We start from the raw sequence: 129,593 nt of genomic DNA, 5'->3' as shown, positions 1-129,593 counted from the left end.
TCTAATTCCCGAATCCAATTCATTCCTTTTCCTCTGTGACGTTTCTGACCCATTTGACTGCTGGCTACCCTTTCGCTTTTCAAAACGCTCACCACCTCCCGCTTCCGGAGCACCAGGGTGGTTGGCTCTTCTACTTCTCTGACTTACCCATTTCTGTTACCAGCTCCTCTTCTCAAGAGTTAGAGTGCCCTGGAGTTCCAATCCCTTATCTCTCACCATCACTATCTTCCTAGAAAGTAGACTTCGTGTTCTCCCATGTCCTGGGAGGTCACCCAGCATGGCTGGAGGAGCTTGGGCTTTGTAGATTGACCCCCTATCCTGGAATGGAATCCCAACTCTGACCCCTACCACTGTGTGACCGTGTAGCTACTTAAACTCTCTAAGCCTCAGTTTCCTCATGTCCAAAGTGATAATAGTCTCTAGATATGTTATCGTAAGAATTAACTGATATTAATGTAATGTGCCAAACACAGTACCTAATATGCTGAAAGTCCTGTATAACAATTATTTCCTTATTTGTTTTTATCTATATGATGATGCCTTTAAAATCTGTCTTTCCAACCAAACTGTCACCCCAGTTTCAGCCTTTTATGTCCAAAAGTCTACTGGACATGTGCACCTTCCTCCCCTGTGGCCAGGAATCAGAATGTGTTACCAGGTGAGGGTTGGAGGAAAGCTTTTCAGGAAGTCCAGAACAATAGCTACCATAGCATTCTAAAGGCTTACAAAGAGCAAGGAGCAAAAATCCATTCATGTAACTTAAAAGAAAATGTCTAGGGAAATAGGATCGTGAAAGAATGATAGAAATAATTAATGGAATCTGAAACTTAATTTAGAAGCCTGTCATTCCCCCTCCCCACCCTCCCACCCAAAATAAACATAAAAACTAAAACTGGTCTGGAGCCTGGCTACGCTCTTACTTTCCTTGTCCTGAGGTCTTGCTTCTCTCTGCACGCTGGCCTGCCCTCCTTTTTCCAGCTCCCCCTTAACTTCTCTTGTACAAGGCATGAGCTCCCACCACCCTTAGCCCACTTTTTGACACTCTTCAAGCAACTGCTCTGCTGCTAAATGGCCAAGCCTTTTGGTACTCCCTATTTATCTCCCTAAAAGGAAGAATTCCATTGACACAACTCATCTTTTTACTCCAGGCTATACATTTTCAGCTAGTGAGCAAAGTATATATAGATAGACTTGGGTTAGTTGGCCACCCATGGTCAAATCAGCTGTGGGAATTTTGAAGTACTTTGGGGCAAAGAGGTTTCTGAAACACACCAGCAAGGTCATATCATCCTGTAGAGAGGTGTATTGGGGCTAGCTTGATGCACCATCTTTGTGCTCCAGAAAGTGGGGCCCTACCCCAAACATTGCTCTTCCTTTCTATAAGGCAAGCATGAGAGTGTCCTTGTAAATAGGGGAGAAATAATATGAGCTTGGGCATCAGCTGCTTTGGGGAGTTGCATTCCCAAGCTGATAGCATTTGGATAGTATCATGTAGGAAGTGAGGCCATGCTAAGCTGCTCCCACTACGGGGAAGCACTAGCTGCAGGTAGCTCATTACCAGGAAGCCCAGAAAAAACCTCCAGGGTCATTAAGTGGACAGTCCTGACAGGACAGTCCATCATCACTCTGTAGATAACAAAAACACACAACTTACGCAGAGGCTACAATCAGGGCAATTTCATTCAAAAGGCCAGGACACTGGCATTAATTTCTCCCTCTTCCAGGTTATCCTACATACTGCTAAAAGACGCAGTAGTCAAATCACTCCATTGCTTAAAAACCTCTATTGGTTTGTATCATGGAAGTCCAATGCCTCAGCTTACTGCAAAATACCCATCCCAATTTGTCCCTAAATGCCTCCTTTCCGTCTTTAGCTCACACATTATAGTTAATTAATGTCACGTGTCTTTGCACAATGCATTCTCTCTGCATAGAACGACCTCCCACCCTGCACCTGACAAACCCAACTCAAATGATACAGACTTTATGAGAGGGTTTGCGCTTCTTTCAGAAACTCATATTTAAGGATATGGAGCAGCCATTCTCAGCACTTGGAATACAGAGTGGTTGCTGGATGATGTTAATCGGGAAAAGGAATGGTCCAGGGGAAGAAGTTGAATTAAGGAATTAAGACATTTGGAGAAGTCTCTGGAGAGGTTCGCTGACCAAGTAAAAGAAGTGACTGAAGAGCTTCTTGGGACCAGGTGGAGTGTGCTGAGTCTTTGACAGACTCAAAGCAACCATCTGGGCAGTTTATGAAGACCCTGGAGAAACTGACACACTGATCTGGCCAGAAATTTTCAGAGTAGAGTGAAAAGGAAGGGTTCGATGAAAAGATTCGGGCATTCCTAGTGAGTGTGGCATGATGGAGCAGGGCATGTGTCAGGACTCTGGAGTCTGTAGTGGCTGAACTTGGCCCTGGCTGAGTGAGGAGAGCAGAGTGGCCGCCCTGCTAGGAATACCACCACCAGCTCTGCTCTCTCTGGAACAGAAGTTACCTGTTTCTCCGGTACTGCTGGGAACAGTCACTGATAACCAGTTTTGCTTCTCTTCCACCTGTTCTCTATGCACACATGTTTGTCTTTGCAAATATAAGAGCTCCTTTTGGTTTTCTCTTTGTGCCTCTTTGTGGCTGTGCTGTCAAAAGCCTTCGTAGAGGGCCTCCCCACTCAAATGCTCCCAGTTCTTTTGACCTGTGGGTGCTTTTTGGGGCTGATGAGAGCTCTCATTTGTCCTGGGACAGTTCTGGGCATATAGGCCACCATGGTCTTCAGATACAGGAGGGCCTTTTCCCCTTTGATTCTATTGTCCCATAACTGTAAAACCAGAATCACCAGGAGGCGAAACCCAGTCAGGAGAGTTGGGACGGCTCAGAACAGGTGTTTGGCACACATGTAGTTCAAGCATTCTTCCTTTTAAAGTATTTCCAGAATAGCTGTCTGGCTTGTTGGCTCCCCCCCTTCCCCCCTAACTCTGTCCAGCTACAGGCCAGAAGATTCAAGGGGACCATTCCCAGGCTGGGGCCTGTGTTTGAAGCATGAATTTCCTTGTCCCCAAGTAAATCTCCATAGGGTTAGAACCCAGTGTTGAGGTAGCTTCTGCTTGAAACTAGACCAGAACCATGGTTTAAGAAGGGCACAGAGCAGACAGCCTCGAAGGTTGTGAAGCCAACCATAAACTTTTCAGGACGTACTTCCTTTAAGGGTGTTTTCTGTTACATGCACCCTTCTAGGACCTACATTTCCTTCAAAAGTGTTTCTGTCTATTTTGTAGCCTATTTTTTAAATGGTTAATTAAAACCAATTTCGAGCACTGAACAGCAAGCAGAATGTTTGAACATTTTTTGGTTTCTGTTTGTTTGATGAGGTATGAGAAGGAAACACCTTCTGTGGTTCCAGTCATAATCTATTTTAATAAAGTTTTGAGCAGCCCTGGTGTATTAGGTAGGACTCTCCAGAGAAACAGAACCAATAGGGTATACAGTACATAGATACGTAGGAGGGGATTATTATGAGGATTGGCTTACCTGATTACGGAGGCTGAAATATGCCATAATATGACGCCTGCAAGCTGGAGAACCAGGAAAGCCAGTGGTGACATTCAGTCCAAGTCCGAAGGTCTGAAAACTAGGGAAGCTTATGATGTAACTTCCAGTCTGAGGCCAAAGGCCTGAGAAAGAGGAGGGGAAGAGGGGGATGCTGGTATAAGTCCTGGAGTCTCAAGGCCCCCAAACCCAGGGCTCCTGTGTCCTCCTATGTCCAAGGGCAGGAGAAAATGGACATCCAAGCTCAAGAAGAGAGGGAGAGAATTTGCCCTTCCTCAGCCTTTTCGTTCTATTTGGGCCCTCAACGGATTGGATGACACCCGCCCACACTGGGGAGGGCAGATCTTCTTTACTCAGTCTAGTGGTCACTGCCACACACACACACCCAGCTATCTGGGCCTCCATTAGCCCAGTCAAGTGGACACATAAAATTAACCACATCTGGGTAGCTAGAACTCTTCTTAAACAGAGCAACTGAGCCACCTCATTCTTTAGCACAGTGCCCAGCAGACAAGCCCCTGACAGTCCAGTCCGAGGCAGAGTGGTGTTTCACTGAAGTCCCAGAAGTTTGGACTGGGATTGTGGAAGGTAGGACAAGAAGGGGGTGAGGGCAGATGAGTGGTTGAGGCTCCAGGCCTGGCGCCTCTCACGCCCAAAAGTAATTGGAGCAGTTCAGTATGTATCTGTTTTTCTAAACTGTCTTGAGTGGACTTGGGTAAGTTTCCTCATATAAAAGTTGGTTTAATAACACCTACCTCATACAATGAAATGAGGTAATGCACGGATGCGCTTAGCACAGTGAGGGGATCATGGCGCTTTTCAGAAAAATGTTAGCTGCTACTGTTTGGATTCTACTTTAGAGTTTGTTAGAAGAATGGTTTCTAGTACTTGAAAATCACTGACTTGGCCCTCATTTAGAAAATGTTGTGATAAATTATATAAATATACATGAATTCGTTTCTATAACATTTTTTTAAAGAAGCAACAATGACAATACAGCAGTCTCCCCTCATGTTTTCTTCTCTGAAATGAAAAAAATATCTCTATAAGAAAATGTCACTCACTATCAAACTCTTAGAGGAAAACATAGGCAGAACACTCTATGACATACATCACAGCAAGATTCTTTTTGACCCAGCTCCCAGAGAAATGGAAATAAGAACACAAATAAACAAATGGGACCTAATGAAACTTAAAACTTTTGCACAGCAAAGGAAACCATAAACAAGACCAAAAGACAACCCTCAGAATGGGAGAAAATATTTGCAAATGAAGCAACTGACAAAGGATTAATCTCCAAGATTTACAAGCAGCTCATGCAGCTCAATAACAAAAAAACGAACAACCCAATCCAAAAATGGGCAGAAGACCTAAATAGACATTTCTCCAAAGAAGATATACAGATTGCCAACAGACACATGAAAGAATGCTCATCATCATTAATCATTAGAGAAATGCAAATCAAAACTACAATGAGATATCATCTCACACTGGTCAGAATGGCCATCATCAAAAAATCTAGAAACAATAAATGCTGGAGAGGGTGTGGAGAAAAGGGAACACTCTTGCACTGTTGGTGGGAATGTAAATTGATACAGCCGCTATGGAGAACAGTATGGAGGTTCCTTAAAAAACTACAAATAGAACTACCATACGACCCAGCAATCCCACTACTGGGCATATACCCTGAGAAAACCATAGTTCAAAAAGAGTCATGTACCAAAATGTTCATTGCAGCTCTATTTACAATAGCCAGGACATGGAAGCAACCTAAATGTCCATCGACAGATGAATGGATAAAGAAGATGTGGCACATATATACAATGGAATATTACTCAGCCATAAAAAGAAATGAAATGGAGGTATTTGTAATGAGGTGGATGGAGTTAGAGTCTGTCATACAGAGTGAAGTAAGTCAGAAAGAGAAAAACAAATACAGTATGCTAACACATATATACGGAGTCTAAGGAAAAAAAAAAAGGTCATGAAGAACCTAGTGGCAAGACGGGAATAAAGACACAGACCTACTAGAGAATGGACTTGAGGATATGGGGAGGGGGTGGGGTGAGATGTGACAGGGTAAAAGAGTGTCATGGACATATATACACTACCAAATGTAAAATAGATAGCTAGTGGGAAGCAGCCGCATAGCACAGGGAGATCAGCTCGGTGCTTTGTGACCACCTAGAGGGGTGGGATGGGGAGGGTGGGAGGGAGGGAGATGCAAGAGGGAAGAGATATGGGAATATATTGTATATGTATAACTGATTCACTTTGTTATAAAGCAGAAGCTAACACACCATTGTAAGGCAATTATACTTCAATAAAGATGTTTAAAAAAAAAAAAAGAAAATGTCACTAATCAACTCGGTTCAAACTTTTAATGTAAAAAAGATTACATCAGGGACTTCCCTGGTGGTCCAGCAGCTAAGACTCCGTGCTCCCAATGCAGGGGGCCCCGGTTCGATCCCTGGTCAGGGAACTAGATCCCACATGCTGCAAATAAAAAGATCCTGGGTGCCGCAACTAAGAGTTGGTGCAGCCAAGTAAGTAAATAAATAAATAAATATTAAAAAAAAAAAAAAAGATTAAGGCAGTGATAGTCCTAGAGCAGAAAGCTATATGTAGAGAGAATTTTATTCCCTGATTAGATGTGTTCTATTCTTTTGCAGAGTTCTTCCTTCTCAGATCTCTCTCTTTTTTTTTTTCTCAATTCCATTTAACCATTTTCTCCTATGCCAGGAAATCTCTTGCTTCTCCACAAGTATTTTCAGAAACTTAGTTCCTTCATTCTTTGATATGACTTGTCATATTAGGCTATGATATAAATATTCTGGATGGAGCCTTTCAACTCCACCCCCATGCTTCATTGCTCTGAGAATTTTTGCTCTATTTTACAACAGTTGCACATTTTCCATTTGATATTACCATGTAATAGTAAAGACTATTCTTTAGAGGCAATAAATGACTACCCCGCTCTGTAAACTCTCTAAGTAATCCAGGACAGTATATGACAATTTACTGAGAAAGAGGGATGTTAGTAATTTTGCTCCCCAGTTTAAACAATATTAAGCATGTTAATGTTTTAAAAGTTGTTGAACAAGTCTACATTATACAGCCTTTCAACAAACTCATTCCCAAGTGCCATGAATCATGGCTGGATGTGCTTTTCTGCAAAGCCTAGCAGGATCTAATTATGGGCAGTGAATGCAGAGCCAACTGCATAATCAATTTAAAGCTGCAGGGACTCCAAAAATCAGTCTGTCCAAGAAGACCATATATATATACACATATATATGTATATATATATGTGTATGTATATATATGTATATATGTATGTGTGTGTGTATATGTGTGTATATATATATATATATATATATATATATATATATATGTATATATGCTTCTGCCTTGTGAAAGGCAGAAAGGCTATTACTTCTGACTGCCCAGGGGAGTTTGGTGGTTGGGCTCACCCTGGGCAAAACGGGATAAAGTGTGTATTCCTAATTCCTTTCTGTACTTCTTTCTCCTTTTCAGAAACCTTCCTCCACAATATACTTCTCCTATCTTCCTTCCTCTTCCTTCTCTTTTTCTTTCCCTCCCCTGCACCTAGGACTGCAAGAGAGACTTTGCTTAACCCCAAGGTTGATAAATGTAGCACTCCTTAGCCTTTAAAAATCCATGCCTTCTGGACATATATAGACTGCCAAATGTCAAATAGATAGCTAGTGGGAAGCAGCCGCATAGCACAGGGAGATCAGCTCGGTGCTTTGTGACCACCTAGAGGGGTGGGATAGGGAAGGTGGGAGGGAGACGTGAGAGGGAGGAGATATGGGAATATATGTATATGTATAGCTGATTCAGTTTGTTATAAAGCAGAAACTAACACACCATTGTAAGGCAATTATACTCCAATAAAGATGTTAAAAAAAAAAAAAATCCATGCCTTCAACCTTAAAAACGAAGGAAATCCTGACACATGGAAGAATCTTGAGGACATTATGCTAAGTGAAATAAGCCAGTCACAAAAAGACAAATACTAGTGATTCCACTTATATGAGGTATCAATTTCATAGAAACAGAAAGTAGAATAGTGGTTTCCTGGGGATACGGCGCCTAGGAGGCGGGGGGAATGGGGAGATGTTGTTTAACGCAGTGGTCCCCAACCTTTTTGGCACCAGGGACTGGTTTTGTGGAAGACAATTTTTCCACAGACGGTGGCAGGGGACAGGGGATGGTTCAGGCTGTAATGCGAGCGATGGGGAGCCGCAGATGAAGCTTTGCTCCCTTGCCCGCCACTCACCTCCTGCTGTTCGCCCAGTTCCTAACAGGCTGCGGACCAGGTTGGGGACACCTGGTTTAATGAGTATAGAGCACAATGATGTGAATATACTTAACACTACTGAACTGTACTCTTAGAAATAGTTAAGATGATAAGTTTTATGTGTTTTTTTTAACCACAATTTTTTAAAAAGTCTTATTAAAAAAGACAGGTGTTAGAGATGGTGGGGACAAACTGGAACTCTTATACAGTGCTGGTGGGAACGTAAAATGGTACAGCCACTTTGGAAAAATATATTGGCAGTTTCTTAACAAAAGCATAAACTTTACCATATGGCCCAGCAATTTCACACTTAGGAATCTACCCAGGAGAAAGAAAACGTATGTCCAAAAAGACATGTACATAAAAACATTATTCATAATGGCCAAAAAAATGGACACAGTTCAAATGTTCATCAGCTAGTGAATAGATAAATTAAGTGTGGTAGATTCATACAATGGAATATTATTAGGCAATAAAAAGGAACAAACTACTGACACATGCTACAAAATGGCTAAACGTCAAAAACATTATGTGAAGTGAAAAAAGCCATATGCAGAAGACCTACATATTGCATGATTCCATTCATAAGAAATTTCCAACAAAGGTAAATTTATAAAGACCAAATAAAGCAGATCAGTGGTTGCCTAGGCTGTGGAGTGCAAGTGGAGATGAACTGTCAATAAGCACAAAGGAACTTTTGTGGGTGAAAGAAATGTTCTAAAACTGGGTGGTGGTGATGGTTGTACTCAGTAAATTCACTAAAAATCACTGAGATGTACATTTTATTTTATTTTATTTTTAAATTTTTAAAAATATTTATATATTTATTTGGCTGCACCGGGTCTTAGTTGCGGCAGGCGGGCTCCTTAGTTGCAGCTCAAGAGCTCCTTGGTTGTGGCATGTGAACTCTTAGTTGCGGCATGCATGTGGGATCTAGCTCCCTGACCAGGGATTAAACCAGGCCCCCTGAATTGGGAGCAAGGAGTCTTATCCACTGCACCACCAGGGAAGTCCGTGAAATGTACATTTTAAATTGGTGAATTATATGGTATATAAAGTATACCTCAATAAGATAAACATTAAAGATAAAAATTAAAAACAACAGCATGCCCTGCATCTGGGGAGCCATCTTGGATGTAGATCCTGCAGCCCCATTCAAGCTGCAGGGCAAGTGTTTCCTGGAGCAAAGATGACCTGTCTCAGTGAGCTCTGCCCAACATGAAGGTCTGTGAGCAAGATAAAGCCCCACACATACACAAACCCATGTCCCAACAATAAAAATAATATTTCATCTTCCCACAGATTCTAACCTGCCTACTTTCTTGAAGGAAAGAAGTCTAGGTGCTTGATCCACTGTGGCAGGAAGCCTCCACGTTTTTCTTTCCCTCTTCTCTCACTAATGTCGGGCTTTCTAATCAGATCCTCACTCAGGAGTGAGGTTAGCTCATCCTAGCAGTCCTGCCGTGCCTGAATCCTTATCAGCAAGCTTCTGAGTGCTCGTGGAGGGTCTCCAGTGTGCAGGGGCAATCGGCTTGGCCCAGCGTGGATGAAGCCTGCCAGCCCAACTTTTAGGTTTCCAAACCTACAGCTATTCTCTGTTTACCACTGGAAGTATGTGAATATTTTTAGAAGTAGGGAAATCATTCAATTTGAAGAATTTAGAATTGGACGAAGGCCCTATTGAGCTGGAAAATGCCGTGAATGGAGAGCACCTGCGGCTGGAGACCAACGTCTCGGGAGACCTGTGCTACCTGGGGGAGGAGAACTGCCAAGTCAGATTTGCAAAATCAGCTCTCAGGAGGAAGTGTGCGGTCTGTAAGATAGTCGTCCACACCGCCTGCATCGAACAGCTAGAAAAGATTAATTTCAGATATAAACCAACATTTCGAGAAGGGGGCTCAAGATCACTGAGAGAAAATTTTGTGCGTCATCACTGGGTACACAGGCGTCGGCAGGAGGGAAAATGTAAGCAGTGTGGTAAGGGCTTCCAGCAAAAATTCTCCTTCCACAGTAAAGAGATTGTGGCTATCAGCTGTTCCTGGTGCAAGCAGGCGGATCTGTGGAGGAAGGAAGATCAAGAACTATAGCATAAATGAGCTGGAAGAAACTATAAATTAACCCCTTTATACATTGAAGCCTGGGATCATAGATTGGAAAATCGTCCCCTGCTTCTATCCCTGGGTTTAGAATCGAGGGTTTTTCACTCCTACACCACGTTTTCCCCACTACACTAGATTGTCGATGACTCCTATAGTGGGAGATTGCAACCTTAGATAATCCCTCTGACACAGGAATTCAGGCATCTTGGCTCTTCTCTTTTGGATGTGGGCAATTTTTTTTTAAAATGGGGCTATATTAGGATAAGAGTGGTCTTGTATCCTTTAGGTTTGGATGTTGTTATAGTTGGCTGTATGCTCATTGAAATGTAAGTCTTTCTTACATTTGAACATATATACTGATCAGGATCCAATGGTAATTTCCCTATTTACTTTTCCTCTCTTATCTTTTTTTCATTCTTTAACAGCTCTGTCCCAACTAGCTGGTTCATTTTTTTGTTTGCCTATGGACCAGTTTTTTTCTTTAACTAGACAATGTATACTCTAACTCATAAGTTGGCAAACTATGGCCTGTAGACCAAATCTGACTGCTGCCTGTTTTTATAAATAAAGTTTTATTAGAAGTCTATCATGGGGACTTCCCTGGTGGTCCAGTGGCTAAGACTCTGTGCTCCCAATGCAGGGGATCTGGGTTCGATCCCTGGTCAGGGAAATAGAACCCACGTGCCACAACTAAGACCCGGCACAGACAAATAAATAAATATAAAAAAAAAAAAAGTCTATCATGGAAGAATTCCCATATATATGAACTGCACTTTACACACAATCACCTTTCAGCCTCCTAACAACCCTAGGAGATAGACTAGCATACACAGAATATAAAACAGCACAGATTGTCAGATATCCCAATCATAAACATTAAGATACAAAAAGTCTGCCTCTCAGTTAAGGAAATACTTATTAGCCCAATTTTACATATATAGAAACTGAGATTTAAAGAGAAAATATTATTTCATGATGTCGCATAACCTGTAAGTAATAGAGCAAATAGCCATGCTGTTAGCCGTGGCACTTTACTGCCTTCCACTGCACTATAATATGCTTTTTCTCAATGTATATGTTCCCCCAACAAATAACCCCCCTCTCTTGAGAACAGTTGATCTCTCAGAGGATGGGATTTGGCATTCACTCTGCCAACCCTTCTATTACAGACAGAGCAGGTGGGTGAATCAACTCTGGGAGCCAGTCCCTTTTGCACACTTGTCTCTCTGGCTTTTATTTGTGAGAGAACTCCATCCACTGTTGTCCTGAAGAAAAGGGACACACTCTATCATTAGATGATCAGGAAATGCAAGAAATGAGGAGAGACTGAAAATGAGGGAGCAATCCACCTTGTAAGACTTAAAAGTAAAAAGAGTTCAGCTGCCTGGGAAATAGTGAAGACAAAACACATTTGACCAGGAGAAAAAGTGTGAGACTTTGGGCAGAGGCCCTTTGTTTGGTAGGAGATAACTGTGCTGTTTTGATGCTTGCCTGTTGGGAAATTGGAGGGCAATTGTGTAGAAATGGGAAAGAGAGCCACGGTGTCTGGGTTTTGACAAAAACATCCCATAAAGGTGCACTTACCTAAGTGTCTGCTATTTGGTTAATTTCTTAAGTCTCCCCAGCCCACCACTCTAGTGGGGGATAGGAAAAAACTGAGTCACATCTTAACATTAACATCCCACCCACCTCAAAACAAAACAAACGTTTGGTGTCTGGATTGAAGTTTCTTTTGCCTTTGAAAGAAAAGGAGGTGGAATTAGTGTGAATGTAGGTGTTGTAGCTATACAGATGCTGCAGCCTTCATACCTTAAAAAAGAAAATCACCTTATTCTGCTGGTGTTAAAAAGTCTCAGAAAACTGACAGGTTTAAGAACATTAAGCCTCCTGGAATAATTTTCAGATATTTCTTAACACGGAATGCCGGGGAGGGCAAAAGGAGGGAGAGAGAGTGTGGGAGAGAGAGACAGAGGAACCACAAGACAGAAAATTCATTATCAGAGGCAGAGAAACTGCAAAGTCATCCCTGAATGTCATTTGATGCTAGATTCCACAATCCCCTGGATTACTGTGTGGTTTAGCATTTGGGCAGCCATAATACAGCTGCCCCTAGTTTAGAGCCTAAAGGAGTAAAATTTAATGACAATTACATTACATAGAATTATAAACACATGAATTAATTGATCCAGTGGCATGCCAAGGGAGCTGTTCACCCTGGATACAGACTATATGGGGCTCATTGTAGAGAATTTAAGAATAATACAAAACTGCCAGCAATTCTAAACAATGTCATCGATAAAATTCTCCTACCCTCAAAAATCATTCATTGATGTAAGTTCTAAACTATCGCTGCAGTTCCTCTTGAGTTTTTAAAAACATCTTTATGGTGATATAATCCACCTACCATAAAATTCACCTATTTATATAATTCAATAATTTTTAGTATATTCACAGAGTTGTGCAGCCATCACCACAATCTGAGTTTAGAATATTTTCATCACTTGTTGGGTTTTAGTAATGCATATGTAAGATTCTGATTAGCACATTTTTATTACTAATTCTTTAATAGCTTTGCATACTACATGGAAGTTAATTTGGAGAATTTCCAGTTATACTGTTGGCTTCTGACCCAGTGGAATTTAGCTACATGGATTCATTTTGAAAATAAGTTCATAATGATCAAGAATTGTTTTAGGTCATTGGGCAGTTTTTGCCTCCAATGCTTGTAATTTACATATTCTTACATTTAAACTGTAGATTCAAAATAAACAATGATGGATGTAAGTATGTTTATTGTTATCTTTTTTCTGGTATGAAATTCTTAGATGAAGTTAATCAGATATGAAAATATTTGTAAACAGCGAGAATCAGACTTGAATATCTGATGAAAAAACACTAAGCTTTGAAATTGCTCCCTGAAGATCTGTGCATAGAAATTGAGGAGAAGGCTATACAACAACAAAATGTAAAGAAATGGGACATTTACATTAAAAAAAGAATAGAAGTTCAAAGAATGCCAAGAGAAACAATGGAAGATTCTGTTCTTACCTTGCTAGAAAAAAAATCAAAAGTCAATGTTTCAATTACAAGCACTGGACACCCATTTTAAAGTAATGCATCAAAAAAATGCCAATATTTACTATTATTCTGTCATTTCCTCAGATTTTTTTTTTATAAGATGCAAAACTTTGGAAGTTTTTACTAAATTACAGAAAAAGTAATCTCTGGTAAAGATAACATTTTAATAGAAAATTTTTGATTGTGGAGACATGTGAAAGCCTCTAGAATCATTCCTGAAGACAAAGACTTGAAGCATATTGCAATTTCTGGAATTTCTTGTTAAATCTGATTTTTATGACTCTTCCAAATTTATCCTCATGTTTAAGACTTTCCCTAACTCTTTGTGTGTCTGTTTCTTTGTGTGAAAGAAACTTTTCCAAGCTAAAATTATTAAAACATGTTGTTTGCTCTGAAGATAGATCCACAAATCTATTGAATGTGAAGATACGAAGGAGGTCCAATTTGATGAAGTCATTGACAAATTTTTCTAAGCCAGCACCTCAAAACAGAAGATGTAACGTTACTCATTTCTGTCACAGACAAATATGTAGGTATGTTTCCTTTCTTTCAAGAAATACATTAAAGTAATTGAAAAGCTTGATGCTTTTTTTCTTTATTTTACTGAAATATTTAAATTTTAATTTTTACCAGCATGCTTATACATATGAAGTTAAATAAAGGAAAATTTTCTCCATCTGCATTCTTTTCTGACCATTATTATTATTTATTCCCTTTTACAATATTACTGAAGCTAATTTTGTCATGTAACATAGGTGTTTGAAAGCAACAACAATAAAATGATTTGCTCTGGATGTCAGATAAGCAAGGTATTTGATCACTACATTGATCATCTTTGAAAATTACTTTTTTTAAAAAAATTTATTTATTTTATTTATTTATTTTTGGCTGCGTGGGGTCTTTGTTGCTGCGCGCAGGCTTTCTCTAGTTGCGGTGAGCGGGGGCTACTCTTTGTTGAAGTGCGCAGGCTTCTTATTGCAGTGGCTTCTCTTGTTGTGGAGCACGGGCTCTAGGTGCACGGGCTTCAGTAGTTGCAGCATGCAGGCTCAGTAGTTGTGGCTCGCGGGCTTAGTTGCTCCATGGCATGTGGGATCTGCCCAGACCAGGGCTCGATCCTGTGTCCCCTGCGTTGGCAGGCGGATTCTTAACCACTGCGCCACCAGGGAAGTCCCTGAAAATTACTTTTATGTTTGGTTTCTTTTTTAAATTTTTAAAAAATTTTATTTATTTTTAAAAATTTATTTGTTTTATTTTATTTATTTTTTGCTGCGTTGGGTCTTCGTTGCTGCTCGCGGGCTTTCTCTAGTTGCGGTGAGTGGGGGCTACTCTTCATTGCAGTGCGCAGGCTTCTCATTGCGGTGGCTTCTCTTGTTGTGGGAGCACAGGCTCTAGGTGTATGGGCTTCAGTAGTTGCAGCACGCAGGCTCAGTAATTGTGGTTCGCAGACTGTAGAGCACAGGCTCAGTAGTTGTGGCGCACGGGCTTATTTGCTCCGCGGCATGTGGGATCTTCTTGGCCCAGGGCTTGAACCCACGTCCCCTGCATTGGCAGGTGGATTCTTAACCACTGCGCCACCAGGGAAGCCCCAACAATTATTTATTATTATCTGTTTATATGTCTCTTATATATTTCTTATATATGTCTCGTCCAGATTCGTCCTATTCATTGAAATAATACCAGAATGTAGGCAAGTGCCTGTTACACTGTAGAGTGGCAGTTGGTATTTACTGATTAATTGCTATATTAAATATCTTAAATTATAATAAGTCCTAGAGAAACGACATAGACAATAAGTACCATAAACATTCAGAGGAGTGAGAAGTTAAATTTATTTCGTATAACTATGGATATTACAGTTGGATCAGTGGGTGAATAGTACAAGGAAAACAAGTTTAAGCTCACTATAAAGAGAAGTGTTGGACTTCCCTGGTGGTGCAGTGGTTAAGAATTCGCCTGCCAATGCAGGAGACATGGGTTCAACCCCTGGTCCGGGAAGATCCCATATGCCGTGGAGCAATTAAGCCCATGCGCCACAACTACTGAGCCTGCGCTCTGTAGCCCACGAGCCACAACTCCTGAAGCCAGCGCCCCTAGAACCTGTGCTCCGCAACAAGAGAAGCCACCGCAATGAGAAGCCCACGCACCACAACGAAGAGTAGCCCCCGCTCACAGCAACTAGAGGAAGCCGACGTGCAGCAACAAAGACCCAACGCAGCCAAAAATAAATAAATAAATAAATTTATATATATATATAAAAAGACATCACATAGTTTAAAAAAAAGAGAGAGAAGTGTTACTGATAAAACTACCCCAGGAACTGATCTTTTTCTAAACTTACTAGAGTTTCTTGTCATTACAGATCATTGGCCTGGGAATTCCTGTAGTTGTTGAAGTATGGGACCAAGTGACCCTTTAACATCTTTTCCAAACTTCCAGTCCATAACTTTATAAAGTTATTGGGCTTTTGCTTCCAACTAGCATGTCATCTGTATTTTCTTCTTGGGTTTGATATGTAAAGCGATCTTTTCTTGGAGGACATGATGAAGGAGCTGGAAGTAGAAAGAGCTCAGAGTTTTTTCAGCAAAGCAAACTCTAGCCTGCATTCAGATGATAGATTCATAAATCAACTATACTCCAATAAAAAAAATTTTTTTTAATGATCGATTCCCGCTACATTATGTATTCTGTCTGTTGGGGAGGGTCATGGGTTCAGGGATAAGAATTCCCATTTACAAATGAGGTAACTATCTGGCTGGGTTTGCACTAACCATTTGGTGCAGAGAAGGAAAGAGGCAAGAAGAGGAAGACGAGACACCAGATGCTTTGACCTGTGTCTCACTGGAAGGAAAACAGAGAGGTCTTGAGTCTAGGTTGGTAGGGACCCACTGAAGTGGTTTTCAACAGACAAAACTTGAGAGAGAATGACGGGAAAGAGATTATAATGAACCTTTTTCAACAAACCCCATCCCCCTACCTTTTCCTGTATAAACTGCTTCCCCTTTCCTGGCCCCTAAACTGCCCTTCTCCCCATGAGCTTTCCTCTCTGCCCCCCAAGAAGCCCTTCTTCCTCACTGGTTCTCCTCCAAAATCCTCTCTCTCCTCTCCGTTGCCAGCCACCCAACTTTTTCTTAGCTGATCACCTTGATTGTGTTCATTTTCTCAGTGTACTTACCCAAGCTTGACCTCTGTTGCTGGAGTCACCTGCCTCTCTGAAGACTGGGACAGCCAAGACCGCAACCTTGCCTGTCCCAGATTTCTCACGGCTTTGAGAGGGGCCTTGGAAAAAACACAAAAGGCCTCTTCTTTCAAGATTTCTCTGTACTTTCCACCTGTGTGAAAGTGGGTGTTTTGGTGCAGGAGCATTTTTTTTCATCTCTAGTATTTGCAATGTGTCCCCATTTCTCCCCCTCAGTCCTTTCTCTTGCTCATTGTTTTAAGTTATGCATTGCACACAGCACAGGCTCCAGCAATATGGGCTGAAATGAATTGAATGCACTTTCATGGTAGGCTGCTTTGGTGGACCCAGCAGACAGTACAAAGCATTAATGGATCAATCTTTTGTTTCTACAAGAAAATAATTTGGTTGCAGATAAGTTAAAAACTATTAATGCCAACCTCTATGAAGGAGACTTTGTCACTATTTTTAAAAATTAAAAATTCGTATACAGTTTGATCCAGAAACTCTACTTCTAGGAATTTATCCTAGATTTACTTACACATAAGCAAAGGATATAGTTTTAAAGTTGTTATATGAACTGTTTGTAATGGCAAACCAAAAGAAACAACCTAAGGGTTAAAGACGATAGGATTCAGACAATGAAATAAAATGCTGCCATTAAAAGAAATAAGGCAGATCTTTATGTACTGATATGAAACTCTACAATATATGTTAAGTTAAACAAAAAAAGGGTGCAGAAGAGTATGTATATGCTTTATCCATAACTATCTTTTGTGTGAAAATGTATATTTGTGTGGGTGTATATCTGTGTGGATATGCATATACATATAACTAAAAATCATAAAGTTTCAAGAAAAATCAGTGCAAAGCTTTATCCATGGCTACTATGCTCGAAATATTTGTTACATTGAATATAGTGGCATGACCTTCTGAAATCCAAGCCCAAACTTGAAGATGACTGGAAATGGTTGGTAGGATTTTGCCTCAGTTATACAGGTAAACTAAAAGGATGTGAACTTTCTTTCTTCTGTAATCAGGTCCCTCTAAATCAATTAAATTCGGCACTTAGAATCCTGACAGGCAAGGAACAGATGCAGCTTTTCAGCTTTTCACATTTCCTCATGCAGATTCCTCTTTCATTTATAGTTCTGTATATAAATACTCCCTTCCAGGCCCTGCTCAATCTTTTCCCCATAAAGCCTTCTCAACCGCGAGACCCCCTAATGATGGCTCCATTTTTTGACCCAATAAAGGTCTTGGTCAGGTCTTTACGGGCACTTGGCATAGATTATTTATATTATTTTATCTTTTTATCTTCATTTGTGGGTTCTGAATTCCCAGTTAGGCTGTAAACGTCTACAGCACAATGCCTCTCATTTGAGGTAGACCTGGATTCAAATCCACTAGTTAGAAACCAAATGTTACTATGTAACTTTGTTTATTTTGCTAAACCTCTCTAAACCTCACATGTAAAATGAAAATAATAAAACCTACCACAGGGAGTTGGGCTGATTGATTCAAGCAACACATGAGAAACTGCCTGTCCTAGCATCTGACACATCTGAGTACCAGATGTGAGTCATGCCCTGCCAGGTTCTAACCGAGTAATTTGCAGGAAGTCATTAGTATATCTTTATTTATGATAGCATAGGTTTAAAAAAAAAAGAAACCAGGGGCTTCCCTGGTGGCGCAGTGGTTAAGAATCCACCTGCCAATGCAGGGGACACGGGTCCGAGCCCTGGGCTCAACACAGCCAAAAATAAAAATAAATAAAATAAATAAATTTATTTTTAAAAAATAATAATAATAATTGTTAAGTGCTATCTCTATTAAAGGTTTGAACAAAACACTATGGAACCACAAAGGAGGGAATAATAGAACGTCTGGATGGGGTACCATGAAAAAACAACCAAGTTTATCATTAAATAAATATTTGATCTAGGTTTTGAAGGATGATTATGCATTTGGCAGGTGAAGAAGTGGGGAAATAATTTTAGGAGGTGTTGGTTTCAGGGATTTCTTTTGGGCTTTTTTTTTTTTTTTTTTTTTGGCTGCACCCCTGGCTTGCAAGATCTTAGTTCCCCGACCAGGGATTGCATGCCCTCGGAAGTGAAAGCGCAGAGTCCTAACCACTGGACCGCCAGGGAATTCCCTCTTTGGGGCTTATAGAGAGCAAATTAGAGTCTGGAGACCGAAAATTCCTTTCTCCCTGCAGTGGACAGACTTTAAGATGGTCTGCAATGATCCCTAACTCCTGGTATTGATGCATTTGTGTAATCCCTTCCCCTTTATTGCGGGTGGGGCCTGTTACTTGCTTCTAACCAATAGAATACTGCAAAGGTGACAGCATGTCACTTCTGCAGTTATATTATATGAGGTATAATGCCCATCTCGATAGCATGATGAAGCAAAGGCCGTGTTGGGGAGGCCTACGTAGCAAGGAACTGAGAGTGGCCTTTGGCCAGCAACCAGCCAGGAACTGAAGACAGCATCTGCTGACAGCAAGAAACTGAAGATCTCAGTCCAACAGGCCACAAGGAACTGATTTCTGCTAATGACCATCTGAGTTTGAAACAGATCCTTGCCCAGTCAAACCTTGAGATGAGACCAAAGCCAGGCCAATACCTTGATTTCGGCCTCATGGGACCCTGAAATAAAAGAGTCCTGACCCACAGAAGCTATGAGATAATAAATGTGTGTTGTTTTAAGCTGCTAAATTTCTGATAATACTATTATGCAGCAATAGATAAGAGGTAACCTTATGCATTTTTCTCTTGCTATTCCTTTTTTTCCTCTTCATTATCTTCTTTGTTTTAAAGTATCTCCTTTCTTCACTCTCTTCTCTCTTTTTTAGAGAACTAAGCTGACTTTTCTGCCAGTCCTATTCCAGAATGCTCTCTCTCTTCTTTAAATACAGCAAGTAATAACTTTAGCATGCATCTTTGTCTAGGATTGAGTGAAAAATGGAATTGTGTGGGAACACTTGGATTTGTGGAGTGAGAGAGACTTGGGTTTGAATCCTGACCTCTCTACTTAACAGCTACATGAATTGAGGCATATTATTTAACCTCTCTGAGTTTCACTTACAGTAAAATGGGTATAAAAATAATGAACCAGGGTGGAAGATTTTAATTTTAGGAATTTCCTTGTAGCCAAGCTGCTTCTTCTAAGGGCACCTCTAAATACTGTGTACTCAGCTGGGCAGCGGCAGCTTCAGTAGCTAATGGTTCTCTCTAGCAATGCCAGCTAGCGTTAACTAGTGTCAAATATGAAAGGAGTCCTGATTGTAAAGGAGTCCTTCACTCTCATATCATCTGCGAAAAATACCATTAGATATTAAAGTCCTGGTTAGGTCTTATAAGAAAATCTACTTATTTATTTGGGGATGGGGAAGACTTTACATATTTCATTTAATCTATTAAAATAAAGGGAGATTTCAATTTTGCTTTTATTTCACTTTTATAATCCTTTAAACAGAGACTTGACCCCGTTTTAGCAGGCTCTGATAGAACACACACCATTCATTTAAAGAGTATTCCTAGTGTCTATTTTGGGCAAAATGCATTTTATAAAATTCACCTGTCCTAGAAATAGAAAATATTTTATAGAGGAAAGTAGCTGAATAAATTAGGGAAAAAGAAACCATTCCTTGTATTATTTAAAAAGAGAAGAGAAAACAGAAGTAGGCTACTCCCAACAGATGCAGGAGATGTAAGGACACTTTATTTTTATTTTTTTGAATTTTTGAATTTTATTTAATTTATTTTTTTATACAGCAGGCTCTTATTAGTTATCCATTTTATACATATTAGTGTATAGATGTCAATCCCAATCTCCCAATTCATCACACCACCACCACCCCCCCACTTTCCCCCCGTTGGTGTCCATACATTTGTTCTCTACATCTGTGTCTCTATTTCTGCCCTGCAAGCCAGTTCATCTGTACCATTTTTCTAGGTTCCACATACATGCACTAATATACGATATTTGTTTTTCTCTTTCTGACTTACTTCACTCTGTATGACAGTCTCTAGATCTAATCGAATATTACTCAGCCATAAAAAGGAATGAAATTGGGTCATTTGAAAGGACACTTTAAAGGCCAGGTGTCCAGCATGTTCAAGTCTGCACCCCAGGGCTTGGCAGTCCTTGAATTTACAACTTCTGCCTAGTGGAGAGAAACTGAAGAATAAAAGGCCTGGTGAAGAGAATAAGGCAGAAATGAGAGGACACGAAGGAAAGGGATTGGGAGGAACACTTTTTTCGAGAAACTTCACCCTCCTTTTTTTACTCAACCCTTCTCAAGAGCTGCACAAGCTGATCCAAGGCCTCCAAGAAATGGGATGAAGCCTACATGCTGGGCATTTCTCAAATAAAAGATCCCAGGGCTGGTATCAGCAGTTCCTAGGGTGTTAGTCTAATGAAGTTTATCTTGAGAAGACAGGCTCGGTGGAGGTAAGTGTAGGGAAAAAGTAAGTAATAGCTACTTTTACATAGTAAGTACAAAAGGGAGGGGAAAAAAGAAGTTTATCCAATAGGAGAGGGTGTAACAAAGTTTAGGAAAGGATGCAAATGCGAAAGTAGAAATAGTAGAGACTTTTTTCTGGTCATTAATTCCTTTGGACTGTAATGTTGGAACAGGATTGTGGAGGCCCTTTCATTGCTGGGTTACAGGGAGCTGGGTGGAAGAGGAGTTTGGGAGAACATATAGGAAAGCTGGGGCAGCACTTGGGGGTCTCCTCTGGGCAGTGGCCATTTGCCAACTGGTTCAGAGGAATTTCAATATTTTAACATCTGGAATGCCCATCCTGGTGCTTCCTGGCCTGAATATCAGCCCTGCCAGTTTCCCCGCCCAGGAGCCCCCTCAGGTTCTTACTATAGTTTCCTGGGATCAGTGGGGCCAGTAGCTCAGCCATTGGGCCAAATGCCCCTCTTCAGTTTTCTTCTCTAGTTTTGAGCTGCCTGAAAAGAAGTACTGAAACGCTATATTACTTTTCCTTCCAAAGAACAACACACACAGGTTTTAAAGGAAATCCACTGTATGATAAATCTTGATCCACAGTTTGACAGTTTGCTCATCCCATAAAAAAGTGTCACAAGGAAAAAATAAAAAATAAAGTGATTAAAAAAAAAAATTTCACAAGGACCATCCCAAAGTTAGAAACTCCAGAAGCAAAGACATACCATGCATAAGAAAGGAAAACAACCAGTGCTCCTTTAGGAGCACAGACTCAGCATAGACAAGAGCACGGACGTCACCCAACTCCATGGAATAGAATCCCTCCACCACCTCCCAAAGTATCCTCCACAGTCCTCCATTTGAAACCCTCTATCACTATGTATAATTTGTGTATCCCCGACTCCAGTATTGTCACTGGGCTTGGTGCCAGCCTGCTGTTACCTTCAGTGCCCGCAGGAGAGTTGCTTCCACTGGGTACTTGTCATATGCAGTGAGCCCTGCTACCTCTGCTTTCACTAGACCTCCCAAAAGGAACCCCCGATATCTTGGATCCCTACAGCACTTAAGTGGCACTGTGTTCTCTGCAGCCCTCAGTGTCCTAATGCTGCACTGTGTGTTGTGCAGGAGAGTATGAAATATCCCTATCTGTCTTGTCCAAAGTGCTCAGACATGGTCTCAGTTCCCAGCTCTGGGAACATTCTGCATGACCAATCTCTCCATATTGTCCAAAAACCTCTCTCTCTTGGCCGACTCTGGGCTCTGGAAGACGGATGGAGTACCTAAAAGAAGGCTAGCCTTGGGAAGCCCCTGGCGGTCCAGTGGTTAGGACTCACTGACAGGGCCCAGGGTTCAATCCCTGGTTGGGGAACCAAGATCCTGCAAGCCAAATTTAAAAAAAGCTAGCCTTTTGCGCTGTTAAAACTAGCCTCCTGCCAACATAGCTCCAATGTGCTGAAAGGATGTCTGTCTCCTTGGCCTTGAGTTGCATTACAAAGGCTCCTGTCTGTTTTCACAACCTTAGTACATACCAGGAATCATAAAAGAAATGTGAGAAAAAAATTTGCCCATCCATTGGACTTCCCTGGTGGCACACTGGTTAAGAATCTGCCTGCCAATGCAGAGGACACGGTTTGATCCCTGGTCCGGGAAGATCCCACATGCCTCGGAGCAACTAAGCCCGTGTGCCACAGCTACTGAGCCCCCATGCTACAACTACTGAAGCCCGTGTGCTGCAACTACTGAAGCCCGCGTGCCTAGAGCCCGTGCTCCACAACAAAAAGAAGCCACCGCAATGAGAAGCCCATGCACCGCAATGAAGAGTAGCTCTCGCTCACCGCAGTTAGAGAAAGCCCGTGTGCAACAACAAAGACCCAGTACAGCCAAAAAAAAAAAAAAAAATTAAAATTAAAAAATGAAAAATAAAATATTTAAAAGAGTATATTAAAAAAAAAATTAGCCCACCCATGCCCTGCACCACTATGTCTCCTAGAATTTTAAAGAAACTGTACTTTCTGTTTATATTTACAGAATTTCACTCTCTCTCTCTCTCCCTTTCTTCACCAGTTTTCCCCAGCAACCCATGGTCATGAGCCCATGTGGAGAGTGGAGACTTGGCTCAATGAAGAATGTGAGTAGAAACATCATGTGTTACTTAAAATCTTTCCTTCCTAGTGATGACTAAGGCTTTGGTACTAGATTAAGCTTGTCTGCTTCTCTCTTTAAATTATGACTTTTTTTTTTCTTTTTGGCTGCAGCACATGGCATGTGGGATCTTAGTCCCCCGACTAGGGATCGAACCCACTCCCCCTGCAGTGGAAATGCGAATTCTCAACCACTGGACCACCAGGGAAGTCCCAAATTATGATATATTTTAAGCATACAGAAAATACCAAAATTATATAAAAGATCCACAGTCCTATTCCCACCACCCAGATATAATGAATGTTTATATTTTGTGGTGTTTAAATTACAGGTAAAGTTAAAGACATTCCATTCCCCTACTTCTTTCTGAAGAGGTAGCTCCTCTGTTGAAGTTTTGTGTGACCCCAGTGCATGCTTTTATAACTTTATTAGACATTTATGAACACATAGCTATGTATAATATTGGTTATATATTATTAGATGTACAATTCATGTGTCTATAGATATTAAAATGTTAGCTATATTGGTTTGGGTCTTCAAGTTGTACATTAATGGTATCACACTATGTTACTTCTTTTCTTTGCTCAACAAAAATAATTTTGAGTTTTATTCATTTTCTTGCATATAGAGCTTAAGTAATTTTAATTGCTGTATTTTAGAAATAAATAGATCACAATTTATCCATTAGTTCATGTCAGTGGACATTTAGATTGTTTCAATTTTTTACTGTTACTACTAAGGTGTCACTGAGAGTTTTTGCTCTATGGATCTTACAATTGAGTAAAAGTTTTTCTGGGTTAAATTCCAAAAGTGAAATTTCTGGATAATGGTATATGCATCTTCAACTTGCCATCTCCAATATTGCCAAATTGACTGATCTCCAAGCTGGTGGTGCCAACATACACTCCTTCATGCTCTCCCAACATTTAGTATTATCAGTCTTTTCTGATAATCTGATAAACGTCAACTTATTTTAAAATCTGCACTACCCTAATTACTCAAGAGACTGAACATCTTTTACCTAATTATTGATCATATGGGTGTCCTTGTCTGTGAATTGACTTTTCACATCTTTTGCCAATTTTTCAATCTTTTCTTTCTTTCTTTTTTTTTTTTTAAATTTATTTATTTATTTTTATTTTTGTCTGTGTTGGGTCTTCGTTTCTGTGTTAGGGCCTTCTCTAGTTGCGGCAAGCGGGGGCCACTCTTCATCGCGGTGCGCGGGCCTCTCACTATCGCGGCCTCTCGTTGCAGAGCACAGGCTCCAGACGCGCAGGCTCAGTAGTTGTGGCTCACGGGCCTAGTTGCTCCGCGGCATGTGGGATCTTCCCAGACCAGGGCTCAAACCCGTGTCCCCTGCATTGGCAGGCAGATTCTCAACCATTGCGCCACCGGGGAAGCCCCAATCTTTTCTTTCTTTATGAATTTGTAGAAATTCTTTATATATTCTGGATACTAGGTGGGTTGTCTTTTCTGAAATAGAAGTTTTAAAATATCTGTGCAATCAAATATCTGTGTGATCTATGTAATCAGATCTTCCCCTTCAGAGTTTGTGCTCTTGGGGTCTTGTTTAAGAAATCTCTCTCTCAACATCACTAAAATAGGCTGCTGTATTTTTTTCTAAACATTTTAAAGTTTGCGTTTTATATTTAGTTTTTAATTTACCTGGACTTTGTTTTTTGTTTTTGTACAGAATGATACTGAAATCCAGTCTTATCTTTCTCCATGTGGTTAGGCAATTGCTCTGTCACCTGCCCATCTATACGTGGCTCTGGTGTGGGTTATCTATTCTTTTTCTGGTATTTTTGTTTCACACTAAACCATGCTGTTTTGATTACTCTAGCTTCTTAATGAGTTTTGCTTTCCTGCCCCTTTCTTATTTGCCTTGAAAACTATGTTGCCTATTCTTTACTTTTTCATATGAAATTTTGGATCAGCCTATCAAAGTCCATGAAAAACCCCGTAGGGATTTCAACTGTAATTGCATTAAATGTAAAGATTAGTTTGAGGGAGAAATTGATACTGTTGAGATGGCAATTCTTACCATTCTTGATCATGCTGTAGTCCCAGTTTACTTAGGTCTTATGTGTTCTTCACTGAAATTGGTTTACTTTTTTCCCATAAAGATCTTTGCATCTTTTGTGAAATTTATTTCTTGGCATTTTTGTAATTATTTGTTGCTAGTTTATAGAATATAATCGATTTTGGTATCCAGATCTTGTATTCAGCAACATTACATGATCTTAAATGTGCTAACTGTAACAAGATTTTCATGTCCACAATCTTTAGGGCACTATGAGTACCCCAAAGTCAAGACTAATTATAAAGTCACAGTTGAGACTAAAAGTTACAAAGTGACATCTAGAATTGCGTTTGTCCTTTTCAGTCCTTTTGTCTCTTTTTTAAGTATCTTAGTCTCTTCCCTTTCTCCCCACTCTCCTCTCACACTGACTTGGACTTCCAGTGACTTGTCTGAACATAGTTTTAATAGTCAAGTCGTACAACAAGATTCTGAAGAGAAAACGGTTGACCTTTCCCACCAGTTTTGGTAAAATCAAAATTAATGGTTTAATCATTATAACCAGATAAATATTATTCACAGTAGAGCCACACGTAACTTTTTCTCTTCTTGTATCACATGTACTTGTCTTAGAGTTTATAATACATCTATTAACTCCCAAATGATTTCGCTGTTGTTGGTTTGGCCTGGTGATCATTGGCTATCGGTTCATATTTAAGAGGAGGTACTGAAAGGCTGGTTTCAGCCTCTGAGTGTATAAGCAGGGTTTATTGACCCATGGGTATTACTTGAAGATTATTTATTTAGTTACAATTGTCAGTATTTTCTCTCAACTATTCTACTGAGCTGGGGTGGTGCTATGAAACAGATGTTTGTGTCCACCCCTACCCCCCAATTCATATGTTGGAGCCCTAACGTGATGGCATTTGGAGATGGGGCCTTTGGGAGGTAATTCATTCATGAGGATGGAGACATAACGGGATGAGTGTCCTTATAAGAAGAGGAAGAGAGTTAGTCCTGTCTTTTGGCTCTCTACCATATGTAGATACAATAAGGAGATGTTTATCTGCAAACCAGGAAATGGGTTCTCACCAGATCTGCCGAGCACCTTGATCTTGATCTTAGCCTCCAGTACTGTGGAAAATAAATGATTGCTATTTAAGCCACCCAGTCTATGGTTATTCTTGTTATAGCACCCCAAACTGAATAAGGTGGGGAGGGGATATGTAAAGGAGTTATAAGCAACCCATCAGGAAAAGGGGCTGCAGGTCTCCCCATTAATATACAGATTTCAACTTAACTCTTCTGTTTTTAACCCAGCCCCTTGCCAAGTCTAGGATCCTGGAGTCCAGTGCCCACTCATGACAACCTCTCCTCAGAGTAAATCTCAAGTCATCTTTCAGAGAGTTGGGGGAGGGGAAGAGGAACAGTCACCTGCCCATAAGAGCCTTGCAGGGAATTTAGTGAGGGGTGTCTATAGCTTCCTAGTCAGATGTTTAATATATCCTCTTGTTTTTAGTGTCATACCCCTTCCCCCCTGTTCACAGTTACCCCAATTCCTGAATCTCTGTAGAATTCTATTTTCTTCTCAATATTTTTACTGTGAGATTAAAAAGCATTTTTTTTTGTTAATACAAAAAGTTGACAAATAACATCATACATGTCTGTTCAAACATTACCCCTACCCCCAGTTTCTTGTTTGTCTTTTGATCTTATTTATTGGGTGTTTGTCATGCAAAGTTTTTTTGTTTTTTAAAATGAAGTAAAAAATGATGGCTCTGTTTTGTGTTACAAAAGTCTTTCCCACTTCATGAATGAAAAAATATTGTCATGTCTTTTATTCCAGAACTTTGTAGTCTCTCACCATCTTTACATTTTGGAGGAGGATTAGCAATTAATGTAAGATTTCAGATAGTGGCAAGTATCCAAAATGATTCTTTCTTCCCAGCAGGCTATTTAGTTGTTTCAGCATAATCCTTTGAATTACTTATCCTTTTGATGATGATTAGAAATAGAACTTCTACTTTAAATTCTTATTTGACTTAATATCATTTCTAAGCTTCTATTCTTTTAATAGATTTTGTGTGTTTGTGTGTAAATTCATGCTCCATTATCACACCATTTCAGTTATTACTGTAGTTTAATAATAGGTTTAACTATCTGAGGTTGCTAATTTGGGGTTTAATAATAGGTTTTGCAATCCTCCTACAGCAATCTGGAGAATGTCTCAGTAAATGCTCAGGTCAAAAGCCTTGCAGTAATCCTTTCTCTTTTTCTTACATGCTATATTCAGTCCATCAGCAAATCTGATTTATTCTATCTTCAAAATATATCCTGAATCTGACCAATTCACTACCATTCTGTCCAACATGAAGCCGCCATCATTTCTTTCATCTGGGTTCTTGCAGTAGCTTCCCAAATGGTTTCCATGTTTCTGTGCTTGGTGTCCCTATAGTTCGTCTCCATACAGAAGCCTGTGTTACATGTAAGTCAGATGTCTGCCTCCTGCTCAAAAACCTCCAGTACCATCTGATCTTACTCAGAGTAAAGACAAATACTCACAAAGCTCTGACCTCATCACCTCCCACTCCCTCTCAGCTCCAGCCCCAGGGGCCTCCTTGCTATTCTCCAAACACATAAACAAAAAACACTTAGCATAATTTACTCCAGGTCTTTACAATGGCTGTTCCGCCACCCATAACTTACTTCCTTCAGATGTCCATTTATGTTGGTGGCAGAGTGGGAAGAAAGGGAGAAAGAAGTGCAGATATGCTCGTGTCATAATTCTTGAATAGGTAGTAGTTAGACACTATCTAAAGAAATAGAGGAGAAAGTCTATTTCATAATAAATGTAACAACTAAAATAAAAATATGAACTTCCCAAAATTGTCAGATGAAAAACACATACCAACACAAAACAAGCATAGAGCATGTAGTGACAATCTATTTAAAAAAAAACTAAAAATAAGAAAGAAATCATTTAAAAATGATAGAACTAAGACTCATCTAACTATTGTATCCATAGATGGAAATATGTTAAGACCTATCTATTATTGACATGTATACACTGATGTGTATAAAATTGATGACTAATAAGAACCTGCAGTATAAACAAACAAACAAACAAAAAACAACTAATACTAAACTTTCTTTGGGTTAGTTGTATGGAAATATGTTAATATAAATGTTTCAGACATTACATGAAATTTCTAAAAATCTTATATGTTCTGGTATAATGTTATAAGTCATAATTCTAGTTATTACTTTAAAATGTATATCTCAGAAATAACTAAATTTCCTTGTCAATTGCATTATTATGAACTTTCATCAAATCTTTAACCGTGGTCATTTTTAAGTCTTTTGTCATTTACAGACAGTTCTGGGTGTACTCTGATGCTTTTGCAAAAATGTTCCTATAAAAGGGTTTTATCTTCAAGGAATTCATGGAAAAGACTCTGACAAGTACAGGTTTCTGGTAACTGACTATACTGCTGAACTGAATGAATAAGCATTTTCAGAACTCTAATGGAAAACTGATGAATTTATAAAAGTGCTAACAAAAGATCAAGATGAAAAAAAAAATTAATTACGTGGGACTGAGTGAACTGATGAGGATGATTATAATTTTTGTGATTTTATGTTTGAATAAAAAAAAATCCCACAAGGACTCAGAGGCAAAAAATATACAAATCAATTTTCACTGCAAAGTAAAGGAGCTGTTACAGTGGAGGATTACTGGACTGAATGTCAATATTATGACATAGCATGAGTGTGTTTCGTGTTTGGTAATTGCAATCATTGTTGCTTTTGTTGTGGTCATCCATTTACAATGCTTGGGGTCAGTTTATCTCTTGTAAAAATAAAATACAGAAAAAAAAAAGACTCCAGTTGAATTATAAAACAAAGAACATTCTGTACTTCTCTATGTATATTCTGCACATAGAGAAAGTACTAAATTAAAATTACTCAGAAACTTTGTAAAGAAAAGGATGAACAAAGATATTCTAGGAAAATACAAATAAAAGAAAGTAGGGGTTCCGATATTAATATCAGATGAGATTAAATTCTGGAAAACAATTACAAAGATGACACTTTATAGGGTGTGCAATATACAATGAAGTTCTTACAGATAGTTATGCCCAACTTATATGTACAATTTGACCAAAATTGTTGGAAATTGCAGGTGAGGGTGGGGGGCGGTACCAGTGGCAGAGAATCCAGAGGCCCCTGTATTGCTCTCTATGGCCTTGAATCATCGTTTAAGTACCACCTTCACTTTTTAGGACATATCCAAATACTGCATGTAGTTATTTACCTTATGTTTTTCTTTAAAGTGACACATTCCTTAACTGAAATAAGTTTATAATAGTAAACTTGTTTTATATTTTTAAAACATTTTTACAATATAAAAAATGGTAAATGTGAATGTCTTATAAAACAGGAAGCTATTCCTCAGCTCTGAGAATGTAGTTCTATTTTACCATATTATTTAAATGAAGTCAAAAAATCTACTTTATTACATAAAATCTGATTTTTCAATGTTAGCTTAAAGGGACAAATGAAACATGCCTGTGACTCTTTCGGCTGTGGGTCTACCAGTTCTTTGTGTTAATAAGTGCTGGGGACACACAAAAGGAATCTTCCTCCCAGACTCCTCCCTCCAATATCAGCCAATGGCTCCTACAACTCAGTGCCCTCTCCCTCTTCTCCCTTTATCCTCAGCCACTGATAACACCACTTATGACTTATCTGGACTATAAACTCCTTAAGAGCAAGGATTATGTCCTAGCATCCCTCTCTCCTTCCCCTCACCTACCAGAGTTTCTGGTACTTACCAGGGGTCCATGCATTCATTTGTTTGTTCACTCATTCAACAAATGTTAGGTAGCAGGGAAACAGAAAAGACTTCATGGCTTAAGTGAAAAGGCTTATAATAAGTGTAATAAGGACTCAGACAGAAAATATGCAGAGTTCTGTGGGCTGCAAAGAAGGGGCACCTAATCCTAACTGAGGGAGTAGGGACGGCTCCCAGAGGATGCGATGTGTGTCTGAACTGATTCTTTGATTCTTGGAGAAGTTGTATTTATTAAAAAAAAAAAAAAAAGTGTGGGGAGGCATTCCAAGAAGAGAAACCAGCTTGGTATGGGATCTAAATTAGATTGGAATAGCTGATTTCTAGAGCATGAGTTGGGAATGTTGAATGATGGTGCTGGAGGGTAGTCAGGCTTGGTCACGAAGAACTACATTGAATCCTTAACTTCCTAGGACACTGGCACACTACACAACCTAACACCTCTTCACTTTGTTTTCAGTGGGTTTCCCCCAATGGCAGTCTATAATTTCTTACTCCTTCTTCCTTTTTTTTTTTTTAAACAAACTCTTAAGCATTTTAGTATGACTCAGTTTATCTTTTTTTTTTTAATTGAAGTATAGTTGATTTACAATGTTGTGTTTAATTTCTTACTTCTCATTTCCTGACTGGCAACATCTCATTTATCCTTCATGTACCAGTTCAAATGCCAGTTTTTCTGGAAAGATGATCTCAACCTCTCTGTAACCCTTAAGAATGGAATTTGAATTGACTGAACTACTGTACTCTGCATATACTTTTATTTTAGTTGTAATTATTTTGTTTTATAGTTATTGTTATTAGTTTTCCAACTAGGCTGGAATCGTTTTAAAGTCAAGGGCCATTTTTAAGTATATGTTTGTATTCAAAGCATCTGTTAAGATATTTCATATTTGTTCCTTGAATGACTAAATATCTGCATATTAGTGTTTTGGGAGTACAAAAAGAAAAGGAGATTGTCCTTGACTTCTCAGAGGAAATAGTATTTGTTGGACGTTGAGTATAAGTAATGTTATACACAAAAAAGAGTGAGGGAGGGCATATCATGCAAGTGGAATAGCAGTAGCGAAGATGTGATTTCTTATTAAATCATTTGGGTTAAAATGATTGCCCAAGTGATTAGTGGGGATAAAGAAAATTTGATGGCATTTGCATAGGAGGAAGGTTGTAATAAAATTCGATTTCACACTGAACTATTCTTCTATTGCTTTACCTGTGTCCAGACATTTTTGAGGTGGTGAGGCTATTTGTTTATTTGTGCTAGTGCTGTTGAACAGATGACTATGACAGGTCTTTTATCCCTTAGTGTGTGTATTTTAAGACTCAGTTCATGTTTGGCTTTCTCACACAGTCTTTTCCAACTACTGAAACCCAAAGGGCTCCTTTATCCTTTCTGAATTCCTCTGGACTTTTTGCTGGTACATCTTCCACAAAGGCATGATTATTTCTTTTGCAATTGTACACCTTATATTTTGATTTTTATCTGTAAAGTGACTTTTTGAGTTGCAGCTGATACATATAAAACATAAATATTTACCACCTATATAAATACAGAGAGAGAGAGCTGACTCTTTATTTTACCCTCCCAGAGAATGATGAGTATATTGAATCCTTCTTACCAGGAAAGAAAAAAAAAATCTCATTACTCTTTGGAACATTAGAAGATTAAGGCTAGAGAAATGTGCTTCACTTGAGAAGTGTATTATTTTAAATGTTTCCTATCATTTAAGATGTGTTTGATGGCAATAAGAGATTAGAAAATTTTTTTGATATTACACATGGACTTTCATGAAGCTCTTCCCCTTCAAGTGTGCATTTTTCTGTGCCTACTGATAAAGAACAGTCTCAGATCCACTTGCTTTGATCTGCTTATTATTTGGATTTTGATTCTGCCCTTAGGGTTTACATTCTCCTCTTTTTTTCTTAGGACACTAATAAAAACTTAGCTGGATGAAAAGGCTTCTTTGATATCCAGTGGTACACTCCCATTAATCACCCGTACTCCAGTTTTCCTAATCTTGATTAAATGTTAATGAGAAACTTTTGCAAAAGAGACTTTGCTCCACTATACCTAGTACCTTGCCATAGAAATGTGTGGCCAGGACGCCCCCAGGTGGTCACTGTAACAAGTACATGGGAATCTTCAGAACTTTGCATTTCTCCCTAGGCTTTTTCATCCTTTGGAGCAGATATTAATAGAAGAGGCTAAAGGACAAAAGGGGAAGGAGAAAAATGTAGGAATGTTTGGGTTACTTCTCTCAGCTTAAATTTCCAATCTCATTATCTTTGTGTGGTGTTTATTACTTCTGTTTTTTTTCTAGTTTCTTGTTCTGGATGTTGATCAAAGTGTGTAACAATCCAAGCAGCCTTACACTCAAAACTAACTCTGCAACTTCCCTGGTGGTGCAGTGGTTAAGAATCTGCCACAACTACTGAGCCTGTGCTCTAGAGCCCGCAAGCCACAACTACTGAAGCCCGTGCTCCACAACTACTGAAGCCCGAGTGCCCTAGAGCCTGTGCATCGCAACTACTGAAGCCCGCATGCTCTAGGGCCCGTGTTCCGCAACAAGAGAAGCCACCGCAATGAGAAGCCTGTGCACTGCAACGAAGACTAGCCCCTGCTTTGAGGCTAGTAGCCTCAACTAGAGAAAGCCCGTGTGCAGTAACGAAGACCCAACACAGCCAAAATAAATAACATAAAAATAAAAAACAAGACAAAACAAATAAACTAACTATGGTTGGTTGACTATAGTTCTGACCAAACAATAGTTTTTGATCAAGAAAAAGTTTCTTTGAATTGAAATGGTCATGGTAGATGCAATAGTAATGATTCCTACAGCATTCTGATACACTGTTAAACAGCTGGACAATAATGGACAATAATAAGTAATTGAGTACACCTACCAGCTGTTGAGCATGGTGTAAAGTGCTTCACATGCATTTCATCTTCACAAAGGCCCTGTGAGATAGTCCTATTATCCCTGTTTTGTAGAGGCTCAAATAGGTTAAGTGGTCTGATCAAGTTCACACAGTGGAAAAGGCAGAGGGCTTATGAAAGGAGCAAGGCCCTGTGGGGCAAGACTCCAGCCTCCATGACCTTCCCTGAGTTCCAAAGGGTGGATTTGGAAGAGTTGCTAATCAAGGGAGAGGCAACCAAGAGACCACATAAGGCAAGATTAAAGGGGTCAGAGAAACTCATCAAGATTAGGAGAATGGGGCTTCCCTGGTGGTACAGTGGTTGAGAGTCTGCCTGCCAATGCAGGGGACACGGGTTCGAGCCCTGGTCTGGGAAGATCCCGCATGCCGCGGAGCAACTGGGCCCGTGAGCCAAAACTACTGAGCCTGCGCGTCTGGAGCCTGTGCTCCGCAACAGGAGAGGCCGCGATAGTGAGAGGCCTGCGCACCGCAATGAAGAGTGGCCCCCACTTGCCGCAACTAGAGAAAGCCCTCGCACAGAAACGAAGACCCAACACAGCCATAAATAAATAAATAAATAAATAAATAAATAAATAAATAAATAAATAAATAAAGATTAGGAGAATGACCACCCGAGAAGAGATTAAAGGAGTGAAGGCCCTGCTCACACCCTAATATTGTCAGAGACCCCACCCTTGAACTACTGTTATAAACCCTCATCAAACCCTCTGGGGTTTTCAGTACAGGAGTACAGAGAAGCTGAGCTTTTGGTAACACTTAGCTCTTTGCTTTGTTAGGGACCTTCCAGCATGCTCACTGATGGGCAGTGAATACTGAGAATGATTTTGGCATAAATGCCCACTTAACTTTTCTCTTCAAAATTACTTTGTGGTGTAGCTTCATTTAATACATCACTATTTCTACTGAGATCATGAAACATTTCTGTACAGATCAGGTGTTTCTTAATTAGGCAGTGACAATACATAACACCATTGATTTGACTTCTTGGCTTTGCTGGTGAAGTGATTAAGGTTGAATACAAGATCTTTTAAATTTTGGCTCAAGCAATAAGCAAAGTCAATCCTGACTTTGTCCTTTCACCTGATGAGTCAGGGATGACAACTGGATTTCACCTTGCACATTAAAAGCCAGAAAAAAAAATGCTATTAATGAGATCATGCCACAGGAAGGTACACTGCAGATATAACAAGCAGTAGAACCGGTCAAGGCCATCTCAGAGAAGAGGAAAAGGTGGATCACTCCCAGCCTTGAAACTTGCTGGCTCTTCTTCCCCTTCAAACATTTACTCATCCTTCAGCTCTTGTCCTGACCTCTGGTCCTGGATTTTTGCCCCTTGTGCTCTTACACTTATCCCCCTCATATCTCTAGTCATATTAATAATGGCCTGATTACTTGTCTGTAACACCAACCTTCCCCCTTACTAAGAGCTGGGGGGTCAATAAACTCCATGAGGGCAGGAATTGTTTCAGTTTGTTACTAACAGCCTGGCAAACAGTAGGTGCTTAATAATTATTTGTAGAAATTGCTGTAGAAAGACGTTGCAATTTTAAAACTGCTTTTTTTCACCACATGCAGAAAAATAGGAGACCTTTTTAGAAAATTGTCTTGGGGAGGTTAACAAAGTAAGTTTGCCAATGTTGAGTCATTTCTCTGTGTTATTTATGTAGAAGATAATTCTGAATACCTTCCTATACTACTTTTAGCAGGGGACATAATTTTAGGGTAAGGAAGTCATGTGTGAGATGATACCACAATAGATGCTTTTTTTTTTTTTTTTTGGCTGCGTTGGGTCTTCGTTGCTGCTTGCACAGGCTTTCTCTAGTTGAGGTGAGTGGGGGGCTACTCTTCATTGCGGTGCGTGGGCTTCTTTCTCACTGGGGTGGCTTCTCTTGTGGAGCAGGGGTCTAGGTGTTCAGGCTTCAGTAGTTGCAGCACGCGGGCTCAGTAGTTGTGGCTTGCAGGCTCTAGAGCGCAGGCTCAGTAGTTGTGGCGCACAGGCTTAGTTGCTCCATGGCATGTGGGATCTTCCCGGCCCAGGGCTCGAACCGTGTCCCCTGCATTGGCAGGCGGATTCTTAACCACTGCGCCACCAGGGAAGTCCCACAATAGATGCTTAAATCTATTATCCCTAACCCTCTTCGGTAGGTATAACCCCCTTTTACATGTTTAAAAAAAATAATAAAAGGGGCTGTATTAGTCAGGGATTTCCAGGGTGATAGATCTATATCTATATATGTATATAGATGTACAGGGTAAGTCAGCAAGTTGGAGATGATCTAGGAGATGCGATGGTATAGCTCCAGTCCAAAGACTGGCAGGCTTGAGACCCAGGAAAAGCAGATGTTTCAGTTTAAAGGCAGTTAGGCAGAGAGAATTCTCTCTTCCTCTTGAAAGGGTCAGCCTTTTTGTTCTACTCAGGCCTTCACCTGATTGGATGAGGTCTACCCACATTAGGAAAGACAATCTGTTTTACTTAGTTTATCAATATAAATGTTACTCTCATCCAAAAACACCCAGAATCATGTCTGACCAAAATCTGGGCACTCTGTGGACCAGTCAAGTTGACACATAAAATTAACCACCACAGAGGTCCACAGAAAATTATTTCTTCAAGTGGCAAAGCAGGGATTTAAACCTAAGTCTGATTTACAAGCCCCTGATTCTTGCCCCAGTCCACACGTTGCCACCAGAGGGGTAATAAATGCAGTTAGAAGCACTTCCAGGTTGATAAACCTTTGGTCTTTTTCATAACAGCTTTCTCTTTTCCCAAAGCAATGTCTACAGATTTTCAATATCCCAAGTGCCACATTTCCCCCCAGTTATGAAGCATCACGTGCAGACCGGCTTCAAACAAACTGATCTGGACAGCAGTATTTGCTCGTTGGTTTTTATACTAGAAGTTTAGGCACAGAAGTTGATTAAATAATAGCCAATCTGGTCAGGATAAGTAATTCAGTAAATTTTCCTAATAGGCATGATCAAAAGTCTGTAATACTGGATATAGAGGAGCAAATTTTAAAAAAGATCATCAGGATTTGGAAGCAGAACAAGACAGAAATATTGACTTTTTGACAATTACTTTTGTATCATTTTAAAATGACATTAAAATCTCTTATTAATTAAAACAAGTATTTATTGAGCAACTGCTATGTACTTGTAACTGTTTGGGGTACTGGGCATATTGTAATGATCAAAATTTGAAACATTTTCTTTCTCAGAGCTAAAAAAAAAAGAAAAGCAAGTCATGTAGCATTACCAATGTCTTGGCAAACCAGATGCCCAAAACACAAGAGAGTCACAGAACTAAACATGAAACTTGCCAGTGACCAGACTTCTGGGCTATAAATAAAGGTTCCTTAAGGTCAGGGACTTCAGTGCATACACTGGATGGCACTGTTAAATTAAGAAATGTAATTTATGATTTAATATTCTCATTACCAGAGAGTCTACACTAGGTGGCGTTCAGGGTCAGGATAGAAACAGTAACCAGCAATGCAAAGTCAATATTGTTTCAGTGTCTGTGCTAGAAGCAGCTTCCTGGTGGGTCCTGAGAAACAGTATTAAATGAGAAAGGGATGAGGTTGCTTTAAGTGATGATCCCAATGCTCTTCCCTGGAAGGGCCGCAGAGGTGAAGAGATAAAGAAAAGGTTCATGTGATGGCTACAGAGCAGACTGCAAGTTGGAAAGATAAAGGCTGACCAATTCTAAAAGTGTAAAATCGTGATATTAAGGGGAACACAGCCTTACTGTCTAGATCAAAGAGTGGTAGCCCATACCAAGAAAGTTTAGGATAAAGGATTGCTGTGCAGTGATGGAGTACATAAATGGAACTCTACCTTTCATAGTTGGGAGATTTTGAAATAAATTTAACAGATTTAGCTAAGTTTAATGGTGGATACAGCCATAAGAAACATCATCTCTCATGTCTATCTTGTATATGGTGTGAGATGAGCCACTGCCTAACCCAATAATGAAAATGTCGATAGGCAGTATTACCAGCAGAAAAACAATTTATCCTATAGTAATGAGCATGTGGGCAATGTTCAAAATTATTTTAAATGTAAAATAAAGCTGGAAATCTATAAAACTCTGATACTTACAAATGAAAACAACTTTTGAAATGGCACTTGAAGAAGCAGGTCTTGACAGAAATTGACTTCTGCTCATCTGTGACAGGTTGGAAGAACTAGAAAGAAATAGACTATCCTCAGAGACACAGGTATTACTGCAAGTGAAGAACATCCAGTTTACACAATGCCTAGCTGACAACATTCTCAGCTTGGCACTCTTCAGTGCCATGTTTGAGGTCGCACTGCCTTTTTTGTTGTTCAGAGACCTTAGGGCTAACGCCATATCGATACCCTTAATTTATAATCTGAATGATATTCACCCATTTACTGATTAAAATTTTATTTCTAGTCTTTCCCCTTGGGCATGATTCCTGGTAACTTCAGCTCATATATGCAATTTTTTTGTTTATGAAATACTTCTTAGGTCCATAAAAAATACTTTTCTCAGAAAACGCAAATGTGCAGTTAACAATCATCTCGTGCAAATCTCAGTGTTGTGTATTTTATTTAATCCTTTAAAGTCATAAATTGTGAAGGGATTGGGATGGACTGGCATTATTCTTAGTTTGGATCATGACGGTAAGTTGAATGAAAGTAAAACCACTCTTTTACATTAATAACTTTGCATGAAGCCTCAATGCATTGTGTTAATAGTCATATATGAAAAATTTCAAATCTACAAACTAATATCAAAATCCATAAAACTGTACTGTTTTAACACCTTTATGAAATAATTACTAAGTCCCAGAACTTTAGATTAAAACCTTGGCTTTAGATAAAAACGTGGTTCCAGATATTTAGATTTCATGGAGCAGTTAAAAAAAAAAAAAAGTGGGGGCCAAGATAGGGCTGCCAACTTTTTATTTTGCCAAGAATATTGAAAGCAACTAATACTACTATCAATGCCATTTCATAAAAGGATACTTCAATACCACAAAAGTTGGTATAATCATGTAATAAAAATTAAATTCAAGTTGATGACCTGTCAACTTTTTTTTTTTTTCCTTTAGGGATGCTGAAATTTTAGTCTTGGCTTAGAATTGGGGAACAATGCCTAAAATGCCATTTTGTCCAACCATTTCAATTAAAAGGCTAAGAGGTGAGTGGCTTTGCCTGACATCAGTTAGTGTTAAAATCGGGGAGGAAAAGCAGAGCTTCTGACAACTAGTAGAATAAAACACTGTCACAGATAACCCAAGTATTGAACATGTGGCTAATTAGGAACCTTAACCAACGTTTATCTTAAAACAAAATCATTCATAACTAATACAAAATCAAATAAACCCACCTACTCTGTAGAAAGACTTGGTATACATGACTGCACCTGTTACAATTTGTCAAGGAAAACAACCCCAAGTCATAAACTATCATAATATAACCCATGTCATAAATGATATAATCCAAACTGTGAGCTTTGAATTCTCCAAAATGTTGTGTTCTCAATTACATCGTCTATAATAAATGCTTAATAAATGTCTGCATGAACAGGAGTGTGTCACTGTAAACTTGTCACTGCAAAACAAGTTTCTTCATGACATTTAGAAACTTCTCAACCTGGCACAAAATCTTACTGCAGAAATTACTGAAACATAAATGATACAGAGAAGAAAAGATGGTGATGGTCTTGGGGAGCCCCAGTTGCCTGATCTCTCTATCAAATGAAAAAGCAATTAGAAGATTTAGGGTATTTCAGTGAGAACAGTAATTGTACACAATGATTTTTGTGTAAAAACATCTCACATTAACTTAACCACACCTACTTTACTTTTTAGGGTAACTAATAACATGAAAAGGTTTTCATATCCTAAAGGAATTCTAGTTCAAAAACATGTAATAGAATTTTAACATGACCGTGGGACTACATTTATCTAATTATTCTGGACTATCAAAATGCTACAGTAGAGGGCTTCCCTGGTGGCGCAGTGGTTGAGAATCTGCCTGCCAATGCAGGGGACACGGGTTCGAGCCCTGGTCTGGGAAGATCCCACATGCCGCGGAGCAACTAGGCCCGTGAGCCACAACTACTGAGCCTGCGCGTCTGGAGCCTGTGCCCCGCAACAAGAGAGGCCGCGATAGTGAGAGGCCCGCGCACCGCGATGAAGAGTGGCCCCCACTTGCCGCAACTAGAGAAAGCCCTCGCACAGAAACGAAGACCCGACACAGCCATAAATAAATAAATAAATAAATAAAATTAAAAAAAAAAAAAAAAAAGACTTTCCCTCTGCCCCATCCATTCTCCTTGCCTCCCCCACCCATACATACAAGTAGACTGAGGAAAAAAAAAAAAAAATGCTACAGTAGATCTGCATTTCACAATAAGGTGACCATTTCCAATTTTACCATAATCATAGTCACCCACTTACACCATTGAAAGTAGTTTTGAGAATTGGCACTGGTTTCTTTTTTTCTCCCACTAGCTATAAAAATGCATGACTCCTAATCATTTCAAATTCAAAATTAAGAATACAGCTTAGTGTGTTCAAAGGATGTCCCCCCCCCTTTTTTTTTGGCTGCACCACGTGGCTCATGGGATCCAAGTTCCCCCACCAGGGATCGAACCTGGGACCCTGGCATTGAGTGTGAAGTCCCAACCAATGGACGACTGGGCAATTCCCTCAAAGGATGTCCTTTTACCTGTAACTTTGGGAGTTCATAGATGTATTTTTCTTTAATAAAACAATTAACCTTTAAAAGCATGATGCTCTCTATTGCTGACCCAATCATACTTATTTGAAAAAGGAGGAAGAGGCATGAAAAAATTCATCCTAAGAATCTTATAGGTAGAATCAGGGTTTGTAGTACTTGAGATTTTCTGCTTAAGATGTGCCTTAAAGACAAGTTCAACTAAGTCATGTGGACTACTTAAAAACTGGTACACACAATTTTGGGATCAACTTTACCTACTGTAATACACAAAACCATACATTAAAAAAATATCAATGATCATACTTAATATAGGAACACTGATGTTTTAGTTGCACTGATTCCTGTTACTTCCAAGGTAATTGTGGATCCTACCAAGTAGAAACATGATTGACTACTACTGAGAATTCAAGTGTCTGCAAAGAAATGAGAATGTTTACCTGTTACCTTTGTCAATTTCAAATTATGTCTGCTATATTATTTTCCCTTCTAACCCATGAAATCCAAAAACCTAATTTCTCTTAAAAAATATAGTAACTACTCCTGTCTTAACTCTTTTATTGCTCCTAATTATTTTCAGTTTTCATATTTGTTTCTGAATCAGCAATGAAATGTAACGTTTCTGGTCTGAAGAAAGTCTCTTTGAAGAATATTACATAAACACTTGTCCTCAAATTTTTGCTTTTAAGATTATACAGTTTAAAAGAGGATGTAATTCTTATTTTTCTCCCCAAAACAGTTTCTTTACTAGAATTAATCATGTGCCTGATTATCGAGAATGAGGAAATAAAAATCTTCCCATGCCTCTTATCTACCCTCACGACTACTTCTGTCAAGGATGTGTGGCTCTGCATACAGGAGACTTGATAGTATGTGTTCCAATACCTTCAGTGTCCCCAGTTCAAGTGTTTGCCACTCCTTGGCTAGAATTCTGGAACATTATTACATTTTAAGACATCCTTCATGACAACTTTAAATCTCATACCACTTTGATCTAAATTTCCACTACTGGTTTCTTTAATGGATCAATTAAATATCCATGAAGATGAATACAAAGAAGCTACTGTCCCTTTATTATTGACCTGGCCCACTTATAATTATCAGAGTTCATTTTGATTGAAAACACAGAAGCTGTATTTTCTCAGTGTCATTACCACAATCAAGAAAACCAAGGTCATAACAGATTTTTCCTAGATTGTTATTAAGAGATTAACATAGCTTAATCACACCCAATTTACTTTCTAGGTTAACTAAGTAATATTGAATGGTGATAAGAAACTTACAAGGACAATCTGCACATACATGATTTTGAGAATAATTTAATACGTTAACTTCGCCATACAACTATATTGTAATGCCATTTTTAAATGTAAAGAAATGGATCCTTACAAGACCAAAATAACCCACAGTCCATGAGATTGGATTTTCCTTTTTCCTTGTTTTTTTTGTTTCAACAAATGTGCACCACGATGGTTCAACAAGTAAGGCAAATGCCGTGAATATGAAAGCTGTAGTTTGCAATATACCACATCTAGAACCCAGGGGAGGTGAATTAGACACAAGTGGTACTCATTCTAATTAAACGATCAGGAAACATCATGACAGGTTGGTCTGCAGCATCAAAAGTGTCCATTTAAGTGTCTTTTTTCTTAATGATCAGAGGTCCCACGTTGTCTCCAGTTTCTTCATTGTGTTTTGTGTGAGAGCCATCACAGAGTGGGAACTAGGAAGAGAAAGAATGTGAAATGTCTAATTGCAAAATCAGTATTACGTTTTGGCAGAGTGGGGGTGATGCTTAATTCACATGACATGATAACTCAATAGATTTTTCTTGGCTACCTTTTACAGGTTTTCTTAATGAGCATTATGTAAAGTGTACACACTAAGGAGGAGGAAGAAATTGACTTGTGGATAATACACAGATCATTAATTGAATTTCCATTTGTGACATTTGATTGTGGATGTGGAAAACCTTTTCCATGTTTATGTACTAGTTATATTTCCTTTCTAGTGAACTACGTCCATGGCCTATCTATTATTGGTAAGAGCCTAAGTTCATTTGTTTAAAATCAATCTGTTCATTATCCTTTTGCTGATCATCTTTGCAGCAATTTTTTACCCAACCCTTTTTATTTTGCTTATTCGTTCATATCTTTAATTTCTCTACTTTCATACAAATAAGTATTTCCCTTTTTATCATCCTTCATGGAGACTTCTTTCTCCTGGAGATGTGATAAATTTCCATTCCTTTCCAAGATTTCACATTTTAGAAAAAACAGACATTTTCGTATCCAGTTGAAGGAAAAGGGACAAAACTAAATATTTAACACAGTGTTTCCCAGAGTGAGCTCTGCAAATTAAGAAGGCCTGCAAAATATTCTGATTTAACTTCATTCTGTGTTTAAAAAACATATACAGTTAAGTCACAACATATATTATTATTTTAAAGAGGTTCTGCTATAAAAAACACTATTTTAACCCCAAATTTCCCAAGATGATTGGATTATGGACACTTTCACTTTGATACCCATTATCACGGTGTTCTACAGAGCACAATTTGCAAAATTCTGTTCTAAGATCCTGTTGCTTCAATATTATTAGAGGCGATTGCTTCCCAAATTGTTATACCTTTATTCATAAATTTATAAAAATTAATTATACATATAAAAATGCTTATTTATAGGTTATACATTATCATATTCATCATTCATATTCATTATCATATTCATAATGGGATAATGACTGTGTTTAAAATGGGCTTCAATATTTGGTAGGGCTGGTTTTCCTTCACATTACTCTTCTTTGTTAAACCTTTCCTATTTATTCTTTACCTAACTTTATTAAACTTTACCTATTTATTCCTCCAGATAAACTTGAGAATTTTTTGGCCACGTCCTATTTTATTCCTCTTGTATTTTTCATCCTCAGGTCTCATGCATTTTCTAATAAGATCATTTCTGCCTTACATGTTTTATGGTTATTATAATTAGGTATATATTTTCATACCTGACTACTCTTGATATATATTATATAAATATATGTGTGTGTGTGTCTGTGTGTGTATATATATCACTGTTTTTTGCAAGTATGTCCTTCCTACTGTTAAATGATAAAAATAAGAATGCAACGTTTTAGGTGTCTCCTCGGGATTTTACAATTATCAGTACATTATTTTGTTTTTTCCTTCTATATTATACCTTTAATTTTTTATTTCATGTCAAATGATGATAGCTAGCATCTTTGTTTTATTCTTGATGTCTGGAATGTACCTGCACTCTAGAATCTAGCTTCACTGTTTAGTATAAGGTATACTGTTGCACTAAAGGAGCCTATTTAGAAGAGTAAAGTAACAGGAGTCCTGGCCTAAAGAGTAAAACCACCCATTACTCCATTAAGGAAGTATAATTTTCAATACCTGAAACTAGACAATGATGGTATATAATCTTAAACTTTGATGAGACTTGTCTATTCTAAGATTAAAATAATATTTGGTTGATGTTAAAGAAATTCAGTTTTAATTTTACTGTCTGCATATAATTCTGGGAGGCGGTAAATTAGTTAAAAACTACAGAAAAACTCAAGGTATCGTCACATCTTATATTTCCAAGTATAAATTATATCTTGGGTGCCAATATAAATTCAATGTATATAAAAGTTACATTATTTCTGTCAATAAGATATGGTACAGTATATTCATATTAAAAACAAGTCCATGCAACAAAAACATGACCCCAAGCTTTCAGTGTTTTCTTAGCATGGATGAGGAAACAGGCCATAAAAAATCAAACTGAAATGTATCCCACAGCAAAGAACAGCATTTCAAAGTGACATATGTTTAATAAACAAACACAGATGATTTTACAGGGAGAATAAAAGTCTACATTGTAAAAAAGCTCCATTTTTATAAATAGCACACACAAAACACGTCACTGTATGGTTTTATGCCCACAGGTTATAAAATACATTTCTGAAAAATGAAATATTCATAAAGTAAAAAGTCTCGAATAATTTACTAAAATAGCATATTTAACTTTTTTTTTTTTCAAGATTTTTTTTTCATGTGGACCATTTTTAAAGTCTTCATTGAATTTGTTACCATATTGCTTCTGTTTTTTGGGGTGTTTTTGGTTTTTTAGCTGCAAGGCACGCGGGATCTTAGCTCGCCGACCAGGGATCGACCCCTGCATTGGAAGGCTTAACCACTGGACCACCAGGGAAGTCCCTAACTTTTATTTTTATTTTAATATCACATTGAAAATACTAGAAAACTAATATATTTTCTCAAATTATTTTTCTCCATATATAAAGAACAGGAGAGAAATCTATAGAGAAATATATAAAAGATAAGAAAGCCATACATCTAAAATGAGGATATAATTTTATAATAATCTGGTTCTGCCTAAAAATGGAAATTCACATGTTTCATCATGGTCTTAAAAGTAAACAAGTAAAAAATAAATATCTCTTTAGGGCTTCCCTGGTGGCGCAGTGGTTAAGAACCCGCCTGCCATTACAGGGGACACGGGTTCGAGCCCTCGGCTGGGAAGATTCCACGTGCCGTGGTGCAACTAACCCTGTGCACCACAACTACTGAGCCTGTGCTCTAGAGCCCGCAAGCCACAGCTACTGAGCCTGCGTGCCACAACTACTGAAGCTTGTGTGCCTAGAACCTGTGCTCCGCAACTAGAGAAGCCACCGCAAAGAGAAGCCAGTGCACCACAATGAAGAGTGGCTCCCGCTCACCGCAACTAGAGAGAGCCCACCCGCAGCAACGAAGACCCAATGCAGCCAAAACTAAATAAATAAAATAAATTTTTTAAAAGATTGAAACAAAAAAACGATATAAAAAATATTTCTTTAAAAAGTAGTGAGTGGGGGGAGGGATACATTGGGATATTGGGATTGACATATACACACTACTGTATATAAGATAGATAACTAGTAAGGACCTACTAGTATAGCACAGGGAACTCTACTCAGTACTCTGTAATGACCTATACGGGAAAAGAATCTAAAAAAGAGTGGGTATATGTATAACTGATTCACTTGCTATACACCTGAAACTAACACAACATTGTAAATCAACTATACTCCAATAAAAGTTAAAAAAAAAATAGTGAATAAGGAGATCCTGGCTATTTGTTAATAAACTTTCATGTTTCTTTGAAGTACATAAAGCTTTGTATGCCTTTAAAATGTAAACTCGGTATTCAAAATCATTCTGCTCAGAGGCACAGATATCTTTTAATAGTACTTCCTCTATCACTTAACACTAGTCAGAATAATCTCCCAAACTTCATGTGAAGATTAGGCACTCATATTTATCCATTAGAGATGTCTCATTTTAAGTTAATGAAAAGACTAAACATTTTTTTCAACCAAGAGCCAAAATGAGTTATCTCAAGATAGGAATAGCAATTTCTTAAGAATACATTGTATGTGTTAATGGAATATATTTATTAAAATTAATTCATGATTCTGATATACAGTATAAATGAATGAATGGTAATTACTTGGCATTAAAATTCAAATGGTAAATTACATAACAATATTTGTGTTTTTCCAGAAGGTGCCTTGTTTCATTTTTGACCTTTCTATACAGGAGAAAAAAAACATAATCTACCCCAAGTGAGTGGGGGGTGGGAATCTAGTAAGACTATGTTGCACACTCTTCCCTCTGACATCAATGTTCCCTCACCTTGTTTCGAAAGTAAGACTATCTCTTTCTTTCTAAGGCTGAGTCTGAAATCTGTGCTCCTACTCTCCTTTCCTTCCACCCCCTCAACATACCACTGTCTCAAATAGTATCTTTTCCTATAGTTGCTTTAATCATTTCCTTTGTATTGGTTCCTTTTCTTCTCACTTCACTTAGGGACAGCCCTTTTGTGAAATACTATGAAACAGTCCAGTTTCTGAAACAGCAGAGGGCACACCAATCGGGGGGAAGAGAGGAGGAACGAAGTGTGTTAAAAACATGTAATTTCTGCACATGACTAAGAGATCTGATTCATTAGGTCTGAGAAAACTGCTCAAAATGATAGAAAAACACAACAGGTTACTCGTGACTGTACCTTAAGAATGAATTAGAGGGGGGAGGGACAAAATTAAGAGTATGGGATTATCAGATACAAACAACTACACATAAAATAGATAAACAACAGGATTTACTGTATAGCACAGAGTATTATATCCAATAGCTCGTAATAACCTATATTGGAATACAATCGGCAAAAAAAACCCTCCAAAACTGAATCGCTATGCTGTACACCTGAAACTTACACAGTATTGTAAATCAATACTTCACTTAAAAAAAAGAATGAATTAAAACTGAATTAGTTTATATCACATATAACTTTTTTTTTAGATAGGAGTTTAACTTTTGTTGTATTAGAAACACAACTGGTGTATGAGGAAAAAACTACTGAACATAAACTCAATATAGCCATCTAATCAAAGGTATCAAGCCTTCTGTGGACAGGCATGTAAGTGTGTGACTTGGCACCTGCGTGACAACCTTAGGAACCTCAGGAATGTGGGAAGATTCCAAAGGTGCCTGGAGAATAAGAACATACACTAACTTGAATAATATTCAAAGTGAACTTTGAATCGACTCATGTGGGAATAAAAAGTGCCCAAGATTCAGGGAAAATTCAGAACTGACAAACCAAAGATGCAAAGAGGATTAATAATGGTATAAAAGATAAGCTTAAAAAGAAAGAAGACATTGAGAAAATTGAAAATAAAATGACTGGTCTCGCATTCCTTTCCTTGAAGTCTACCTAAGGGAAACTCTAAATAGTATGATGAAAGAATAATCCTGGAACGTTCTGTTGACTTATAAAGTCTAATAAACATTTAAACCACTAGCTTGGCCTGTGTCCATTTGTGATTCTTCCTGAAATACTTGAGATCTTAGTCCATAAAAGTCCACATTTGCTTTATTGACCCTTTACCCTCTGGAAACACCCAACCAAAGCAAATGCCCTTTACTTGGCTTCAAAGCAAAGCTTCAGCGTTCACTCAAGCAGTCATCATATTTTTTTCTTTCCATTCACTGTCATATTTACCGAAATTTTGCCATATATTCAGACTTCTGGCATTTCTTTAGTAGCAATTCATACTGTAATCCATTTGGACACAGCTTCTATTCTAATTATTCTGTGAAAATGACACTAAAAGGTCAGTAGCCTAATTGTTTAACCCCACAGTCTTAGTATAATAGTCTAGTCACCTCCTGGTCTTTTGCACAAGCCGATGTTCACAATCAAACCTTCTTTGAAACTCTTCCCTTTTCCACTGTGAAGCCACGATATTCTTAGTTTTCTTCTAACTCTGGGGCCCATTTCATCTCCTTTTTTGGCTCTTCTCTTTACAAAATGCAGAAAATTCTCCAAGATTTCATACTTAGCCCTTGATTTTTATCTGTACCAAGGATCTGCTGCATTCCTACCCTTGACTCATCCGTTTTGCTGATCGCTATCTCCAACCCTCATGTCTCAGCTTTAGTCCCACATTTCAGACTGCCTGCTGTACATTTCCATTCAAATGTCACCTCAATGTCACTCTTTGAAATTGAACTCCTCATTGGTGTCCTGGAAAATGAGCCATTCACCCCGAATTCCTTATTTCCGTTGATGGCACCACCTCTTCTAACCCTACAATCCTATCTTAAGGTACTTCAATGAGCTTTAGTCTTCCTCCCCCAATCTTTCACACAAATCAGTCATTGCATTTGGCTGATCCTTGCCTCAAAACGGTTCATGTATCTGTTCATGCTTCTCCATTCCCACGGCCAGCACTCTGGTGCAAGTATAACTTTATGTCTGAAATCCCTGACAAGAAGCTCCCCCATGTTGGGAGGCACAAATTCCTCAGGCTGGTACTCAAGACTCTCCTCAATTTGGACTTATTGAGAGGAGGGAGGTGCAAGGACCAGACTAGATTCCTCATCCATCCCACTTTCACTCATGAGTCCTTTCCCACAGATTCTGAGAAAGAGTCCCCAATACTTGCTAGTGTATTCCAATGCCACCAACCTTTCCAGGGGCAATTTAACTCCCATGTATATATTACTATGCCTTCCCAGAAAATTCTAGCCCACAGTGCAACAAGCTCTTCCTTTTATTTAAAGCACTCGTACTGCATCTACTACACACATCTATGATACCTGCTGTTTTACTATTTACCTGTTCTCAAGCATGTATATAGTAATAGAAACTAAATGAACTACTTAAGATCACTGACTAAAGAACTATTACAACTCCGGACTTAGAAATTCCTTAATTTCTAAAGGTATTACTTTTTATATTTTGGAGAGCAACAAGAGAATGAAACCTATTATAGGTGTTAATTTTTAAAAAACAAACCAGATCTAGTCTACAGAATATCATTGAGGATTATTTTCTAGCAACTCCACTAGTATTTATAAACAATCCCACAGTCCAAATGAACAGTGCTCTTCTTAAGGAACAATTTTTGTAATGGGACTATTAATTTTTGGTTCATATTCCATATGTTCATCAAGCAGTTTTCAGACACAATGACATAATCTAAGCACTCTATCACCACTGGATTATACAGTATCAATTGTATCCGGAGAAGGGGGTTAGTGGAATATGCTTTCCAGTACCTAGTATGTGACTTCTTCCTTATCTGTGATACGTGATTTGTGATAATGGCTTTCCACTGTGGGAAGAGGTCCCTGACATAACATGCTTTCAGAAATAGATACATCATTTTTATTGTCTATTTTCTTAGGCCTTAGAGTGTCATCTTTAGTAAAATCCATTTTATTTAAATGCTAATAGTGGCAGTACACACAGTATTTCACCATATTTCTCTAAATATACCAGAAATTCTGAAGTCATTCAATGTATGAAGCTTTTCAAGATGACCTTAGGAGAGTATTTTACCATCTTCAGATAACCAGCTGTCATCACTATCTAAAAGCTGCAGGTATCACAGAGATAATTCCAGACGGAACTTGATAAAATGCAATTCTCACAAAAGAAAATAAAGATACAAAAAAATCCTGTGTTAGATAAGATATTTAAATATAGGAGCTGCAGCTTAAAAAAAGCTTAGGATACAGGGTCAATACATATGTACCAGGTAAGAAATTTTCAGGGGTAATTTTCCAAAAGTTTCTCTTGATATTTCTAAAACTTGTGCTAGAATCTAGGAGCTTGATATCTCAAGGGAAAATAAATGACCTCTTCTGTTTCTCTTTGTATTTAGGCTGCATACTCCTTTTCCTGGGATAGTGAATGCTAACACCCACTTGGGGAGGAAATTCTAAGCGTAAATAAAGGGATTTTTCTCTCTTCTTTGGCCAAGAATGTGGTTATATTTGCCTAACTCGATGAGGGTACGATGCAATTTCACTGCATGGTGGTTATACATTTTAGTAAATATATTCCTGAAGAGTACACAGAAAACAGAGAAAAACAGAATCCATTAAAAAAAAGGAAGCAAAGGAGAAGGGATATCTTGATATTTGATGGTACCAGTGTGACAGAATAGTTTAAACGAAATGTTGCATTAAAGACGGCACTGGCATAAAGGACTTGCTTCTCTTACCTTCTTGGACCTCCAACAACGGCAGTACACAGCTTTATCTCCCAAATCCTCCATGTCAAAAGCGTGTACTACCTTGGGGTTGTCTTTCTGGATGTGAGGGTTTACCATAGATTTGTTGCGATGATCTTTGACATAAAATCTTTTGTAAGCTAGATAACCAACTGCAGCTGTCCCAGCAGCAATGGTAACCGCTGCAATCCATTCAACTAGAGCAGGAAAGGAAAACAGGAATGATTATCAAAACCAAAATCTATACTAATAATCTAACATGAACGTTCAGGAAATCCAGTTTTTGAGTACTAAGCATCCCAACAGTCAAAGGTGTTTAACATTAAAAAAATGATCAGAACACACTGGTGAAGTAGTCCCTTGTTAAAACCTTCCCCAGCCCTTACAGAGGCAATTGTGTATTCTCTATTCAGTATTGTTAGCTAAGTTAAGATAAAAGAGGGAAACTTAAAAATTATTTTATAATTGGAGAAGAAACAAAGTTTAGTAATCTTTTTAAAGTGTTCATAAATAGATTTAAAATAACCTGTGAGCCTGCAGATACCTATTGCTTTAAAAAAAAAAAGATACATATAAAAATTCAGATTACTAATAAGGCCATAAAAATTCAGATTACAAACAAGACCCTCCTCATCCCTCTAAAGATCAGGAGGTGATTATGTTAACAAAATGACTCATCAGAGTTCTTTTTTTTTTTTTCTTTTTGGCCACACCTGAAGCATGCAGGATCTTAGTTCCCTGATGAGGGATTGAACCTGTGGCCCCTGCAGTGGAAGAGTGGGGTCTTAACCACTGGACCGCCAGGGAAGTCCCCGAGTTCATTTCAATAGTAGGTCCCTTAGTCATTTAAAAATGCATAACCACAAACAGAATTGGTATCCAAAGAAAAAGAAAGGACAAATAAAACAAAACCAACCCTTAATATTAAACATTCAGAGGAATATATCCAGCAGCATTCTGGGCTTCAAGTCATTCAAAAGCTTTGTTTTTGTTTTTGTTTTTTTAATTTCAAAGTGTCTCATTAAAATAAAACTCAGAAGGTACTAATTTTATAGAAAACATAATATAATTAGATTCTCCTTTAATAAATTCTAAATTTCCATTATCCACCAGTGGATGATCTGAATTCCCTATAAACTTCATTTTAAATTTAATGACATTTTTCTGCGCAATTATTTGCTTGACTAATAGGCCATCTATTTATTCTGTTCACGTAGCTTTTCAAGGATCCCTTAGAAATCCAAGCACTTAACAACTACCCCAGTTCCAGAGAATTTTGGAGAGGAGAGAGTTCTGCATAGTCTGGTTAGCCTCAGCCTCAGAGGAGAGCTGTCTATTCCCAGCATGGAGTGGACTGCAGGAAGAAGTTGAACAGGGGTCAGGATAAACACACTGGACTGCGTCCCAGCATTTCCTAAGTCAGATCTTCACAGTGTTTGAAATAAGTTCCCAGACTATCAAATAAAGCCCTAGAGAGATAAGTACAAAAAACACATTCCAAGACCAAATAAAAACATATAATGAATAATTAACTGTATGGCTTACTTGCACTACTGAGTCAAATTTCTTATTGTACTAATGTGATTAATCACTGAACCTAATGGTTCCTTACATAAAATTGGAGTTCATTCTTACAAAACTCTAATGGAAAGGAACAACCACTCTCACACTTAGTTCCTTTTATCTTGGTCTTCTCTTCTAGCTTATTTAATAATTTAGTTTTCATCAAGTGTTCCTAATTAGCATGTTCCTTGGATTCTATTTTCAACCACAGTTATTTTTCTCTATGAAAAAATTTAGTTTGTTTTCCTGCCCACACAACAGTTCTATTCCTCCCTGCTATAATCCCTTAAAATAAACATTAACTTTATGCCCTTCCCAGACGCTGTGTGACTGAGAAAAGTTAATAAGTCATTTGATAGCTTCAAACCTTTGGCTTCATTGAAAGATACTTTAAACTACACACCTTGTGTAGATTTGCCCTGAATTTTTTAATTTATTATTTTTAAAAATTTGTTTTATTATGAATGTCATCATTTTTTCTCATTGGTAAAGGATACTTTCTTTTTTTTTTTTTTTGGCTGCGCTGCACAGCTTGTGGGATCTTATTCTCCCAACTAGGGATTGAACAGGAGCCCACGGCAGTGAAAGCTCCAGTCCTGGAGCTGGAGTCCTAACCACTGGACCACCAGGGAATTCCCTGCCTTGAATTTTAGTGCTGCTTCACGGTATCATTCTGTGGCAACTCCAAGCAGGACTTAAACTTTACTGATTTCTAGCTTGATTCATGATCTTCCTTTCTGATGCATTTTTTACCATGGAAGTCCCTTGAGAAAATGTCAGGAGTTATAGCAATCTACTTCTTAGCTAATGGAAAGCCACTCTGAATAGTTAATGTACCTATCACAAAATGGGCTAAAATACTGCTTTGCCCATATATATTCAATTATGTTTGCTGAATGTTAAATCCTTAGTATAAACTTAAAAGAGTGAAATATCCCAAAAGACTGATATAATACAATTCCCTAAATGCTGTTGATCTTAGTTATACCTTACTTTTGAGGTGAAGTTTCAAGTAATCTCTATCAGATTTGTTTTAATGATGCCTACATATTACATAAAGGTCTGAGGTCCAAAGAACAACTACAATTGGTTAGGATTAATTGGTTTCATGATATAAAAAAAGAATCCTATAGGAATTTCTACCTGAAACTTATGATAGGCCAGAAGAATCTTTCTCAGCCATCAAAACATCCTTCTATTCTCTTTTCTCATTATTACCAACTGAATCCATATGGTGACTTTTTAAAAACCTTTACTTCCCTTGGATTTTTTTGATGGTGGAAGAAATGACAGAATAACTGACACAGAGGGAACTAACTCTAGATATTACCCAAGAGTGGCTGCCCTGTGGGGACTCAAAACATGCACTCTGTGACCCTACCCCCTAAGGAGGGTCACTGATGAACCTTTATAAATGTCATAGCACCATATGTGTGTTAGGAAATGGCTTTGCATTTGCTCCAATGAGTTTTTTAGACTCACAGAGCCAGATAAGGTCTTAAGAAAACAATTTCCATCCCTCCTCCCTTCCCAGATTCTAATTCTCTAACCTCATTAGAGACAAATGTAAAAGTTCCCAGAATAAGAAAAATGTTGCTGTTTTATCATTTCATTACTGTAGCCTGAATCAGTCTTTTCTGGCAAAAAGCTATGGATGCCACTGGCAACTCTAGGGAAAAGAAAGAAAAGGAAACTATATGGAGATAGACAAGAGTGATGATGGATTCAAAAGTCAACAATTACAATAGAGAAAGAATTGAAAACCCAAGACAGTAAACAAATAAACAATAAAACCCAAGTAACATTTAGTTCTTGATAGTGTACATGCCTATTAAGTACAGACACCATCTCAGGTTGAACAAGGGACTATATCAAGACCCAATTTCTAAAGATATTTCAGTTGGCACCTTTCAGACATTCTTTCAAAACTGGTGTCCAGAAATATCCTAAGCCTTATTTTTGCCTCTTCTACTTTATCCTTACTTCCCTTTTCTGTACACCTCTCTCAAGGTATAGTGTTCCTATAGTTAGATAAAACCCTTACCTTGCTTAACAATGCTCTCTATCTATACAAATACCATGAATACATCAATATAAAGAAAATACAAAAAATACATTTCTAAATAATCCCTCCCTTTCTTACTCTTCCCCTGGCAATCTTTGTATAATCTTTGGTTTTCTCTCTTAGGATTATTCAGAGATAGAGAAAACATCAACTTGTTCCCAAATCCCACACCCATATTTATAACTCATTTCTTTACTGTGGGAAATCATTTTGCTTTAACCTAAGACAGAAATCTCACCCCGCTTCTTTTCCTTTAGCCCCTTTGGTAGCTCCAAACTGTCCTCTCCTACCCAATGTCAACTGCCATAGAATCAGAATGTTCCTTCCACCTCAGGAGCGGGGGAGGGGAGCTGTGTTTAAATCTTTGCCTCCCTTAGGTCCCCCTCAGATTGGTAGGCTGTGCCTGGTAACATTTTTCTCTCAAGGCCTGGTGTACAGGCAGTGTTCAATGTTAGTTAAGTAAAAAGAAATAATAGATTCCTAATTTGAATTTGCAACTCCATCTGTCCATCCTACTATCACATTGCTCTTACACCAAATGACTTCTCTTTGGCCTCATCTTAACCTACTGTATCAAACTGTGGAATTTCAATACTTCCTGAGATTAAAAATAAAACTTCATTATGGAACCCTTCAGACATATACAGAAAATACTGTAATGACCTCCCATTTACCCTCACCCAGCTCCAACAAGTATCAACTCACTGCCAATCTTGTTTCATCTACAGCCCCCAAATCCCCTATTATTTATTGTTCATAACCCATAGGAGCTAACTCCTGTATTCACAGTATGATCTGCACATTCCTTCTCAGATTAAAAGCAAACCCTTGAATAGTTACTTTAAATGACTCAATAAATTTATTGAACCCAAACAGTATTTTTATATGTTGAAGTTAAATGGATTGGAAAATTATGAGTTAGTTTCAACAAAAGAGACAACGATATAACAGTCAGAGAATAAGAACTTATGAAATTTAGTTTTGGTTACAAGCCTTGTAGTGCTTTGGGAAGTACAATAAAGCACAGGCAGATAGACTAATGCCTATTTTGTAACTGGATGGTAAAGCAAAATATGAAGAAAAAAGTGACTTGAGGGGACAGCAGGAAGAAGGAAGGCCTTTAAAAATATTTGGTTTAGTTGGCTTTTTTTTTTTTTTTTTAATGAGGGTGAATTATGAGTGACTTTGGGCTGAAGAGAAGAAAATCCCTGTGAGTGAGAGGCCAGAAGAATTAAGAGCCATTGGTATCATTACTGAGGCAAGAGCTTAAGGAAGCAGGAGAAAATGGCATCTGGATGATATAGAGAGAACGGCCTCAGATAATCTCTTCCTTGCAAATAGAAGGGAAGGGATTAAGAATGAGAGCAGATTCAATGAGTCTTGGAGATATTAAGGAGCAAGAAGTTTAGTAAACTTCCTAGAGGTCATCTATTGGGTATGAGGAGGAGTCACTAGAGAATGGGGACTCTGTAGCAGTGAAAGGCACTTAATGTTTCTTAATGTTTCTTACAGTTTCTGAAACTGTAATAAATATTTGGTATCACATAAAAAATAAGTTTGGTATAAGTATGTCAATTATACCTCAATAAGGAAAAAAGAAGTTTGGTAATATCGACCAAATGGGCATCAAAAGCCATCTCACTGACTGGGATCTTCGGATTACCATTCCAATCACTCATCCTCACTGCCTTTCCCAGATTCATGTCCTGACCTGATCTCCATTCATTTTATTTCTAACCCACCCATTATTTTTTTCCTGAATATAAACAAGAATTCTGCATGCACATACACACCCTTTTATTTATTTAACATATACTTATATAGTGCTTACCACTGCCAAATACCATTCTAAGCCCTTTATAATTATATAGTATATACACAAATTATAAAAATATATATATAATTCACTTACTTAACTGAGAAAAGACATGGTCATCTTCCCCCAAATCAAAAGATCTAAATTGATTTTCAATCTATAGGAATGAACGGGTTTGGTTTAAACACTGAGAGTAGAACAATTTGAGATCTAAACATTACAAAACAGATATTCTGTCCCTACCTTGCCACACCACTATATTTGAGGAAGAAAGCACGGGTAGAAGTGATTTACAAAGGCTTTGGGGTCCCTCCCCATAGTCCTCACAGCAGTCCTTACGCTTTTAGGTGAAATAAAAAGCAGTTATTTCTTGGGCTTCCCTGGTGGCGCAGTGGTTAAGAATCCGCCTGACAATGCAGGGCACACGGGTTTGAGCCCTGGTCTGGGAAGATCCCACATGCTGCGGAGAAACTAAGCCCGCGAGCCACAACTACTGAGCCCGCGTGCTACAATTACTGAAGCCCGCGCACCAAGAGCCCGTGCTCTGCAACAAGAGAAGCCACCGCAATGAGAAGCCCACGCACCGCAACGAAGAATAGCCCCTGCTCGCTGCAACTAGAAGAAAGCCCGCGTGCAGCAACGAAGACCCAACACAGTCAAAAAAAAAAAAAAAAAAGTAGTTCTCATAACAAAGTTGAGTACCTAAAGTTTAAGCTAATAACCCAATTGACGAAGCAATTTCCTATCCCTTAGAAAATGGCAAAATAATGGGAAAGTCACCTTTGGATTCCCATATAGTTAGATCAAAAAAATAACAAACTTGTCTTGATTACAAGAAAGATTAGCTTATAGTCTTAAGAAGTCTTAGGGTTCACCTATTTCACATTTCAATAGTATGCTACCTAAATGGAGTTTAGTGCCCAATTATACAAAATGACTCCACATTAAAAAAAACCACTTTGGAATCTTTTGTCCCAAATCACACAAGTGCAAACTGTCTTCCTATAAGATTATCAGTGGCTCAAGTCACATGAATATCTTATTTTACACAATTGTCCAATTCCTGGGAAAATTTTTTCTTTTTACAGTAAAAATCACTCCCTGTTTTAAATGTACGAAAGTGCCTCTATTTAAAGGAGCCTAAAGATGAGTATCCTTTGAAATACGTTTTGCAAATAATCACCTCCTATATACCGCATTAGTAACTTAAAAATGTCATGGGTTATCACCCTCACTCTGACAGATAACTTTGGCAACAAGTGGAATTCTCCAATTTATAGAATCTATTACAAAATTAGGGCCAAGTTAGTAGGGACCTTTTACAGAACCTGGCACTCCAGATGCTCAATATTTACTAAATGAATCAAGTAGACTATTTTAAATTAATTTCTGGACAATCTACCTTTACCTAACTACTGTTACAGGTAACCAAACCTTGAGGGTGGTATTTTATACCTGGGCAAAGATCACATGTATCTCGTAGCGGTACAAACTATTATATTAACAATTATACTACCACCAAGAATTGTTATAAAGTGAAGCTCTAGAAAGTCTCTTAATTTTAATCGGACCTTCTGTGAAGTAACATTTCCAAACGCTAGGTACTAGCACAAGGGAAGCAAGGCTGAGAAAGGTGAAGGCTCAATGAGCTCAGTTTTCAATCCTCTCTCCTGGACTACTGCCACCGAGGTCCAGATGCCAGAGGCATTAAAAACAAAAAACAACAACAACAAAAAACCCTGGGAAAACTGAAGACCTCGGATTGGGTGCCTTCCCTTTAAAAAATGTGCAAAACTAAGCTGTGATTAGTCATGCATCACTTGAGGGTTGCAGGAAATCTACGTTCTCACGCCACGGTAATTTAAACGTTGAGACGGGGGAAGAGGGGTTTTGTTTTTTGTTTTCACCTTTCCTTTTTTTCCAGGCCCTGTGACACAACAGAAAGGAGTCTCAGGGGAGAACAAGAAAAGCTAGCAGCGCCGCGGGACAGTTAGGGGACTACCCAGACCTGGGTAGATGCCTGCATGGCCCCCACGCCACTTTTGCCCCGGGATCATACCCTGACCTGACCCCCGTGCCCTGTGTGGCCCGGGGAGCCCGCAGGTCCGCGGAGCGCTTGCCCTTCTCCATCTCAAGGTTACAAGACTGGCGGGAACGCAGGGCAGCCGTAACAGCCCTAAGAGGTGCTGACGAAGCTGCAACCGGTGCGCAGGCCGCCAGCCTCACCCGCTCCCATGCCCCACTTCACCTCGTACGCTGGAAGTCATACTCATGGCGCCGTCGCTTGCAAGGATGTGCACAAGACACTGAGCACAGACCGGCTCGAGCGGACAGCGGGAGTCAAGGTGCGACAGGCGTCTGTCCTAAGGGCGAACTGCAGGCTGCGACCGCGCAGGCGCCGCGATAGGCCATAAGCACGTGTGTATTAAGCAGCCGGGCTGATGCTGAGCATGCGCGAAGCTGCGTTCCGGGCCTTTAGGAAGTCCTAAATCCGGATTTTGACAGCCGTAAGAGGTGGGAGGAGGAAAAGACCAAGAGAGGTAGCAACTGAGTTTGCGCAATCCTGAGGGGCTTGGTCCTGGAGCCCAGCGGACGGGACTTTGGAATAAGGAATCCGGACCAGGTTTTACGTCTCTCCCCAGGTGTGCGGATTTATGGGGGCAGAGGGTGTGTGCTGCTATAACACTTGCCATAATCAGATATCAAAGGTTTTACCCAAAATTTTCTTGCTTAGTCTGGTACCTGCAAGGCCAGGTCCAGCCTTCACTTGAAATGCCGGACACAGGAACCAACTGTGGTGTCCCATCCCAGAATCTTCCCCTCGCTCCCAGCGTGCATCCCCTTTCTCTGCCTTCCACCCAATTCTTCTTGATCACCTTGGAACTTGCGATAAGGGTCGAGTGGGAGAGAAAAAAACGGCTCATTTCTTTAAAAAAAAATGTGCTCACTTTTAAAAAAATTAAGATTATTCCCTATCTTCTACAGTCTGAAATCAGTGTCGGTTTCAAATTTTTTTAATTAGCTGTTTAGGGGCAGCAATTTGGGGAGGGGGGATAGGATTACTTGAAGGATGTTTTGGAGGTGCGTCTTCTAAGAAGCTGCCTGTTTTTACTCCTGTTGTATCTGTGCAGGGTGGGAGTTGGAGGAGGGAGGTGATTGCAGTTAAAGGGTGGTCTTCCAAGCCTCCCTGGGCACCGCTACTGCCTCCCAACTCTCCTAACGCGTGACTGACTGCCCCTCACAACTGGGAGCCCCTGATGTCTTTGAGCTTAACCCCGAGAAGCGCTGAAGCGCGCACTGAATGAATGAAGGCAACCAGCCCTGGCGGCACGGTAAGGCCAACCGGGTGGGAATGAGAAGAGTCGTGAGCGTGGTCACCTCATCCAAGTCGCCTTCCGCTCGCCCCGGCAGCGCCGAGCGCGCGCCCTGCCGCGGGGGTCCCGTCTGGCGGCCTCTGGGCATGCTCAGTAGCGGCGGCGGCCGCGGGTCGCGCAGTAGGAAGCTCGCGGCGGAGGCGGCGGTGCTGGCGGCGCTGACGCGCGCGCGGCAGCTAAGGGGACTGGAGGACGGCGGGAGGGGGCGGGGGCACGGGAGGTGGGGCCGCCGTCGCCGTCAAGGCCCCAGGGAGCGCGGGGCGCCACCGCCGCCGCCGCTTATCCGCTGGGGTCAGTCTCCTGGGCTGCGCCCGGGTCGGCGGCCGCGGCGGCTGAGCAGCGAGAGCCGGGAGCCGGGAGACGCGCTCCGCCGAGAGTTGGGCAGGGCAGAGCCCGCGCCTTCGCGGCGTCATGGGCCCCCTCCTCGGGCCACAGAGGGCACCAGCCGCAGGAACCCCCGGGCCTCCTCGCGGCCGAGCCTGAGCGACCCCCGGGTTCTCCGGCGTCCCCTTCCTCCGCCTTATTTTCTTCCCTGCTCTCGCTGCTGCTGCCGCTTCAGCTCTCCGTTATGGCAACGGAGCCGCCATCCCCTCTCCGGCTTGAGGCGCCCGGCCCCCCAGAAATGCGGACCCCACCGGCGGGCGAGACCGCCCGCGAGGGCACCCCGAAGCCGGCGGGCGGCAGGCTCCGCTTCCTCAACGGCTGCGTGCCCCTCTCGCATCAGGTGGCCGGGCACATGTACGGGAAGGACAAAGTGGGTAAGTGGGGGTGGCGCGGAGCTCGCCGCACCCCTTCCGCCTTACGCGAGCCCCGGGCCGGCCGAGGTAGCCTGGGGCCCGCTGGCCGGGCCGGACGCCCCTCCGGGTGTGTACGCCGCACCCCCAGTCTCTTCCGCTTTCCCCCAGAGCCTCGCGACCCGTGCAGCAGGGGCTCGAAAAGTGGTACAATTTCTGGGGTGTGGGGCGTCAGGCGGGCAGCAGGAGGTGGCGGGGAGAGGAGTGTCTGGTCTCCGCAGGGAGGGTGGGTATTGATTGAAGACGGCTTTCGTTGTTAGTGAAAATAAGGAACTTCGTTTTTACTGGACGGGGAAGTAAATTCTCCCCTGAGCACAAGGTCTGTTTATTATAGGCGGGCAGCTAGTATTGCAAAAGAAAAGGAATGAAATGCAGATGATGCTAATCTAGTGCTTCTCTTTTGGGTGCAGCTGCATAGCTGGAGGGGAAGAAACAAGTGTTTTTTTGTTTTTTGTTTTAAAATGTTTGTTTGTTTGGGTTTTGGTTTTGGTTTTGGAAGCTTGTCCTGGTTTATCCGGGATCTCTCTCCGCGCCCCCTTGAGAGGTTTTTCTGATATCTCCTGGATTTCTCCGGGAGGCGTGGTTTCAGGAATGCTGAAACTCGGATTCATGTTAGGAAATACACCCTACTATTGTACTAGGATGGTACACAGATAAGACAATCAGTTATTCTTGATCATCTTTATAAGATTGTGTCATGGTCTGTGTAGTACATTTTTTGAGTCACGGCGTTTAAAGCACAATCCAGGGCCTTTTTATTCTCTTGGTGATGTAAAAGTTCGGTTTAGAAACTGGAATTCACCTGGCTTACACTGGTTCCTAGGCCATGATTACTTGGGGAATCAGATGGAGGCGTATGTGAGTAATGCGGATCTTAGACTTGGAAACCATTGAGGACAATTTGGTTTGTGCTGATAAGATGATTCCGGTTTAGGCTGGTAAGATAATACTGACATTTTTAGGCGAGGTTACTGAAGCCAAGGCTGGTTAAGTGACAAGCCTGAAGTCACAAAGCTACTGTGTGTAGAACCTGGAAACCAAGGGTCCTGCTTCAGAGCACTTTTTTTCCCACCGTGTATTGTGCTTGTAGCAAACCACTCAAACAAGGATTTTTGAAAATGGATGAGACTGAATGTATGTTATTTCCGAAAGAACAACATTTCCCACTACTTTGATCTTTACCTACTCCTTTTCTCTTTTTCAAAATTAGGGGTTAATGATGTGTCAGTTGCGTGCCTTTCTACCCATTAAATTGTTAGTTAACTTGTTCCTTGAAGTTAGCTCTCTCTATATATTGATACATACATAATTTGTTTTTTTCTGAACTATTTGAGAGTAGGTTGTATATATCATGCCCCTTTACACAGTAATACCTTAGCGAGTATTTCCTAAGAATGTACTTTAGTGTGTATTTCTGTAACCACAGCACATTTATCAAATATGGAAAATTTAACCGTGATACAATGCTTTAATCTGTAGTCCATATTCTGATTTTGTCAACTCTTCCAATAATGTCTTTTATCATATTTGGTTTTTTTTGGCATAGGAACTAGTCCAGGATCATTTGTTGCATTTAGTTGTCATGTCTCTTGGAATTCTTTAATTTGTAAGTTTCTCAGCCTTTCTTTGTGTTTTTTTTTTTTTATGATATCAATTTTGAAGAGTACAGGCTAGTTATTTTATAAAATATTGTTTAATTTGGATTTCTGATGGGTTCTTATGATGAGATTCAGGTGATACATTTCTGGCTGGAACATTATAAAAGTGTGTCCTTCTTAGGGTATCACGTCTAAAGTCCACAGTGTCTATCTGCCCATTATTAGTGATATTAACTTGATCATCTGGTCCAAGTGTGGTCTGGCTTCTCTACTACATAGTTAATATTTTCCACCTTGCAATAATAAGCTGTCTACGGAGAGATGACTTAAGGTCATGCAGATATTGGGATCCTCATACTTTACCCCTAGATTAGACATCTATTGACGATTCTTGCCTGAAGCAGCCTTTACTCTGATAGTTGAAAAATTGTGATTTTTCCAATTCTACCACTCCCTCTATTTTAATAGTCAGCATTCTGTTGTAAGAAATAGCCCTCAGAGAGGAAGAAAAAAAAAATCTTCCACTCACAGATACAGAGAACAAACTAATGGTTACTAGAGGGGAGGGGCAGAGGGAGGAGCAAAATAGGTGAAGGGGATTAAGAGGTACAAACTACAAACTATGAGGTATAAAATAAGTTACAAGGATGTTATGTACAACACAGGGAATATAGTCAATATTTTATTTATTGAAGTATAGTTGACTTTGTAAGAAAAGGAAAAAAAAAAAGAAATAGCTCTCCATTACTACTATGCATATGTGTTCTTTTTTATGATCACTTTGGAGTCGTGGATTCTTATTTTATAAAGTGTCATAACCCATTATGGAGCTTGTTTATTTTGCTGTCCCAATTGTCCTAGATTTGGCCAATTGGGAGCACTTCCTTCCTTTCTGTCACAAGTTATTTTTGCCTTATCTCGTGCTTTCCCTTCCCAGCTCTGGAACCAGCCATTTTCTCTAAGGAGCCCTGGTTCATTTTTAGTGGGAAATGGTATTTAGAAACCAAGATCTGGGTGCAGGTTTGCTCATTGCCACTAGGGTGTTATTGCTTCCAGGTCTTTTCAATACACGTAACTAAAAAGTATGTATAAATATTTTAGAAATCATAAGTACATACTGATACTTCCAGTTTCATTCCAACTCCACAGAGTTGTTTTCCTTTTCCTGATTCTAAATTTGTTTCCCATTTGCCTCAGTGAGAACCTGGCTCCCAGCAATATTAATTTTTTTTTCTTAATCCTATAATCTTCAGGATTTCTATACCCATACTACTCTAGAAAACAAACCTAGAATAAAGAGTGCAAGATGAGATTCCCTTTTACTGAAGGTATGTGGTTGGAAACTCTTCAAAAGTTATTTGGATTAGGATTTTTTTGGTGTGTGTGGTTATTTTTACCGCCTCTTCTCAATGGTAATATTATTCATTTGAAATACAGTTGGATTCATTTGTTTCTGTTTAAATTCAGTTCCCTTCCTTCAGTGATATATCAATATTTTTGAATGGTTATAAAATTACTATGCTTCCAAAAGTCAAAACTTTACAAAAAGGTATATCAGAAGTGTCACTCTATTCCCTATCACTCCATCCCATTTCTCAGCATCCCTTGTAGGTAACCAGTTTCATTGTTTTCTGATTTATCCTTTCTGAGTTTCTTGTTGCAGAAATAAGCAGATCTCTGTAAGTTTTCTCATTTTCCCTTCTTTCTGACACAAAAAGTGGTATGCTATATATACTGTTTTGGACGTTGCTTTTTAAACTTAACAATATCTCCTAGAAATCAGTATTATCAGTTCATAGAGTGCTTCCTCATTGTTTCTTACAGCTCATTTGTACTGTATTGTGCATATACCCCAGTTATTTCAATTTCCTGCATTTCCTTTTGGACTTTTGTTTCACTGATTTGTTTATCCTAGCAATAATACCACATTGTCTTAATTTAAGCTGCTGTATAATAAGTCTTGATGTATGGTAGAATAAACATCCCACTTTTTTTTTCAAGATTATCTTGACTATTTCTGGCCCTTTGTATTTCTGTATAGATTTTAAATCAACTAGCCATTTTCCCCAAGAAACCTGATAAGATTTTGTGTCTGCTTTTAATCTATAGATTGCTTTGGTGAGATTTGATTTCCTTATAATCCTGAGTCTTCCAGTATTTGAATATGGTCTATCTCTCCATTTATTTAGGCCTTCTTTAATTCTCTTAGACATAGTTTTCAGTGTAAAGGTCTTACACTAGATTTTCTCTAGGTATTTGATGCTACTGTAAATCATGCTTCCTTTTTAAAGAATTTGTGTGTGTGGGAACATTTCAAACTTAGAAAAGTTGCAAGTATAGTACAATGAACTGAATGAATGAATGAATGAATGAATACATTCATTCATATTCATATATTCATCTAGATTTACCTTTATTAATGTTTTGCCACATTTGCTTTATTATCTCTGCATATGGTAATGATTTTACAGAACCATTTTAAAAAGATTGCAGGCATCATGACCCCTTTCCTCTAAATAATTGTGTATCTTCTCAAAATAAGAATATTTTCTTACCTAACCATGGTAAAATTATCAATTCCAGAATATTTCCATTTGGCTTTTGCCATTATTCCTATAGTATTCTTTATAGCAATTTTCCCCTGATATTCTTTATAACAGTTTTTCCCCTTCTAAGGCTATATACATTGCATTTAGTTATTATGAGCCTTTAGTTGCCTGTCATATGGAGCAGTTTTAAAATTTTTTCTTTATGTTTCATAACTATGAAATATTTGAAGAGTATAGGCATTTGGCTTTTTAGAATATTCTTTAAGTTTGTCTAATTATTTCCTCATGCTTAGAATCAGATGAATGCATTTTTGGTAAGAATACTTACGAATTATATTGTTTTCTTGAAGCATCATATCATAAAGCACAGGATGTCAGTTGCATTACTGGTGATATATTGGGATGGCCAAAAAGTTCCTTTGGTTTTTAAGGAAAAGCAAAAGACACATTTTTCATTTTCACCAAGAACTTTATTGAACATTGTATTCACCATTTTCTTCTAATAACCTTCTGCCATTTTTCAGGCAACTTCATAATTCCATCTTCCCAAAACTTTTTATCTTTTTGAGCAAAGAACTGTTCCAGGTGCTTTTTACAGTCTTCTAGGGAATTGAAATTTTTCCCATTAAGAGAATTTTGTAAAGACCGAAATAAATGGAAATCCAAAGGTGCAATTTCTGGTGAATATGGCAGATGAATCAGAACTTCCCAGCCAAGCTGTAACAGTTTTTGCCTGGTCATCAAAGAAACATGCGGTTTTGCATTATCCTGATGGAAGATTATGTGTTTTCTGTTGACTAATTCCAGATGCTTTTCGTCGAGTGCTGCTTTCAGTTGGTCTAATTGGGAGCAGTACTTCTTGTGATTAATCGTTTGGTTTTCCGGAAAGAGCTCATAATAGAGGACTCCCTTCCAATCCCACCATATACACAACATCACCTTCTTTGGATGAAGACCAGCCTTTGGTGTGGTTGGTGGTGCTTCATTTCGCTTGCCCCACAGTCTCTTCAGTTACACATTATTGTACAGTATCCATGTTTCATCACCCGTAATAATTTGTTTTAAAAACGGAACGTTTTCGTTATGTTTAAGTAGAGAATCGCATGTGGAAAGAAGGTTTTTTTCGCTTAATTTATGTGGAATCCAAACATCAAAGCGATTAACATAACCAAGCTGGTGCAAACGATTTTCAACCCTTGATTTGTATATTTTGAGTATGTCGGCTATCTACCACGTGGTATAACGTCGATTGTTCTCAATTAATGTCTCGATTTGATTAATCACTATCAATTTCAACTGGTCTACCTGACCGTGGAGCATCGTCCAGTGAGAAATCGCCAGCACGAAACTTTGCAAACCACTTTTGGTACGTTTGGTCAGTGACAGAACCTTCTCCATACACTGCACAAATCTTTTTTTGCATTTCAGTTGAGTTTTTACCTTTCTTGGAATAATAAAGCATAATATGCCAAAAATGTTGCTTTTTTCCTTCCATCTTCACTATTAAAATGGCTACACAAAAATTCACCAATTTTGATAAGTTTATTTTTAGTCTACGCTGATATGACAGCTGTCACAATATAATCTAACAAAATTGTTTCGAATGAAGTTAAAGACAACTAAGTGCTACTAGAGCCAGCTTACGGAAAAAACCGAACGAACCTTTTGGCCAACCCAATAACTGATCACCTGATTAAATGATATCTGCCAGATTTTTCCACTGTGAAGTTTTATTTTTCCTATTGTAAGTAAATAATTTGAGAGGAATATTTTGAGACTGTTAAAATATCACGTTTCTCATCAAAGTTTTCATCAAATGTTGTAAGCACCCATTGATGGTATTTGACCAACTCACTAATTACTGTTAGTTGGAAAATGGTAATGTTCTAACTCTCTTATTTCTGCTACATTTGTTAGTTGTCATTCTTTTTTTTTTTTTTTTGGCCGCACATCATGGCAGGCAGGATCTTAGTTCCAGGACGAGGGATCAAACCTGTGCCCCCTGCAGTGGAAGCGCAGAGTCTTAACCACTGGACTGCCAGGGAAATCGCTATTTTTTTTTTTTTTTTTTGGCATTCTTCTATAAGGAATATAGATTTCCCTCCTCTCTGTCTCTGTCTCTGTCTCTCTCTGTCTCTCTCTCTCTTTAATTAGTAGGATGGAGTAATGGATTTTTCAGACTTCAGTGAATGGGTCTCATCCATTATTGTTGCTACTTATTTTGATGCTCAGTTGTCCCAGACTTCGGCAGTGGGAGCTTCTTCAAGCTGGCTCCTGTGCCTTTTTTTTTTTTTTTAAATAGTTATTTATTTATTTATTTTGGCTGTCTTACCCACTGAATCACCAGGGAAGTCCCTCCTGTGCCTTTTTAACATTCCCATATTTTCTCTTAAAGCATTTTCTCACATTGTGGCATAAAAAGATGTCCCATGTTCATCTTGTACTTTCCCTGTCCCAGTCCTAGAATGAACCACTATTTTCCTCAAGAACCTAGTTACTTTGGGGGTAAATGGTATTTAAAAACCAAGATCTGGGCAACAGGTGTATTCATTGCTCCTTTAGTGTGGTTGCTGTTTGTCCTTTCAGCAGACTAGATTAAGAAATAAATAATTTCATATTCTTAAAAAATAGAGTTCATATTCATACCTATAATTAAAATCTAATATCACAGGGTTCTTTACCTCCCCCTGTTCTGTATTCATATCTCCCTTTTTTCTCACAGAGAACTGTCTCCCCAGACATCAGTATATTTACTCATTTTGGAATATTTATTTATTTATTATTATTTTTTAAAGGTTATTATTATTTATCTTTATTTTTGGCTGTGTCTGGTCTTAGTTGCGGCACACGGGATCTTCATTGTGGCGGGAGGGTTTCTTTCTAGTTGTGGCGTGTGGGTTTTCTCTCTCTAGTTGTGGCACGCGGGCTCCAGAGCACGGGGGCTCTGTAGTTGTGGCTCGAGGGCTTAGTTGCCCCACAGCATGTGGGATCTTAGTTCCCTGACCAGGGATCGAACCCGCATCCCCTGCACTGGAAGGTGGATTCTTTACCACTAGACCACCAGGGAAGTCCCCTGAAGTGTACTATTTTTTGTTTTGTTTTTGTTTTGTTTTGCTCCACATAGAGTATAAGCCCTTCCCTCTGTTTAGGGTGAGGGGCTGATAAATCATATTCCCCCTTGAATTTAATTGAGCTGTTGTGGGCTGCAGTCTTAGATTCAGTTCATCTGGTATTCGTTCAGCCTTCCAAGATGCTTCCTTTCTTATCATGACTGTTTTTTGGCTGTGAGGTATTTGGCTGCAGTATAAGGTACTATTGGTTTACTTTTAGATCCTGGAATTCATTCACTGGGAGAATGTCTGGTATTACTATCTTCTACTCCATGTCTGCTTTCTCTGAAAACTTGGAGGGGGTGTTTTGCAGAGTGAGTAGTGTGGGAGAATTGCTGGACCAAGCAATCTATTTTTGTGTTAGGACTATTGTCTCTAATCCATCCTGCTACCCCCCACTGTTGTCTACAGTCTGGCTGATTTCTGCTTGCCTGCTAAAATATTTGTCTAATGGCAGGTTCACCTGTCTCTAGATGAGGTGTCTGCCCCAAGTAGGGAAGCTTCATGGTTCTCTTCTCACTTATGAATGCTCCATTCCCCCCCCACCCCCAACCACAGTTCAGTTCATCAAGGAGTTTTTACATCTACCATTCTTCATTAGCCTATTGAAAATGTCTATTACCATGGGAGTGAAGGCCTTTCTTGTTCTACATCCCAGCCTTTGGGAATAGAATTTCTCTTTAGTAACTTTTAGCTATATTAGACTGCTTCTTGAAGTCCCAAAAACCCCTACCAACCAATCTTATCCATATGAATTAATGTTTACCTTCCTTCTAGTCTATAACTAGGACTTAAAACAAATAAACTTGATTACTGTTTCTCTTAAGTTGGTACTTTCTGCCTCTGTTGATTAAACTCTGCATTTTTGTCATGATTAAAAATTCCTGGCATTGCCAAAAGAAATAGAAACTTAAGTGGCGTATTTTACCAAAATTGTAAATAGATTTATTTGAGCTATGCTGTGTTCTAACTAGTGTGATTTTATGAAATCTCAATATCTGAAAATTTAAGATTTTAACATATAAACTTGGGAATGGATCTTCATGGCATAGTGACAGGGGCAGTGCTAGTATATATATATGATGACTTTAGAAAAAGTTTTTCCCTTTGAGTGGACATATTATAAAAAGTTACCCCTTCCTGCTCCAGGCTTGGACCCTGATTTCAGCCCCCACTTTTCCCATTGCCTAGGTGCCCTCATGCTATCTGTACAGCTGTACACAGTGCATCTGAATCAGGAAAAAATTTTAGTTGCTTTCTTATAACAGATGAGAGAAACAAAAAAACTACAAAGTAGGAAATTCATATAGAACCATTGTTAACATTTTTTTGTTTGCTTAATAAAAGGGGGATCAATTTATGCTACTGCTTTTAACTTGCTTCTTATTTAACTATAAATTAACATCTTCTGGAAAGTCTATTACTGAAGAATTTCTGTAAAAATTTACATGTGTTCTATTTATTAGAAAGTCTGAGGGGGCTACAAGGGAAACAGTGGTTGGAGACAATAAAACCAAGCTGTTTAGAATTTGTGTTCTGGTGCTTTGCATATAATAAGCACTGAAATATGTTGGTTGAATGTTAAAATTTCTGAAATAAGTATAAGGAATCCCTTAAATTTATGAAAGTGGTTTATCTGTAACTTTAAGAACAAATCTATGATGCAAGATACACTATTATTTAAACCATTTTAAAATATGTGACTTCTGTTCTGTAGGTATACTGCAACATCCAGATGGCACAGTTCTGAAACAGTTGCAGCCACCTCCAAGGGGTCCAAGAGAGCTGGAATTCTATAATATGGTAAGTGAGGTAAGATTTGTTTTGTTGTATTCAGAGTGTTTTTCATAGTCTTCTGGTGATGACTCAGTAAAAAATACATTTGACGGCATGTCTTAGTATACTGTGTATGTGACTGAAACAAAAGCTTCAAGAAATACAATGCTTATCTTTACCGATGCATGCTAGTATTTTCTATTCTTCTTCATTTTTTAAAGATTTGATCTACTAAATTGATTTCAATCGATGGGTTGTGACCTACATTTTGAAAAATGCTTAGCTGAGAGACTGTATTTCTCAGAAATGCTGAGTTTAAATAGGTGTTTTTTTACTACAGGATTTCTTAGAGCCTTGAATGTGCTAATGTGTACTGTGCAACTCCAAAGGAGGGTAGGGGTGAAGGGGGGCACGTAACATCTAATTAACCATATTACTAGAGTACTTTTTGTTAAACTTATTTATTTATTTACTATCTTTATTGGAGTATAATTGCTTTACAGTGGTGTGCTAGGAGTACTTTTCAGAACATTCACAGTGTTTTGCAACTGCCACTTCTATCAGTTACAGAACATTTTTATCACAGGAAAGAAAACCCTGTACCCATTAAGCCATGATGCCCTCTTCCTCCCTCCCCCCAATCCCTGCCAACCACCAATCTGCTTTCTATGGACTTACCTATTCGTATATTTCGTATAATTAGAGTTTCACAATATATGACTTTTTGTGTCTAGCCTCTTTGTTGAGCATGTTTTTCAGGTTTGTGGTATGCATTAGTACTCTGTTCCTTTTTATGGCTGAGTAATACTCCATTATACTTACATACCACATTTTGTTTATCTATTTACCCATTGAAGGACATTTGGATTGTTTCCATCTTTTGGCTTTCATAGGTAGTGCTTTTATGAACATTTATGTATAAGTATTTGTTCGAGTACCTGTTCCAGTTCTTTTAGATATGTACCCAGGAGTGGAATTGCTGGGTCATATAGTAATTCTACACTTAACTACTTGAGGAACTGTCGGAAGTGTTTCCCAAAGTGGCTGCACTATTTTACATTTTCACCACTGATGTATGAGGGTTCCAGTTACTCCATATCCTCACCAACACTTGTTAGTTTTTTGTTTTTTGTTTTTTTTAATGGGCATTCAAGTGAGTATGAAGTGTTAATCTTATTGTGGTTTGTTTTGATTTTCATTTCCCTAATGGCTAATGATGTTGAACATCTTTTCATGCACTTACTGGCCATGTGTGTATCTTCTCTGGAGTAACGTCTAGTTCGATCTTTTGCTCATTTTTTCATTGGGTTGTCTTTACCTTTTTTCCATATTTTAGATACAAATCCTGTATCAAATATGTGATTTGTAAATACTTTCTCCTGTTCTTTGGGTTATCTTTTCACTTTCTTGTTAGTGTCCTTTGAAGCATAGACTTTGTGTCATATTTAAGGTCATGAAGGTTTATGCTTACATTTTCTTCTAAGAATTTTATAACTTTAGCTCTTAAATTTAGTGCAAGTAAAAAAACGATGCAAACCAAAACAAAAAACAAGTACTGCTATAATGCTTTACCACCATTAGCTCATTTAACAATAACCTGTGAGTTAGGTACTATTCTTATCTTCATTTTATACTAAGGCATAATTAGTTTAAATAATTTGACCAAGATCATTCAAACAATTAATCATGGCCCCTGCATTTGAACATAGGCAGTCTTATCTCTAGAATATGCTTTTAACTGCTAACACTGCTTCTTTTTTGAGGAAAGTATTTTATATTTACTCTGTAAAAGTCTTGCACATAATTTGTTGGATTTATTCTAGGTACCTTATTTTTTGTTTCTATTGTAAATAGTATTTTTTTGAATTAAGTTTTCCAACAATTGCTAATACACAAGAATGAAATAGATATTTGTATAGTGTTCTTATATATAGTAATCTTGCTGAACTCTTTTTTTTTTTTTGCCCGCCCTGCGAGGCATGTGGGATCTTAGTTCCCCGACCAGGGATCAAACCCGCATCCCTTGCAGTCAGGGACTTTAGTTCAGTGCCTAATTGAAGCAATGGTGGGGGCATCTTCCTCTCATTTAGTAGAACTGCTTCTAACATTTCCCCTTTAAAGTATGACTTTCAATCTAAGTTTTTGAGAGGTGCTTCTCCCCAGGTTAAGGAAATTGCTTTCTTTGTGAGTCAAGATTCTGTCAAGGAACAAATGGTGCACTCTGTCAGTTTAATAAAAGGACTGTAGTCAGAGTTTAAGGCCACCTGCAAGAGATAATGCCATACCATCCCTGGGCCTAATCGGCAAGGAGAGGGAGTGGTTGCTGGAACTCAGGGAAGGTAACTTTATGAGAGGACTTGAACTGATAAGGAGGGAACTAGAGAAGTAAATAAGCTGACCTCAAGTCTTCTCCTCCCTCCAGTCTCTTGTACCAGGAAGAGACAATGGCAAGAGGGCAAGGAACCCTCCTTGATGCAGTCGATTCATATGAGCTTCTTGGAGAAGGAGAAGAAGATACATAACATCCTTCCTATTTTTATTTCAAAATTCAAAATACGAATGGGTATTGAATATTTTTCAGCTGCCTTTCTGTATCTATTGAAAAGGTCATATGAGTTTCCTCTTTTAATCTGTTAACGTGGTAAATGCCATAATAGATTTCTAACATTACACTACCTTTCATTTTTGAAATAAAACCTACTTGGACATGTCTTTTTTAATTTGTTTTTTAATAATATGCGTTACTGGATTTTGTTTGCTAGTGTTTTATTTAAGATTTTTTTCCAGCTATACTCATAAGTGAGATTGGACTATTATTTCTTCACATATTGTCCTTGCCTGGTTTTGATATCAAGTTTCTTATAGCGTCATAAAATGAGTTGAGAAGCATTTCTTTCTCTGTTTTGTGGAAGAATTTGTATCAGATAAGGATTTTGTTCCTTAAAGGCTTGATAAAACTTAACCTATGAATTCATCAGAGTGGCCTGTTGTCTCTTTTTCTTCCTTTCCTCCTTTCCATCCATCTTTTTTTCTCTCATTCTTTCCTTGGAAGGGATGTGTGTGTGTGTGTGTGTGTGTGTGTATATATATATATATATTTCTTTTTTTTTAAACATCTTTATTGGAGTATAATTGCTTTACAATATTGAGTTAGTTTCTGCTGTATAACAAAGTGAATCAGCTATATGTATACATATATCCCCATATCCCCTCCCTCTTGCATATCCCTCCCACCCTCCCTATCCCACCCCTCTAGGTGGTCACAAAGCACTGAGCTGATCTCCCTGTGCGATGCTGCTGCTTCGATCTACTTTACATTTGGTAGTGCATATATGTCAGTGCTACTTTCTCACTTAGTCCCAGCTTACCCTTACCCAAGGGATGTATTTTTAAACTAATGATTCAGTTTCTTAAATGTCTTGATTTTTTCTTTGTTAATGTGATAGTAAAATACAGATTATAGTTTTATATAATTACCCACCTGGCAGAGTTCTTCGTAGTATTTTTTAAAATGCTATGCTAGTTTAGTTATGACTCCCTTTTAATTCCTGATATTGTTTATTTGCTGTTTTTCTCTTTTTCTCTATCAGCTTGACCAAAACATTCTTTATTTACTCTCCTTGTTTCAGTATAGTAGCTCTATCCTCATCTATGACTAGTCCTTAAGTTCAGCTATCCTTTGGTTCAAGTCTTCAGAGTGGACCTCTGTGAGCCCAACATCACTGCTCAGCTTAGCACTTTGGGTTTCCTCTTTATTTTAGATCCCTATGAATTTCCTTTTTAACCTTGGGAGCTCGGTTATGCGTTTAAGAAAATATTTGTTATATTTTATCCTACATTTCTAGGTAGAAAGCTTTTTAGGTTAATCTTGCTTGGCATACTGCAGTAAATACCAGTCTTACTACTTTAAAAAAATATTTAAAGTAAGAAGAGAAAGTTTACCTTTCTACTCATCCAGTTTTTATCTTTTCACTTATATATATATCATAGACTTCTTTAGGTAAGTACATAGAGATATACTTGGTTCCTCCATCTTGTTGTTAGGTCATCATGAACACTCTGTGCCCTCACTCTCATTGTGCCAGGAACAGAGGGATGGGAAGGTACACCCTGCTCTTAATTACCTTGGCCCAGAAGTGACTAATATCACTTCTGCTCATATTTCAATAGGGGAACCTGGGAAATACAATGTATCATGTGGATATTTGGTGAGTTTCTGTCATACTTGAGTTTATTCTGTAGAATTATGTTGTATGTAACTACTTGACATAAATGTGGTGTGACACATAGAATTCTGATACTGAGATTTCATGAGCATTTTCATGAGTAAACTTAAGTGGTTTTGGATAATTAGGTAGACCTTATTTGGCAAGAGTTAATGGGATAAGATGTCTTACAAGTTTTTTTTTTTTTTTTTTTTTTTTTAAGTAGCAGAATATATGACAACTGGGATATTTATTTTTAATTAATTAATTATTTATTTTTTTGGCTGTGTTGGGTCTTCGTTTCTGTGCGAGGGCCTACTCCAGTTGCGGCAAGCGGGGGCCCCTCTTCATCGCGGTGCGCGGGCCTCTCACCATCGCGGCCTCTCTTGTTGTGGAGCACAGGCTCCAGACACGCAGGCTCAGCAGTTGTGGCTCACGGGCCTAGCCGCTCCGCAGCATGTAGGATCCTCCCAGACCAGGGCTCGAACCCGTGTCCCCTGCATCAGCAGGCAGACTCCCAACCACTGCGCCACCAGGGAAGCCCCTTACAAGTTGTTTTTAAAACAAAAATATTTTCTCTCCTTTTCTAGGAAAAAAGTTAAGAATCTAGTTCCAGGATATCTGGATATTTCTAGTCTTTTCTAGAATTATTACTGGTTATAAATCAAAGAATTAAATGAGCAATAATAGTTAGACTTGCATTTTGTTAAACGATACTTTTTTTTTGAGGTAAAATCACAGTTTCCTTACAGATATAAAATAAATACATGGTAAAGATTTTGTTAAACTCATCATTTAATGAGGGAATTAGGCAGATTTAAAACTGGCTCAAAAAAGAACTCAAAGAAGCACAAATTTATTTGGCATAGAGGGAAGGTGAAATGAGTGTACATAGGAACACTGTAAACTCTCCCCTTTCAGGGGGGTTGGAGGGAAGTCATTTGACCCTCCTCTGGCCAGAATTTATTTTCATGTCTATGGGCAAGAATTCTTTTGCATTTGCTAAGAGTTATCTGCAACTTACTTTGTTGTAAAATAGTTCAAGGACAGTGAAAGGCTAGAATTACATAACCAAGAAGAATGTGCTCTAAACAGTACATGGTTTTTCATTGAAGACAGATAGTAATCTTTTTTTTTCCCCCAGATTTACTTACAGTTAAAACTCATACCAGATAAATTATGATTCAACAGTAGTGTGTTATTTGAGAAATGTATGGGGCAATTATAAATAAAGCATTATAAGAAACTAACATGAAAATATTATGTTTCTCTTTGTTACAGGTTTATGCTGCTGATTGTACTGATGGTGTTCTTTTAGAGCTACGAAAATATTTGCCAAAATATTACGGTATCTGGTCACCTCCCACTGCACCAAATGGTAATCTTTTCTTTAAAATCCATCTTTTAGCCTTAATTCATGAGAGTTGCTTTTTAAAAGGCTTAAATAAGATTAAGCCTAGTATATAAAAACAACATATCCGTTTTTCTTACTACTCTTTCTCTTCTTCATTAAAGAAAACTTATTAATATTTTTGCTGTTCATAACCAGTTTCTTAGATAGCATATACAAATTAATGACCAATCTCTTATAATTGAATGAAAATATATATACTAGTATTTAATACTGTATTAATTTACAGATGTTCTTTTTACCGAACTTTTTTTTTTTAATAAATTTATTTATTTATTTATTTATTTTATTTTTGGCTGCATTGGGTCTTTGTTGCTGCACGCGGGCTTTCTCTAGTTGCGGCGAGCGGGGGCTACTCTTCGTTACAGTGCACAGGCTTCTCATTGTGGTGGCTTCTCTTGTTGCGGAGCACGGGCTCTAGGCCTACGGGCTTCAGTAGTTGTGGCTCGCGGGCTCTAGAGCGCAGACTCAGTAGTTGTGGTGCATGGGCTTAGTTGCTCCGTGGCATGTGGGATCTTCCCGTACCAGGGCTCGAACCCGTGTCCCCTGCATTGGCAGGCAGATTCTTTTTTTTTTTTTTTTTTTTTTAATTAATTAATTTATTTATTTATTTTTGGCTGTGTTGGGTCTTCGTTTCTGTGTGAGGGCTTTCTCTGGTTGTGGCAAGTGGGGGCCACTCTTCATCGCGCTGCGCAGGCCTCTCACCATCGCGGCCTCTCCCCCTGCGGAGCACAGGCTCCAGACGCGCAGGCTCAGCAACTGTGGCTCACGGGCCCAGCTGCTCCGCGGCACGTGGGATCTTCCCAGGCCAGGGCCCGAACCTGCGTCTCCTGCATTAGCAGGCAGGTTCTCAACCACTGCGCCACCAGGGAAGCCCGGCAGGCAGATTCTTAACGGCTGCGCCACCAGGGAAGCCCCTTCTGAACATATTGAGCAATCTCTTTTCCCATTTTGAAAAAAAGAAAATCAAGAAAAATATTTTCTTTGTGTACCTTCCTCCCTATCTTCTGTCTCACTCCTTCATCCCCCACCTGCATGCTTTAAATAGCAGTCTTTTAAAAAATACTGGTAAGTTTCATAGTTAGAGGACAAAATGATCTATGTAAGGGCATAGCATTTCTTTCTTAATATTAGTTAATACTTGAAGCAGTATTTGCCACATCAAGGCCTTTGACAGCAGACAGAATTCAGTTAAACTGGTAGCATGACTGCTAACGATTGAAGAAGATTCATGAATGAGGGAAGAGTTTCAAACTTGACTGAGTTTAAGAATAACCCATAGGCTTATTAAAATGCAAATTAATAGGCTCAATTCCCAGACATTTTGATTATGCAGATCTGTGTTGGAGTTTAGTGATATGCTTGTTAAATAAAAGCTTCAAGTTTTTTTGATATAGATAGTGCTTGAACCACATTTTGAGAACAGGAAGAGAAGGGGGCTCCTTCTCTCCTTCTCTGAACAGTTTCAGCTTGTTCTTTTCCTCGGTTCTTTGTCTCCCTTCTACTCATTCACTGCTTTTGCGAAGTTTCATTAATAGGGAATCGTGGTATCTCCCTGTGAGTATCCTCTGATAATAGTAAATCACTGGTTCCCCAGGGTATTTAGGATTCTTCTGTATTTCAGTTGTATGGCGGGTGGGTGAGCTTTGCTTTGCTCTCCTCCCCTCTTCTCCTCTCCCCGCCCATCTCCCCTTCTTTCCCTTTCGTTTCCTTTTCTCCCTCCCTGCCTCTTTCTTTCCCCTTCCCTTCCTTTCCCTTATCTAATCTAGCCTCGGGATAGTTAAATGCTCAGTTTAAAAAATTATTTAGAAGGGGTAGAGGGAATTCCCTGGCGGTCCAGTGGTTAGGTTTCCCCGCTTCCACTGCAGGAGGCACGGGTTCAGTCTCTGGTTGGGGAACCACATGCTGTGCAGTGCAGCCAAACCAAAAAAAAAAAAAAAAAAGAAGGGGTAGAATAACTGACCAAACAGCATCATTATTTGGAAAAGTAGAGTATACTGAAAGAATTTGGGTAAGAGAAGAAATATTTTAATTGAAAGTAACATTTTATAATTTAGGATTACTGGCACGTGATTTAAAAATCAAAGACTTACTAGCAATCAACAGCCTTTTTGGTCTTCAATACCAAATAATCTTGAGGGACATCTCTGCTAATGTATTGTAGAGCAGTAACTTTGAAGTCAGAAGACTTGGCTTCTACATTAGTTATTTCCAAATTTTGTGAACTTTGCTAACTCATTAACCTTTTGAGCTCCACTTTTCTTCTATAAATGGAAAATAATATCACATAGAGTTGTGAAGATCACGTTATGTGAGAATGCTTTGTAAACTCTAATACTCTTATTTTAATATAAATGGAGAAATTGGTGCTACTGAGATGAAAAGATGAGGTGAGGAAAATGAGAAAAGAGAGGAGAAAATGTCAATAGAAGTATACATATTTAGAGTGGTCCTGTAATACCAACAATTGTCTCAGGGAATTTCCCATTCCTTTCCAATTAAAAAAATATATTTTAATTTATTTTTAAAAATAAAAACAAACAAACAAACAAACAGTTTTTTTTGGCTGTGCCTCGTGGCTTGGGGGAGTTCCCCGACCAGAGATTGAACCCGGGCCATAGCAGTGAAAGCGCCGAGTTCTAACCACTGGACCACCAGGGAACTCCCGTCCTTTACAATTTTTTTTTTTTTTTTTAAATTTAGTTACTTTTAGCTGCATGGGGTCTTTGTTGCTGTGCGTGGTCTTTCTCTAGTTGCGGCGAGCGGGGGCTACTCTTTGTTGTGGCACGCGGGCTTCTCATTGCAGTGGCTTCTCTTGTTGCAGAGCACGGGCTCTAGGCGTGCAGGCTTCAGTAGTTGTGGCTTTAGGGCTCTAGAGTGCAGGCTCAGTAGTTGTGGTGTACAGGCTTATTTGCTCCACGGCATGTGGAATCTTCCCAGCCGAGGGCTCGAACCCGTGTCCCCTGCATTGGCAGGCAGATTCTTAACCACTACACCACCAGGGAAGTCCCCTTTCCAGTTTTTTAGCTCTGGAAGGAGTTAGATAAAACTGTTGCACCATACAGATTGTTCAGCTTTGATTTTGCTAGAGAGTTCATGGAATCATCTTTCTGTTTTTATCATTTTGATTGTAAATGAAATAAATATAAGATAGGAAACTTTTTGACATCTTTAGCCCACGGGATCATGAAAACAAATATTTTCTTAAATTTTAGTAGAAAACTGGTTTGTATTACTGAACTTTACATAGTATTAAATTAATGACATAATTTATTTCTTGACTTTTTTTTCCCTCTTTATTTGAGCATCTTTTCTTATGTGCTCAAGGTAGAGTTTTATACAGCTTTGTATAATTCTTATAATCCAAAGTTGTAAAATGTGGAAAGTACTGCCAGTTTGCTCAGCAAATTATTGTCACTTAAGAGAAGCATAAGGATGTGCTGACCAATAGGGTGTTTTTTCTTTTAAATTTTGTACGGCAGTTTTATTGAGATATAATTTATGTACCATAAAACTCACCCATTTAAAGTGTACAATTCAGTAGTTTTTTGTTATAGAGTTATACAGTCATCACCATTAGCAAACCTTAGAACATGACCAGTGGGTTTTGTTTTCTTTTTGTTTTTTAAGGTAAAACATTTGTTAGTAATTACATTTGAAGATTTGGAGCTATTTATACATATTAAATCTCATTTTACTTGTGTGTAAGTACATAGATACCTAGTACAAGTACTATCAAAAGCCTTTTATTGTTAGTTATTTGGAGGAATGGAAAAGTGTATCTTCAAGTAGGTTTGAGCAAATTGAGAGTTCTCAAATGTAATCTCCAGTCTCATTGATTGGTAGGTTTCTGGATCTAGCTACTAGTCAAGTTTCAGGAAGCATGGACTGAAATTAGCTGTTCCCTTTATCCCACATTTGGAGGCTCAAGGTCTCTTCTATTTATAATTCCTTTTACTTTCAGCTTCTGTTACTCTTAGAAATAGCTGAAGATTGATGTGAAAAACAGAAATTTGGCTTCATAGATGGGCAGGGATTCACCACCAGGCCTTTTCTCCTTTTTGGGAGGTTCAGAAATGAAGATGGTAGCCAGTACCTAGATATGGTGGGGAAGAATGTGATGAAACTTGGAACCCATATTCTAATGATTTATACAATCAATAATATTCATTAAGGGGATCTGAATAAGTCTTCCTTCAACTCTCTAAATGTCTTCACCCTTGTCTTTCCTTTAAAAGAACTAGTTATCTCATCTTGACTGTTTAGTTTTTTGTAGGTCTTTCAACTTTTCCACAGTATTTCAAATGTTTTTATTTTTTTCTCCTTTGATACTGTGGAATTTTCTGCCTTTTTTTTTCTTAGAGTGTCAGGACTATATTCCGTCAGTAGAATTTTTTTTATGCTTAATGTATTAGAAAACAATGTAGGTATTTAATTTATATTAATATTTAAGATAATTATATTTAATTGTATATATTTAAATAGAAAATATATTTAAAATAGAAAAACTTTTTCATTTATAGTAACCTTGTGTAATCTTATACATACTATATCATCAACAGCATGAAATATATAAATATTTTGAGCATGTTAACTATGCCATTGGTATAGCCACTGAGAAGTCTTACTTAATAGTCTGCTTATAACAGCATGAAGTGGTGTATTTTAGAATACCTGGTAGTTATTTTCATGATTTTTACCTCAAAAAATTAAGGAACTATGGAAATTCTATATATATTTTCCATAAATTAATATGTAAATAACAGATATATCCCTTATGGCCACAGCCCGTTAAACTAAACTATACTTCTAGTCAGTGTGACCTCTTGTAATGAGATCCATGTATTTATGAAAAATAGATGTCCTATTATTTATTATACAAATACCAAGACTAAGCTTAATAGAATATCTTTTAGCTCCGAGGTTCACATATGCCAGTCCTTAGACCTCTGACAGACTGGCTTCATCAGAATCTGTTGTCCTAAATAGAGCTTTTAAGAATTTAAAAAAGTAAATGTAGTTATTTTGCTATCTTTATGATTTATACACACATGCATATATATGTGTATATATGAAAAAATCAGCTCTCTTCAGTTTTTAATATTCAAAAATCTGTCTTTACTTACAAGTTACATCATATCAAATAGTCATAATTATTTTCCAAACATCATATTAATATAGTTTAATTTATTTCTTTGACCTTGGTTACAATGAACCTAAACTATTCCAGATAGAACATTATCTTATTCTTAGTTCATCAGATTTTGGCAGTGGAGTTTTAGAACATATTTTCTGCATACCTAAAGATTGAAAAATATTGTTCCACTATACCCAGAGGGGCTTAGCTGAAAAAGTGTCCTTTGTTATCCAGTCTGTAGCATTGCCTTATAAATGAGGCTCCCCTGTTGTAAAATGCCTTTGGTCATTTAAGTTATTAAGTCTTGAGATTGACCTACTTTGAGTTGAACTGTCTTCTACTGAAATAATTTGCTAATAGCATTTTTTCAGAGGGAATTAGTATTCAAATTAATTTCTAGTGATAATAACCTGTAAAAAAAAAAAATCAGCTTAGAGCTCATTGCTCAGATCATGCCTCATTTTCCTATTTACCTATTTTATTCAAAAGCAGTTGTGGCAAGCTGCTAGATATATAACATCATATTCTGTTTTTAAAACTCTACATCTCTAAAGCAGGTTTTTTTGTTTTTTTTTTAATAACTTAAGAGAGAAAGAGAAATGAGAATTTCAAAATCTTTTCACTTAAAAAAAATCAAGGCCAGAGAACTGAAAGAATACACTAAACCAACTCTCAGTAGGCCTTAATTTAAGGATTATTAACTTAACACTAATAATCAATAATTTAGCAGTTATTTGGTAATTCCAATCATATAAAACATATCAAGAACCCGAAAGTAAGATAGTGACAAACATTTGCCTAGTCAAAATAAATGTCAAATAATATCGATGATACTTAAGCCTGTTTACTGAAGGAATGGCTCAACTTATTACAGGATGAGGAAGGCCAAACCCAAAGTTCCCCTGGGCAGTAAGAATGAGAAGGGCAAACATTGATTCTTTCAGCAAACATTTATTGTATTCCCACTATAAAGAAAGTTTGCATTTGTATTTTTCTCCTTCGCAAGAGAAGGAAAAAATGGGGATTTTATATGCAGTTTGCAAAGTCTCTACTCTAGCTTCTGACGTTTCTATCTTATTACAACAAACAGGTTATTTTTTGTTTTTAATCACTACCAAATTGGCAAGTAGAAAATAATAACCCTACACTGAACTATAGATGCTGTGATAGCTAGGTTTACACACTATCTTTATACTCCCATACATAGCCTCACCTCAGTAAGGCTTTTAGGGTTTCTTGAGTTATGGAAATTAATGATGATAAATTTGTGAATGCTAATGATTTACTGTATTAGGATCTAATTAGTCTTTTCTGATACTTGAAATATAAGCCTAGTTACTGAAATTTTTATACAACTTTAGGGAGAGGATGGATTGGTTTCCTTCTGTTTTGCTCAAGGTAGCTGAAATTGGGAAGAGAGAATCTGAAGGGGCCTGTCCTATGCTACCTCCTTTATCTTCTCGTCCGCCCCTGTGGTTATCTTTTAAAGCACAGAAATGGGTTGGTTCCAGTTTCTTGATCAGGATATTCCTACTTGTCTCATTACCTTTCACTGTCGGCAGGTTCATGTGTGTGTCCAGACCTTTTACTTTCTCTTATCCTGTTAAAGATGTCCATTTGTTAGAAACTTTCTTAAAATGTGGCATGCTCCTTCTTGTTTCTGCCAGTGCTGGTCTCTTAGGCTGCAGTTCCTTTTTTGTCACTTGACTTCACCTAGTTCTACAAGGTTATAATCCTCCCTCTCGCCATTTTCCTTTCACTAAGAGATAAAATTTTAAAAAATAAATTTATTTACTTAAATTTTATTTACTTTAAAGAAGTAAAACCTTGTTACTTTGATAAAAAGAAAATATAATCACTTCTGTCTTTGAGGAAAAGTTTTTACGAGAAGTGCTTCCTATTACATTCGTAACTGAAAATTACGATCTCATTCAGAACTTTATTTGGGAAGATTCATTCACCCAGGAAGTGGGGGAAGAATTTCTTTCCTTACTTCTTTCCCTCAGTGCACCTGGACTCTTATTCAAGCTAAAACTATAAGGTCAGCTACTGTGTGTGATAACTGGGATGTTTATTTTTTTACTTGAATCTCCATTTATAATAGTTTTCTGAGGAAAGATGTATACAGGATGCCAAAGTTATTTACAAATGAACTTTTGAGGATTTCTTGTGTTCTAAAAAGCAAGATATTTGTTTTTCCTTTGGGACTAGTAACACTAGAATGTATATTTGGCAGTGACCATCATTTGGATTGATTTACTTTTCTTAACCTATACCTGTTGTGTCCTCTGTGGGAAGGATTTATTCCTATTACTAATTTTAAATGAAGACTTAAAAATTATTAAAATACTGATATCTGCTGAGGCATATATGATATAAACTATATTCAAAAGGAGAATGTATTCTGGGACAACTTTTAAAATAATCTCATTGCCTTTTTAATGTCCTTGGAAGCCTTATATCTAATTCATATCTTTTGTTTATGGTTGAATATTATTTATTCCATCTCCTGCAGGAGTTTCCCTGTGACATTTATACCTGTTGTAAATTTGTTGGTCAGTCTTTTTTTTTTTTTTTTTCTCTCTCTCTTCAGGTGGAGTAATAATAATTGTTGACTCTGGACTTGTTTTAACTTTTTTCTCAGTTTTAAGATTTCCTCATTTTTGTTTTTCCTTGAGTAGTAATATGTTTTCCTATTACTAATTAGGGTTTTTCTTTAATAACAGATTTATACCTAAAACTGGAAGATGTGACCCATAAATTTAATAAGCCCTGTATAATGGATGTAAAGATAGGGCGGAAAAGCTATGATCCTTTTGCTTCATCTGAGAAGATTCAGCAACAGGTCAGCAAGTACCCATTAATGGAAGAGATTGGGTTCTTGGTGCTTGGCATGAGGGTAAGAGTGATTTTCAGTGTAATACACACGTTTCTTGTTACATATTCTTTCCTTGAAAATTATGTCACATATATTTTGGAATTAGGTTATCCATAACTCCCCAGTGTGGGCAGAGATTTTTACCTCTTCTGTTCACTGGTATGTGGGCAGTGTCAGGAATTATTCTGATATACAGTACATGATTAATAAGTAAATGAATAGCTAAACCTCAAGGCTCTGACTCTGATAATTTTGTATTAAAGAAGTCTTAAGTTTAGGTGCAAAATAAATAACATGATAAGTGAATGTGATGTTATTTATGATTTTCCCACGAGAAAAGTGCTAAATTTATATATTCAGTAATTTTTCTGTATATTTAAAACAGAAGAGTGAAATTAAAAATTAGGATATTGTTTCAGACTGTGATTTAAAGCTGTTGTTTTCTTTGCTCATGTTTCTCTGGATTGGCAATTTGAGTTGGGCTCAGGTGGTCAGTTCTTCTGATCTCATCCAGGTTCCCTCTTGTGGCTGCACTCATCTGATGGCTCAGCTGGGGCTTGGTGGTCTAAATGACCTCACTCTTATGTCTACAAATTGATACTGTTTTTTTTTTTTAAATTATTTATTTATTTATTTATTTATTTATGGCTGTGTTGGGTCTTCGTTTCTGTGCGAGGGCTTTCTCTAGTTGCGGCAAGCGGGGGCCACTCTTCATCGTGGTGCGCGGGCCTCTCACTGTCACGGCCTCTCTTGTTGCGGAGCACAGGCTCCAGACGCGCAGGCTCAGCAATTGTGGCTCACGGGCCTAGTCGCTCCGCGGCATATGGGACCTTCCCAGACCAGGGCTCGAACCCGTGTCCCCTGCATTGGCAGGCAGACTCCCAACCACTGCGCCACCAGGGAAGCCCGATACTAACTGTTGACTGAGCCTTTTCCCATGAGGTTCCTCATCTTCCAGAAGGCGAAGTGGAGCTTCTTCATGTGCTACACTCCAGGAAGGCAAGAGTGAGAGCTACAAGAGCTGTTAAAATCTAGGTTTGGAAGTCACTTTCTGTCATTTCTGTGGAGTTTTATAGGTCAAAGTACATCACAGGGCGTGCATATTGATAGGGAGAAGAAGACCCCACTTTTGATGGTGGGAATAGGGGAGTCAAAATACAAATGGCAGTGTGCACAAGGATGTTGAGGCCATCTTCGCAAACAATATGCCACAGTTAAGAATGTGGAATAAAATCCTCTAAATAAATGGTATGTCTAGATGTCTGGAGGTAAAATTTGTATATATGATAAATTATTGCTTCTATAAAAACATAATGGGTCATTTTGAAATTCATCATGTAAGATGATATACAGTCTTCCTTTTGAGTTTTAAACAGGAGAGTTAATAGGAAGCATTATAAATGAATTGTTACTGTGATAATTAAAACAGCACAGTTGAATTTGGTAGTCTGTAAATAAAACCAAAGAAATTATTGACACAGTTATTTCATTTTAGAAAACTCTGAATGTGGGTATATAGTAAAGGGGAAAAGGGTAGTGGAATAATGGTAAAACAAACAAGGAATAAACATCTCAAAGGAATCTGACTGGGCAGTTATTTAAACCTTCACTGTTTTCAAATCTCTCACCCTCCTGCTTTCCTTCTCTTTTAGCAGATAACTTTGCCTTCTGCTTCAGAAAAAATAAGCCATCACACAGGATTTCCTTTAATTTCCTGCTAACAGATGTACATACCTAACCTGCAAGTGCTTTCATTTCCTCCTTATTCCTTCCTGTCACGTTGAAGAATTTTCCATTTTCCTAAGGACAGCCCTTCCCTGTGTCCTCTGGATCTCATTGTCTCCCACCTCTTCAGGAGCCTAATACTGTTGATTCTCTCTTGTCCTTTTTGTATCTTCAACTTCTGTCTCTCTTTACTCTTTTTTCCTTTTGTTTTAAATATGTTCAAATCACGCTCAAAAAAAAAATCAAAACCCATCTTTATCCTGTTCTGCTCTCCAGCAATGGGTTTAAATTGTTTCCACTTTGCACCCAAACTAGTTATATTTGTTTCTGTTGCCTTACTTCCCACTCAGTATTCTTCAGCCCATTCCAGTCTGGCTTTGGCTACATCATGCCACTAGATTGGTGTCTCATGAAGATCCCTAATGACGTCTCCATGTCACTAAATCCAAATGGCATTTTTCATTACTCATCTTACTTCACTTTGAAAAGCAGCCTTCAACACTGACTAGGTCCTCCTTGAAACATTCCTTTTTGTGTCCATAACACTACACTCTCTCTTGTTTTTTTCCTAAGACCACTTGGCAGTCTTCTTTGCCAGCTCATTTCTTTCTGTTTGTTCTTTAAATATTGAGGTATTCCTCTTAGTTCCATTTTACTGCCTCCCTCTCTTTTTTATTTCTTCCTAAGTGGCATCCTTTGTTCTCATTGGTTCAGTTTCACTTACACTGATAACTCCCAAACATATATTTTCAGCTTCTGGTTTTTCTTTGATCTCCTAATCTATGTAGCTAACAGCCTATTAGACATTTTACTCAGATAACTTAAAGACATCTAGGACTAATATGTAAAAAACTGACATAGATCTGTCTTGCAAAATATCAACCACAATAGTAGCAGCAAACCTGTTATTCTCTGTCTCAGTAAATGGCATCACCATACATCCAGTTTTACGAGGGAGAAACCTCATAGTACCATCACCTCTCAGATCCATCCATCAATCCTGTTGATCTTAATTCCCAAGCACCTGAGTCCCATTGTCAAAATTATTCCTCTCTAGACTAGTGAACTCTCAATTTCAGTTTTGCTGAAATTTACTGAACTCTCAATTTACTGAACTCTCAATTTCAGTTTTGCTCTCTTCCAGTCTGTTCTCCAAACATTGCAAAATGTATATCTAATTGTGACATTCCCCAGCTTAAAAACTCTTCAGTGGGTTTCCATTGCCTTTAAGATATGATTTTGCTCTCCTGTGTTGTGTTATTTCCCCAGACAAATGAGGTTCATCTGTTTATATTTTTAAATAACATTCTTATTGAGATATAATTTATATACCATTCAATTCACTCATTTAAGGTATACAGTTGATTGGTTTTAGTATATTCATAGAGTTGGGCAGCCATCATCATATTCAATTGTAGAACGTTTTCATCACCCCAAAAGAAATGCTGTACCTATTAGCAGTCACTCCTCATTTCCTTCCAACTTCCAACCCCCTAGCCATAGACAATTCTAATCTACTTTCTGACTCTATAGCTTTGCCTCTTCTGGACGTTTCATATAAACGGAATCATGTAATACAATAGGTGGTCTTTTGTGACTAGCTTCTTTCAATAATGTTTGCAGAGTTTGTCTATGTTAGCATAAATCAGTGTTTTATTCCTTTTTATTGTTGTACGGATATACCACATTTTGTTTATCCATTTGTTTGCTGGTCAACTTTGTGTTGTTTCCACTTTTGGGCTATTATTAATAATGCTATCGTGAACATTCATGTACAAGTCGTTACGTTTTTTTTGGGGGGGGGGTAGTTCCTGAATTTGAAATTGTTGTGTGCTATGATTAAGTTTAACCTTTTCAGAAACTGCCAAAGTGTTTTTCCAAAGTTCCTGCACCATTTTACATTTCTACCAGTGATACATAGGAGTTCCAGTTTCTCCACATCCTCACCCAAAACCCAGACCTTGTTATTGTCTCTCTCTCTTTTTCTTTTTTTAACTATAAGCCATCCTAGTGGATGTGAAGTGGTATCTCATTGTGGTTTTTATTTGCATTTCCCTAATGGCTCATGGTATTGAGCCTCTTTTCATGCACTCTTGACCATGTGTATATCTTCTTTGGAGAAATGTCTATTCCAATCCTTTGCCCTTTTTTTTTTTTTTTTAATTTTTAATTTTATTTGTTTATTTATTTATGGCTGTGTTGGGTCTTCGTTTCTGTGCGAGGGCTTTCTCTAATTGCGGCAAGTGGGGGCCACTCTTCATCGCGGTGCGCGGGCCTCTCGCTATCACGGCCTCTCTTGTTGTGGAGCACAGGCTCCAGACGCGCAGGCTCAGTAATTGTGGCTCACGGGCCTATTTGCTCCGCGGCATGTGGGATCTTCCCAGACCAAGGCTTGAACCTGTGTCCCCTGCATTGGCAGGCAGATTCTCAACCACTGCGCCACCAGGGAAGCCCCCTTTGCCCATTTTTAATTTGGGTTGTTTTTTCTGTGGATTGTTTTTCCACTTTCTTTATAATGGCTTTGGAGTACAAAAGTTTTAAATTTTGAAGTCTAATTTTTTTTTTGTCTTTTGTTACTTGTGCTCTTGGTGTCATAGTTAAGAAACCATTGCCTAAACTAAAGTCATGAAGATTTACTCCTATTTTTCTTCTATAGTTTTAACTCTTACATTGAGATATGTGTACATTTTAAGTTAGTTTTTTGGGTGTGCTTTGAGGAAGAGGTCAAACTTCTTCTTTTGCGTATGGATATTCAGTTGTCCTAGCACCATTTATTGAAAAGACCATTCTTTCCCCCACTGGATGCTCTTGACACCCTTGCTGAAAATAAACTGACCATAAATGTAAGAGTTTATTTCTGGACTCTGAGTTCTCTTCTGTTGATCCATATTGTCTATCTTTATGCCAGAACCACACTGTCTTTTTTTTTTTTTTCCCCCAGCTTTATTGAGGTATAATTGACGTAAAGATATTTAAAGTATACATTGTGGTGATTTGATATGCATACACATTGTGAAAGGATTCACTCATCTAGTTAATTAACATATCCATCACCTCACATATTTATCTTTTTTTTTTTTTTTTTTTTTAATTTTTTTATTGATTAATTGATTGATTGATTGCTATGTTGGGTCTTCGTTTCTGTGCTAGGGCTTTCTCTAGTTGTGGCAAGCGGGGGCCACTCTTCATCACGGTGCGCGGGCCTCTCACCGTCACGGCCTCTCTTGTTGCGGAGCACAGGCTCCAGACGCGCAGGCTCAGCAATTGTGGCTCACGGGCCCAGCCGCTCCGCGGCATGTGGGATCCTCCCAGACCAGGGCTCGAACCCGCGTCCCCTGCATTAGCAGGCAGATTCTCAACCACTGCGCCACCAGGGAAGCCCACATATTTATCTTTTATTTGTGTATGTGAGAACATTTAAGTTCTAAGTTCTACCCTCTTAGCAAATTTCAGTTATGCAATACAGTGTTATCAATTTAGTCACCATGTTTTACATTAGATCCTCAGAATTTATTCATCTTATAACTGAATGATGAATACCAACCTCTTCCTATTTCCCCCACCTCCTCCCAGCCCTTGGTAACCACTTTCTACTCTCTCTTTCTATAAGTTTGGTTTGTTTTTTTGGATTCCATGTATAAGTGATGCTGTGCAGTATTTGTCTTTCTCTATCTGGCTTATTTCACTTAGCATAATGCCCTTAAGGTCCATCTATGTTGTTGCAAATGGCAAGATTGCCTTCTTTTTCATGACTGAATAATATTCCATTGTTTATTTACAGGTGTACTTGGAGGTATTGTGGGTTCAGCTCCAGACCACTGCAATAAAGCAGATATCACAATAAAACAAGTCACAAGAATTTTTTGGTTTCCCAATGCATATAAAAGTTATGTTTACACTATACTGTAATCTGTTAAGTATGCAATAGCATTATGTCTAAACAAACAATGGGCATACCTTAATTTAAAAATACTTTATTGCTAAAAAAGTGCCAAAACAATTATAATAGTAACATCAAAATTCACTGATCACATAACATAACAATATAATAATAATGAAAAAGTTTGAAATATTGCGAGAATTACCAAATGTGACACAGAGACATGAACTGAGCAAATGCTGTTGGAAAAATGGTGCTGATAGACTTGTTTAATGGAGGCTTGCCATAAACCTTCAATTTGTGAAAAACACAGTATCTGTGAAGTGCAGTAAAATGAGGTATGTGTGTACACACCACATCTTTATCCATTCATTCATTGATGTACACTTAGGTTGTTTCCACATCTTGGCTATTGTGAATAATGCTGCAATGAACAGGAAGTGCATATAGCACCACGATATCCTCTTTTCTTTTTCTTGGGTGTATACCCAGAAGTAGAATTGCTGGATCATAATGGTAGTTCTATTTTTAAGTTTTTGAGGAGCTTTCATACTGTTTTCCATAGTGGCTGCACCAGTTTACATTCCTGCCAGTAGTACTCAAGTGTTGCCTTTTCTCTATATTCTGACCAACACTTGTTATTTGTTGTCTTTTTGATGATAACCATTCTAACAGGTGTGAAGTGTATCTTGTGATTTTTTTTTTGCACTTTTTTTTTTTTTTTAATTAATTTATTTATTTATTTTTGGCTGTGTTGGGTCTTCGTTTCTGTGCGAGGGCTTTCTCTAGTTGCGGCGAGCAGGGGCCACTCTTCATCGCGGTGCGCAGGCCTCTCACTATCGTGGCCTCTCTTGTTGCGGAGCACAGGCTCCAGACGCGCAGGCCCAGCAGTTGTGGCTCACGGGCCTAGCCGCTCCGCGGCATGTGGGATCCTCCCAGACCAGGGCCCGAACCCATGTCTCCTGCACTGGCAGGCAGACTCTCAACCACTGCGCCACCAGGGAAGCCCCTATCTTGTGATTTTGATTTGCATTTCCCTGATGATTAGTGATGTTGAGCACCTTTTGATGTTCCTGTTGGCCATTTGGATGTTGTCTTTGGCAAAATATCTATTCAGTTCCTCTGTCCATTTTTGAATCAAAAAATTTTCCCATCAAATTGTCTGACTTCTTTATATATTTGGAATATTAACACCTTATCAGATACAGATATTTTCTCAGAAGCACACTGTCTTTTTTTTTTTTTTTTGGCTGTGCTGTGCAGCTTGCCGGATCTTAGTTCCCTGACCAGGTGTTGAACCCAGGCCCACGGCAGTGAAAGCACTTAGTCCTAACCACTGGACCACCAGGGAACTCCCAAGAACTACACTGTCTTGATTAGTGTAGCTTTGGAGTAAGTTTTGAAACCAGGAATTGTTAGACTTTCAACTTTGTTCTTCTTTTCCAAGATTGTTTTGGCTGTTCTGGGTCCCTTCAACTTCCACGCGAATTTTAGAATCAACTTGTCATTTCTGCAAAGAGGTGTTGGCTGGGATTTTGGTGTAAGGAATAGTTTTGGATCTGTAGATCAATTTGGGTTCCCCTATTTTTGTTTTCATGGCTTCCTTTATATAGTAGTTAGCAGTTTATAATTACATATTGTTTACTTATCTGAGAAAGGATATGATTGAAGTGTGAAATAATAAATGAGAATGAGAATGTGAATATAAATTTAATTATGTTATTCTAGAATGTTAAAATTGGGAGACATACCTTGAATTTAGTAGGAGTTATGTTAGGATTTTTTTCAAATAGTTATTTCTTTAGTAGGTGGTAAATTCATTAAACTTTTTAATCACAGTGGGTTTATAGACTAATAATAAAGATAGACTTGAATAATTTTAGAATGAATGTTCCAAATTTTAAAAATTCTCCTCCAAGACAGTCCTGCCTTTAAATTAAAAAAAAAAAACAAACCAAAAACAACCCTTAATATAACTGAATAGACTGAAATTTACCAAATATATCAGTTTTAACATACTTTTCTGTTATGTTTAACCAGTAGTAGGAAGAGGTTTGGTGGCTAGAAGAACATGCCAATTTAGGAATTCCTTATTTTTAAATGACTGTCAGCAATTATACTGTTATTTCCTTGATCCCAAGATGGTGTAGATGATAAGACTCACTTTGATTTAACAACAAGATTTATTAAGATATGTGTAACAAAAGAGATAGAAACTGAATAGGAACTATATGAACGAGGGAGTCACAAAAGGAGGAGTATAGAGTGCCTTTGGAAAAGGTGGTATTTTGAACTGGCAACGGGGAAAATAATAGGTAAAAAACCAAGAAGCAGAGCATATTGTGAAATAGGAGTTTATGTAAGGTGACTGGAGCATACTATATGTAGGAAGGTGGGGTGTATTTTAGCTTAAAGTATCAAACTTGAGAGAAGTTAATATATCAGCAGCTTGCTTTGGGACTTACTGGCTTTTTGACATAGCATCCTTTTGGGTTAACTATTTGAATGGTTGTTTAATTTTCCAGTTTTGTATTGACTCGGAAAACACATGCTGTATAACTGTAGGGGTTTATTATATTTATTAACCACAAGTAATTGAAATACAATTTGTAGAAATTTACCTGAAATTTCTTTAGAACTTGTGATTCAAGATTTTAGATGATTTAATTTTGGATGTTCCGGTATATTTTTGGCAATAACTTAAATTTTTGACAAAGAAATAAATATTTGCACTTAAGAGAGAAGTCACGTTTCTTAATCACTGATTCCTAATTACTGGGGGAAAAGATTCTTTTGATCTTTATTTATCACATTGTCTAAAAATCAGACTCTTTTTTTGTATACCTTTTTTTCCTCTATAATACTGGATAACAGTAACCCTTCAAATTTCTTTTTTCCATTAATAGGATTTGATTTAATAGGAAATGTGTTTTGCTAAAGATATTTGAATTGGTTTGCTCCTGACATGAGTTCCTGTAAAATAAGCAACTCATATGATCCAGGAAGTGCTGGAGCTTTTTTTTTGCTTGTTATTCTGTCCTACTCATGTCTTCCAACTTACCATTCCGTTAAAAATATTTTCAAGGTGGTACTGTAACTTTTGATTTATAGATATCTTTGTGACTGACCAAGACTGGACAGTGGGTAGAGACTGAAGAAATTCTCAGACCTCTTGATATTCTAGCTTTAACTAGTAAAGTAGAAGTAAATAAAGACGCCTGAAATTAATACAGCATTGTAAATCAACTATACTCCAATAAAAAAATAAATGAATAAATAAAAATAAGTAAATAGAGGAAGAGAGAATATCAATAAAGGAGTCCCACTGAAACTAATTAGCTTTAGTCTATTTGTGAAATTTAGATTTTTCATATGTGAAATCTAACTTAGCTCAGAAAATACATCCCTGAATAGTATTTGAAAATTCTTCTCATTTGTTTTTTGTGTTTATTTAATATATTTCCTCTGATTATTAATTTCTTAATTTCATCCTTTTTTATTGCAACATAAATGATATATAACGTTGTGTATGTTTGAGTTGTACAACATATTGATTTGTTACATTTGTATGTTGCCATGTGATTGCCACATAGCATTAGTTAATACCTCTGTCACTTTGAAAATCCTCTTTTACACATATTTCTGTGCATAGAGAACATGAGTATATTTTTTTAAACACATTTTGGTTATGATTAACTGTTCTTATAAAAATATTTTTTCCTGTAGTCAAATGTAATTTTGGTATTTATGAAATGCTTTCTTCTATTCATAGTAACACTTTGTTCAAGATAAATTATCTTTCTTTAATAGGCTATAAGAACATGGTTCTAATTTAACTCTTTGAATAAAGTGAAGCATTTGAGATAGATGGTAATTAGCCATATCAGACTGAAAGTTATAAAATATCAGTTTCTAAAGCAATGTATTCTTTTTTTTCTTTTTAAAAATATTTATTTATTTATTTGGCTTTGCCGGGTCTTAGTTGCGGCGCACACGGGATCTTTAGTTGTGGCATGTGGGATCTAATTCCCTGACCAGGGATCAAATTCGGGTCCCCTGCATGGGAGTGTGTGGACCACCAGGGAAGTCCCTAAAGCAATGTATTCTTAATGCTTCTTAAAAATATTTAATTAAAATTTGATGAGATACATTGTTATATGGCTCAAACTCCAAAAAGTATAGAAATATATACAGTGAGAAGTCACTCTCCACACAGGATACCATATTACAGTGATTTTTTTCTCCAGTGTATCCTTCCAGAAGTATTTTAAACATATACAAGTAAATGCTGCATATATGTATTCCTTTATTGCAAAACCTACCTACTTTGAACACTGTTCTGTATCTTGCTTTTTTTTTTTTTGTTTAACGTATCATGAAGATTTTTCCATAGTGGCACAGTATTATAGTTTAACCAGCTTACTTTGATGGATCCTTTGACTTGTTTCCAGTCTTTTGCTCTTACAAGTAATGTTACAAATGACTAACCGGAGACCTACCTCATTCCACCAGTGTGCTAGGGTATTTATGGGATAAGCTTCTAGAAGGGAATTGCTGAGCTTGTATGCGTTTATAATTGTGGTAGATATTGGCAGTCTGCCTGATATCTAGAGCAGTGGTTTTGAACCAGGGGCCGTTTTATTCCCCACAGAGTCATTTGGCAGTGTCTGGAGGCATTTTTGGTTGCCACAATTTTGGGGTAGGCTGTGTTCCTGGTATGTTTGAGAGCTGTTTGATTTCAGTGAACTCTTCAGATATGTTGTTCATTTTCCCATAAGAGTAAACATGCCCTTTGTTCATCATATAAATTTCAAATACCTTTTCTCTGTTTGCCTTTTGATTTCTTAATGGCAAAAACACTATGAACATTTTAAAAAACATATTGTATGTGGTAGAAATTTTTGAGTTTTAGTTGGAAATGCCTTCCCTAGTTATCAGTTATTGAAGGATTCTTCTATCTTCGGGTGGGGAGGCATTTTATTTTGCTCATTTTGATCTTTGATGTATTTGGAATTTATCCTGGTATAAGTTATAAATACAACTTATTTTTTCCAGATCACTAGTTAATCATACTAACACCATTTAATAATAATCCATCTTTTTCTGCTGGTTTAAAATACCATTATCACATACAAGCTTCTCATGTTTTTGATTTTGAAGTATGTTTTAATGGAATTACTATCCCAAAGAGATATCTGCACTCCTATGTTCATTGCAGCAATATTCACGATAGCCAAGATATGGGAACAACCTAAGTGTTTGTCTACAGATAAATGGATAAAGAAGATGTGCCTCTTTAAACAATGGAATATCATTCAGCCATGAGAAAGAAGGAAATATGGATGAAACTAGAGGGCATTTTGCTAAATGCAATAAGCCAGCCAAAGAAAGACAGATACTGTGTAGTAGCACTTATATATTGAGTCAAAAAAAGAAACCCAAAAGACAAAGCTGATCTCATAGAAACAGAGAATAGAATGGGGGTTTCCAGGGATTTAGGGAAGGGGGAAATGGGGAGATGTAGGTCAGAGGGTACAAACTTTCGGTTATAAGATGAATAAGTTCTGAGGAGCTAATGTATAGCATGGTGACTATAGTTAATAATATGATATTGTATACTTGAAATTGGCTGAGAGTAGATTTTAAGCATTCTCACTGCATACATACACTAAAAATGAGTTAACTGTATGATGTGATGCATGTGTTTATTTTCTTGATCTTAGTAATCATTCCACAATGTATATATATACCAAATAATCACATTGTATACTTTAAATATATACAATTATACTTGTCATTTATTCCTCAATAAAGTTGGAAAAAGTATAAATAAAATATGTTTTAATATCTAGTAGGATGGCAAGGTTAGTCCCTCCTTACTGATCTTATTTGGATTTTCCTTAGCAATTCTTGATTTTCTATATGAACTTTAAAATTAGCTTATATGATTAAAATAATTGTTGGTGTTTTATTATAATCTGATTTTACTCCTAGATTAATTGTATCTTTTATGATGTTGAATCTTCCTTTCTGAGAACATGGGTATGTGTTTATGTGTATATCTTAGGAGTGTTTTAAAGACGTCTTTCTATAGATCTTAGGCTTTTTTAGTTTATTCCTATGTTTTATTTCTTTTTTATTTGATTTGTAAGTAGTGTCTTCCATTACATTTTCTAGCCAGTTGTTTGTATATATGAAAGCTTATTTTCTGTTTACTAATTTGTTCTGTCACCATTTCAAGTTTTTATTGTTTTTGTTAGTTTTTAAATTGATTTTCCAATATACAACCATTATCTACAAAGAGTAATATTTTTGTTGCCGCCTTTTCAAATTATTATGCCTCTTATTTCTTTCTCTTATCTATTTGCATTTGCTAAAAACTCCAGAACAATATTAGGTAATAATGATGATAAAACACATTGTGGCTGAGTACTTTTTGTGGAAGTTTCTTGTATTTTAGGACAGATGCTTCCTTATTTCTACTTTAAACTTGAGGCTAACTTTTGGTGGATTGAGATGGATAATTCTTTTCATATTGGAAGTACTCATCTGTCTTTTTAAAGAGTTTTCATTGATAGTAGATGTAAATTTGCTAAATGCCTTTTCAGCATAATAAGACAATATGATTTTTTTTTTTCATCTTAACTCCATTAGAATGAATTATATGAGTAGATCTTCCCATCTTTAACCATCCTTGCATTGCTGGGATTCCCCCCACTGCTCCTCACTCCCAGCCCTGGGTCAAGGATTATTAGTGTTTAATATTCAGTGCTTTTTTCTGACAGGTTTATCATGTTCATTCTGATAGCTATGAGACACAAAACCAGCACTATGGAAGAAGCTTAACAAAAGAAACTCTAAAGGATGGTAAGGATTGAAAGACCATAATTCAGTGCTTTTATTACTACACAGTTATCAAAATAATTCTAAAGTGATTTCAGTTTTAATTCTCCTTTGGTATAATGATTCAGTTCACAATAAAGTCTTAACATGTATGCTTCTAAAATATTTATGGCCAAGATATTATAAAAGCAGTGATAGCACAGATTTCCAGAAATAATATTCTTTTAAAGTTTATTATTAGCTCTATCCAAGATGGGGCAGAACTTAAGAGTGATGTAAATAGTTTGAAGAATTTTTATTTTATGTATACAGAATAATCATCTATAGTGTGCCCTTAACAATTAGTATTTGCCTTGGTATACTTAACCAATAGCAAGCTAATATTCAGATTGGCTGTTGTTTTTGGCCATGCTGTGCAGCTTGCGGGATCTTAGTTCCCTGACCAGGAATCAAACCCATGTCCCCTGCAGTGGAAGCATGGAGCCCTAACCACTGGATTGCCAGGGAAATCCCCAGATTGGCTCTTTATTAAAATATTTCTCAGGCTAATATGACTATTTTTAGCAGTTTCTGTCCCGAAGTAGGGGAACAGCAAAATTTAATTACATATATCCATAAATTCCCAAATATGATAAAATATACATAAATAATTTTATAAGAGGCCTAATCTGATAGGTTAAAACATGTAAAAGTCTCAATTTTGAATAACATACTCAACTTGGAGTAGTACTAGTCCCCAAAGTGAGCTCAACTTTTGTGAAAAGACTGATTTAATAAATATTTTCGAGAACATAAATTAAGTACAGTTATGGTTTGGTATTTTGGTAATGGGCTGTTGACATCATTAAAAATGGTTATGATTTGACTCTAGGTTCTAGATTAGTTCGTGAATGTGATTCTAACAAATATGTAATCTTACTGTAAAATTCCTCATAATAGCAAATGAAGCAAATCTTGGAATCCTGTTCCTTAAGAGAATGTATAGAGAGAGCACTAAACTAGCAGTCTACCTGTAGTAAATTTTTTGTCTAAATAAGGTACTTCACGTTAACATAAGTGTCATTTATATGTTTTCTAGCGAGAATAATATCTTCACCAAAAATTAAGTTGAGCTCCAAGATTCTGTGTTTGACTGGAATTCTTATCTGTTCACTTAATTGCAGGGGCTGATGGGAGAAAATTAAAGAATTGTATCTAAGATGAGATTACTTCCCAAGTGATAGTTATTTCATAATTTCATTATAATCCTAGTATTTTCCTTTTTATAGGAGTCTCCCGTTTTTTTCATAATGGATTCTGCTTAAGAAAAGATGCTATTGCTGCCAGTATTCAGAAGATTGAGAATATTCTGCAGTGGTTTGAAAGCCAGAAGCAGCTTAACTTTTATGCAAGTTCATTACTGTTTGTTTATGAAGGTTCATCTCAGCCAACTACTGCAAAATTGAATGACAGAACTTTAGCAGAAAAGTTTTTGTCCAAAGGACAGCTCTCAGACACAGATGTACTAGAGTACAATAATAACTTTCATGTGTTAAGTTCCACAGCAAATGGAAAAATAGAGGCTTCAGTGGGCAAAAGCTTGTCCAAAATGTATGCTCGTCACAGAAAAATGTATTCAAAAAAGCATCACAGTCAGACTTCGTTGAAAGTTGAAAATATAGAGCAAGACAATGGGTGGAAAAGCATGTCACAGGAACATTTAAACGGAAACGTACTTTCCCAACTGGAAAAAGTCTTCTACCATCTTCCCACTGGTTGTCAAGAGATTGCGGAAGTAGAAGTGCGAATGATAGACTTTGCTCATGTGTTCCCTAGCAACACAATAGATGAGGGATATGTTTATGGGCTGAAGCATTTAATTACTGTACTGCAGAGTATTTTAGACAATTGAATCCTTTGCTGCGATCTTTTAAAGGGGTGGGGCAATCATAATGAAGAGCGGCAGTTAATAACTCTGCACTTGTAATGCTGTGTAAAAAATTTGTATTGTGAGTCTACATTTTATTTGTCTTTATACTTTTGGTAGAAGGGTTAACTTTTTTATAATCTTACTCAGGAAAACTAATTATTTGTTCTTTAGAAAACTATAAAGAATAAAGAAACTTAGGAATGTTAAGCAGGGAATGTGGTGGTACGTGGCTTAAACATCTATTTGGCTTAAGCAAAATGCAAACCATTATTCAGTCATTACGAGTTTAGTTAGCTTTCTGTAGCCAATTTATTGTGAAATCTCTGTCCACCCACCCTTGACAATGAGCCATATCTAAACTCATTACATTATTAGAACACTTTCAAAAATCTAGAAAGCGCAGGTTGATATCCTTAGTATTGCTACGTATGAAGTTATTAAAACTGGAGAAAATTCTACAGAAATAAGTACTGTTTAGGTTTTATATTAAAAGTTCAGACCAGCATATCAAAAGGTGCTTCTTAGAAGTAAAATGATTTAGAATTATTGTATTCCAAAAGCAGATTTTCCCTTTAATTTCCATTTATATGCATATTTCAAAATACTTCTTGAAAAAGATCATTGAAATGGACAACAACAACAACAAAAGTCTGACATTAAGGGCACTAATAATTAGTCTCGCCAAGGTTAGGGAAGAGAGAAGTTATTTGCAAGGAACAAAATTTTTTCTTTTAAAATCTTTATGGGAAAATTGGAATTTTACTACATTGTGACAAGTATCATAAACCATATAATACCTTTTACTGCAGCTTCAAAAAGGTGGATGATTGAAGCTCTTCTTATTTCTCCTTTAAATAACTTTTGAGAGTTTTTTTCTTTTACAATTCTTGTAATTACATGTCCCCATTTAGTTAAGCAGTGGTATGAATATATGTTGCTCTAAAGTGTTTCTCAGAATTCTAATAAGCAGTGAAAGACAACATCCAGTATTGTAAGTGTTAGCAAAAATACTGTGTGTAAATTAGTACGTCATACAGAGTTTGGTACATGTCTAAATTCATGCTCCTGTTTCATTCTTACTTAAAACAGTTGTATATCATATTCAAGAGAGAAATTATAATTTAGCTTCATGGGGGGGCAGTACTATTTTTCTTGGAAAAATTAGATTTGTAAGTATTATCTCTGTTTCATATCCACCCCTTTTAAAAAATAACTAGTTATTTGTTATTGGAAACATTTAGAACTTTGAAATTAAATTTGCAAATATGTTAAATGTTTATGTTTTCATTACTTGCACTTTGATTCACTAATAAAACATCTAAGTAGTCAACAGTCTTGCCATATTCCTGGAAATTGTTTTAGACTTGTGAACTGTTAGACTGTTTTCCCCCCAAAATTACAAATTAAACTTTTAAATTCAAGAGCCTTTTTTTAGTGTGAAGGAAAGTATCACAATTTTATGTTTATCTCACCTTCCCAGCCCTCTCTGAGTGTACTTTTGCAAGTATCTGAGCACAAAGAAAAGTAACAAATGCCCTATGGATTCTGTGCTTAGTAAATATATTAGGCCTGAATACCTTTAAAATTCATATGCATTTGTTATAGCAAAATTTGATTATTTAAAATTTTTTATTTAGAGTCAGTGTAGGTATTTTCCATAAGGACTTCATATTTTTCTCTGCTGCCTAAATGGGTATTGCCGTAGCTTTTTTTGTGGGGATGAAGTTCAAGTCATAGTTAATAGAAATTTTTTAGTTTTACTTTTTTTGTCCCACAGCATAGACTTTTGTTGTTGTTGTTATTTGGATAATGGTTCAATAAATCTTAAGCTCATATAATTTAAACACTGTTTTGAATCTTAACAAAATGAGACTTTTTTTTTGTATTGGGTGGTATCAACCTATATGTACAATGAAGTTAATAAATTTAAGTATTAACAGATTTTTTGCGCATTTTAGCTCAATAAAGTGTGAATCAGTTCCATATTTTCTTTATCCATATTTGGAAATTTAGTTTTGTATAATCAGTGTCTTACCTTTTTGATACAATAGATAATGTTTTGTTTTAATAAAACAAGAAACACTTTTATCTTATGTTCTTCAGGGAAGGGATTCACATTTAATTCTGTTTGTTTACATTTTTTTATCACTGTTATCCAATGCCCATTTTATGTTACTTTATAAGTAAGCTTACATGTAACAGAACAAGCATCTATTTGTGTTACCTACATGTGACTATTTTACTGTCTAGTCCCGTCATTTAACATTATGCTGAAATTTACCACTGTGGGGATGAGTGATCACTTTTCACCAAGCATATTTAAACATTTAAATGTTCAAGAAATAATAATAAGGATATAGTTTGGGTTAATAGGATTACCGTAGTTTTTTCCCCCTAGGAAATATAAATGATTTTAGTGTATTTCTTATGGAATGCACTCATGAAAAGGACTTTAAAAAATTGTGGATAATGAATAATACATTTCTCTAATAAAAATTTAAATTGTATAATAGTTTTATAATAAAGTATTTACATTAATTGATATTTTAATATGGATGAAGTTACATAGATTCAAATAAATTAAAATTGATATATGCTAAATATTTTATCTGAATGGTTTTTCAAGAAACAGTTGTGAAAATGTGTGTATTTTTTAAATGACTGTAACATGGAGCATGTTGTATTTTCAACTCAGTATTCGTTATTTGTTTTATGTGTCTGGAAATTGTACTTACTATGCCTCTTTACACTACAATTTGCTGTTGTGGGGCTTCAGATTGTGTTCAACTGAATAAGATCTTGTTTTTTATGATTTTAGTTGAGTATAATTTACTATTTTATGATTTCCAAGATGATGTTCTTCATATCTCTATACCGTATACACATCAAATTTATAATTAACTTGAGAAGATAGAATTAATTTTCAGAGATATCTCAGTTGCGATTTTCTTGTTTCATGCAACTGGAAACATATTTGTTTCTAGGACTTGGAATATTAAAGATGATGTAGGATGAAAGAAAATGGTAGAAAAATGAAAGAATTTTATTTGTGAAATTACAGAAATTTTGTCCACTATTTTAAAACATTGTCATCATTTTAGTACCATTTGCTCTTAGTAGTTTGGCATTTGATACTTTAAAACTTGATTTGCTTTAAAAATTGTTTACAATGCTTTGTAATAATCTTCCTTATCCAGTGCCTTTAACCTTGATTTGATATATTTGTAGCCTTGGTTATCCTTCCATTACATCCTGTAATGTCTTCATAGCCTAGACTTCAATTAAAAAAAGTCAATTTGGTCATGTAAAGAGGATGCAATTGTCTATTAATGCTTTAGGAAAACAAGTAATGTTGTGTATGGAGGCCAGGCATCTTAGTTCATTCAGAAATATAAATGTGACAAACATTTTTAACCCCTGAATACATAGTTGTGATCCAATCAGACAAAGCCCTAACCATTTCCGGCATTCTCTCTAGATGGGGGTGGGTTGGGGGCTAAATTAAAATAGAGTTATGGAGAAATGCTGATTTAAAGATAATAAAGTTAACTAGCATTCAACTTTGTGTAAAGATAAGGTAATAATTGAGTTGAGGTGAAGCAACTAACAATATATTAAAGAGGTTAAAAATAATACTTTGCAGCATTGTAACCTCTATTTGACATTTGAGTTCAGGTAATAATTATAGATAGCATTAGAAGGCCTTAATTTTTCACTTTTGCTGGTAAAGGTACGTTTACTTAGACCGTTCATGTAGAATAGTGTTTTAACATAACATTACTGTGAAAAACATTCCATTACATATTCACAAGCAAATTACTGCACATTTTAAAAATTGTACTTTACAATTTACTGCAAATATTTTAGGGCTCAATCTTCAAATCATTTGTATTTTAAATTTGGCAATGAATATGAAATTACTTTTTTGACTTACAGAATGATTGTATTGTTACTTAAAATGCTCGTTAATATTTTAAGAAGGTTGGAGTCTCCATGTTTCTGGAGTTAATATTTAAATTCTTATTACTTATTTTGATAGTGTTTAGTAAGAGGAAATAGTACTCATGCGATTAAACAAATTAGAATATACTGTAAAGAATATTTTTAATTGTTAAATTTGTCATCACTGAGGTTAAATTTTGGCCTGGTATTCACTTACAATATATATTAACATGTTTAATTATGAAGTGAAATAGTCTTAAGTATGATGTATGATGCACCTGCATATAAATGGATATGGTGTGCACAAAGACACTTTACTGTGGGAATTGAACTGGAAGATATATGAAAGCATGTGAAATTGCACCTAAAATTGTGTTATTAGTGACTATGCTAAATTTATTGTACTTGATGAATGAATGTATTTAGTCTAGTCAAAGTTACTTTGGTTTAAATGTCTAAACAATGTCTTTTTTAAAAATGTGTTTGTAATTTGTACTATTGATGGGGGTGGTTCTTGGACTGCAGGGGTTGTCAATGTGTGATTTGTGTTTTTATTTTATAGAATCATCTAATGTGATACACCGATTTTTATATAAGTGATATTTAGATAATTCTAATTACTGTATATTTGACAGCCTATTAAAATGTTTTGCATTGGAGGTTTTTTCATTAATTGTAATATGCTAACAAACTCACAGTAGTTTGAAAATAACTTGTTCATTCAACAAATATTTGAGTACATGTTATATACCAAAAACTATAGGGATCATTAGAGATTCAAAGATGATTAAGACAGGATGTTAATGGAAAGAAGCATATGCATTGGAAATGAAGAAATATATAAACTATTTTGTATGAATATTTATTTTTTCTATCATAGTCTAAAATCTTTGGAATCAATCTAGTAGGAGAAGTAGACTATAGGAGAAACAAGTTGACTTGGCTGTGAAAATATATACTGTAATTTTAAAACACCAGAAATAGGTAAGATATTTTTGTTTGTATTTTACATGAATCAGTTACTTAATTAGTGACCAAGTTGTTGTTTGTTTTTTTTTCCATTCATTAATTAAAAAGAGAGAGCACAGTCCAATACCTACCTATGCCTTATCAGGCAGTGTATTTGGCCTTGGAGATTTAAAAAAGTTGAGTAAGGGATCTAGTACTTGTCCTCGAGTTATGTGCTGTCCGGTAGAAGAATACCATGTAAATGTGGGAAAAATGTTATTGGGGCTATATTGTATACTTACCAATATCCAGCAGGGATGGAGAGGGGAATCAGTTTTGAATAGCATGTAAGAGGGTGAACAATTCACAGCCTCACAGCAATTGTGAGTCAAAGCTCTCACAGGTGGTATGGCATTACTCTTATGTGCTGCTGTGAACTGTGGGGAGGAGCAGTTGTGTGTGAAGTACACTCCCTCAGTATCCACAGGGGATGAGTTCCAGGGGCCCCCACCTATACCAAAATCCATGGGTGCTCAAGTCCCTCATATAAGATAGCTAGTACAGTCAGCAGTCCGTATCCATGGGTTTCAAATCTGCAGATACAGAGGGCCTACTGTATGTCTAAAAACCATATATAAGTGGACTTACCTAGTTGAAACCCATGTTGTTCAAGGGTCAACTGTAGTTTCTTCCTTTTTAAGACAGGCTGCCTAAGGAAGAAAAAAAAAAAGACTGGCTGCCTAACTGCTGAAAATAACGGAATCCCATTGCCATAGTCTCCAAGTTAGGGCTAAGTATAGGAACTAAATAAAACCTGAAATGAAATAATAAGTGAAAATAATAGTATAATTAAGAGTGAAAGTAATCACTTGGGGATCTTGTTAAAAATGCAGATTCTGATTCTGCAGGCTTGGGAGGGGTCTGTCATGCTCGTGGTTCATGGACCACACTTTGAATAGCAAGGTTTTCTAAAAGATTTTTTGGGGGGGTGGAGTGTGTAATGGAACTTGGATTACTTTGGTCCAAGGAACAGAGCTGTTTGAAAGCCAGGAGAGTGCTGAGAAAGAAGTGGGTTTACAATGTGCAAAAATACAGCCAGCAATGGTTCAAGGTAATATGGCCATTCTCAATTGGAAGAAAAGTTCATTAGCTATGCTAGACAGACCATTAAACTGTCCTTTGGTAACAGGTATTAAGAATTCTGTAATAATAGTCTTGCCATTTTCTATTACTTGTATGTGAATGTTGACTACTTTGCCAACTGAAGGAAACATTTCTGCATATGCTTGTTAATTATGTTGTACTTGCCATCTAACAACATTCTAGAGATGCTTTAGGCATAAATGACATTATACGATTGGTTTAGATACTCTGAAATATTTTAAGTCAGATCTGTGTGTTTCTAAGAGAAGTTAGTTTAAATTGTTATTAAGTTAATATAATTTGACAAACTACTTTGGGATGGGCACAAAAAAGGTGATGAATGTGGAAGCACCATGTGGACACGTGTTAGTCTGTGGAAGAATAAAGAGTATCACATACATTTTGAAGAATATAAACAAGTTAAATGTATAGGCTTAATTTACAGCTTATAATTCAAAGAATATCCTTGTTTTTTTAAATTTGTAAAGAAACCATAATATCATAACTTTTAGTTTTCATCAGTCTTAACTTCCATTTTTCACTCCCTAGTATGGTTGACCTTAATCTATCTAGGTTACGCCTGAGGCAGTAAGTTTTGGTAGCCTGACCACTCTGTCAGCAATTATTTCTGCATAACACCTCAAAATGTAAGTGGCTTAAACAATCGACCCTTCTTTATTATTTGTATGGATTTGCGAGTCAGTTGAGTGTTGCTGCTGATATTGGGTGGACTTAGGTTTCTATCGAAAAATCAGCTGGCAGGTCACCTGAGTGGAGGCTAGTGAGGATGGGTTGTGAGCTAGTCTAGTCAGGCTAGCCCAGGCATTTTCTCTTAATGGTGGTAGGGGTCCAAGAGAAGATGATGAAACATGCTAACAGGTTTCAAGCTTGTTTGAGTCAAGGTTGCTACTATTGCCAAATCCTGAGTCAGTGTGGGAGGATACTACAGAAGGACGTGATGCTGGGAGGCCACAATGCAAACAATAGCATACTCCAATCTCAGGCCAGCTCACACAGGGCACCAGGAAATTGAGTCTTAACATGCCATGGTCCAAGGTTTCATCAGGAAGCAATATTGAATCAAGTTAGACAATGGATATTTAATTCTGGTGATGAAATCAGGCAGAAGGGCAAGGAGCATATGCAAATTTTAAAATCTCTTGTTCCTTTTTTTTGATTTCACTGAAGCGTCCACCCATGACCTCCCCTAGGTAGAACTCACTGGGCAGTTTCACAGTGTTGCCATCCTCAATTTATATATATATTTTTTTTTTTTTTCAATTTGAATTTTATTTATTTTTATACATCAGGTTCTTATTAGTTATCTATTTTATACTTATTAGTGTATATATGTCAATCCCAATCTCCCAATTCACCCCACCCCCACCCCCGCTTTCTCCCCTTGGTATCCACACGTTTGTTCTCTACATCTGTGTCTCCACTTCTGCCATGCAAACTAGTTCATCTGCACCATTTTTCTAGATTTCACATATATGTGTTAATATACGATATTTGTTTTTCTCTTTCTGACTTCACTCTGTATGACCGTCTCTAGGTCCATCCACGTCTCTACAAATGACCCAATTTCGTTCCTTTTTATGGCTGAGTAATATTCCATTGTATATGTGTACCACATCTTCTTTATCCATTCATCTGTTGATGGGCATTTAGGTTGCTTCCATGACCTGGCTATTGTAAATAGTGCTGCAGTGAACATTGGGGTGCATGTGTCTGTTTGAATTATGGTTTTCTCTGGGTATATGCCCAGTAGTGGGATTGCTGGGTCATATGGTAATTCTATTTTTAGTTTTTTAAGGAACCTCCATACTGTTCTCCATAGTGGCTGTATCAATTTACATTCCCACCAACAATGCAAGAGGGTTCCCTTTCCTCCACACCCTCTCCAGCATTTGTTTGTAGAATTTCTGATGACATCCTCAATTTATATTACTATGTGGTTATAATTTGGGGAGTGGTTTGGTATCCTCGGCAATCTTGTCTTATTCATGAGTTTCTTTGGTAATAGCTTGAATGTCAGTTGATTTTCTTCCAGTTGTCTGCAAACTCTTATGTTTCTATGCAAAAATTATGCAAAAAAGTACTTTCTATTACATATTATAGACACCAGTTCACCAGTTGATATTAAAACTATTTTTTAAAATTGAACTAGTAGTTTGGGTTCAGTTTTTAGGTACAGAGGCTGTTTAATTCTAAAATAGTATTTGAACTTGAATGTGCTGTTTTATTGTCTGTTTAGCTGGATTTTAGTTTCCCTAAGTCAGAATTTCACATCAATTCATTAATTGTCATTTTCTCCCTACTGTTTTTTTCCTGTTATTAGTATGTAATATAACAGCAAGGGTGAAAATTCTTAGAATGAATGTCTGTTTACTTCTCTATTTCCCTTTCCTATGCATTTCCTATTCATTTTCCCCAGAGGAGATACCATTATGGTTCTTACCCTTTAAATTTGTTCTGAGTATATTTCTTGGAGAAAATAAAATTAATGCCTTTTTAAAAGAATGACACATCTAGTGTCATTCTTAACCTGTCTAAAGCAGTCAGTGGTTTTATCCCTAATTTCTAGTTTCTAGGTCTATGATAATTCTGTATAACCTTAAGTGGGATGATTAATCAGACTTGTGCTCAGTAACTACGCAAATATATGCTATGTAGCTTTTCCTAGCTGTTTAATTTTTATTTTTTATAGCTTTTGTAGAGACCTTGCTTTTACAAAGGGTTCAAGTATCTCACTCTTTGAAATATGATTTTTATATTACACCATAAATAGCAGATAACATATCAGAAGCTTCCACACAACAAATCTACAAATAACTTCAAGTATCACAATGTTCTTAAACTATTTATAGTAATTCTTCCAACAGGCTTTGTACAATTTCTTTCATTTACAGAAGAAGATATTGAAGGTACATGGCGACTGTTTTTTTTCCCCACATCTAAATAAGTTTAGGCCAGGAGGTACTAGGTGTTCTGTAGTCATTTCCAGAATCATTGTTATTTCTGCCTCTTTCCTTGAACAAAACAAAAAATATCTAAAATCAAATGCTGAAAATATCATCCAAATTCAAAATGTGGGTTTATGGGCTCTTACTCTTTTTTTTAAATTGAAATATGATTGACATACAACATTATATTAGTTTTAGGTGTATAGCATAATGATTTGTATACGCATATATTTTGAAGTGATCATCACAATAAGTTTAGTTAGTATCCCTCACCACACATAATTACACAATTTTTTTCTGTGTATGATGAGAACTTTTTATGATCTACTCTCAGGCAATACTTATTTCAAATATCCAATGCATATAGTATTATCAACTATAGTCGCCGTGCTGTACATTACATCCCCATGAATGACTTATTTTATGACTGGAAGTTTGTACTTTTTGACCCCCCTCACCCATTTTGCGCCCCCGACCCCCCACCTCTGACAATCACCAATCTGTTCTCTGTGTCTATGAGGTCTTTTTTTTTTTTTAATCCCACATACAAGTAAGATCAGGTGGTATTTGTTTTCTCTGTCTGACTTATTTCACTCAGCATAATGCCTTCAAGGTCCATTAGGGGCAACATGCAGATACTCTGCATGTTAAAGATGTTGAAAGCCAGAACTAAATATCGGGTCATTTCTATTTGAGACTACTACATAACACAGGAAAAGAGAGTTTAAATATATACTTAATTACATTGGATCAGATTTTAGAAATGAATTAAAAATTTTAACTTGTAGCTAAGCAGAGAGCTTTCTTATGAATATACAAAGTATATGAATGCTCTCAATATGCCATGTATAGAAATGTTTATTTTCGCTTTTTTTCCTTTTTACCATTTTATTGAGGTACAATTCAAGCCGTTTTAGTAAATTTGTGATTTAAATTTGTAAGCCATCACCACAATCCAGTTTTAGAACTTTTTAATCGCCCCTCAAATTTCCCTCAAGCGCATTGCACTCTTTTCACTGTTCTTAATGAGACAGAGGAAACACACACACACACACACACAATCATATCTTAAAGGGAAAAGAAAAATCACCCAGTACCACCTAGTGGTGTGTAAGTAGATAGCAAGTTGTTATTCGAGTTCTTGAAATCCTCAGGTTCACGTTTCCTTGTTTTCTTCTATGGGATCACTAAATCAGCTAAAAATATTTGTGGTTTATAATTGAAAGTCATCTTAAAAATTTATACAAGATTATCTAAAACCCTTACTAGATAAATTTTTTAAAGTTTAATGAAAATTAATGACATTCTTTCTTAAAATGAGAGTTTAATTGGAGCCTCAATATGTTTAGCTGTTAAATGCTTAACAAGTTTGATTGAAGCAGGGATGGGGGGCCACTTGTTCCCCCACTTGCTGAAATTAACTTTATAAAGAAAAGACTGTGGAGAAATACACAAAAAATAGAAAGAATGGTTACCTTTGAGTATTGGAAAATGAGTGAATTTTTCCTTTTGGTTTTATTTTTCTCTTGAGTATGTACTTATAATTGAAAAACTTTATTTTTAAAGGTGAACATCGAATTTCAAAATATTGCAAAAATTTTCAGCAAAATCCGTGAAAGATAGTAATTTTCCATGACTATCCCCCATCTGGATTCTTCCCTCTTGGTGGCAGTAAGTACATCACTCATAGCATAAGATTGAAGGCAGTGGCTAACTGAAGGGGCTCCTGCCCCAGCCTCACAGTCTGACTCTTTTGCTGGGGATTCCACCTGTTACCTGACTTCAATGGTGCTCAATGTCCCAAGATTAATTAAATTGTGATCTACAGTGTAAGATACATATGGTGAAATGCACGTAATTCTGATAGCATTCCTAGAAAACAGTGCTTTAGTACAGAAAAATTATTCAGGGAAACAATACTTTCAATTATATAATTAGAGACATCAAATTAATAATAATGAATACCTAATATAGATTCCAGTTCTGGCTCTGATTCTTACTATCTGTGTGGCCTTGGGCAAGCCACTTGACCTCCTTTTGTTGAATTTATTTCTCAGCTATAAGCTGGAGATAATAACCTACCTTATAGGGTTCTTAAGGTATTAGGTGAAATAATACATGTATACCATATATTAAGAACACAATAAATGTTAGATATTGTTACTATTATTTTACTATTAGTATTATTTTCTTAGAGTGGTGTGTGAGAGATCTGGCTTAACCTGTGACTGTAGAGTAAATCTGATCACACCAGTCCCATAGGTGTAGATAGAAAACTAAAAGTATGGAAAGGTAGGATTCAGGTGCTGTCCTTGGTTCTGAAACCACCATCACTCAGCAGGGCAAGATTGTTGTGAAACCTTAGGATACTGGTGATTCCCAAGTGAAGGGAAATGTACACATACACACACAGAGAGAGAGAGGGAGAGCGAAGCATAGCTCCTGAGAATTTACCAGGATGTTTGGTGGGAAAAAAGTGCTTGCTGTTTTCAAATTACATTGCTTGCTATCATCAAGACAGAAACAAACAAACAAATCCCTTGCTTTTGGCAGAGAGCTTTGGGCGGGTATCTGAGGGAAGTTTGTATATTTCTTCCCTCAAGCTATCTTTGGTGTATTTCCTTATCACAGTAGCTAATCACCTTGAGATTAGTATCTAATCACTAAGCTGCAAGTTCCCCCAGGGCAGGGACTGGGTCTTGTGCACCCTTGTGAGGACAAAGAATAATGCCTGTTTCTTAGTCAGCTCGAGCTGCCTTAACAAAATACTGTAAACCAACTGGCTTAAACAAAAAGAATTTATTTCTCACAGCTCTGGAGGCTAGAACTGTGAGATCATGGTGTCAGCATGGTTGGCCTTCCTGCTGTGTCCTGATATGGTAGGAAAAGAAAGAGAGAGAGGGAGAGGGAGAGATTGAGAGGATAGAGAGTTCTCTGATATCTCTTCTTATAATGGCACAAATCCCATCCCACCTACCCTTATGACCTCATCTAACCCTAATTACCTCCCAAAGGCCCCATCTTCAGACACCATCATATTGGGGATTAGGGCTTCAAAATATGAATTTTGGGGGAACAAAAACATTCAGTCCATAACAGTCCGGAAAGTGGGAAGCACACAGTGCCTGTCGTACTGAAGGCCCTCAAGAAATTGTAGTTATATATAAAAGGGAAGCTGCAACCTGGGCCTCAGTGTTTTGGTTTCACTGTATAATTCTTTTCCATGTTACAGATCACATAAGATGAACTGGGTAGTAGCACATACAACTTTGTCATTGTCTTTGTTTCCTTAGCCACATGTACCTGCTTAGCATAGAAGATGTTCAGATTGACTGTGCTGGGAGAGGCGATGAGCTGGAGATGTGAAACACATCAGGATGGAGCCTTAGTGCCGGAAAAGGCCCTAGCTACACTCAGCGGAACACTGTTGGTTGGAGCCTATGTGGACTGCATTCTAAAGGTAGTTTAATGTAGCCTGCAGTCATAGCTAACACTTACATAGCAGTTATTATGTGCCAGCTGTTCTAAGCACTTACATATGTTGACTCATTTTAATTATTACAAAAACCCTAAGGGATTAAAAGTATTATTATTACAATTTAACAGATGAGGAAACTGAGGCAAAAATATGTAAAGGACCTTGACTAAAGTCACACAGTGAGTGTCACAGGGGAGGTTTGAATTCAGGCAGTCTAGCACTAGTGCCTGTGCTCATAACCACCATGATGTAGTATCTTCCCTGAAATTTAAGCAACATACTAAAATTACACCTTTTCCTCTTGGGTTTAGTCCCTCGGCATATACTCGTCTTCTTCCTGTTAATATTCAAAGACTGTGAGGAGTGGTGGAAGGAAAGACTGGGGATGGGCATTGAGAAGTGACTTCCTTTGGCAAAGGGATTCACTCATGTAAAGGAATTACAGTGTCTTTAAGAAGGTGGGGACCAGCCTCATCAGGCAGGGGCAGAGAGGCTGGTTCAATTGTCTGAGAAGGTTCATTTGGGGTGGGATGTTGGAGGCTTAGGGTAGTCCAAATCTTCTAAAACCTGCCGTATATCCTTAGTCAGATTCTTGGTATCCCACTCCTTTATGACCGATGCTGTAACTGCCACATAAGAAATCATGAAACTGTCAACTCAGCAACCTGAAGGAGTTTGGTCCCCAGCTATCTTCTTCTCAGCCTTCGTTCTAAGTAATATCAGTCTCTAGTTGATCCTGGTCCGAAGAATTTAAGGATTTGAACTTCTCTTTGTTTAAACTTTCTGGTTTTGTTAGAAGCATCCACCCCACAATTTTGAACATCTTTTTTTTTTTAAATTTATTATATATTTATTATTTTTATTTTTGGCTGTGTTGGGTCCTCGTTTCTGTGCGAGGGCTTTCTCCAGTTGCGGCGAGTGGGGGCCACTCTTCATCGCGGTGCGCGGGCCTCTCACTATCGTGGCCTCTCTTGCTGCGGAGCAGAGGCTCCAGACGCTCAGGCTCAGTAGTTGTGGCTCACGGGCCCAGTTGCTCTGCGGCATGTGGGATCCTCCCAGACCAGGGCTCGAACCCGTGTCCCCTGCATTGACAGGCAGACTCTCAACCACTGAGCCACCAGGGAAGCCCCCACCCCACAATTTTGGATTCCTCGTTGTCTTCATACTATTCTATGGCCAGAGAGCAGTTCAGTTCAGTTCCTCTAAACCTCCCTCAAAAGTCAATTCATTCCAGGTGATACCAAGAATTAGTTTAATTAGGTGATTCACCACAGCATGCTATGAGTTGCTAAAGTTTCATTTCTAAGCATTAACATGGTTTTCACTGCCTTCAGGCCAAATAACCAATGCCAGATTTTCCCATTTCCCTGAGGGTCTATTGCCTGCAACTAGCTCCTGATGATGTAATATATTAGGAAACTAATCCATCTGGATTAGTTTCCTAAGGCTGCTGTAACAAATTAGGAACTGGGTGGCTTAAAAAAACAGATATTTACTCTCTCACAGTTCTGGAGGCTAGAAGTCTGAAATCAAGGTGTTTGGCAGGGCCATGCTCCTACTAAAGGCTCATGGAATCCTTCCTTGCCTTTTTCCAGGTTCTCGTAGTTGCTGGGCCACGGCATTCTTTGGCTTGTAGCTGTGTGACTCCAATCTCTGCCCCTTTCTTCACATGGCTTTTCCTGCCTATGTATGTCTGTGTCTCTGTGTCTCCAAATCTCCCTCTCCTTATAAGGACAGGAGTCATTGGATTTAGGGCCCACCCTAATCCATATGACCTCATTTTAACTTGATTACTTCTGCAAAGAACCTATTTCCAAGTAAGGTCACATATACAGGTACTAGGAGTTAGGACTTGAAACTCTCTGTCTCTCTCTCTCTGTCTCTCTGGGTCTCTCAGCTGTTTAATGGTTTAACGTTTACTTTTAAATCAAATTATACATTCACCGTGTATGGAAAAACCTAGTTTTTTCCACCTGTGTAGGGAAAAACTCAGTTCTTCCCTACTGTGTCTCTCTTTTTCCTGTGTTTCTTTCCTCTGTGTCTGCTTTACCTTCACAGAGAGCACTTCACGTCTAGTCACCAAAGGTGTAAAAGAAGCACACATTGCTTGTTGGTGTGGGGAAATGTGTTTTCCTCACGCCAACAAGCAATTATTGGATACCAACAGAATGCCCAAGAATTCAGCTCAATTCTGACACTATCTACCTAGAGATAGTATTAGATTCCATAGGTTAAGGGCTCAGTCCCACAAGAACGTTCCTCCCCACCTGCCTTCAGATGCTTCTGACCAACCAGCTATAGACTGGAGGCTCCAATGACTCCCTCCTTGAGTTCAATTAATTTGCTAGAGCAGCTCACAGAACTCAGGGAAATGCTTACATACATTTACCAGTTTATGAAATTATATGATAAAGGATATAGATGAACATCCAGATGGAAGAGATGCATAGGGCAAGGTAGGTGGGAAGGGGCATGGAGCTTCCATGCTCTCTCCGAGCACCTACACATGCTCCCAGCCTGGAAGTTCCCTGAACCCCTGCTATTGGGATGTTATGGCAGTTTCCTCACATTGGCATGATCAATTATTAATTCCATTTCCAGCTGCTCTCCTCTCTGGAGGATGTGGGGTGGGGCTGAAAATCCCAAGCTTCTAATCATGGCTTAGTCTTTCTGTTGACCAGCCCCCAATGAGGACCCCACCCAGAGTCACATCCTTAGGACAAGAGATGCTCCTAGTGTTCTTATCACTTAGGAAATTTAAAGAGTTTTACGAGCTCTGTGCCAGGAACTGGGGGCTAGACCAATATACATATTTTGTATACTCTCACACACATAAAGTGCTAAATCATTCTGGAAATCTCACTTTTTAAAAAAGCCCTTGTATACCCTCCATCCCATTTCTTTTTCTCACAGAAAACCCTTTGGTCACAGAAAGCTGCTTTAAAAATTTTTTTAGTTTTCATTTCCTGAACACTGCTACCTGTGTTTCAGCTCCCTCGGAAGTCTTGCCCTCTTTGTGAGGCCTGATGAGCATTCCTTTTTGTGGGACATAATTCAACTCACAACACTGTCCTTGCCCAACATTGGTGTTTATAGCTCCTCTTATTTTCCATTTTTGCATATCTTGTACCTGCACGTTCCTGCCAAACCTCTCCCAAGACTTGACTTCTGAAGTAGGTGTGAGGACCAGTGATGGGAAATGCCTCTGCGCAAACACATTTCAGAACTCAGGACACAGGAAAATGTATGTGTCACGTAAAAGAAGCTGATTTCCACTGGCTACAATTAGATCCATGCCTAGGGTATCATGAATTCCTTACCTGGTACTGGGCACTGACTGGTAGGCAGCTAGTGGTACCCCCAGTAAAGAGACAGTGGTGCCACTTCCTACATTCTTCTCCCTTTTATGTACTTTTTTGGAACAAATGTAAATGTTAGATGGATTTTAGTTGTGTATCTGCATTTCTTTGAGTGATATGGGAGACAGCAGAGAAGAGATAAAATAAAAAGTGGTATTTCATCCCTGTTCAGTCAATGGAGTGAGATCTTGGTTCTGCTGAACTTTGATGTAATTACAGTGATCTTGAACTCTAGTACTGGCACCTTGCTTTGTATCACAACCCTCCATCTCTTGGTTTTTACTTTTCTCCCCATTCATTCTCATTTTCCTGCTTGCTTCTATCATGAGTCATAGGTGCCAATAGGTCTCTTGAGTCTTTCTGTGTGTGACAGAATCTTAAGATTTTGCCTTGAAGGTTGGAACCTAAAATGTGTCTATGTAAAGAAATTAGGCTTTTATAAATTGATAAGCCTTGGCTATCTTTTTTCTTGGGAAATAACTGGAAGGGGTTGGTGAGAAGAAATTATGGCTTTTCAAATTAATTCGGAGGAGTCAGTTATTCCAAAGAAAATATTCTGCTCTGTATTCAATTAAACAACTAATTGATTTGTCAAATGCCCATTCATTTAACAGAGATACAAGAGAGATATTAAAAGTTCTTGTCATATTCAGACTATACTATAAAGCTACAGTAATCAAGACAGTATGGTACTGGCACAAAAACAGAAATATAGATCAATGGAACAGGATAGAAAGCCCAGAGATAAACCCACGCACATATGGTCACCTTATTTTTGATAAAGGAGGCAAGAATATGCAATGGAGAAAAGACAGCCTCTTCAGTAAGTGCTGCTGGGAAAACTGGACAGCTACCTGTAAAAGAATGAAATTAGAACACTCCCTAACACCATACACAAAAATAAACTCAAAATGGATTAAAGACCTAAATGTAAGGCCAGACACTATAAAACTCTTAGAGGAAAACATAGGCAGAACACTCTATGACATAAATCACAGCAAGATCCTTTTTGACCCACCTCCTAGAGAAATGGAAATAAAAACAAAAATAAACAAATGGGACCTAATGAAACTTCAAAGCTTTTGCACAGCAAAGGAAACCATAAACAAGACGAAAAGACAACCCTCAGAATGGGAGAAAATATTTGCTAATGAAGCAACTGACAAAGGATTAATCTCCAAAGTTTATAAGCAGCTCATGCAGCTCAATATCCAAAAAACAAACAACCCAATCCAAAAATGGGCAGAAGACCTAAATAGACATTTCTCCAAAGAAGATATACAGATTGCCAACAAACACATGAAAGGATGCTCAACATCACTAGTCATTAGAGAAATGCAAATCAAAGCTGCAATTAGGTATCACCTCACACCAGTCAGAATGGCCATCATCAAAAAATCTACAAACAATAAATGCTGGAGAGGGTGTGGAGAAAAGGGAACCCTCTTGCACTGTTGGTGGGAATGTAAATTGATACAGCCACTATGGAGAACAGTATGGAGGTTCCTTAAAAAACTAAAAATAGAACTACCATACGACCCAGCAATCCCACTACTGGGCATATACCCTGAGAAAACCATAATTCAAAAAGAGTCATGTACCACAATGTTCATTGCAGCTCTATTTACAATAGCCAGGGCATGGACGCAACCTAAGTGTCCATCAACAGATGAATAGATAAAGAAGATGTGGCACATACATACAATGGAATATTACTCAGCCATAAAAAGAAACGAAATTGAGTTATTTGTAGTAAGTTGGATGGACCTAGAGTCTGTCATAGAGAGTGAAGTAAGTCAGAAAGAGAAAAACAAATACCATATGCTAACACATATATATGGAATCTAAAAAAAAAATGGTTCTGACGAACCTAGGGGCAGGACAAGAATAAAGACGCAGATGTAGAGAATGGACTTGAGCACATGGGGAGGGGGAAGGGTAAGCTGGGACGAAGTGAGGGAGTGGCATGGACATATATACACTACCAAATGTAAAATAGATAGCTAGTGGGAAGCAGCCACATAGCATAGGGAGATCAGCTCAGTGCTTTGTGACCACCTAGAGGGGTGGGATAGGGAGGGTGGGAGGGAGATGCAAGAGGGAGGAGATATGGGGATATATGTATATGTATAGCTGATTCACTTTGTTATACAGCAGAAACTAACACAACATTGTAAAGCAATTATACTCCAATAAAGATGTTAAAAAATTTTTTAAAAAGAAAGTTCTTGTCATAGCATGCAAGGAGGTTTATACTTTTTTTTTCAGAGTGAAAAGATTTGAAAAGATAAAAACATCAGTGAATCATGGAATATCATAAACAGAAATGCAAAATGGCCTGATTTTAACTATATGTAGTTGACTGCCATCAATCCCCAGGGTTTGAACTATCTGTCAGTTCCACTTTATAAGACCACAGATAGCATTAATTCGAACATTCCATGAAAGGCACATGCTTAAAAACTCCAAGTAATTAAATACTGGACTAAAAAAAGTTAAGAGTTTCCTAGAGGAAACTCCATACTTTTTTGTTCTTTCTAAAGCTACTTTTGGCATGTTTTTGAAATCCAAATCTGAGCAGCAAAGACTGTTTTACAACTAAATGAATTATCTGACACCATCACAAGGGAGCTGGATTCCTCATTAGAAGTCCAAGAGTTAAAAAAAATTTCACTTCAGCATGTTACCTGTGACAGAGCATGCCAGCTCTCTACCCAGTATCCATTCTCTGCTCCTTCAACAGTAATAGAAACCCCAGTTAACATGTTGGTACATGGAAGTCTTACAATAAAGTATACGTATCCCAGACCTTCAGAAAGCTCTGAGGTGTCATGTGTAGTCATGTGACAAAGTTCTGGTCTGTGGGTTGTGAGTTGTGGTCATGTGTGCATCTTTCAGGCCATGTGCTTTTATTTATTTATTTATTTATTTATTTATTTATTTATAAAATTTTAGCATTATTCTGGTTTAATTAAATAAGACAATTTGGCAATCATTAATGAAGTTATCAACTTTCTACATCATCACCATACTGGGAGGAGTAGCATAATTCTAGAAACTATCACATAATTATATTAAATTTCACAAGTGTTTTCTGTATTTATACTTTGAAAATGTTGTTTAAAAATGTGGTCTTCTAAAAAAAAAATGTGGTCTTCTTACTCTACTATGTGCATACAAAGATCTGCTGTCCTATTTGATTTTTATTTCTCATAAAAATGAAACTGAATTGTGTAAGCTACTATGTTTTCTTTCTTTTTTTTTTTCCCTTGTTGGTTATTTATTTTAAATATAGCATTGTGTACATTGTCAATCCCAAACTCCCTAACTATCCCTCTCCCACCACCCTTTCCCCCGGTAACCATAAATTCGTTCTCTAAGTCTGTGAGTCTCTTTCTGTTTTGTAAATAAGTTCATTTGTATCTTTTCTTTTTTTTAATTCCACATATAAGCGATATCATGCGATACTTCTCTTTCTTTGTCTGACTTACTTCACTCAGTATGACAATCTCTAGGGAAGGGATTTCCCATTCCCCTCCATTTCCTTCTTTTTCTGATGTCTGGAATGCAAATATGGACTATGCAGATGTGTGTAACAAACCAGCCTGTATCTCATTGTTTTCATTTGCTTATCTCTGAATATTAATGAGGCTGAGCGTCTTTTTTCATACACATATTAGTCATTCAAGCACAGCATTTAACTCAATGAATTGGAAAAGGGTAACTAAGCACATCCATAGAGGTAAGAAGAAAAGAAGTAATAAAGATTTCTATTTTTAGCCTTCTTAATTTCTGAGTGCATGTAGAACAATCAGTTTCCTTCTAAGTACTGCCTTAGCTATGTCAAACAATTTTTTACATGAGTGGTGTTTCGTTTGAATTCAGTTCTAAATAGATCTTCATTTCCTTTGGGTTTTTTTTTTTTTAACCCCATAGGGTGCTTGGTCTTAGTTATTTATGTTATTTAGTTCCCAAACATTTGAAATGTCTTAATTGCTATATTTTTGGCATTAACTTCTAACTTTATTGCACTATGGTTGAAGTAGTCTGAATTGTATATTGACCATTTGGGATTTATTAAGATTATTTCAAAGGCCTAAAACGGTTTACTTTTATAAATGTTGTGTGTGTCCAAAAAGTGTATATTGTTCATTGGCTGTATGTATGTGTGTTTGCATGTGTGTGTGTGTGTGTGTGTGTGTATTCCAATATTTATTTTATACATTTAATATATTTCATAAATCCAGTACAGTATTAATTGTTCATATCTTTGATATTGTCACTTATTCTTGTCTGCTTGTTATATCAGTTTCTGAGAGGATTATGTTATAAATCTATAACATAATTTTAGAATTATATCAATAGTTGTTCTTAGAATAATGCTTTTTGCAATTATTTTGATGAGCATCTTACGCTTATTCTGGTCTTTGTCAAACAATTACAGAAGTTGATTGTATTTATATCTTGGCTTGATTGGATTTTTTCAATTATTTTGGCATTTGGAGTGCATTCTTATTTTGAGAGGGGAATTTTATTTTAGTTATTATTTCTCTCTCTCCTGCTGTGCTCATCCACTCTTCTTTAATGGTTTTGCAACTGTAAAAAGAAGGGTGGAATTTCAACAAGAAGGAATGTTTTCAGGGAGTTTTACCCAGAGTGCCTAACATCATGAAAAGATTCAGCTGAAAATGTGGGGACCATGCAGAATGAATGAATAGTTATGTTTAGCACTGGCAGTGTTGTGCATCTCTGGGAGGGGAGTCTGGAAATGGATGCTGGATCCATGACAGTGAGAATCTTTGAAACAAGGCTCTTCACTTTATTCTGCAGAATTTGTACAGTTCTTAAATACTCTGTTGTCTTGGCTTTGATTCTGATTTCTTAATAATAGAACAGGGAAAAGATTTACTTAATATTATTCTCAACGTTGTCATGTGACTATTTGTGACATTATTTGAAGATCTGAAACGATAAACTCCCAATGGCTGAAAAATTATCTCATTATTATTCTCAAAACAATGTCTTCAGTGAATGTCTAAAGCTATATGTGATGTGACTGAAGTCTCTGGCTGCCACAATTTGACTTTTATTATTATTTAGTATTCTTTTGGATCATTGATTTCCCAATTTGGCAGTGTTATCAGGAAACCAATTTGAATTATAGCTGCTTAGCTTTCCAGAAATATAAAGCCAAATACATTATTCCCTTATTTTGTCTTATTAACACTTACTAGCTTGTATTGCACTATAAGTAATTATTTAAATCTGTGTGTTAAAAACTTATAGTTTTTCCCCAGTATTCATTGTTCTCATCCCCAATTTTTAAACCCCAATTTTTGGTTCTGTGCATGGTTACTCACAGATTTCCCAGCCTCCTTTGTAGCTAGATGTGGCCAAATGACTCTGTTCCACTCAATGGGATGTATCTAGAAGTAATGTTTAAAGGCAGAATGCATCTGCCTTCTTTATACTTCCTTATATTTCTTGGCCAGAAAAAGATGTAATAGTTGGAGTTGCAGTGTTTATCTTGGACAATGAGGTGACCTTTAGAATGGAAATCCTGCAGGGAGCAAAAACAAGATAATGAGCCTGATCTTTTACACCTTTGAGTGCTTTAACAGTTCTGATCTGACTACCATTGGGCTTCTTGAATATGAGAGAGAAATAAACTTCTATTTTTGTTTAAACAAAAATTTTGTTTAAGTCTGCTAAGTCTGGAAAGAAAGAGGCTCAGGGGTAGAAGTGGCAGAGGGTATATTAGAAAGCAAATGAACTTTTAATAAGTTTGTTAAAACTCATTAAAATATACCAAATAGGCATTATTAATTCCAGTTTACCTAAGAGAAGTTGTATAAATGGCCTGAGGATTCACAGTCCCTGTAGCCAGGGCCAGGACCCAATCCCAGATTTGTCTCACTCCAAAAACTGTGACTTTTCCTTTCCACCAGTTTGCCTTCTTAAGGCTGACTTTATTTGGTGAGACCGGGCACGTTCACGGTGGTATGGCCGTAGACAAGGCTTACTTTATTTGGAATAAAAACTCCTATAAAGCACACAGACTTACTTCCTCTTGAGTTTTGTCATATAAGTGTCATGCCATAGGGTAGAGATAAATACCTCTAGTGGCACAAGGGGTAAGTGTAAAGTGAGGGTTATTGGGGAAGATTTAAAGAAGGTCAGCCCATCATGTGTAGGGTGCTTAGTTTAGGCCCACCTGGATGCATTGTCGAAAGTGGTCCATGAGAATAATCCTGCCATGGTACCTCTTTAGATATAAATGGAGAATGCTGTGGTCTGAATGTTCGTGTCCCTCCAAAGTTCACAAGTTGAAAACCTAATGTCCAAGGTGATGGTATTAGGAGGTGAGGCTTTTGGGAGGCAATTAGGTCCTAAGGGTTGAGTCCTTGTGACTGGGATTAGAGCCCTTATGAAAGAGGCTGCAGAGGGCTAGCTTGTCCCTTTCATCACGTGAGGACACAGTGAGAAGTCAGCAGTCTGCAACCTGGAAGAGGGCCCTCACCAGAACCCGACCTTGCTGGCACCTTGATCTCAGACAAACAGCCTTGAGAGCTGTGAGAAATATGTTTCTGTTGTTTATAAGCTACCCAAGCTGTGGTATTTTGTTACAGAAGCCTGAAAGGACTAAGAAAACAAGGGAGGGGAGCAGAAAACACTTGTCTAATCACGTACAGTGAGAGTTTTCTGATGGTAAGAAGTGGCCCTGTTGAAAAAAGGGAGTGTCTGGAGCCCAGGTGTCAATAGTTTAGGGGGTTCACATGCAGGTGCTGGTAGGAGCTACTTACTGTGTAGGGCTTCAGCTGAGCCAGCTCCCTCCTGCTGAGTGAACTCTTTGGCAGACCACTCAAAGGGCAGCAGTGATAAGGGGGACAGGAAGGGACCAGGTCTAGGTGGAGCCACCAGGGCCATCCAGCAGGTTTATGGTTTGTCTTTTTTCAGCAAGTGTGTAGTTTCCTGACATGACTATTTTATTTGAATGGATATGTTTGTTTGTTTGTTTTGGTCTCGTTCATTTTCATCTTATCTCCTCTTATTACTTTACTCCTTATTGCATATTTCTAGAGTGTGCCTCCAAATGGTAAGGGATGCAATTCTCTTTTGAAAATGAGCTGCTGGAGAGTATATCTTGGGCATATACTACCCAGGACTCTCAGTTTGCTGTCTATTTGAAAGAAAGTCTCCCAGGAGTTTCAACAGAGAAGACGAGTATCTCACAGTTATCTTGAGCATGTATGGTGATAATCACTAGCCAGAACATCCCAGGGTAACAAAAAGGTCCAAGCCTCTCTGATAGTATCATATTTTCTCTATCTGATCTTTTGAACCTAATCCAGAGACTGGAATAGAGGCAATGAGTCAGCTGTCTTGATGGACACACATGTTGTTGTCTAAAGATAGAGGTTGTTGTTATTTTTAAAAAGGTCATCTAAGCCTTTGGGCAGGAGGCTTTTGTTTTACCTGCTTCTTCTCTAACCACTCAACAACATCAGTTTCCAGTGACTGTGGAGTGGAGCACTGTTACATTCTGTAACTCTGTGTGTTGCCTGTTTAAGAAGTGGCTGGAAATTTTCTGCGATTGCAGCATGTAAAAGACAGCTCTGCTGTGGTGCCTTTTATAAAGAAAAGGATGGGGACTTCCCTGGTGGTGCAGTGGTTAAGAATCCGCCTGCCAATACAGGGGACATGGGTTTGATCCCTTGTCTGGGAAGATCCCACATACTGTGGAGCAACTAAGCCTGTGTGCCACAACTACTGAGCCTGAGCTCTAGAGCCCATGCACTGCAACTACTGAGACCATGTGCCGCAACTACTGAGCCCATGCGCTGCAACTACTGAAGCCCACGCGCCTAGAGCCCATGCTCCGCAACAAGAGAAGCCACCACAGTGAGAAGCCCACGCACTGCAAGGAAGAGTAGCCCCCGCTCACCGCAACTAGAGAAAGCCCACGCGCAGCAAGAAGACCCAATACAGCCAAAAAAAAAGAAAAAAAGAAAAAAGAAAAGAAAAGGATGGGCCAAGCTGCTTCTGCCTTTTAATGGGGACCACAGAAAACAATACCAGGAGCAAAATGAGGGGAGGGTTCTAGAAGCAGATAGCTGGGCGATAAAGGGAAGTCAAGTGTGATCTGCTAACAGGCACAACTGCTCTTGATTCCATCATTTCTGGGCTGTGTGATTCTGCACAAATGACTGAACCTCCCTCTGCCTCATATCCATCTGAAAACGGGAATAATAATAATACCTGTTGGTTTGCAACCTTGGGAGTTCCCTGGGTGAACTTTAAAACTGGTCCCCATACACGGAGGGTAGGGGGAGACTGAAGAAAGAGGCTGACCCCTACAGATTGGTAGGTGGCAGGTTTAATAAGCAAGAAAACTTACGTATGAGGCTTGTCTTGGGCATCCACAAGATGAGTAGAGCTCTGCACCTGCCCACCAGAATCTTAAAAGTTTTCTATAGAGGCCTTAAGGAGTTCAGTGGTATAGACCATCCAGATGGTCTCTTAAGGTTGTGTCCTTGGATCTGCTGCTGGTGTGGGAATAGTAGGCAGAAGTACATTCCAGGGACGGGGAGGGGGTGAGGAGCCTCCCACTGCTGGGGTCCGGCTGAAGGACCCACCTGCAGCCACGTGGTCTCAGTGACCTCCTCCAGCACATCTACCCCATAAAACTGTTGGGGAGATTAAATGATTGAAACATACTTCTAGAGTGTCTGCTGTGTACAGGCATCAAAGTAAGCAATAAAAGTGTTCATTTTTGTTATGATGATGATGATGACAATAATTATAATTATTAAGGACATCATGGGAGAGGATGGGCATTTTGGTGGCATCTGGCAGGGTATATCAGTCTGCATCCAATCAGGTGAAAGAAACCACAAAATAATTTAAACAGGGCTGTATAATGTAAAGAATTATTAAATGTGGAGAAAAGAGTAACTGTAGGATAAAAGAAGATTTTACAGGGTACCTTAGGACTGAGGGGGAGTACACAGGAAAGACACACCTGGAAGAGGGGCTCACCCTTGAGGCTGGAGTTCACATTTTGTTGGAGAAGTTGTAGTCAGAGCCCACCGCATGGCAAAAAATTTTGCCGGTTTGCATGGGCCAGAGGTGGTCTGCATATTCTGGGCAAGCAGGAAACAACTCTCCAGGAACACGTGGGGGCACAGGAAGAGCTGCAGGGCTGGCAGGCGGCTGTGCAGAAGGAGTGGGAGCGCCAGTGCAGGTTGCCGTCGGTGTTGAGAGGGCCCTGGGAAGGTGATTGCTAGGCTAGGCCGGTGCTGCAAGGTTGTCAAGGGACTGTGCATTCTGGGCACCTTTTGCTCTCACACCAACACCACGACTGACCCTGCAGTCACAGGAAACAGACCTCCTTCCTTTTGGAATTTTCCTGCATCGCCCTCTACTGAAAACGTTTAAAATTGCACTCACTGTTGAGGAGAAATGAGTAAGAAAATCCACCCCTTGTTGCGCAGAGTGTGTCTCAGGGGGGCGTTTACAGCTGAGAGGCACTAAGTGGATAACTGGCACACAGGTTTTCCTTGTAGCTCATAGTAAGTGCTTAATAAATATTGGCTTGATCCTTTGCCCCAAACCAGCTGGATGAGCTGGTAGATATTTGACTTAGAAAGAGCACTGGCTTGAAAACCCGAAGACAGACGTGGAGTTTTAGTCCCCCCTGTAGCATTACTTTTGTAACCTTGAACAAGTCACTTATCTTCCCTAGGCCTTAGCTTCCTCATCTAGAAAACAAAAGGGGTGGACTAGATGCAGAGTCTCCAATATCCACCTTTAAGATATAAAAATTTTAAAATACAAGCCCCTTGGCCTCCAGAACCAGGCAATCAAGGGGTGACTGGGTGGCAGCTGCAAAAACCAGGGCATGAGATATGTGTAGAAGCTCCTCTCTGGGAGATGCTGGTGCTCAGGATCTCAGCAGAGGGAGAGCAGGAAAGTGCCATCCACCAACCTCGGTCCCCTGAGTCCCCCAGCAGGCCCCTGCCCCTCAGTCCAATGCTTTTAAAATAGCAAATGAGCCTCTTTCACAGGAAATCTGGGCACTTTTCAAAGAGCTGCTTCTGTGCTGAGCCCTAAGGTGAGTAAGTTGTGTGGGAGCCTGTGAAGAGCTATTTCTCAGTCCTCCACAGCCCTGTGGGTCTTGCGGATGTGGAGCCCCATTGGTTTTCAAAGCTACATGTTTTGGGGGATTGTCTCTCAGGTACAGGTCTTAAATGTGGGGTATGAACCTTTCCTTCCTCAGGGAGAAGCTCCAGGTTTCCAGTTCCCTTCTGATTGTGGTTCACCTCACAATGGATGTGGTGTATAACGAGATTGTGTCCCAGCCTCTCCTACACCTTCAGTGTGGTTTTTTTTCCCCTTATTTGACAGCTATCTTTAAAGTTTTTTCCCAATAACAAGTGTTATTGGGAAGAGGTGAGTTCAGAATCTTCCTGTGTCACTATCTTGAACTAGAACCCCTGAAATACAATGTAATTTAAATAGCACAGTTCCTTTAATGTTGCTGTGATATGATGGTATATCAATTGTCTTATCGAATGTCATCTTGCAAAGGATGAGGATGCTGATTTATAGACGTCCTTCAGTATCTGTGGGGCATTGGTTCCATGACCTCTGTGGATACCAAAAATCTGCGGATGCTAAAGTCCCTTATATAAAATGGTGTAGTATTTGCATATAACCTATACATATTCTCCCCTAGACTTTAAATCATCTCCAGATTACTTATAATACCTAATACAACCTAAATGCTATGTAAATGGTTGTAAATACAATGTAAAAGCTATGTAAATAGTTGCTGGTGTGTGGCAAATTCAAGTCTACCTTTTGGAACTTTCAAAAAAAATTTTTTTTTTCCAAGTAGTTTTGATCCACAGGTTGGTTGAATCCATGGATGTGGAAACTGCGAACATGGAGGGCCAACTGCATTACCTTTAACATTTAACATTCCAAGGAGTTCCTTTCACATATAACACTGCTAGGATAGTTGTAATCTTATTTCTTGTGATTATGGAATAAGAATTTTATTCTTTCCTTTCATCCTTTTTCACATGAGTCATGCAGAAAAAGCATAAGGATACAATATATTTTTTCTTGTCACCATCACTCAACTATTGGCTTTTTCTCTAGGAAGAAAGATGTAACAAACAGCAAAAGTTCTTTAGAAGGATTCCTTTTTTGACACTTTCATAAGAAAATAGCAAGTTAGTTAAATTTCTCTCCCTCTAGATGTGACTAAATGTTCCTTATGGTTTCCAGTCCATTTTTTGATTAAAAAGATATCAAAGAGGTAATCCATTTCCTGCTATCTTATAAAGGCATCTAGCAATATATTTTTGTGCTCAAGTGGGAAAATCACACAGAGGAATAAATTTTTATCGCAAGAGGAATAAATTTGGAACTTGTTGGAAGGATTTAACTTGCAAATGTTTGAAATTATAGTGCAATATAGACCCAAAGGGTCCAAATGATATATTTCTGCTGGTAAGATAAATCAATGATCTTTCATTCATATGACCAAATCAATATTCCTATAGATGAAAATACATTTTCTTTGCCAGTTCATGTGTTTTCTTTCCCTCACTTTTATGTGAACTTGGATGATTTCCAAATATCTGATGAAATAATATCTTGCTTAGGTTGTCATCTTGCTGGATAACTTAAGATTGTCAATGCCTTTGATGTGAGGCATATTAAAAAATGACAGAATCGAATCTTTAGTGACCCTTGGTAAATATTCTATGTGTACATATAATGTATTGAGGTCACTTATTTCTAAATACTAGCTGCAAGGTGGATGATATATGATCGTTCTTAGTTAAAGAAAAGCTCAGAAGAGCCCTGTTATAATTTATCTCATTATTGGAAAGCATTTTATAGAGCACACATCAGGTGAATTCTTCAGAACTCAATACTATAGCTCTTTGTCACTAATTTGGATGAACTGGGTAGAAATTTCTATGTAAATTGAATAAACTTGAAAAAAATTTGTAAATGAATTCAGTTGACTTTTTCCAAGTGCTTGCTGGCACTCAAAGCCTCCTAGAAGGCTTACTTTAATGAATAGATAAGTTCACGAAACCACCAGCTTAAGTATATTATGGTTACATTACACAGACACAGAAAGACACACACACACACACACACACACACACACACAATAAAGTGATAAACAGTGAGGTTTGTTAGAACCATGTTTCAGTTCTGACTAGGACTACATATCAACCAAATCAAGGACACAGGACCATCTCCATGTTGTTCACTTAATTTCACTCTGTGTTTCCTTGTAGATGAGCCCTGCTGGTGAGTAGGAGGTTCATGGAAGAAAATGAGGATGAATGACAGCATATTCACTACGGTGGGAGAAACTCTGGATGACATATCAGTACTTTCCTTATCTTCTCCTACTAAAGAACAGCATATAGATGTTTATATGTAATGAGGCAAAAGTGTTTGCTTCTTAAGTGAATATTAATTTTTGCAAAAGAATTCTATAAAGTGTTTAAACACTTTTTATTTTTCAAGTTAAGAATCACTTTCCCATATGTACTATCAACATCATGGATTTTCTTCATAAACCCTTTCTTGCCATAGATAAGAAAATTTAAAAAACCAATCACTGTGTGAATTATAATCGATTTCAGGTTGGTAAAGTTAAGTTCGATGCATGTTGATTGTATGTCTGTTAGTTAAAGTCTGATGGAAGATAATTTGTAACAAAGCAGGAGCAGATTGGAGAAGATGCTCCTGCTTTGGCCTGCTTGGGAGACAGCAACAACCAGAGCCCAGAGGACAGGCTGTGCAAGCACGGTGATCTTCCCTCAACTTCCCCGATCCAGGCAGGTCATTCCTCTTCTCAGGTGGGAGCAAGTGAGGGGAAGAGGAACCAAGTGCTGACCGAAACTTTCCCCTTAACATTTAGGGGAAAATTCATGGTGGAAGTTCCCATTAAATGAGCCAGTGTAGGAACAAAGAGAAATAAAGAGAAGGGTTCCTCCTGCTGTCTGGAGCAGAGGGTCTCAAACCTGGCTGACCATCAGAATCACTGGGAGTTTTAAAAAGTTGTACAATAAATTTGGGGGCCTCAGCAGAATCAGATTCAGATGCTCCAAGAGGGAGCCGGGGAGCCTGTATTTTTGAAAATCTGAGCAGGAAGTTCTGATCATTAGTCAGGTCTTGAACTACTGACTTAAACCCTGGGAGCTCTCTTTTCCTAAAGCTTTTTCACAAGCCAGAAATACATTTTGTCTACTGGGAGGAAATATTCCAACACATATGAGTAAAAAAACCCAGTACAAGAAATTAAAACCATAGAAAATACTCACTGATTTAGATTGTCTTTAAAATTTTTGTCTTAAATTACCTGGCAAACTGTAAATGTTTGCAAATGTTTTAAATGTTTGTAAATAATGTGGATGCATAATTACCGATATTGTCCAACCTAGTAGAAAGGAACTTCAATTATTATGCAATGGTCATGTTGTGCAACCAGGAAAAGGACTGAGGTGGTGAGACAATGATGTACACCACTGTTAGAGCCATGACAGCCATCCTGGGCTTGCTGCTGTCAGAGATGGTGGTCCAGGAATGGTTTTGTGGTTTCCTTCTTCATCATGACACTGAGCCATGCTTTCAGGAACCAGCTGTCAGAAATATTTACCACTGGGAAAGAATTAGACATTTCAATAATGGTTTTCTTTCCTTCCTTTCTTCCTTCCTTCCTTCCTTTCTTTCTTTCTTCTTTCTCTCTCTTTTTTTTTTGGAAAAGTGAAGTTGTTCAGTTTCTGATTTAAGTTTAAATGGCATCACATTGAGATATTTCTCTTTTGTTTTTATTGGGCTGAGAATAAGCTGTCAAGGAAGAATGTATAATATTGTGCTGCAGCGGACAGTGTAGTGCAGCGTTTAAGAGCCCAGATTCTAGAGCCAGTTGCCCATTGCCTGGGTTCTTTAAAAACTGACATGCTTAAAAACTTTTTTCCCCTAGTTCCTAGAGCCCACTGGCTTGTGATACCAAGGATAAATGGAATTCAGGGATTCCCTGGAGGTAGGGAGGACCCCTAGTTCTTCCAGTCTGATTGGCACAGGGTATTGACAGTTGACTGTATCTCCATGGAGTAGTAAAGTAGGTGAAGCACAGTGCCTGGTACATCATAAGTGCTTGATTGATGCCCGTTAATTTCAGTGGTGCCTGGATAAATTCCCCTGATAACTGTTAGTCCTTTATTTGCTCCCAGAGGGTCATATATATTCTATCTTTAGCCTGGAAGAGGGCGAAGAGGATTGACTGCACTGTAGAGGTGGAACCATGAGGAAGAAAGGGCTGGTTATCCCCGTAGGTTCCTCTCTCTGAATCCATTGCCTGGTGATCCATCCCTACTCACATTAGCCACAGGACAGCTCTTACTCTGGCTGGGGAAAGGGCATGAAACCACTTAAAGTACACCTGCATCTTTGCTTCGACAAGAGCTTTTACCCCTGCATGTAATAGCTATTCCTCAACACTTCCCTGTAAGTTCAGGTTTATTTTATTTAGTGTCTTTATCACCATCACCTGGGGAGATAGGGCTGTTTAGTCTGGCCCCAGGCATTTCCTAGGGACAGAACATTTTGATGTGAATTATATGTTGTGAAATGTAAATTTCAGCACCAAAATACTACAGTCCTCACTGTTAACTTGCTGTTACGCTCTTGTTGAAATTTAAATTACTGTAATTGGACAGACTACCTCCAGCCAATGAGGAGCAAAGCTTCTCAAGATTAGAGATGTGCATGTAGAAACCACCTATCTGACTACAGGATCTGCTCTGCAAACATGTGTTGTTCCAACTGCCAGTTTTGTGGACCCAATTTAATGAGAATGAGGGCCAGGCAGACGGATCACTACTTTTTAGACTGATTTTCATAGTCTTCAGTGAGTGAGTGAGTAATGAGTGCAAGTTTTTGTGTTTTTATAGGTTTTACCCAGAAATAATACCTCCCGCTATTGCCCCCAAGCATTCCAGAATTGACCTTAGCTAAAGAAAGCAAAACTGAAGAAGGCCTGAGATAAAGCAGCTGCTTCTCTCTGAAGATTGACAGATGTTATGCTGACTTTGAACACTAGGTGGCAGACGTGCTCTTGTTAAGTTTTGACGATTGCGTTGGGAGAGCGACTTTGTCCTGACAGGGACGATGCTCTTTCTTAATTAGTCACCTCCTCACACACAAAGGACACACAGGATGTTCCTATCGAAATAGACATCTCTTTTGCAATCCACGGGGACCATGTTTTTGCATTATTGATGGCTTGGCTGGGGATGCTTTTTGAGGCCTTTCGATTCATTTTAGTAATGGAATGGAGTCACGCAGACCTCAAACTCTCCTTCATCAGTGGTGAGTAGGAGGAGAAAAATGAAATCTGATTTAAAACCTGGATGTCATGCTTAGTACTAAAAATCTTGGGGCTCTAGAAGAGGCTAACAGAACAGACAGTGGGACGTAATTTTCTCTCATGATTGTGGAGAAAGAAAAGTTTCATTGCATATCACAGAACTTCAGAGGCAGGATGGCCCTCAGTGATCATCTGATGACTAGAATCTCTTTGAGAGGGAGTCAACCCTGACTGTGACTGAAACTCACCTGGGTACTTTCAAAAAGTACAGGTGCCTGGATGCTAGAGATGGCATCCCTGGAGGTGGGATACAGGCCTGAGCATCTTCCATTTGAGAAGGTGCATGGGTGATTCTGGAGTGAAATCTCCACCCTGGAGTAACATTTGTAATTTCTTTTTCTTTTTTTTAAATTAATTAATTTATTTGTTTATTTTTGTCTGCATTGGGTCTTCATTGCTGCATGCGGGCTTTCTCTAGTTGTGGTGAGCAGGGGCTACTCTTCCTTGTGGCGCACGGGCTTCTCTTTGCAGTGGCTTCTTTTGTTGCGAAGAACAGACTCTAGGCGCACGGGCTTCAGTAGTTGTGGCACGTGGGCTCAGTAGTTGTGGCTCTCAGGCTCTAGAGCACAGGCTCAGTAGTTGTGGCGCACGGGCTTAGTTGCTCCACGGCATGTGGGATCTTCCTGGACCAAGGATCGAACCCGTGTCCCCTGCAGGTGGATTCTTAACCACTGCACCACCAGGGACGTCCCAACATTTGTAATTTCTTAAGCATAAAGTAAACACATTCTCAGGATCAACTTACCAGGGTGACAGACCACAACGGTGGTTTCAGGAACACAGAAAAACCCAGGGGCCCCAAATCCATTCTCCCCTTTAACCTATAGGAGGTTTGAGTCTTCTCACTGGTTCCTTCTTTGTGTCTCTTAGGCTGAAGTGCAACAGTAATATGGGGTGTCATTCATCATCAGCCTTTAGCTTTATAGTTCTGAGTTGTTTATTTTATTATCAAAAACAGTCAGTAAAGCACTGGGCATTAAGCACTAGGTTGATCAGAACTGAGCAAGGTTTAGGATTTTGCTGTCTTCTTGGGAAGGGCAGGCTTAGCTCTGGGGAGGCACAGAAATTCACTGGTCACCAGACCATAGCAAGGCAGGAGAAGGATTCAGAGAAGTGGATTTGGAGGTTCCCCAATGCAGACTTTGTATGTTTTCCAATTTTTGCAGTGCACTGTCCAGGGACACTGCTTCGTATGGAGGAGTCAAGTGTATGGTGTAATTCTTCCTTGGGCAGGAATGAAGCAGCTAAGTCCAGTGGTGCTGAAGGCATGTTTTAATCTCTGAGCTGTGATGGAGATGAGGTCAGATCTCCTGGTCGTGAGCACAGGGCTTCTCTCTGTGGACGTCTTAGGGTTCAATAGAATTACTACTGAATCTATGTCTCTAAGACACCACAACGGTAGATTAAAAAGTACAACTGTTGCCCTTCAGCCAAAAGTATGAGAGCATACTCGTTTATTGTTGTTCCTCTGGATCTGTTACTATAGTGTTATATAAGCACATCCTGAATAGTCAATTTGAGTCAGTTTTGTCAAAAGCTAGTCAGTTCAGTGAAAAGGAAAATCAGTTGAACATTTCATTTGGCATAAACATAGCCTAAACCTAAAGGAATTTTGATTGATCATAGCTTTCACTTTTAGCATTGGAATGGCACGGTAGTCAGTCTAGCCTTTAAAATACCCAGAAAGATTATCATGTATTATTCACTTTAAAATGGTTAATTTTAAGTTATATGAATTTCACTTAAGTAAAACAGACACATACACACACACACGATAACTAGAAAGAGCAACATTTCCCACTTGGGGAAAAAGTTTCTACTTATCAATTCTAAATTAGCCATCTACCACATTAGTTTTTATTATAAATCCCTAGAGTTTTTCTCTGTATTGGTCTTTATTACACTCAGGGAAAGCAAACGTAGAATTCAGGATATAGAATGAACTGTGTGCTAGTGACATTTGGTAGTCTCTGGCTGTCCATGTGGTTAATCAGTCTCAGAAATATGTGCTTTGGAAACTGATTTGCTTAGCCTTCCAATACTTATAGTGATCTTTTTTTTTTTTAAATTTTTATTGATTGATTGATTGATTGATTGATTGCTGTGTTGGGTCTTCGTTTCTGTGCGAGGGCTTTCTCTAGTTGTGGCAAGTGGGGGCCTCTCTTCATCGCGGTGCGCGGGCCTCTCATTATCGCGGCCTCTCTTGTTTCAGAGCACAGGCTCCAGACGCGCAGGCTCAGTAATTGTGGCTCACGGGCCCAGCCGCTCCGCGGCATGCGGGATCTTCCCAGACCAGGGCGCGAACCCGCGTCCCCTGCACTGGCAGGCAGACTCTCAACCACTGCGCCACCAGGGAAGCCCATTTATAGTGATCTTGTCCCAGTTCCTAATTAATGGGCAGGTTGTAGCACAGTAAAAAGAATCAGGATGTACCAGAGAGGCCTTCAGCCAGGGCAGCCTACACAAGCACTCAGAACCGCCCAAGCCTCTTAGGTTTTGCATATGGCACCCAGGCAGCACTCAGGGTTGGAGAGATGCGCCCTAGTGCCTCTTGTACCATGCATTCTGAAGTTCTGTGAACCCAGGAAGAAACATACATTTCCCAAACTGGTTATATATTGTTTTACAACAGACAGTTTTTGAGATTGCAATTCTTTCTCAGGGGAAAAACATCTCATAAATATTCCTTTGGAATTTAGTCAAGTATTTATAACTTCAGCTCC

General features: G+C 38.1%; 2 protein-coding genes across 6 annotated transcripts; one reads left to right on the top strand and one right to left on the bottom strand.

Moving 5' to 3' along the window:
- Nucleotides 1–40,647: 40,647 nt before the first annotated feature.
- On the bottom strand, nt 40,648–56,788 carry CISD1 (CDGSH iron sulfur domain 1). The gene is made up of 3 exons (XM_007176323.3): nt 56,625–56,788; nt 48,924–49,129; nt 40,648–41,067 (listed from the first exon to the last, which is right to left on the bottom strand). Exons 1-3 carry the CDS (start codon nt 56,647–56,649, stop codon nt 40,978–40,980), a joined length of 321 nt encoding a protein of 106 aa, XP_007176385.1. The 5' UTR covers nt 56,650–56,788; the 3' UTR covers nt 40,648–40,977.
- Nucleotides 56,789–56,836: 48 nt separating this feature from the next.
- Nucleotides 56,837–100,166, top strand: IPMK (inositol polyphosphate multikinase). 5 transcript variants are annotated; one of them, XM_057530961.1, is made up of 7 exons: nt 56,837–57,018; nt 57,508–57,708; nt 67,519–67,604; nt 73,064–73,160; nt 81,057–81,229; nt 93,599–93,680; nt 94,925–100,166. In XM_057530961.1, the coding sequence occupies exons 2-7, from the start codon at nt 57,678–57,680 to the stop codon at nt 95,545–95,547; spliced, it is 1,092 nt and encodes a 363-aa protein (XP_057386944.1). In that variant the 5' UTR covers nt 56,837–57,018; nt 57,508–57,677; the 3' UTR covers nt 95,548–100,166. The 5 variants fall into 5 exon arrangements, with proteins under 5 accessions (XP_057386944.1, XP_057386943.1, XP_007176387.1 ...); XM_057530960.1 differs by having other exon boundaries at nt 67,519–67,613; XM_007176325.2 differs by lacking the exons at nt 56,837–57,018; nt 57,508–57,708 and adding an exon at nt 57,976–58,508.
- Nucleotides 100,167–129,593: the final 29,427 nt, after the last annotated feature.

Source organism: Balaenoptera acutorostrata, chromosome 16, assembly GCF_949987535.1.
Source record: "Balaenoptera acutorostrata chromosome 16, mBalAcu1.1, whole genome shotgun sequence".
Taxonomy (NCBI): domain Eukaryota; kingdom Metazoa; phylum Chordata; class Mammalia; order Artiodactyla; family Balaenopteridae; genus Balaenoptera; species Balaenoptera acutorostrata.
The sequence above is the reverse complement of the archived record's forward strand: the minus strand, read 5'-3'. Positions and strand labels throughout refer to the sequence as shown.

What these genes read in the sequence shown, in the direction of transcription:
- CISD1 (XM_007176323.3), bottom strand. Translation starts at nt 56,649, where the DNA reads ATGAGTATGACTTCCAGCGTACGAG. An exon ending in TATGACTTCCAGCGTACGAG is followed by an intron (nt 49,130 to 56,624) that starts GTGAAGTGGGGC and finishes TTCCTGCTCTAG; the next exon opens with TTGAATGGATTGCAGCGGTT. An exon ending in GTTGTTGGAGGTCCAAGAAG is followed by an intron (nt 41,068 to 48,923) that starts GTAAGAGAAGCA and finishes TTCTCTTCCTAG; the next exon opens with TTCCCACTCTGTGATGGCTC.
- IPMK (XM_007176324.2), top strand. Translation starts at nt 58,319, where the DNA reads ATGGCAACGGAGCCGCCATCCCCTCTCCGGCTTGAGGCGCCCGGCCCC. An exon ending in TCTATAATATGGTAAGTGAG is followed by an intron (nt 67,614 to 73,063) that starts GTAAGATTTGTT and finishes TCTTTGTTACAG; the next exon opens with GTTTATGCTGCTGATTGTAC. An exon ending in TCTTGGTGCTTGGCATGAGG is followed by an intron (nt 81,230 to 93,598) that starts GTAAGAGTGATT and finishes TTTTTCTGACAG; the next exon opens with GTTTATCATGTTCATTCTGA.